The sequence below is a fragment of the Aythya marila genome (genome assembly GCF_965140915.1).
Source record: "Aythya marila genome assembly, chromosome: 6".
NCBI lineage: Eukaryota > Metazoa > Chordata > Aves > Anseriformes > Anatidae > Aythya > Aythya marila.
Window position 1 is genome coordinate 9046060 of NC_139047.1, and position 140434 is coordinate 9186493.

The 140434-nt window shown below is 48.7% G+C and overlaps 4 protein-coding genes and 3 long non-coding RNA genes across 16 annotated transcripts; 2 read left to right on the forward strand and 5 right to left on the reverse strand.

Moving 5' to 3' along the window:
- Positions 1 to 531: 531 nt before the first annotated feature.
- On the forward strand, positions 532 to 4209 carry RAB17 (RAB17, member RAS oncogene family). The gene is made up of 6 exons (XM_082763287.1): positions 532 to 749; positions 2668 to 2827; positions 3052 to 3203; positions 3307 to 3432; positions 3710 to 3803; positions 3893 to 4209. Exons 2-6 carry the CDS (start codon positions 2668 to 2670, stop codon positions 3997 to 3999), a joined length of 639 nt encoding a protein of 212 aa, XP_082619413.1. The 5' UTR covers positions 532 to 749; the 3' UTR covers positions 4000 to 4209.
- Positions 4210 to 5287: 1078 nt separating this feature from the next.
- On the reverse strand, positions 5288 to 6557 carry PRLH (prolactin releasing hormone; the record flags this gene model as incomplete). Its single annotated transcript, XM_082763214.1, has 3 exons — positions 6540 to 6557; positions 5735 to 6019; positions 5288 to 5454 (listed from the first exon to the last, which is right to left on the reverse strand). Exons 2-3 carry the CDS (start codon positions 5826 to 5828, stop codon positions 5288 to 5290), a joined length of 261 nt encoding a protein of 86 aa, XP_082619340.1. The 5' UTR covers positions 5829 to 6019; positions 6540 to 6557.
- Positions 6558 to 7364: 807 nt separating this feature from the next.
- On the reverse strand, positions 7365 to 27953 carry MLPH (melanophilin). The gene is made up of 17 exons (XM_082763215.1): positions 27886 to 27953; positions 26384 to 26508; positions 24275 to 24496; positions 24021 to 24157; positions 22743 to 22781; positions 22067 to 22161; positions 21236 to 21364; positions 19918 to 20116; positions 18804 to 18967; positions 14613 to 14696; positions 12888 to 13079; positions 10844 to 11038; positions 9637 to 9792; positions 9447 to 9533; positions 9180 to 9237; positions 8405 to 8502; positions 7365 to 8290 (listed from the first exon to the last, which is right to left on the reverse strand). The coding sequence occupies exons 2-17, from the start codon at positions 26491 to 26493 to the stop codon at positions 8264 to 8266; spliced, it is 1992 nt and encodes a 663-aa protein (XP_082619341.1). The 5' UTR covers positions 26494 to 26508; positions 27886 to 27953; the 3' UTR covers positions 7365 to 8263.
- Positions 27954 to 30240: 2287 nt separating this feature from the next.
- On the reverse strand, positions 30241 to 31058 carry LOC309879825. The gene is made up of 3 exons (XR_014317854.1): positions 30939 to 31058; positions 30699 to 30813; positions 30241 to 30315 (listed from the first exon to the last, which is right to left on the reverse strand). It is a non-coding gene; the product is annotated as an uncharacterized lncRNA (long non-coding RNA).
- An 8154-nt stretch (positions 31059 to 39212) lies between these two features.
- Positions 39213 to 95865, forward strand: COL6A3 (collagen type VI alpha 3 chain). 10 transcript variants are annotated; one of them, XM_082762891.1, is made up of 46 exons: positions 39213 to 39587; positions 45664 to 45813; positions 46634 to 47251; positions 51369 to 51971; positions 56082 to 56684; positions 59511 to 60110; positions 61390 to 61956; positions 65492 to 66112; positions 67263 to 67862; positions 68431 to 69033; positions 69444 to 70046; positions 70614 to 70960; positions 71350 to 71428; positions 71789 to 71934; positions 73322 to 73414; positions 73600 to 73653; positions 74461 to 74532; positions 75136 to 75162; positions 75285 to 75329; positions 75429 to 75482; positions 75617 to 75679; positions 76192 to 76257; positions 76839 to 76892; positions 77510 to 77545; positions 77869 to 77931; positions 78200 to 78262; positions 78902 to 78964; positions 79262 to 79324; positions 79623 to 79673; positions 79966 to 80001; positions 80107 to 80169; positions 80306 to 80368; positions 81262 to 81294; positions 81382 to 81418; positions 81529 to 81540; positions 81696 to 82189; positions 82814 to 82913; positions 83420 to 84118; positions 84912 to 85014; positions 85646 to 85917; positions 86954 to 87214; positions 88886 to 88960; positions 90891 to 91070; positions 91183 to 91233; positions 94729 to 94899; positions 95031 to 95865. In XM_082762891.1, exons 2-46 carry the CDS (start codon positions 45726 to 45728, stop codon positions 95069 to 95071), a joined length of 9636 nt encoding a protein of 3211 aa, XP_082619017.1. In that variant the 5' UTR covers positions 39213 to 39587; positions 45664 to 45725; the 3' UTR covers positions 95072 to 95865. The 10 variants fall into 10 exon arrangements, with proteins under 10 accessions (XP_082619017.1, XP_082619019.1, XP_082619023.1 ...); XM_082762893.1 differs by lacking the exon at positions 46634 to 47251 and having other exon boundaries at positions 95031 to 95864; XM_082762897.1 differs by lacking the exons at positions 46634 to 47251; positions 59511 to 60110 and having other exon boundaries at positions 95031 to 95863.
- Positions 65601 to 81220, reverse strand: LOC309879325. Its single transcript, XR_014317696.1, has 3 exons — positions 81122 to 81220; positions 75272 to 75384; positions 65601 to 65681 (listed from the first exon to the last, which is right to left on the reverse strand). It is a non-coding gene; the product is annotated as an uncharacterized lncRNA (long non-coding RNA).
- A 5848-nt stretch (positions 95866 to 101713) lies between the features above and the next one.
- LOC309879853 lies at positions 101714 to 111602 on the reverse strand. Its single transcript, XR_014317855.1, has 3 exons — positions 111547 to 111602; positions 103131 to 103249; positions 101714 to 101806 (listed from the first exon to the last, which is right to left on the reverse strand). It is a non-coding gene; the product is annotated as an uncharacterized lncRNA (long non-coding RNA).
- Positions 111603 to 140434: the final 28832 nt, after the last annotated feature.

Sequence of the window (140434 nt, forward strand, 5' to 3'; positions counted from 1 at the left end):
ATTAGTTTAATTAAAAGGCAGGAAAAGCCCAAGTGCTCAGGTTTTTTTCTTTGCTCGCTTTGTCTGCGCCTCGCCGGCTTGTCTGCGAAGCCCTTTGCGGGAGCAGCGGGTGTGCCGCTTCCCACCCGCTCCCCAAAAACCAAATCCCTTTGGCAGCCCCAGCTCCGAGTTATCGCAGCCTGGGACCAAAGAGGAGTCTCACCTGCGTCAGCAGAAATCACAGCGTTAGAAAAAACCCTACAAAGGCTGGATCCCTGGCACCAGCCTGCCTCGTACCCAACCCTCCCCTTCCCCAAATCCCAGCTGTGGGATGCGGGCGGTGATGCTCGCAGCACCTCCGAGCTCAAGCCACCGAAAAAACCCAGCTCCTGCAGCAGGGACAAGGGACAGCGGGGACAGAGGGAGCACAGAGGGCAGGGTTTATGGCCCTGCCTCGCCCAGCCGGCAGGGAGGGTTTAAGGTTCACCCGTTTCTGCTCACCTCTTGGCTCTGGCACCGCTCTCCGGCAGCTGCTGGCGCGCCTGACGGAGTTTCGCTTTTAGTTTTCTGCGGAGAGGAGGCAGCCGGGGAGGTTGGAGGAGGCCGTCCCCATCCGTCGAGGCTGATCCTGTCTGCTGAGGCTGTTCCCGTCCGTCGAGGCCGTCCTCATCCATCAAGGCCATCTCCATCCGTCGAGGCTGTCCTCATCTGTCGAGGCCGTCCCCGTCCTCTGCCACCCCTGCGCCAGAGGAGAGCCAGCCTGCAGCCAGGTAACCCCTTCCTCTGCCTCCCACCTCCCCCAAAATCCCAGGACTTGTGTCTTCCCACCCATAATCAGCCTCAAATCCCAGCCAAAAAGGCAGCCCAGCCTCCAAAATCGCAGTCGGAGGGGGATCTCTGCTTGTTGCTGGCTTTCTTTCCCCAGCAGGGCGATAATGACCCAGGCTCTGCTCCCTGCAGCTCAGGGGAGGGCTGATCGTGTTGGGTAATCAGCGCTGCGTGGATCCAGCAGTGTGTACACATCAAAGTGTCTTTGCAGTGCAGGTTTCCCTGTCCCCTGGCAAGCTTCCCCTAAGCACGGTGACTGCCGCAGAGCTCAGCGCCAGCAGGAACGATCTGGGGACGCCGTTGTGCTAGCACCAGCTGGGGAAAAACAAACAAACAAACAAAACACTGTAAAAAAAAAAATCCCACGTCCCAAACCTGCAGGGTAGGTGCAGCAGAAACCCAGCAAATGGCTCCAGCATCCTCTGAGAGCTGCTGGCTCAGACATCAATTAGACGCTGTTAATTTCCCAGGAAGTTAAACAGAGGCTTACACGACACTTCTCAGTGTCTCCATCTCCAAATCTTTGCATTCCTTTTATTTTTTTTCCCCAATTATATCTTTTCTTTGGAAATAAAGGGTAATATTTTTTGGAAATATTTACCCCTGAGAGTGAACACAGCAGGACCCCCCCCCCCCCCCTCAGGTTAGCGATAACGCAGATACTGATTTATCGAGCGGCAAATGCCAAGCCCTCGCTGCTGCCTTCCAGCTCAGATAACTGCTCCACCTCCTGTTTCTGGCTCATATCACTAACAATAAAGCCCATAAAACGTGGATTTTATGCAATGCTTAACCCTCAGCTGGAAGCAGGCACGAAGCTGCTAGGGTAAGGTCAGCAGAGCCTGCCCCAAATGTCTGCCTCAGGACACAGCTGCCACAAAATAGGGAGTCTGTTTGAGGTCGAATCAAACTTTTTCCTAATTTTTCCAATACCAGCAAGGTTTCTGGTGTGCTCGGCTGGGGCTTAGCTCACGAAACCAGCAGGAAAGGAGATTTCAGGGTTTCTCTCTGACACCCTCGCCCCAGCACAGGGAAGTCAGGGAGGCTGCCTCGGCAGCGCCGACGAAGAGCAATCCTTCAACAGCAACAAAAACAAACACTTTCCCCTAAATCCTGTTAGTTTCCATCAAAATCAGAACAAAACGACTTGTTTTGCTTTCTTGGCGACCAGGGACATGAACCCCTTGCACCCTCTTACCATGGGAGAAAAGAAATTGTTGGAGACGAGCTGCGGCGACGCTCCCCCTCTGCAATAGGTGTTTGCAAGGAAATTTCCAGCGATTGCAGTAATTGTCGAGGGGGCTTCATGCAATCTTCTGGGGTTAAATAGAGGTGCATTTTAAGAAATAATTTGAAAAAAGGAGTAACAGGGTTTACAAGACAATCTGCAGAGCTTTTCATGCGGCTGCCTGTAAAGTTTTTTTGAGCATTACCTATGGCAGCAGACATAAAAATACCAGAAGGAGCGCAGCCTTATGCTGCATTTTATTTTTATTTAAATAAAATAATAAGCCAGATAATTACCTGCGTGAACTGTGACCGCGCTCTTTGTCATCAGGCTGTACAGTGCATTTAATGGGCTGAAAGCAGAAAATAATCAAGGGAATAATAATAATAATACTTCCAATAATCGAGGGAAAAGGGAAAACTTGGGCAAACTCCAACTGGGCATGGGCAGGGCTGGGTTTAGGTGTTAAAACTGGCTCTTTTGGACAATGTTGGACTTGCTGAGTTGTGGGAGAGCCCCCAAAAGCCGTTTTGAGGTCACACCACACTGTCACCAGTAGGGATTTCATGTGGGATGCTCAGCTGGTGGACCTGGGGTCACTGCAGGCATGTTTTGGGTTGGTTTCCTTGCAGATGGCGGTGCAGGAAGGGGCGGCAGGCGGCTCGCTGGAGAGGCATTGTCCCACCTACATCTACAAGGTGGTGCTGCTGGGGAGCACGGCGGTGGGAAAGTCGAGCCTGGCCTACCGATACTTGAAGAACGACTTCCAGGAGTCGCTGCCCACCGTGGGATGTGAGTGAGCATTTCCCCCCTCCTACCCCCAAGGTGGATTTGCTTCCCCCGTTTGCTGCCAGCTTCGGGAGTGAGCAACCAACCTCTTCTGCTGGGGTGATGAAAACCCATCCAGTTTCCACAGCAGCATCCCCAACCTTGAATTGGGTGCAGCCCCGTGGCAGCAGCCCCAATCTCTCCGTGCTTACCCCAATTGATTGAGCCCCATCCTGCCTCTCTTTCAGGCTCCTTCTTCACGAAAATAATACGGATGGAGTCGGCCACAGTCAAGCTGGAGATCTGGGACACGGCCGGGCAGGAGAAGTACCACAGCGTCTGCCACCTCTACTACCGGGGCGCCCACGCCGCCCTCCTCGTCTACGACATCACCAACAAGGTGAGGGGGGTGCTGAGCCCCTCAGCACCAAAATGCTGCCCCGAGACACCCCACTGGTGGGGCAGAAAGCTCTAGGAGCCGTGGTGTTGCTGTCTCTCCCCAGGAAACGCTTGGCAGAGCGAAGCAGTGGCTAAAGGAGCTGGAGAAGGAGTTCCTGCACGACGAAATCGTCATCGCTTTGGTGGGCAACAAGACGGACCTGGCTGAGGAGAGAGAGGTCCCGGCCGAGGTGGGCACCTGCCTCATCCCCCTTTCCCCAAAGGGCCTTTGGGCACCCCCAAAAGGAGGTCTCTCAGAGGTCAGTGATGCATTTACAGGCAATTTCTTGGTGCAATTTCATGGCAGGACCTTCGGCTGCTCTTACCCAACCCAAGCACTCTGAATAAGCCTGGCTGTCATGGTCACCTTGTACCCCCAAACTTCATTGATGGGGGAGAAACTGACCCCTGAGAGGTCTCCCCGTGCCCCCAGGGCTAGGGGAATTAACTCTGCTCTTCTCCTCCCAGGAGGGCGAAGAGTTTGCGAGGAGCAGAAGCCTGCTCTTCATGGAGACGTCGGCGAAATCCAACCACCAAGTAAAGGATGTCTTTATGGCCGTAGGTAAGACACGGGGGGAAGCATGAAGCCCCCCAGACATGGACGGGACCCCTGGGCAGGGGGTGCTGCCCTGTGGCTCTGCTCCCCTCCAGCCCTTCAGCTCCTGCAGCGTGAAGCGGAGAAGGCACCAGCCCCGCACCGCGGGCAGCACGTGGACCTGGGGGAGAGCAGGGCGAGGACGGGGTGCTGCCGAGTGTGAAGGGGCCATGGGCTCCCCACGGGACATGGCATTGGGGAGGACAGGAGGGACCCGACCTCGTCCTTTTGGCGTTGGTGGTGAGAAGACAGCGGGTGGCACGTGGATGGCACAGACCAAGGACCTTCCTCGTCATCTTCTCCACAAGAGCGCACGTGGTGCACGCACGGGGTCCTGGGCCAGGCTCTCACAGCAGCTTTCTCCATGGGGGTGACCTCCTTGCTGGTCCCAGGGACCGTGCTGCCACCAGCCCGGCCAGGATCCCACCCCATCGTAATGGGGTTTTCGCATATGGGTGCGAATAAAGAGCGGGTCACCCTCACCGCCTCCTTCTCCCTGAACCCCCATATCCACACGCAGGTGGGGACCACAAAGGTCTGGAGGTAGCAGGGATCAGAGCCCGGCAGCAGCTGCCCAAATTGCTGTGTTTTTTTTTATAGGGGAAGGCAGGACACTCTCATCTCCTCCACCCCCAAAGGGTGAGGGGCCCCCTGCCCATGAGGTGACACCACAGCTGGTTTTTGGGGTGCACAGTGACTCTCAAACCCTGGGAAATGCTCGGCCACAAGGCAGTGAACACTCTTGGGGATGCTCCTGTGGAGGGGACAGAGATGCAGCACCCCTTGCCCAACCTTACTTGGCCCCAAAAGCCCACCCGTGCCCCCATAGGGGCACCCCACAAAGGAGCACCCACCTGCACCGCCTCCCAGTGCTGAGCCACTTCAGGGGATGGGAGCTCCCCCCAGCAAAAAACAAAACCCAAGGCTGCCTCCTCCCTAAATCCCCTCCATTAATTAGGCAGCTAATTAGTGAATGGCTGATTGCCACTCACCCCCTGCCCCCTCCCTCCTGAGATTAACCCTTCCCTCCCCAAGCAGCCCCACTCCCAGCGGATGGGGCTGGGGGTGCTCATCCCCTCCCCTCAGGCTGCTTGTGGGGACTCCCATCACCGTCACTCCCAAATTGGGTAAAAAATGGGTAAAAGTGGGCTTGGGGGAGTCCAACTTGTGAGACGATGCTGGGGAGGGGGGACAGAGGGTGAGGGATGGGACCCCACGTGCTCTCCCCATGCCACAAAATGGGGCTTGGTGTGGGGACCCCAGAGGATTCACCTGAGAAAGCAGGGTGGGGGGCCCCTGGGGCTTAATTTTAGGTGATATCAGCAACATTTGGGCTCGTATCCTGTGCTCCCCCCCCCCACCCTAAAGCCCTCTTCCCCACGCGCTCGGTTTCGGAGCAGAGAGGCAGGAGGAGAGGAGAAGGGCTTTTATTGGGGTCCCCCATCTTCAGCTCAGGCGCTGCGCTCCCCCCGGGGGGGCTGGGGGCGCAGAGGGGCGCAGGCTGGCCGCAAGCCGCCCCCCCCCAGCTGGGTGCCTTCTCCCAGGGCTCGCCGTCGCCCGAATCTCCCCACCGGCCTGATCCCGCGGCCGGTGTACCACGAGGGGTCGATGTCCGGGTCTGCAAGGCAACGAGAGGCCAGGAGGCATCAGGGCGATTTTTTTTTTGGGGGAGGGAGGGATAACGGGGCACTGCGCACCCCTCACCTCCCCGAGGGAGGGGACTGAACCTTGAGGGAGGGTGACAAAGGGGACAGAGAGGTGCTAAAGGCTGGCGGAAAGGCCAAACCAACCTGCACGCCGGCCCCCTCCCTCCGTCCCCCCCGGATTGAGGGCGAGGGGCTGGGGGTGCAGGGCGCTGGGGGTGTCTCGGGGGAGTCCCTTACTGCTGCTCTCCTTACTCCTGATTGCCATGGAGCGCACGCGGGTGCTGGCGGCGGGCAGGGCCAGGCAGGCGAGCAGCAGGCACACGAGGCAGGCGGCCCCCAGCTTCATCCCCAGAAGGATTTTTTTTTCCCCCCCTCTGTTACGACGGCTCAGCCCGAGGACACGGCGACGGCGATCCCCGAGGTGGCTGCGGGAGCAAAGGGATGGCGGTGGGACAGAGAGAAAACCGCGGGGTTCGCTCCAGGTGGTGATGGAGACAGCGCGTCCCCTCCGTCTGGTGGCCCTGGGGAAATCCAGCCCTGTCGGGACAATAAAGGGATGCAGAGGGCACGGAGCACCCTGCTCATCCCTGTCCCAGGGGGAGCTGGAAAAAAAGAGAGGGACGGAGGTGAGGACGGCATCGCGTGGCCGCGGGCACGTGGGGTTTGCTGGGGCGCATCGTGGGGTGCCAGCCGGGCAGCGAGGTCGGTGCCTGAGCACAAACACCCCGGGGGGCAGCACGGGCTGGAAGATGGGTTTTATTTCTGCAGACACCTGCCGGGGTGAGGGCGGCGGAGCAAAGCTCGGCAGCTTTGTTCCCAGCGACGCCTGTGGAGGAGAAGTTTGCAGAAAGCCTGGGGAGGGCTCGGCGTGGGGAAGCAGCCGGCTGCCAGCTCCAGCGCTGGCTTTTATGGGCCCCATCCTTGGAAACCCCACCGAAGCAGATCCCCGGGGCCAGAGCAGCGCCTTGGAGCCGTCACCCAGCGGATGAAAGCGTGGCAAAGGCAGAGAGACACGCCGGGCTCGCGTCCCCCGGTGCTCCCGGCCCCCAGCACTTACCGTGGTTCGAGGCGAGGTGCCCGGTGCCGTCCCGCTCACCCTCCGAGCCGGAGTCCCCCAGGACGCCGCTTTTATGCCCGGTTTCGTGCTGATGTCAGAGGCCAGCCCCGGCGGGGACAGAGCCGGGGCATCTCCTCTCCTCTCCTCTCCCCTCCCCGCCGCCCCCTGCGCTCGGCGCTCATCAAATCAGGGAAGGGATTTTCGTGACTCATAAGGGGCCATAATTTTATCTTCAGCCGGCCGAGGCAGATAGCTGGGGAATATGTTAATCCCTGCGTCCTCGACGTGACGTTATTCTGCACGGGAGGACGTTTTCCCCTCCGTCACCCTGCCCTCGTTTAGGGGGGGAGGCTCTGCACCCCCCTCCCACGTGCTGCTTTTGGGAAATCAGACAATGAAACCAGCAGGCTCATCCCCGGCACTTAAAACTGCTTGAAATGGGTTAAATCTCTTTAATCTTTGTGCTGCGCTCAGCGAGGGCTGATCCCCCCCCTCCTGCCCATGCAGGGGGATGGTTGGGCACTGAACATGCATCTGCCACCTGGGGAAAAAATGGGACTGCCAGGATTTCAAGGAATGTCCCCAAATGGGGATGTCTCCGTGCTGATGGGACAGCAAAGGTGCTGGCCAGACAGTTCTGGGGACAGTCACACACCACAGAGGGGCTGGGAGGGGACACAGCCAGGACACAGGGACACTTTTTGTCCCTTTTGCTGTCCATATTACCTCCAATCACGAGTTCCCAGTTTACTATCCCCGTTCTTTCCCCCACCCCACTGTGGGGCAGCGAGCGATCACAGGTTCTGGACACAAAATTGGCTTTATTGGATGACTTAGTGTACGTATATATAACATCTACACGGGCAGACAGGGCAGAAAACCAGCGAGTAACAGGATAACTACAGCCTGAACAAGCAATCAATACCATCCCAAGCCTCCTTGGGCCACCTGCAGCCCTTAGCTTGGCTCGATCTTTTGAACTTCAGGCCACCAGGATTTTTATTTGAAAAAAAGGAAACTGGCTTTGATGCAGCTGGAGTGGGAAAGTTTCCAGGCTCCAGCCTTACAAGACTGCCCCGGGGTGACTGCAGGACTCATTTCTGGACTGCTAGGAGTCTCTACGGCTGCTGAAGCCAAGCCTATGAGTTACGTGCTTGGGAATTCACGGTGAAGGTGAAGGGCATTGACCAGCAGGTACTGAACCAACGCTTTTAGCAAAAATCTCCCCCAAAGCCTCCAGCCAGAGGAAGCAGCAGCTGGAGGCAAACGAGCAGTCTGGGTTTTGGGGCAGGTGGGTGTCACCAGTGCTGCTGGCACCTGGCAGGAACCCGGGGCCATCGCAGCCCCCGAGGGACATCAGCAAACCTCGGGCAGAGCAGGGAGACTCACGAGGAGCCCCTGTGCTCCGCTCACTGCTGATGTGACCTCGAGGGGAGAGTGGCACCAAACCTCCCTGCAGGTAGGGAGGAAGAAGAGGAGGAGAAGGAGGAGGAGGGCAGCGTCCTGTACAAAGCCACAGCCCCGCGGATGTGTGCCCCTACACGAGGACCCGGCCACGCTCCTGCACCCTTGCTTCTTTTGGGGTCCTCGCTGGGGTCCTGGCTTCCCCCCGGCCGGGCTTCCAGGGGCAGATGGCAGCGGGAGGAGGAAGGGCAAGCGCTGGGGGAAGGCGGCGAGGCTCTGCGCTGAGGTCTCCTGTCGTCAGCAGGAGGCTGCCCCTCTCCTCAGGGCAGGTGGGTCATCACGGGCTTCTGCAAGGCACCGACAGCACGGCCTCAGCTCGTCCCCTGCCCCATGGGATGAGGCCAGGGTGCTTCCCGTCCCTCCCCGGGGGTCTGAGGGGGGCTGTGTGGCCGGCCACGTACCGCAAAGAGCCGCTCTGCCCTCCTGCTCTTCCCATTGGGGTTCCTCTGCGTCAGCGAGCCGCGGTACGCTGAGTTGCGGTCGAAGGAGTCATCGGGACCTGTGGTAAAAGAAGAGGTGAGGCCGGGAGTAGGGCTCTGTGATCATCTGAGGCACCAGGAAGGGCACCTGGTCATCATCGCCCTTCCTCTGCCACCAGTTTCTGCCTTCGTGGGTCTCCTTTACGAGTCTTTGACCTGAAAGGGGATGGAGCCATCCCATTGCCCAGCCTGGGCAGAGGGGATTATGCTCGCCTGCTGACATCCAGCCTGGTCGAGCATCCCTCTATGTCCTCGTGGGGCTGATGTATCCCCAGCTCTGCCCTTATCTGCCTGCCCTTCTCCACCAGGAGGGCAGCTGGGCAGAGGGGACCTCGCCACCTCCCAGCCTGGGGAACTGAACTTTAAACTGCCTGTATTCATGGGGAAGTGCGATTCCCTCTCTGCATTAAATGATCTTTTCCCCTTTTCCTCTGTTCATCTTCTATTTGGCGTTATCTGGACGAAGAACCATTCTTTCTGCCTGTGAGCTCATGGGGCGAGATAAGAGGGAAATAGAAAAGTCATTTCCTAGCGGCCCTCGCTGATAACAGTCAGGATGAAGCCACCCCCGGCCACCCCAGCTGCTGGGACAGGTCCCAGGTCACTGGAGACCCTTGGTGGCACGGCCACCGGGGTGCCACAGATGAAGCAATTTGGAGGATGGGTGACCGAGCACCCCCGAGGCCACGGCTCTTACCGCTGATATCAAGGGGGCTGTGGAATTTCCTCCTGAGGAACTGCGGTCCAGACATCTCCTGCAAGAGAGGAGGAGATGTCAGTGGTGAGGAAGGGGACAGGGGGACCGAGGCACCCCAGAGGCTGCCTTTCTACAACTTTAAAGCAAGTCCTCTCGAGAGGGGAGGTGAATGCCTCACAGAGGCACAGAATACGTGCCTAGGGAAGGTGCTGATGAAGGGTTGAGCACAGACCCCTCAGGATTGGGATGATCCTGCCCAGCACTCACCTGCCCGCTCTTCCTCGCCTTTTCCACCGACTTCACGGTCAGCCCTGCCGCGGACAGGGCCGCAATTCGAGATTCGATGTCCGATATCTTTAAAGAGAGAAAAAATAAATAAGCAAACCCCCACGGGCAGGGCCTGGAAGACTCCCAGCCGGCTCCGTTTGCTGCCACCAGCTCTCGGGGCTGCCCTCACCTCACTCTCTGCCTGCTGCACCCGAGCGGCTGCCGAGGCCACTTTGTCCTCCAGCTCCGACAGCTCCGAGTCGGTCGTGCCACTGTGCTGAGCCCCTTCCTCAAGCTCCACAAGGGTCGTCTCGAGCTGGTACGTCTTCCCAGCAGTCAGGTATACCTGAAACACATGAAAAAAAAAATAAAAAGCACAACATTGCAAGTTAACCTTCCTCCTCTTCAGCCCCAGACACAACAGCTCCTGCCGCTGTTTTATGACCACCTTCCTGCCTCGCAGCACTGACAGCACCGCTCAGTTCTGGCAGGGCTTTTCATCTCATTTCCTCCCTTCCCGAGGTTTTTTGAGAGCAATTACCAACCGGGTGATGCAGCAAAAGGCTCGATGTGGATACAAGAAGGAGCAAAACTCCATGACCCCCTTGGGTAGCATCAGCATCCTCATGCCATGCGCCCAGAGGGGAGACAGGCACCTATGACCAAGCTGGGAAGGAGGCAAATTGATGCTCCAAATCTGGTCCTTCTTTTTTAAGGGTGTTCTCCTGGCTGGGTTGCTTGAGTCAGGATTTGGGGTGCTGGTTTTGAGCAGCTTTGCACAGAAACTGCTCTGGGTGTGCAGAAATGATGCCAGAACCAGGAAGGGAAACACACGTGTGTAGAGTGCAGCACGGCCAAGATGAGCTAAGGGGTGTGGAACAGGGATGCGCGGCCACTACGGGAAGCAGCATGTTGACTTTGCTGTTTAGATAAGAGGGTGAGAGGAGCACAACTATCTCCCCTCATAAAACCATGGCTTTTACTGCCACTTACCTCCTCCTTGGCTACTACAAGGGTGCGAGTCCAAGCAACGCAATTTAGGAGACATTAATTTGTCCCCACGCGCTGACATAAGCTGACCAAGTGGGTTCTGGCCACCATTTTGCTGAACAGCCCCCAAACTTTGATACTGCTAATGCACGTCCAGCTCCTCCAGTTCTATTTTTTTTTTTCCCTCCATGTTTCTCACGGGCCAAGAACATGGGTCCCTCACGCTCCTTCCAACTTCCTCCTCAGCATCTCCTCCCCATTTTTCATGGGAGGATCACAGGATCTTCATACATGTACAGGGAACACACATGCAACCTCTCTGATCCCTTAGTGTGCTGGCTAAACAAGAAATCCGTGAGGCTCTCTGCATTCCCACCCTGCTCCCAGAAAACTCTCGGGAACCTTACATTTTCTTCCAGCTCACGATACGCTTCGGCCACCTCCTTCCCACCTTCCAGGCTGAGATGCTGCCCTCCGAGGGGGGCACAGGGCCCGTTGTGCTGGCTCTCTCCATGCACCGACTCACAGACCACTTTCTCCGTGGCATTTATGGCTCTCAGGACTTCAGTTGTGATTTCACTCAAAGCCTGAGCCGATGACCTCTGCAAAAGCCCAGCACAGCCAAAGTGGAGGGCGATGAGGAAGAAGGAAGGAGTGAGAAAAAATTAAATTAAAAATTATCATTGTTTTAATGTGTGCTGATGGTGTGAGAAACAGTGTGAGAGAGGGTAAAAGGGGCATTGGGCCTTCAAGAGCTGGAGAAAGATGGAGATAATTAAAGGGCTCGCATTGTTCCTGAAGGGCTCTCCAGCAGAGATGGAAGTGTGGCTAAAAAAGAGCTTTGATCTCAGCTCATGCTTCCTTGGGGACGGCGTGACAAAGGGAATCACCTCGAAATGCGGGTGGGGAGCTGCCATTAGCACAGAGCTGCTGCTGGGCTGGCTCCCCGTGGTGCAGGAAGGCTTCAGAGAGGTTCCCAAGGGACCTTTCCCTGCCTGGAAGTGGTGCCATGGAGCTGTCGGCCAGCCAAAGCATCCGGCCACCTGAAGGCTTTACAGGAGGGGAAGGCAACAGCTCTGCCTTACAGCTTTACTCTGCCGGGGAAACCCATGCCATCCTCTCACCCTTTTTCCTCCCAGGATGGCCGGTTCTGGTGCTGCACTGGAAAAGCGTGAGGCCTAACACAGCTTTACAGGGTCTGAGCATGGATGTCAATAACAAAAAAAGAAAGTATTGCATTGCCATGGGGCCAGAACTTGGGGCTCGTGCCCTCTCTTCCCACCCCAAGGAGCGCTGACAGCGGTAATGCTCGTGAGCACTGCCTGCATTAGCCCCGTCGCTCGATCAGTCAGAAAGCACGTGTAAAAATAGACCGAAGAAACTCATCATCTCTCTCTCGGCTGATAATTCCCTAGAAACCAAGGAGATTGGGGTGATGTGTGCGCTGGAGACAAAGACAAACAGTTTTGTTTACAGCCGCACGTATTTCCAGGCAAACCGCTCTGCGGAGAACCAGCTCGCTCCGTCCTGCTGGCACTTTTATCATTTTATGGTGCCCTCACCGTGCGGCACCGAGCTTCACGTTTTCCCCTAGGAATGCCTGCTTTTGCCGCAGCCTTCCCCTGTTAGAAGGCTCCTTCCCGACTACACAGGAGATTTGCACAAAAAAGACTCAGAATTAAGCAAAATCCAAACCTGGCTCTTGACTGAGAGGGTGCTGATGCTAATTAAGGCTCGCGCCCACCACTGATAAATGCACTCTGAGTTCTGGTCTGATAACTGCAGATCAAGTTTCTTTCGGATCATCACTTTGTTTTCTAACAGGAGACACCCTCATAAATACCTCTAACAAGAAACAGGAAAGTGTAAGAAAGGTTGCTGTTAAAAAAAAATCTATGCTGCCACAGCCTTTAACCCAAACTGCTCCATCTACACATCACTGCAGTCATTTTGAACTCAATGTCCCAAACAGGTATTTCATGTTTTTGCTCAAAGTGTTACTGTGATGCAAAAAGCTGGATTTTTGTTTCCCTTGGCAGATTTGCTTTTACTTGGGCTGTTGTAACTCAGCTGGGTCTCTGCTTCGGAGCTGAGCTGGGTGACTTCTGTATTGCCCGGCTGACCCCACTGAGATGAGCGTGCTGGTATCCTCCCTGCTTCAGGGCTGCCTTTTGGGCAAAAAGTAGCAGAATTTAGGGCAGATCCAGAGAATCTGGACTTCAATGTAAGAGGCACCAATTGGTCTCTCCTCCTGTTGCTGGCAGCAGGAGGCGATGGGAGGTAGCACAGTGCTCTAAGTGCAGGTGACACTGACCCAGTAGAGTGGAATTGGGGCCCCAAATTTTGATTTGGGAGGTGTGGGATGAAACAAGAGGCATGTTGGCATGGTGCAAGGGAGGAAGGAACCGGAGGTGGAGCCGAGAACAGCACAGGGAGGAGGGCATGGATCACCTTTCGAGCCTCACTGGCCATGTCATCGCTGGAGAAGCTCATCTCTGGTTTCTTCACTCGCGTCTTTTCTTCACGCTCCTCTTCTTCGGAGGAAACTTCTTTGTCGCTGATGTGGCTGGCTAGCTCCTGCAGCTTCCTCTTCAGCTCCTCTTCCTCAGCATCGGGATCGAGCTGGGGCTCTGGGGCTGGAGACTGAAAGGAGAGCAGGGAAAGGACAGAAGGGAGCCGTGTAAGTGCAAGGGTCTGCTGTGGGGACACGGGGGTGCATCTGTCTCCAGACACCCTCACCAAGATCAGCCGGGTGTCCAGCACCAAAGGGGATCAGGAGCACCCCATGCCCACATCTCTCAGGCCTGCCCACCACCTCCTTCACAGGGCACAAGTGGCAGGGAGCAAACCAGCAACTTTAGGCTGTCCTCCTCAAAATCAATTCCATCTGGGGCCCACGGGGAGCATTTCACAACAACTCAGAGATCCACCAGGCTGAGAGAAGCAGCCGTGCGAACCACCATCCCCCCGGGGAGCCTGGTTGTACCGCATCAGAGCCCCTAGGTGCTCCGGTGTGCAATGAGAAAACAGGCAGCACGTTTTCCCATAGGATAGAGGGCTTATTTCCACGCGGCCCTGTTATTACACACGATTCATTTTACCCGCAGAAGAAACCCATTAAACTCGCTGCGGTTGGAAGGGATCTCTGGAAGTTACTGAACTCGCTGTCCCTCGAGTGAAGATGGGAATACAATTACCTGCATCGTACCTGATGGCTTTTGTCTAAGCTGTTCTTAACAGCCTCGAATAATGGCATCTGCAGCAGGCAACCTTTCTCCCAGGCAACCTATTCCAGGGCCCTGCTATCCTTTCTGCTAGAAAGCTTCCCTTAATAGTTAACCCAAAGCTGTCCTGCGGCAGCTTACACCTATTACCTCTACCCTGATCTGCCACACACATGGAAACAAAGCTTTACTTCTCCCTGAAGCACCTCTCTGCCTGCTTGGATACTTCTGTCCCCCTTGCCCCTATCTTTTCTTTCCTGGGGTTAAACCACTTGGCATTTAAAGAATCCCATATATATTTTTTTCTAGACCTCAGACCATTCTAGGTGTTCTGGTTAGGTGATCAAATCCATGTTTTAGAGGTTTTGCTGATGGCTGCAGCTCTGCCAGCCTGGTGACACCTGCAAACATGCACACCTTCTGCTCTGCTAAATCTGGCTGGATTTACTGACAGAAACACGGAACAGCTGTCCCTGTTCAAAATTTGAGAGAGAATAAGAAATTGTATTGTTTTTTAGCTGCCTGGGGGACTTCTCTGTAATTATCACTACTGAGCCATTTGTGGCCAGTGCACCTCATCCTAACGGGTTCACATGAAGGAAAAGAGAAGCACGCAGTCTAAAGTTAGAAACCCAAAATCAATGTTAAGTGGCCTCTGTTTTCACAGATTCTACATTGTTGCCCAACTTTAACTTAATTTAGCTGCTTTCTTCTGAGACTGATGGCACAGTAAGACAAGGGCAGCCCAGAGGAGATACAGAAAGCCTTCTTGCCTCTGCTCTCTTACTCTAAATATTCTTGAAATTAGCGTTTAATAGAGAACCAAAGCAAAACCCAGTTGTTTTCCTTGTGCAGAAGGGGCAGGGAAGGCAGAAGCTTGCACGGGGACCAGCTGATAGGAGGGGAAGGGACGGGCACCGTCCACGTTTTCTCCCCAGCTTTGCCCTGTTACCTCGGCAGAGTGCACCAGGATTTTTTCCTCCAAGCGGTTCAGCATGCGTTCGATTGCGGACATGCGCTTGTTGAGCTCATGAATCTAGAGGAAAGGAGAGAGAAAAGGAGTAGAGGACAGAGCCGCCACCACTGCTAGGGTGGTGGGAACACAGCCCAGGGCACATGCAACCAGCAAAACAAAAAGAGCAAGGCACCACCACCACGGGCTCCCCAAAGAAGTCACAGCAGGAGAGGAGGGTTGGGGAAGGGTTTACTCCATAAACCACTAAATAAATATAATAAACTATAATAAACCCTCACCACCAGCCCCAGGGTGTCCCTTGATGTCCAGAGGCATCGGGACGTGACACAGCCAACTCTCTTCCCATCATTTTTGTACTGCCCCAAATTCAACTCAATGTCAGTTTTCGCTCCCTGCTATGACATTTTTCATGCAGCTACTACCCCACTGCCCCCTGCTGAATACAGCACTGGGAGAGGAAGAGGGAGGGAGGAAGGAATTTCCAATGAAAAAATTCCAGATAGAAAATGTAAAACTGAAAGTTTTCCCAAAACACTTTGAAATTTTCTCGCTTCTCAGTGCTTTGATTTATCAAGACTCTCGCCCCTCTTGTCTCCCTTCCTTCCTCTTCCAGCTGAAAAAGTGACCAGGAGAGGAGTCAGACAGACAAAATTCTGGAAATCAAAGAGAAATTGCTTTCTATGCTCAAGAGCCATGACAAATTTTTGTGGTTAAATCACTGCAAACATAAAAGGAAGCTTTTTTTTTTTCTTCTTCTTCCTTTAGAAATGCAAGTTTTGCTTTCTTCCAAAACAAGTCTTCCTCCTTTGATCAAAACAAATAAAATACAAATGATGAAAAATATTGCCCGTTTTACATAGATAAAACACCACCTTCCACATTACTCGTGCTCTGAGTGGCTGCCTCCCATTCAAAAGGGAGCGAGCAGTAAATGCAATAAGTAAATGCAGCAACAAAGGGATGCGAGGGCTTTGCTTTGTTTTTATAACATTTCCATCCTCTCACTGAGTTTTTGTGCTTGCTGGTGTTTGATTAATTAGATCCTCACAACAGCTTGGAGAGATTGCATCTGCTTAAGTGAAGATGAACATAAAAACCTGACACTGGGGAGAGCAGAGCATGGTAATTACCGTCCTGGATTGAATGCATCCTCAAGCAGCATTAAGCCTCCAGGCAGGAAGCAATCCAATCCAGCTGTAAGTGGTTTCTTAGTACTGTTGGGCCTGACTCTTGTGCCACTCTGGTGACAATGAGAGGTCTGCAATGGACCATAAAGCTCAGAAGAGGAGACCAACGTGAACTGAGCACCTGGTGCTACCTGCGCTATCCGTACCACAGCTCAGAGAGGTCAGAGCATAATGCAGGGTTTGCTGTTGACGAAGACAGGAGATGAAGAGCCTTTTTTTCACACTTCCTCACAGGCCAGGCTGGTTCCTATGCCTGGTGCTCACTGTGCAACACAAGGAGTGCTCAAAGGCTGCTGAACACCGGTCTGTTGAAAAGCTTAAATGAACAAACCAAAATAAATCACAGCCCGTAAGCAAGACATCAGCTAGGGCAAATGGCATTTTTTTTCCTTGGGACTGAAGACAGGTTATTTTAGCAGAGGTGCAGCCTCCAGCCTCTCAGCTAACCAGGAGACATCTGCAAGGGACCCAAGACACCTAATAGAAGCTTTAGGTAAAAATGAAGGAGTCAGATTGTAGGAATCAGAGGAAAAGCAGCCTAAGACTGACATCACAGCTTTGGAAATCCAGAATTAAGATCCCTTTAAGTGCACCAGAATGGCTTTTGGGGAGAGACCCAAACAGTAAAAGAGTTGGTTTTCCTTGTGGTTTGGTCCTGCTCAGGACCAAGACCTAGGCCTCTGCTGAAACCAAACATTTTTGTGTGTGAATGAGTTTTTCCCAGCTCAGGGCTTCTTTTCAAGTCTCAGATTTAAGAGTTGTGTTTTTCATTTTGGATTTTATTTCAACACCTGCAGCTCCTGGAGTTGTAGGGCTAGTATCAATCTCTGGTTTTGTTACCAGAAAATTTAAGTTTCTTCTGTTAGGGACTGAAAAGCACGCTCCTGCCAGAGTTAAAGCAAAAGAGATCTTCAGATCAAACACAATTTTGATGAACTTGCACCCACAGCAGTTTTAGAGAAGTGGGTTTTCATCTGTGATGTGGAAGTGACACAGGGTAAAGAGATGTGCTCTCCATCTCTCAAAACCTTCAAAAGACAACAAGGTGTCTGCCAGAAAAACGTTGCCTGTGAAGCAACAGGCTATGGGATGTGATACCGGGTTAACTCGTGTTCATAAAGATGCTTCTGGACCCTACATGGCACAGTCCAATGTCTTGAACCACCAGCTGGGAGCCGTCTAGCACTGAAACCTGCATCTTCCTGCCTGCTGTGGAATTGCAAACTAGCTGTGAGTTTTGAAAGATGTTCTCTCTTCTTTGGGCTTGTACCAGGCCTCTCCTGGGCCAACAGTGACAGCAACACGTGCGTTGTTCCGAAGTTAATGGGCCAGCATGGAGCCTGGTTTCTTCCTGCTGGGCTGGGGGAAGGCTCTGCGGGACCCGGTTGCTAGTTGTAAATGCATCAGCGGCATAAAGGGCAGGAAGGATGAAGAGCTATTTAAGCTAATGAACGGTGTTGGCATAAGAACAAATGGGGCTGAATTAGGAATTAGAAGATGTCTCATAACCATTAGGGTGATGAGGTGCCACAGCAGCCTTCATACTGGTGTGATGGAGCAAAACACAGAGCACACTGGACCGTGCTTAAGCAAGAGCTTGCGGAGGCGATGAAGGAAGTCATCTGAGGCACTGCTAGGAATTTGGCCCCATTTCCCCACTGCAAAGCCCTGTGCACATTTCATGCCTAACGTACCGTGGTCTCATTAAGGACATCCAGTCCAAGGTTTTTCCATTTACTGGGGACTGAAAAACGAAGCACATTCACTAATTTGAACGTATGCTGAGAGAAAGAGAAGGAAAGGAAAGGTTTCTCCCTGCTTAGGCACACGAAGCATGGTGATGAGGGATGGCTGTGGTTACAGACGCATTGCCAAAAGCAGGGTCCAGGATGGCAGAATCACCCCTGTAAGCAGAGACCAGCAGATTTCTTCCCCATATACCTGTGTAGTCAAGCAGCACCGTGCATTTTGCTGCTGAAGAGGGCTGAGGGAGGCTTTACCATTCTCACCGCCGACCTTTCTCAAAGGCGGCGTCAAGGACTGCAAGTCCTTATTTACAATTAAAACACAAGCTCGCAGCCCTTTCGACACCCTTCTCTAGACTGTTCCCCTGTTCTCATTCAGGGGAGGGACGTGGCAGGTCGGCCTGACCCAGTCCTGCTGGGGCTGGAACACTCCACATCGTGAAAGAAAAGGATCTCGAGGCTGATTACATCTCCAAGCCTTGACCTGATCATAAAGCCCCGGCACATTTAATTGAAGAAAGGGGACACGCAAAACTATAGGTAGCTCGCAGTTTAACAGGGACAGACTGGAGAATTGACAGCATTGAAGGCAGGCTTGTTACTGCAACAGCGCGTACAAAGGGAAACGCCAGCACTTGGCTTTCTCCCAGCCATGGCTGCAGAAGAGGAAGGTTGGAAGGAGGCCTTGCGAAAGGTCCAGAGTGCTCCTGTGTAATGCTAACGGGGCAGAGAAACCACTCTTCTCCCTCGCCATGAGGGAAGGATAAGCCCTAAATGCAGCTCCATGCCCCTGAGCCTGCTCCCATGTCATGGCCACCTCTGCAGGTCCCCACAGCGCTGGGGGCAGAGCGGGGCCTTGGGCCTTCATCTCACTGGTGCCACCCGGCTGTGACAAGGGGACAAGCCAGCCCCTAGGTCATCCCACATCCCACCGCCGTGCTTGGCAAAGTGTAATGGCCACACTCCTTTCTCCCCTGGATCCTGCAGAGAGAAGGATCTGGAGCATGCAGGGAGCTACAATCCCTTTTGGGCCAGCACCTGGCAGGCGCCGGTGCCAAACTGCACCTCTGCGGAAGGGGACAATGGCTTTGTGCAAATGTATTGTGTGTTTTCTGGTTATTTGTGGGTCTGCTTCACCTCTGAGCCACACCTGGCAGATAACAAGGGTGGTTTGTGGCAACACAGCCTTGGCCACAGCCGTGGTCCCGCAAGGGGCTCTGCAGCCCGCTCAATACCTGGTTTCCCGAGTGGCTGATGTTCTCCTGGGAGGAGGCTCTGCTCCGGCGTTTCACGTGGTGGGGCAGGTAGGCAGGGACCTTCTGGGCTCCATTCACATCCTCGTCAGAAGTGTCCATGTCTGCAGAGTACGGGGACCGGGGCTGCTCACCCCAGGGGCTGCCTTTTGGAGAGAGAAGGCTTCAGTACAAAGATCCCAGAGATTCATACGAACTCCTGGACATCAGTCCCATCCCTAAGACAAACAAATAACCAGTCCCTTCTCCAGGTTACTCTTTCTGTCCTTTGTCAGAGCTGCAAGCAGAGCTGCTGAGGTGGAGCTGGGAACAAGGAGCATCATCCTCACCCTCTCGCACCCCAAACAGCTGTGCCCTAAACCAAAAACTGACAACGAGTTTTTGATTTTGTGGCAGTCCAGGTTTGGACACTGCACTTCATGCATTGAAGTGCTGGTAGGTATTTATCTCAGGGGTACCAGCCTAGGAGGGAGCATTTAAAAGAGCAGACCCAACACCTTTTAAAGGAGGATTTCAAATGAGATGAGAACAATTGCAGGAAAGGGAATTAATAAACTTGAGGGCCCTACTGATTTAACAACCCAGACAGGCTCAGAGTGGGAATTTAAATGGTACAGATTAAGGTTTATCCAGTGTTTCCCAGTGCTCTGGAAGCCAAACACTGGAAAATACAGCCAGGCAGTTTGAGACCCAGAGTGATATGTGCCACAGCTGCCTGTAATGCAAAAGATGGCATTCAGTCCTCCTGGCTCTGCTGTCACAGCAGGAGACAGCGGTAATAAAAGGCAAATTCTGTGCCCTCATTTGCTAGGGTATTTATAAACCACAGACCCCACAGCCTGCCTGTGCAGCCAGCGACCAGGATTTTGTTGGGGACAAGACCAGCCCATTGCAGCCAAATAACTTCAGATGATTCTTTTGTGCAAAAAAAAAAATATATATATATCACTTCTGCAGATGGGCATTTTGTCTTGACACTCAAGCCTTTTAGTCACTTTGAGGTTGTTCAAAAAAGCCATTTGCATTTTGGTCCTACTGTTCTTGCAGCCACCTTTCCCCAGAAGGAGCGAGGAGGAGTCCAGCCCCACACACCTACCAGGTTTTGTATTTCTTTCCAGGCTCCTTCTCCGCGAATTGATGGTGAGATGAACCTCTGTGCTGAAGAGCTGCTCTGGAGGGCTTGGGTGCTGTTCCTGTTCTTGCAAGATGTGGTGGAAGACTGCTGCCAGACCTGCTTCCTCCATCCTGTGCTCCTGGGGGGCATCTTCAGCCGAGCTGGGGAAGCCTGGGAAGGACTGAGAGGCAAGGATTGATGCCGGGCTGCTGCCAGTGGGGGCTCCTCTCCCTTCCCTAGCAGTTCCTGGCTTTGTCCTCCAATACATGCATGGGCTGACCTTTTATAATGCCAGTTTTTAACAACCCAGCTTAAAGGCCTCTTAACCTTGCTGCTCAACACTGAGCAATACTTAGGATCACTGCCAGGGGGCACTGTTAATTTTTATGAGAAATAGGTATAGAGTCGCTGCAGCTAGGCAGAAAAAAACTTGGTCCCTAAGATCCACTCTTTTAAAACACCATGGCCTTTTTCTTACTAAAATAATAACGAGCTTCTGCTCCACATATCTGCAAATGATAAATTGGATTCGGATCATCTTGGCAGAGGTCAGCCTTCCCTAGATGTTAAATCCTGCAGCACAAGGGCAGGCTTAGATAATGAAAGAATGGATCTACTTCCTTGCCCCAAACTCGTATCAATTTACGTGGAATTGTGTGGATTGGCTTTTTGTTTGTCTGTTTGTTTTACAGCCTTTGTGACGTGTCTCAGAACATCCTAGTTCTAGCTAGGAGCGGAGTTTAAATTATCACAGCCCGGGGTCAGGCGCCGGGTGCTAGCACAGCAGGCATGGGGCCCTGATAACACGGCTGCCTCCAGGGTGCACCGGGCTCCTTTCTGCGCCCCTCTTGTGGGGCTGACACTCAAACGCTACATCCCCAGTGCCACCACATGGGAAAAACAGCCCCAGACTAGATGGTATGATAGGAGAGCAGGCTGTTTTTTATTTTTTTTTCTGTCCCTTGACTAGTGAATGTTCAGTTTCCAAAAGCTAGCTGGAAATTAGAGTGTCCCATAGCCCTACAACAACATGAGGAAACAGCTGCCTGCAGAGATCAGCCAAGGGATCTGAAGGGGGAGATGCAGAAAGTCTCTTGGTATCTCATCTGACTGACCATCCCACTCCACTCGGCTGTCCTAACTTGGCAATGGGATGGGAGAGGATACAGCAGGGCTCTGGGGAATCAGCACCGCCGCCTCTCAGCACCGCCATGCAGCTGCAAAGCTGGCCGAGGAGGTGGCAGAGGCGGTGAGGAGGAAGAGGAGAGGCAGAAGAGCAACCCCACCACCCCACCAGTACCTGGAAGCCATCCGGGCTGATTGGTGCTGGAGAAAGCTGCACAGACTGGCGGCGAGACTGGGAAGAGTACTCCGAGTCCAGTTCGAAATCAAAGGGATGGACAGACAGCAGGCGCTTTGTCTTGCGCATCTTAGCATGGAAAGTGCAAGAAAGGAGAACTCAGCGTGAACCACAGCTGGTCCTGAAGAAAACGGCCCTCGTCTCCTCAGTCTGCCTGAACCTGTGCACAGGCCAAGGCAAGGCTCCTAATTTTCTGGAGAATATTTGGCCACAGGATTATCCCGTTTGCAAGGAGCCGGGTGTACAGGACAGCAGATGCTTATACTGGAGTCAAGGAAAAGCAGGCTCCTGGCTTACACAGCTCTGGATCAGGACTGTGGCCATCAACAGGCAACTCTCTCCTGGTTTATAAAGGCTCAGCGGGCAAGCTGAGCTATTTGACCCCTCAGAGAGGTCCAGGAGCTACTCTTGGGTCCTACAGCATCCCTCTGCCTTCAGCCAGGGATGCTGTGGGTGAGATCTCCCCATGTCTGTGAGGTCTTTGGCTGCCTTGGGGCAGGAGCAGCTTGGACAAGCCGCAAAGACTTCAGAAGGGTAGATGAAAAATGAAGTACTGAGGGTGTGAAGTGCAGCACGTAACCGTAGGCTGGAATGGTGTGCATGTAACAGGAGGTATGTAACATTAACAGCATTTCAAGGAAAGGTTTCGTACATACTGCAAGGACAGATACACTTCCTAGCAGGAACAGAAAGCCACCACCACCTCTGGCAGGCCAGCTGCAGTCGAAGGCACAGAGTGAGGCAGAAGGGGTGGCAGAAGGAGAGGCTTACCCTGCTGTAACACTCTGCTTCGGCCCCACGAAGGGCATCATCTTCATCATCACTGTCATCCCCGATGCTGCCGCCGGCACGGAGCTGGCATTCACCTGGAGGGAGGACAGCGGCACGCTGAGCAGGGGACGCTCAGCACCCGTCACCTGGGGCAGGTGAGTCCCCACCACATCACACCTTGCTTCTCCTCTGGGTTGAAGCAGTCCATGCCAGAAACACCTCCCTCTGTTAATTTGGTTTTGGCATGCTACGCCAGAGCACGGGCATTGCACGAGTAAAAGGGGAGGGGACACAGGATGGGAAGGGACTGGGATTTCTCTCATCCTATCAAAAGGCAAAGTTGACCAACCCTTTCCTCCTAACAAACACAACTTCTACCCACAAACTCAGTGTGTTCACCACAAACACAGCCAGCTTTAAGCATACAACGTAGATGCACTGAGATCGCGATGAGCGCTGGCAAGCTTTGAGTCTGGCTGTAACCAAAAATCCCAGTTGTGCCAGAACCCACCCTTGGGAACCCCGGGTGCACTGCAGGCAGGAGCCAAGCAGTGGCGAGACATCCTCCTTGTCCCAGCAGCTCTGCAGTTCACAGCCAGGGGCTGGGAAAAGGAGGAGACAGCAGCAGCCTCTCCTGAACTGCAAGCTGCACGCTGCAATTCTCTTTTCAACTTACTGTTTATGTCTGGCAGGCTGTAAACTCTGTCGTGAAGACCTAAATGAGAAGAAAACATTGGGGAAAAATAAATACATTTTCTCCAGGTTGCTTGCACAGAACGAGACTCAGAGCTGCAGTTCACTGCAGTTCTCAGTCTCTAACCACCACAAGGCACAGTCATGAAAAGACTCTTTAGAGGGAACAAAACACGTACTCGGAGACAGAACTTGTGAAAAAGAATCAAAAAGCTCATTGCCATCACTTCCCCAGTCCTAATGAAACACATCATAGGCTGGGAATGCAGCAGGAGGGGTAGCCACAGCAAACAATTTATCCTCCTTGCACTGTGTTGTACTTCTGCAAGCAGCATCCTGTGAGGATGTTCTTGCTTCCTCAAGGGTCAAGCCTTGTTAACGAAGCAATGACAAAAAAAAAAAAAAAAAAAAAAAAAAAAAAAAAAAAAATGTGAGTTTTCTGGGGCTTCTCAAGGTGGGAATAAAATCCACATTGGCTTTTCAAGGCCACGGACAAAGCAGTGCAGCAGCTGTTTTTACGGCAGCTAGCAGCTCTCCAGTAAATAACAGTGCATTAACAGCAGCTTTCAACACATATCTATACACTGTCAGACCAATCTTAGAAATCCTGAAGGTCCACAGAGCTCTGAAGAACACAGGATTTGTGACAGGCAGTTTGCTAATTCAGATACAGCTTTGTCTGTGCCACAGCTCCATCAGACAGCCTGTAAAAATTGTTAGATCATTGGGAAAAATGAGTGCTGGCCCCATCCACCCACTGCTTTTCAGACCTGGAGGTTGCTCGGGCTGCGTTTGCCAGGCAGGCAGAAGTCACAGCCAGAGCAGAGGATGCTGGAGATGGGTTAAAAGCCTGAAAATCACTGCCACCTGCTGACACGCACGCTGCTGGATACCCACAGCTGTCAATTCCCCTCTCCTGCGAGGACACATTTTACTCCTCGCCCTCAGCAGACTCCCCAGCAGGAAGGTGTTTTGCCTAAAAATCCCGAGGGCCTGGTGTGGCCGTGGCGGGTTCCGTGCCTGCTGGCCGTGCACGCCAGACAGACATGGCTTCACCTCGCCGCCGACACAGGGCTGAAAACCCATCACATCTCCCACGGAGCAAACCCGGGGGCTGTTTGCGGGCAGCCAGCACGTCTGATAAGCAAATTCCTTGCCCGAGGAATGCAAGGCAAGGTGAGGGAATTAATCTTTGCTGGAGACAGAGCTCAGGCTTCCTACCCTGAGGTTTTGGGGGTATCATCCCGGTGCTCGCCCTCACCTAGAAATGCCGAGTTGTCCCTCTGCCCTGGCTGCAGCCTGCCGTAGAGGGACTGCAGCACCTTGGCGCTTCCAAACCTCTTGAATCGGGACCTCACGTGCTCGTAGTACCACTCCAGGGACCCGATCTTCACAATCCTGCTCCAAGAGAGGACAGAGGGTGAGCCAGCATCCCATCATCACATGGCTGGGAGAACTGCAGCACCCCAATTCCCTCGCCACCCCAGCGACCCCAGACAGATTTTTTCCCCATACCTGGAGAGGCGGCAGGGGTCGCAGACCCAGCCCTGCTCCTTCTTGTTGTAGCGGCTGCAGCTCTTGCAGGTGTAGAAGTGGCAGTCCAGGCACTGCCGCTTGCTGTTCAGCAAGAACTTGAAGGGCTGCAGGCAGTGGACACAGTGGGTTTCGTTGAGGTGGGACTGATTTGTCAGGAATGCCCTCTTGCTGCTTTCCTGGTCGATCTTGCACTTCAGCTCCCTGCAGAAAGACCCCAGAGCAGAGGGAGAGGCGTTAGGTGGTGGGCAGAAATATAACGTAATCTCACCGAGCTCTGCCACCTCTCACGTGGCAAACTCCGTAACCCTCGATCATTTCAGGGAATGATTTTCCAGGGGGCACCCCGAGCCCCACAGCTTGTGGAAAACAGCTCAAGGGCAAATCTAATTAATGACAAATCAGGGGTTGAATAAGCTGAGCCAAAGCAAAGCAGCTGGGCTCTGGATTCAGAGCAGGTTACAATCTTAGATTAGGAAGAATTAAGAGAGGTGTTGATCCAGTCCCTCGGTGCTAAATTCAGCACAGATTTATATCATATACAGGGTGCCTGTGCAGTGAGGTTCTGGCCACAGCTGGCAGAGATGCTCGTGATGCTCCTGTGAAAGCCCTGCTAATGGGAACAATTTTGGGAGCATGTCCTCTCTGCCACCAGACCTGGCTATCAAGGCTGGTCCCCATGCAGGAGGGACCCTCAGCAACAGCCAGAGCCAGCCAAAACACACATTTCCACCCACCTGCCCAGAGTAGGGGCCGAAGGCTCTGCCTGAAGGCTCTCTGTTTGTTCTCTGCACCAGCCCAAATATGTTTGCCTTTGGGGCTACGGTTGCGAGACGCTGTTTGACTTGTAGGGAAGGTCCTACGAGGCTTGTTTTCCGCCTAGGCAGGGTTGGAAGCTGCCTTTTACAGAGCAGAAATCAGCCTGGGCCACACACCTCGAGCAAGCAGCAGGCTTCACGGGGTTTCTGCTGTACCTGGCTGGCTCCACCACCACTAAACTGTCCTCCAGGGCTTTGCCGTGGAGAAACGAAGGCAAAACATAAGGCAAAAGCTCTGCCAGGTCATCGCCAGGTGTCACTCATGTCCCTCCAGCCCCCCCAGATCCTTGCACTGGGATTAGGGATCAGCTCGATTTATTTTTTTCTTTTTCCCCATGGAGATTTTTAAAGCCAGCTTGCTGCCAGCACACCATTCACTGTTATGCTGGGATGGTTCCAGCTTACATTAACCCAGGCTCTGGAACACACAAAATCAGTATAAAGACCCACTTGGGCGTCTACTTTTTGATATTCAGATGCTCACCCTCCTAGCAGCGTTGCTAGCAACACGGTGCTAACGTTGAGCAGTACATTTCTATGGGGATACCAAAAACAAAGCCCCAAACAGAAAACCCACGATGCTGCAGACCGTGCCAGCCCTACAAACCAGCTTCTAGACACATAGCTCAAGAAAACAGGCACTTTTAACCCTTTTTCCTTGCGTTTTATTTTATACAGGCATGCTCCCTTCCTTGTCCATATCCACGGAGGGTGAGAGCTGCAGGAGCTGAGGACACCCACTGCCATGCCGTGTTTTGCCATTTCCCCAGCAGGTGAACCAGTTTTCCTACCAGCTATCATCAAATCTCCCAGTTAATTGCACCAGCAAGCCAGCGAGGCTCCCATGCCCTCCTGCATCTCATGAAAAGGGGAATATTTCAAACCTACTTGCTTCTTCTGTGGCTGAAATCGAGGCTGATTTCTTCCAGAGCGAGCATCCTAGGGGAAATCCCTAGCAAAGGATGACTCTCAGCCACTCACACTCCCCTTGTGATCTGGGGGAGAAATCATCTCTGTCAAATGTCCTGTTTGTAAGGGTATGAACGTACATCAATTTGCTGTTCTGGTGACTTTCCTGTCCCAACCTCTGGCTCCCTAAAACTTTCCTCAAGTGGCACACACAACATATTTAAGCCTACCGATGACAGGTTCAGTTATTTCTCGGAGATCCTATAGGACCCCATGGGCTCCCAGGACCCACTGAATTGCTGACCACCGATCTCCCACACTAAATACTGTGACATCTGCCAGACCCCGTGGTGTGGATACTCACTCCAGCCGTTCCTCCTCTTTCTTCCGCAGGTCGAAGTCCCTCCGAACCACCTCCCAGACATGCCTGGCCTCCTCATCGGTCAGCTTGGAGAGATCCAGCTTCCTCCCCATCTCTCGCCGGCGAGTCTGAGCGACAAAAGCAGCCACGTCACAGAACTTAAAACACCTCCCCGGGGGGAAAAACGGCAGGAAAGCCACAGGGCTTGGCACGGGGCTGAGCATCCCCTGGTGTGCCAGCTCGCCCGGAGCGACCGGCTCCAGCACGCCAGGTCCCACCAGCCTGCCTCAGCACTGCCTCTGTGCCCCCGAGCCTCTGCTCCTTGCTGTATTTCGACCCTTAAACCCACCATCCTGCACCTACAGCCTTGTGTGGGGATCAAAAAGCACCTTGGGGTGCTGTCATCAGCAAGACCATGCCAGAAAAAGGCCTCCTGTGTTCATCAGCTGCTCTCCCAGTGGCCAGGAGAAGCTGAGCTTCACTCATAACAAACAGCCTAATTAGGGCACGGTGCTCCCCTCATTTACAGTTATCAAGAAAAGATGGTTTGACAGGATTAAAAAAAAAAAAAAAAGGCTAAGTACCTCATATATGCGAAGGAATATATTTAAATTGCAATAATCCAATTAGTAAAGCTGGTCTTGTTATCATACTTGCTGTTCCCTCTCTGGGTAAAACATTGTGTTTTAGCACAATGATCGTGAACATTAAAAGAAACCCTTTCCTTATCTCCATCGGAGCAATGCTAGGCACACTTCTTTTCCCTTGACAGGTATCTTATCAAAAAGCAAGCCAGCAGGAGCAAAGGGGAGAAACATTCAGCCGGGTGGGAGCAGGGAAGGATTTTTGCAGGGAGTTTTCTACCCCACCAACTCTCCTGAAACAAAGATTAGGCTAAACTCTATGACCAGAGCCAGAAGAGGATTTCTGAGTCCCTACCTGGAGGAATTTGGTGCAGAAAAAGCGGTTGTTAGAGACGCTGAGCTGCAGAGGAGGAACACGGGAGCCTCGCTGGAAGCCACGCGCTGATGTCCAGTGCAGACGTGCTCCCACAAAAGCAATTAGGTTTTTGGCAGGGGCAGAGGCGAGCCGGGCTGCCCTTACATAAGTGTATTTGAAAGCCCCACTGAATCCGAACAGCAAAGCAGGTCAATAAACGCCAATTAACATCACAACAAGACCCTGTTCCAGGGCCTTTTGGTGCAAGCCAGGATCTCAGATTCAGGTTTGCACCCCTTGGGATGCAAGGACAAGGATGCACCGACGCGTGGCCTGCTACGCAATGAAAATGTAAAAATAAAACAAAACAAAATTTAAAAATACAAGGATACTTAAGTGCCCACACCCCTGAACAGTGCTGGTTTCGTCAGAAAAACATCACGTGGGCAGCTCCTTGGAGGCAGGTCCATAGATTGGCATAAATCTTGGGAACCACATTATTTTAGGGAAACTCTTCCCCCACCCCAGCTCAATGTACCAGCCAAAATAGGTGTTTTTTTTTTTACCTTTTTTCAAGGCAGTTTGCAGAGTTTTGCAGAGGTTCAGATGCAGGCTTTCGGCGATCACAGCTTCTGCATGGGAAAGAAAATTAAATCTGCCTGACCGCAGCTGGTTCCCCTATCATCACTTCCTCCAACAACTATTCACGCGGGCTCCCGAATCTTGTGAACTGATGTAAAAAAAAAAATAAAAAAAAATAAATCTATCCAAACAACGAAACCACACAGAGAGATGCTATCACATGTCATGGGGCCAGACAGCATGATGTGAAGTTCACCAGTGCTTGCAGTGACCACGCATGCACGGGGTGGGAGTTCGGAGCAGGGATGTGAGGCAGGAGGAAGCTTTTTTGTGTGTTTTAAAGCCCTTGGGTTTGGTTGTGCTGTGGACAGGGGTGGCAAAACGGAGAGAGGAGTGTTACAAGCTGAGCCCCTCCTAATAATTAAGGTTTGGGTAAAGGTTGGGCTCAGTTTGTGATTTTTGGTCTTGTCAGATAGTAAAGGGATGGGATTTTGGGGGTAGGTTCTCTAAGAGAAGCATTCCTTCAGGGCTGCTCTGTTAAGCACGGCATTAATGTGAGCTGTTATCTTTGCATTTCTTGGCAGTCGTTTATAAAATCAACTGTAAACTGATACAGAGCACAAGTGGCCTGGGCCTTCTGTGGTGTATTTTCCGATAACTGGAAGCAAACCCATCCTCCGTGAGCAGATTTCGACGAGCTCACTGGATGAGATACCGCTCACTGATCTCAGCAAATTCAGCAAATCCCACCCCAGGGAGCCTGCCAATGCTCTCACTCCTGATCCTTGTTTTTCACCTGGTAATTCTGGGCAATGCACGGCCAAACCAAGGGACAGAACAGGCTATTTTTAAAAGAATAATGAAGTTTGCTTTTCCAAATTTCTGCCCCAAGTGCTGCGGAGGGAACTTGCAGGGGCTCTTCTACAAAGACCTCTTCTCTTCCAACCCCAGCACATCAGAGCAAAACAAGAAGGACAGGGAAGGGGCATACAATGCCTCTGCTATTTCTGTACATGGCCCATGAGGGATAGTTTTTTTTTTTTTTTTCTTTTTTCTATTAATACAACTGTTTAATTACTTTACTGCATGACCACAGCTTGTTTGGATGCTGCCAGAACGACCCCGACAGCCTCACTTAAAGAAAGTGGCCTTTCAACTTTAATTATCAATTAGAAAATAACAGTCACGGGATCAGAAAAAGATGTTTGTGGAGTGTCATTTACAGGGTGGAAAATGGATTTGTGGTGTTTTTCCCTAATCATGTGAGCATTACAAAGCTAGGTGATGGAGCAGTAGGATGCATGACTTCTCCCTTCTCTTATCTAACCAGATTTTTTCTCCCTTCTCTTATCTAGCCAGGTTTCTCCAATGTGGATCTAACCAGATTTTGAAGGATTATGCTACAAGCCCGTTCTCCACCTGACGTGAGAAGTGTTGCATTGCCTTCAGAGAGGAGCAAGCCCCAAAACATGATCCAATTTCACTGCATTGCCCACATTCCCTTGCCAGTCCTGCACCCAGTCCTAGCCCCTTTCAAATCAACATGAGCTCAAGGCCACTTCAGACACGGGTGGTTCAATGGCTTACGTCCCATTACAGCAGGAGAAAACCAAGTTTTGGGTCCAGCAGGCTGCGCCAGGCACGCACAAATCCTGCTCATGTCTGGGCAACGAGGTGTCAGAGCCCGGCTCTGGGTGAGTTCATCGACAATTTTAATGCTGATCACACATCTTAGGTGTGAAATACTTGGGGAAGGGGCCACAGGAACTTGAACAGGTCATAAAATTTAGGGTGGAGGAGCCTGCTTGCTCCGCAATGCTGCGGAGGTGGCCGCAGGCTTTGCCAGTTGCTTTGGGGCCCTGAGCACCTACAGAGATGCAAAAAAGATCCTATTTATCAGGTGGGGACTGTAACTGGATGTTCCTGTTCTGACAATTAGCAGGGGCGCAAACGAACCGCGCTGAGGCAAAGGGCTCTGCAGAGCTGGCAGCCTGGGAAACGCAGGAGGTTGCAATGCAGGAGTTTGGGCACGTCTGGAGAGCTTGCTTCGGGCTGTCTGAAGACACAGGCTGCCATCACCGAGCTTGTTCCTGCTCTGCTGGAGTCCAGAGGGGTCTCCTTACCCCACTAAAAGGCAGAGAAGCCGACCCCACACATCTCCTCTGCTGCCACCAGCCTGCTGGGGAGACGACGTAAGGGAAGGGCTGATAGCAGAGGACTCGGTTTTTCTGAAGAAAACCAGAGGCAAGTCTCTGGAGGCTGGCTGAGATCCATTAAAAAAAAAAAAAAAAGTGACATACCCACACCGAATTTGATGTGTTTATACCCAGAAATCTTACCTCGAATACGGAATTTCAGATGCACAGGAACTGTTGGCCTGGAGCTCACTTGGATCCTGCTTTCAAGGCACTGGACTACAAACAAAAACCCCAAGATTTTGCTTTCACTATTTACGCATCAGAAACCAAAACCGAGCAGATGTGAGCCCGTGGCAGGAGCTATCTAACGCTGAGATCAGATCTTGCCCAGATTCTCTGAGCTGACACCCCAGATGTGCCTTTGCACATCTCAGGCAGGCTGAGGCTGGCTGCAGTGCGTAACAGCGGGGCAGAGATAATTTGGTGCCTGGCATCCGATCGTGCCACCGAAACAGAGATGCAGGGGGTGATACCCCACTTCCTCAGGCCTTTGCATGCCATTCTCTGGGCTGTGATGGGTTTTAGTGTAACGCTGGGTGATAACAGAGCGTTACACTCAAGCCTTCTGGAATAAGACTGAAAAATAAGATTGCACTTACCAGGAGCGAGGCGACGGGGCTGATCACCAGGAGCAAAGCCCTGCTGCCAGATTCAGCATGTAGGATCCTGGAGAGGGCACCCTCTGGGAGGTCACCCCAACTTTTATCCCATAAGCTGGCAGAATACCCAGGAAATTCCCATAAACAAGCTCGCTTGGCTGCCAGAGCATTTAATAGAGTCACGGCAGTGCTGGGAACATTTCCACAGCGGGGTTTATAACCCGGCCTCTGGATCCCTACCTGCAGGACGGCTCGGTAGGAGCAAGCAGGAGAAGTGAAAGCACCTCGGGGCCCTGGCGTGGCCTTTCACAGCTCTTTCCCGTGGGGAAAAACAAGCCCTCGTTGTTCCAGAGGGACGGCCTGGCACCCGCCCTGCTCACACGGAAATAGGGGATGAGATAAGGTTTTGTGCGGCCGTCCGGCCACATCCCCGTGCTGACCTACCTAGCAAGCCAAATGCAGGTGGGGAAACCTGTGAGGAAGCAGGGCAGCTTGGCTGTGCTGGAATAACCCTCTCTTCGATAAGCTTTCTGAGATGATGCTCTCCCCTAATCCTCTCCTATGAGGGGTTTTGGGTTCCTCGGGGATCCCACAGGCTTCACAGGGTGCTTTGTGCTGGCCAAGCCCAGCTCCGCCAGCCACAGGTATGTGCTCATACCATAGGGTGTTCTCAGAGCATTGCTCAATCTATTTGAACACTGGCTGAAAATAAATAGTTTATTTTTTTTTTCTTGTTCCCTCCCTGTGACCTGCTCTGATGTGGGACGGCGCCATGGCACTCCTGGACCTGCCGAGGTGCATCCTGCTCTCTGCCCTTAACCCCAAGCAAGGGCACAAGGATTTTGGCCAGATTTTGGGCTGGTGGGAGACAGTTTGGGCAAGCATGTGATGGGCAGATGTTGGCGTGGAAATGAAGACGCAGAGCCCAGGAGCTGGGCTGGGGACAAGCGGACTGGCAGCATCTTCGGCTACTCCCATGCCCGCAGCTCCATCTCCATCCATCCCAAACCTGCTCCCGAGCCGGGTGGCATCACCTGGTGCTGGTTCCCAGCCCTCAGGCTGCTGCTGTCCCTGTCAGACGTGATCCCAGGGGCAGAGAGGAGGAGAAGGACAGGATGGAGCTGCAAAGCTCACCGCTGCACAAGCGCTCGCAGCAAGGGCGCGCAAGGGGAGCCTTTGCTGGCCCTGCTGAGGGAGGGCTGCCGGTCAATCCGCTCCCTAATGAGTTTCCATTTGGCCCTCTCTGCCCTCTTTTCCACGTGCTGCTGGCTCCCCGTGCCCTGCTGGCAGGCTCCAGCCAGGGCACAGGAGGGACAAGCAGTGCTGCCCCTAATGCAGGCGGTGCAGAAGGTGATGGAGGCACCCTGCCCAAAAATCAGCCTCTCCCCAGGCTGGGTTTTGAAGCAAACTCTCCCCGTGACACCCCAGCGGGATGCTGCTGGTGGAGATGGGCTGATAAGTCATCTGCTTATCAGCAGCCTCTGGTTACACAGCCGGCTGGCTCCAGCAGAGAAGCAGCATCAGCTGCTTTTCTCCTCCTCCAGCCGTCGAGGCAAGGCGGAACCACAGGGCTGCTGTGTTTGTGTGGTTTGGGGCCGGTCAGATGATGATTTCTCCCCCCCATCCGAGCAGCCAGCCCCTGTTCACCCCAGGAATAAACAGCGAGGAGGAGAGCAGGCTGGCAAGGGAACGGTGCCAGCAGCACGCCTCCAAGTGACAGCCTGGGGCTCTCCAAAGGGAGCTGCCCAACAGAGGCACCCGGCATCCTAAACGCCCCCGAGAGGCTGTGGGGCGTCCCCACATCCCTGCCTGGCTTGCAGAAGGCTTGTGCTGCTCCTCTCCTGGCCAAAATATCGCTGGAGCAAGGAGAAAGAGCTTGGGGGATGCTCCTCCGGAGAGAGGTTTCCTTGTGCCACCGTGCGGAGCCCAGCAGAAAATGCAGGCAGTGAGCACGAGTTAGTTTTTTTTTTTGTCCCCTCCTTTTTCTTAATTAAAAAAGGGCTGCTGCTCTGCAAAAGCTGGGGTCTCTCTAGGATGCGATCCTAGTGTAGGATTAAGGATGGGGTGGGGTGGGATGCCACCAGACCCGCCGGGATCTGTACCTGTAAGCTGTCTCCACATCATCTCAGCGCCCCGGAGGAATTTCAGCTGGACACACCGTATTTCTCTCTCGTAAACAAGTTTTTCTCAGCTCTCTCGCCAGGTACCACCAACACAGAGGTGCCCTTCCCACCCTGCAAAAGGCCAAACCACAGGACAGAAACCAACCCCAATGCTAAGAGTCCCCGTTTGTTTGTCCTGTTGGGTTTGGAAAGCTCTCCCAACCCCCAGGGAGTGCTCACCATTTCCTCCCTCCTCCCTGTTCCTCCTCTTGGTGGAGAAGGAAAATCCCAGCTGCTGTCCCATGACTGCAGTGAAGCCTGGCCAGGGCTGGCCTCTTACGGGGGAAAAAAATCAGGTCTCCTTCTCTCTCTTTTTGGTGTTCATGCTAGCTGAACACAGGCCAAACTGGCATTTCTGTGAAGCATTTCAGGTCATATAATGTAAAAATATCTCCTGCTGTTGGGCAGCAAAGAGGATCTGGCTGTTGCTCCCTGCACACCTACACCCCCTGCAGCATCCTCCTTTAAATAACACCTCCCCTGATCCTTATCACAGGATGAATTTGGTTGGGAAAGACCCTTAAGACCCTCAAGTCTGTGCTCACCTCATGCCACCAAATTCACCACCAAACCATCCCCAAGCACCACGTCCACACGTGCCTGGCTCAAACCTGGTTGTGATGCCCCAAGCCAGGTGTGGGGGGAAAAGGACCCCATATTCAAGCTATGGGGTTGCATCTGCCATTACCCCAGCTTGGAGCAGGGATTTTGTTCCTATGTGCCAGACCTGGAGGGGTTTTCTAGGCTGGGGGAGGTTTTCTTTGAGCCTCCAAGGGGCTCTGGGGGAGCAGCAGTCACTTCTCAGCCCCCCAGCAAGAGGCTGCCATGCAGCAGGGACACCTCTTGCAGACAAGCAACATCCCCAGAGAGGCAGGGAGGCTTTTCAAATCCACTTTTTGCACCTTCACACCCCCAGAAACGGTCTGAATTCGTGTCTTTGTGCCCAGCATTTTCCAGACGGGGTGTGTGTGGGGGGCGGGGGTGCCTACAACGTGCTCGGTGGCAGCTTTTTTGGGAGCATCACCCGCGGCACACTCACTCTCTCCACACACCTCCTCCCTAGGAGTGAGCAGGGAACACGCTGTCCCCAAGGCCAGGGGACAGGGTGCCTGGCCAAGTCATTTATGAGCCATGTAACTGCTCCAGGCTGCTCTGGCACCCCCTGCCTCCTCCATATAGGTCCCACAGAGCAGAGACCAGCCCCGTCCCAGCTTGCAGGTGACCAGCTGCTGGGCGTTTTTGGGGACAAGCCCGGCGTCGCTCTGCCGGGGGTGAGCGGTGCCATTTCCCCTCATCCGGCTGTGGGATGAATGAATGAAACATTTGAGAGAGGACGCATTAGTCAGGCTGGCAGGGCTGCTGGCTCCATGTTTTATGTGGATTTTTTCCATTTTTTTTTTTTTTTCCATAAGTGGCTGGGGAGGGTGGTAAACAGCAACAGTAACCAGGCAAAGCTGTCCCCACCTCTTCCTGCGTGGGGACAGGTTGAGCTTACACCCAGGGATGTCCCCAACCCCTGTCCTTTCGGGGCACCCAAAGGGAGACCCACGTGTGGAGGTGGGGAGACCTGCACCCCTGCAGATGCTGCGAGCATCTGGGAGATATTTCTGGATGCAGCAAGGATCTTACTGACCTCCCAAACTTTTGTGGCTCCCCAAAACCAAGCTATGAGATGGCAAGACCCTGCTAAACCAGCCTGGCTTCCTCAGCAAAAATTTTACTCACCAAACCTCAGCAAAACAACAATCTTTTCCCCAGATAAATGGTTTCCAAATGCTTCCCCTACCTCTCTGCCTCCCATTGTATCCAGATCATAAGTAGGACCTTATATCTAGATTATTAGTGCAGTTTTTTTTTTTTTTTTTTTTTTTTTTTTTTAAATAAGAGCTCTGTTTTCTCCCTGATGTGAGATTTCATTTGGTATGGCAGCCAGTCCCACTTACTGGCTTGCACATCCTCTTCTTTGCACATCCACTTTTCTTTGACCAGATGTGCTGGGGAACCGGCATCTGGTCAAAGAAAAGTGAGAATTTTAGGTGGATTTAGGCAAAAAATTCGGCTTCTTTAGCTTTCAAAGGAGCTTCAACCATTTGCAGGGGGAAAACTCAGCATCTCCCAAGTCCTGCCTCATCAGATATTATTCCTGCAATAGGGAACCTCAACAAGAACACCCACAGGACGGGTGTACCTACATAAAGCTTTGCATTTTCAGTGATCTCCTCTCCCCCTTTACATCTCAAGAGAGACTGCCTGGAAGCATCTATGTGAGAAAACAGGAGCAGCCATGGGGATGGTTGGCAAGGTCTGCTTTGGCCAAGACACATCACAAACCCATTTCCAGCCTTACATCTCCTAATTGGAGAAATACCTCATCTAGTTTCTTTCCTAGAAACCGAGCACTGTGGCTCACGTTGTATTTTACTGACCTACAAGCTGCACATTGTGTTAGAGGGGAAATTATGCTTGTTACTCACGTATTTCATAGCAGTTTGTTCCTTCCCATGGCAGACACTGCAGAGCCCTTCCAGCAGCAAGGCTTTCTGCAGGCTGCAGCTGGTCAGGCTCCAAGGTTTCTTCACTTGAGTTATGAGCTCTCCTGCATCCATGCAAACATGGATTAAGGATGTATACATTCATACAGCCCTGCCATGGGCTTGCTTTTATTGCTTCTTTGGGGCTTATCCCATCTTTATGCTTAGTTAGCAGTATTGGCCTCAGCTGGAGGCGTTGCAACAAGACAGGCACCCTTTTAAAAATGCCTGGCTTATCAGAGGCAAAACATTTTCTAGCATAGCCAAAAGCTTTAAGGAGCTCTGGTTTGGAAAGGGAAAAATAAAAATTAAAAAAATATATACAAAAGAAAGAAAGAGGAAAAAAAGAAACAGCACATTTCAGTAACTCCCATGTGTTCCTGCCAGGTGAAACTTTTATTTCACCTTTGGCTTTAAGCTACATAAGAAAATAGTTAAGAGGAAGCCACTAAACTGCTTTTCAAACAGCCCTACACTATTTGTCCTTCCAGAAGGACTTCCCCTCTGGTCCTATGGAGGGATCTGAAGTTTTTGCTCCCACCCTTAAGGTTTTTCCTAATTACAGAAGTCAAGTCCCAGACACTCCAGCCCCCACAAGACAGCTCTTCAGCAGGCATGCCCACCACCACTCTTTACCCTCCACATAAGCTTAGGAGGCAAATCCCACTGCCTTACAGATAAGGAGCTGAGACAAAACAGATCCATTAACCAACATCACACAGCAGAACCAGGCAGAGCCCCTTCAAGAGACAGCAGCTCCCCCAGCATCACCCCCAGCAGCCCTGGGGACTCACTAATATACCTCCACAGCCCTGGTGCCAATTAGGAGGTGTGCCCCTGATTGCAATCAAGGCCCATTTGCACCTGGATGCTGGTTGGGAATGACAGAGCTGGGTGTCCCATTTTGTGCTTTAATTCCCACTCCAAATAACCCTGCTCGCTTTCTCCCACCCTCTCTGCCTGCTCTAGGGATGCTCCTGCCACTCTTGCTCCAGCCAAGGGTGGTATCAAAAGTGGTACAAATGCCTTGGGAGACAGACAGACAGAAAGTGCAGAGAAAAGCAAAGCCTCAGAAAACATTTCCTGGACCATTTCCTAACTGGGGTGGTGGTTGTGGAGGGACTATTTGGAAGAAAGCAATGATTAATGCCTCGGAGCTAATTAAAACCATCTATTCCGAAAAAAATTAAAAGGCAAGCTGCAGCCGGGATGCCCGTGCCTGGTTTTAGCAGGGCAAGAAAAAAGAGTTTGCTCTTTGAAATCGTTCTCAGGTTGGTGATGGGGAAAGAGTTTTGGGGGTACCCCTGGATTTCCTGGCACGCAGCAGCCCTGCCTTGCAGGGATGTTTTGATTTGAGGGGATGAAGGTGGCTGCGGGTCTGGAGGATGCCCAAGGAGTCCCCGGAGGAGAAGCCACCAGATGGTGCTCAAGGATGGGGCCAAGCTGGGATGCTGCAACCACCAGAGCACCCACTGTGTCCCGGTAAATTTGGGATCACCCCGATCCCTGCCCGACGTGAGGAAGGAGCACACGGGGCTTTTATTTTATTATCGTGGATGGAAAGAGGATTCCTGAAAACCCTCTTGGCTCAGCGCATTCATCACATCCAGTTATTAACATACCAGGGAGGAAATCTTGCTAAACTTATTCACAGCCCTCTAGAAATGACCACGGTGCTGTGATTCTGCCTTTTACCAGTTCCCAAAGGGGGTTTCTGGGAACAGAAAGAAGCCTGTCCCTGAGGATGTCTCCCTCCCAGGATGCTGCAGTGACGGTGGTCGGGACCTCAGGAAAACAGTTGAAAAAATGTAATTCCCCTGCCCTAAAACACCCACTGCATCCCAGCTGGCTGTGGTCCCCAGCTATGAAACCTCTTTTGGGGAAGGAAAAGCTTTTAGCTAGGTTATTAGGGTCATAAAGGCAATCATGTGGGAATTTAAGGCCTCTCCCAGTCTCATTTAATCATTGGGGCACTTGGTAAAAGCTGCTGCAGTATTAGAACCATATTAAGACAAATTCTGCATCACGAAGGGAATAAACACTAACAAGTTAAATATGTTCTCAATAGAGCCGTGATAGGCCCATAATGGGATCCGTATGTGTTTCACCAATATTTTCACATTATTTATCTACAGTCCCGTATCCTGGCTGTTTTTCACTACTGTTCTGGGGTAGCTGGAGCTTTCCTGTGTTTTGTACTTTCCTTCTTAAAAATAAAACTTTAAAATGTTTTCCTGCCTCCCCTGATCGCCAGGCAGAAAACTTTTCTTTCTGAAGGCGCAGCTGAAGCAGCAGCAATACAAACCCCAGGCACTCCTGTGGCCGTGCCGTACTGGTTTCCACTGGTGGCAGCAAACTGGAGCCACTGGAGCATGCCTGGTGGACGCAATTTTCTCTGGCTGCATTGCACGGGTGGAGCGAGGCCGAGATGTGTGGGTGAGCCAGGAGCAAGGGTTTGGGGTTTGCAATTTCAAGCCTCAAATTTTAAAGGTAGTAAATCCCCTCTGAATTTTATTTGGTTGTTTTGCACCAGCACCATCCCTGCAGCCGGCTCCCCAGATCCCTCTCTGCCATTGCAAGGGGCAGCCAAATATTTGAAGAAAATGCTTTGGTTTGGACAAATTGCCCCTCCATTGGATGCCCTTGGTCCTCCACCCACCATGCCCAGTGCCACTCGTCCATCACTGCCTTCCCCATGGCTCCCTTTTTTTCCAGGCACTGCCTCTCTTTTCCCCCAGGGAACAACCAAGAACCATTGTTCAAAATTCGTGGAGGGGACCCTCTTCCTTTAGGGCACATGGCCAGGGGTGTTTGCCTTTGCCCCCCCCTGCATAGTTCCTCCAGTCCCTGCACCATTGCTGGGGCGAGCTATTGCATCAGCTGGAGAGCTCAGTGCCTTCCCGAAGCATTCCAGCTATTTTATTTTATTTTAATGTGGCGAGCCTTTCAAACTGCACAAAACCTAGAGCAAACATCATAAATCCCCATTTGGAGCAACTGAAGGGAACTTGACTGTTTGATGCCCGGGACACGACCGCGGCTCCAGCCTTATATGGACCCAAACAGGGGCAAGGGAAAAAAATTGGTTTCCTTACCATAAATTCTTGCAGAAAGCAACCCAGTCCAGACTGGAGTGTTTAATTTTGGCCAGCGCCCTTCTGTCACTGCAGAAGCAGAGAGCTAAAAAACTAACCCCCAAACCTGCCTGGTTTGCTCTGCTAAAGGAAGGGTGCAAGGTATTTTTGCACTGGATGAAGGTGAAAAATGAGCCACTGATCGGGCACTCGCTCATTGTCAGCGCCTGATTTGCTCCGGCACCGTTCAGGCTTTCACTAGGAATTTTTCTCTAGGCTCTGTGTGTTTTGAAGTGTTTATCTTTATGTTAAGGGTCTGACTTTAATTCCCCGAGGAGCACAGGGAGCCCACCACTGCTTCTCCTGCTGCATCTGATAGGAAACAGAGTTAACAGCCCCTCTGGTAGCTGGAGGGAGGGCTTGGCCGGGCTTTCTGCAGCCTCGGGCATCCCGAAGGGCTTCGAGGGAGCCCTGCGTAACTTGGTACAGTCCTTGGCGTGTCCTGTATGCTGTGAGCATCCAAGCCCAGCCCTTAGCTCCTGAGTGAAAGTCATGCTATTGGAATAACCTCCCGCCACCCGGATTTTTTTTTTCTCTCTCTCTCTTTTTTTTTTTTTCCCTCCCTCTCTCTCTCTCTTTTTTTTTTCTTTCTTTCTTTTTTTTTTTTTTTTTTTTTTTTTTTTTTCTCCTCCATAGACGAATAACAGGCGAAAACACTCGGGCCAGGGAAGCCGCCGAGTGCGGAGGCGTCCCCAGGGGAGCGCTGGGGAGGGGAGGGCAGTGTGCAGGGGGGGGGAAGGACCGTGTGTGATGAGCAATTCTGACCTCAGCAAGAAGCATCTGGATCCCATTTGCAGCGCCCGGCCCCCAGCCGTTCCACGCCAGCCGCCTCTCCCGGCCCCGCACAGACCCCGTGGCAGCCGCCCAACGGGGACCAGCGTGCCCGTGGCGTCCTCGTCCCTCCGAGGAAGCCGGCGAGGAGGCAGGCAGCCTGGGCAGAACCAGCACAGCCATGCAGCGGGGCTGAGCAACTCTTCGGAGAGGAAAAAAACCAAAACAACAAAACCCCAAAATCCCGGAATAAGCAACTTTTTTTTTTATTTTCCAGGGGTTCGCTCAGGGGTAAGTGGCGTTGTCCGTGCGGGAGCTCTTTGCCTGTGCTCGCTTCTCTTGGTGGTTCCCTTCCTTGCCGAGCTGTCAATTTTTATTTTTTTTAAGGTGTTTTAGGCAAAACCCAGAGCAATGTCCCCAGAGGGAAGCCACCCTTTGGCTTTTCATCGGGTGTGGATAAGCGGAGCACTGCAGCGGGTTTGCTCACACCGGGGCACCCCAAAAGCCTCCTCCCTGAGCCGAGGCATTGCAGGTGCACGGGGATGCTCCTGGCCACAAGGAATTAAATTAAATTAATTTTAAAACACCCAGCAGGGTTTTATTCCACTGCTGCGGGACGGTGCTTGCCTTCCATGCCTTGAAATCCCCACTGTGGGATGAAAGCATCTCTCCCAGGAGGGGTGCCCCATGGAGTCAGAGCCCCCCCACCAAAAAAAAAAAAAATTTTTAAAATTGGGATTTTCTGGGGAACCTGTCTCTGGGATGCTTGGTCTATGGGGCTGCTTGTGCACGGGGAGGTGGGTGAGCCCCTCCAAGGGGGTGGCTGTGACCGATGGTGGGGACACCCCGCCACATCCCTCCTCGGCAGAGCCTTCCCCTCCCAAACGGAGCCTGAGGTGAGGGTGATTGCGGCCAAATCGGTTTCCTGAGCGGGCACAGGGGCCAAAACTGGCCGGAGAGGAGGTGGCCAAAGCCATTTTCCCCCCAGAGGGCGCAGCGGGGACCTCTCGGCTCCTTCCTGGTGGCTGCGATGGTTCATGTGGGCTCTGGGAGGGAGGAACGCTGCTTTGTTCAAGCTTCTGGCTTTACCCTATTACTGACTGGTTTAAGAAAAAAAAAAAGTTATACTTTGGTATCGATGGTTGGGTGCTTAAACAGCTGCTTCTTGGGGTAGAAGTGCCTGGTTTGGGAACTTTGTGGAGGTCGGAGCATCCCTGGGCTTGAGCTGGAAGCAACCGGGGGGCACCCCGAGGATGTGGTGGTGGGACAGGGACATGGCTCTGCACCACCCCTCGACCCACTGGGACCAGACCCAGAGCATGGGGCTTCCTATTCCCCGTTGTGCACAGATTCAAGCGGGTATTCCCTCTTTGCAGAGAAATTAACTGCAGCCAGGGGTGGGATGCTGTGTCCGGAGCGGGGGGCAGCACGCCTTGCATTGGTCATTCATTCATTCATTCAGTGCCCTTCCACTTTTTGGCAACCCCTTTTTGGCTTTTGAAACGCATTTGCAGAGGAAAACCACTGTCACTGCTGTGATTTCTGAGACGTGCCTGTCTGGGAGCAGGAGGGAAGGGAACATCTTATTCCTTGCATCACTGCGAGCTCTGGCAGCCTGGGGTTGCTTTCTCCCAGCCTCACATTACAGGGATGAACCTGAACCTGCCCAGGGCTGGGCTCAGGCGGGCACAACGCACCACCACAGCTCCACATGCCCATCACTTTTTCCACCTTTTTAAGTGACCAGCGTGCCACATTAAGGAGGGGATTTGTTTGGGTGGAGAGGCGCCGTGAGGCTTAGGGTACCGTGCAAAAAGAGTCATTGATCTTTGAGGGAGTTCCCCCCCTTTTTTTTTTTTCCAGTAAATACTCCCTTTCCTCTTATTAACTACTCTATTTAAGTCTCAGTCAGAAGAGGGAAAACAAGCAGATTTTAAGCCAACAGCGTGCTTATAAGAATGAATGTGATTTATACTAGATGCTAGTAAGCAGGGGACCCGCCAGTTGGGATAAAGGCAAAGCAGCCCCGTAGCTGTGCTGAATGCTGTTTTTCAAATTAAAGTGGCTTGCAAATCAGGAGGATTTTCCACCCTTTTGGGCTGGGCAGCTTGTAATGCTCAGGTCTGTGTTTATAGGAGGAACTATTCCCAGAGACAGTGCTCACCTTCCCTGTGCCGCCAATGCCAGCAGCACGGAGGGAAACCCTTCCAAAAGGGCTGTCGCAAATAGGACCAGCTCTGCTGAGTTGAGGGGAATAAATTTGGGATCCAACACACAGAGCTCATCCTGAGCCTGTAGAAACATCCTGGCTTAGGGCTGGTGCTGTATAGTGAAGAGGTGGCCACGTTTTGGGGTGCCCAAACCATTTCACAGGGAAAAGTGACAGCATCTAGCCTCTGCCGTGCCCAAACCACTGCTGGGAGCAGCTTGTGACGATGTTTTCCCCAGCTCAGAGCTCTGTCAGGGCACAGAGATCCAAGGGGAACACGTCCAACCAGGAGAGGAGCAGGCAGCCACCTCCAGAGGGCAACCTGAGCCACGATGGCTCAATTCTGGGATTTTGGGGCCACCTCTCCCTAGTGCTGTGGCCACAGGTGGCTTTTTTGGGTGGCTGGTGTCCTCACTCAAGGAAAACTTGCTGCCGCCTTGTGGCTCCACCACTGCCTTCTGGAAATCCCCACAGAGCAGATTTTTTTTGGGGGGAAGGATGATATTTGCAGCGTCCCATCCGCCCTGTCCATGGGATGATGAGGGCATCCCTTTCATCCTGCCTGATCCCTCATGGAAAAGCTGCTGGGACATACCTGCAAGTCCACAGCCCTTTTTCCCTACTGCACAAGCACAAAGCAACCCACCCCACAGGCACAAAGTGGGGATTTAGGGCCACAACTGCTTTGCAGGCTTTTATTTAAGGTATTCTGGGGGAACACCATGGGGCTGGACAGGCAAACAGGACCACACATACCTCAGTCTGGGGCAGCGAGGCATCCCCAGGGCTGTGTCTGGGCCCATTCCTATCTGCCTACGTATGACACACATCACATTTCTATATAAACTGAAGGCATAGCTGCCTCCCACCCAAAGCCAGCCAGCCCAGCTGAGAGGCATATGTAATGAATCAAAGCGATACACAACAGCTGGAGCAAAGTTTTTCCCCCCCTGCCTTTTATGTTTTGCTTTTTTTAAGCCTTCTCATCTGCTTTGCACTTTTTTTTCAGGTTTTAATTATGCTCTAGTGAAGAAAAAAAATCACACACACAAGCAATTTTTAGAAAGTAAATTTGAAACACTCAGTCAAATATACGATTATGTAAAATGTCAGACTTGTTGCATACTTCTCTATGCATGAAGCAGAAAATAGCTGCTGGGGAAAATATCTAAGGAAATCATTTCATGGCGTTAGTAGTAGAAGTGATTGCTTTTTGAAGGCATTATTAGTAACAGATGTATAGCTCTGGATGAAATGGAGGACATACTGTTACATTAAGAGGTCACCACACACTATATAAACTCAAGACAGACATAAAAACTTCAGATTACTGAACACTACACAACGCCCTTTCACACACGGGTTATTAACAGACTTATTTCTCCAGATTTTACTGCTAATTCTTAGCGGTTGGGGAAAACTGCTTTGCTAAGAGCACTCCGTAGTTAGCTTTTTCAGCCTTTTTGCCAAGTTTGCAGTGGTTATACTGAAAGCTCCACCAGAGATTCCTCCCCCAGGACTGTAAGAAACTCTCCCTTAGAAATAATAATGATAAATTCAGGATGAAAATAATCCCCTCAGACAGTAGAGCAGAAGAATAAGCTTGCAGAACAGACACCTGACAGGGGCCACAAATTAAGGTGAATTACCATAAATTCACATCCCTCCTTTTTTGCCCTCCTGCTTCTGTGGTCAGACAAAATACATTACCTCTGCTTCTCCTTCACCTCCTATAGGAGGGTCATCGCACCCAGCACCTCCTCTATATAGGGGGATAAATGAGGAGCCCTGATAGGGAGCATCTGTGCCTTAAAGGCTCTTTTTTTCTCCCTGTTTTATCATCCAGTCCCCAGGAGACATCAGTCACTTCCTCCCAGCCACTTCTCTGCCTCTCTCTCCTAATAACCAGCACGGCGTGTTCACAGCCCATGTGATTTTAGGGTGGTTTTGGGGAAGTTCGAAGCTAAAATTCCTCCCCTGGGAGCTCCGTTAATCAGCAGGGCTCTCCGCTTACATGTAACTGAAACTACAGTCTGAGGGGAAGCTGGAAATAGATCTGGAGCCTCCTAAAGGCTAAAACGGGACAGAAGGTGGTTAAAAAGAGCAGCCAGCTTATTATTGCTTGAATAAATGAATAAAAGAATTAATGTTAAAAAAAAATAATAATAAAGCATTGTATTTCTAAGTTGGCTGAGGCAAATGAAAGAAACCCAAGGCTGGATGTTGTCCCACCATGCTGGTGGGAGGAGAAGCTGCCCCATTTCGGCAGGTTGGCTTTCCCCTTCTGCTTCTTTCTCCTGGCCTGTAAAGGGCCCCACAAGACTCTCCACAGCTGCTCAATGTCTTAAGCCAAAATCCCCCCAAATGTTTGCGTCAGCCCTGTCATCTTGCAGCTGGCAGGATGTGAATTTTCACCCGTTTATTTCGACTGCTCTCCCCCAGCTGCAAGGACTGCTGGAGGGGTAGGGTGCCAGCAGCCCATACTGGGGACAACAGCATAACTTTCTGCCTTTTGGGAAAGAAATATTAGCACTTTCACAGTGGGCTGTGTTTAGGCATTCTCTGCAGACATTCCCACCACATCCATCCTGCATTCCCATTCCCATTCCCTCCTGCATGCTAGCTGTTGGCTCTTGGTGCCTCTCTGTCCATCAGTATTATTATTATACAGAAAAAAATGGGTGGAAAAGCTGGGCCTGACTGGCACTATATGGATTTCATAAAAGCTACAAGAAAAGGCAAAGCCCCGCAGCCATGTGGAGCATCTGGAAAGGCAAATGTTGGAGGAGAGGGAGCCACGGGGCTTTGATGTGCAGGGAACAAGTGGAAGGATCAAGGTCGCACCAGGTTTTGGGAAAGGCTGTGGATATCATCCCCTCCTTTCCATTGAATCCCACTCTGATAGCCCTGTGAAGTGTCTCTTTGGTGGAACGAGGACTGACCACTTAGGTGTTGAACTTTCCCCAAGTCAAGGCATCCTTTTCTCCCCCTGGCTATGCCAGATATTGCCATCTCTGCAACTTGCAAGGCTCGGCGGAAAGGATGAATTGTTCTTCCCACTTAACACTCTTAGGATCCTGTAGATGGATGGAGATGAGAAAATTGATTTTTTTTTTTCTTTTAAATGATGACCCGGTTAACAGCTTGATGTATTTGAATCACTTTTGGCCCGTTTGAGTAATTGAGCTTCATTTAGGGAATGAGAAGCATTAAATACTGCGTTCCCTTTTGGGAGGATATTTTCTCAGTGAAGCAAGGATTGCTGGTTTCTGCGCTGCAGGCTTGGAAATGAGGATTAAATAATAAATTGGCCATCTCCATGACAACACATACACAGCTTTCCTGAAGGAGACATGGTTTCAGAAGGTTTGCCAGGTGGATCATAGATAACAAACTTCCATAAATTCTATTTTGGCTACGACATATAACATATTATCCTTGGTGCCTTTCCAAAACGCGATCAGCCGGCGCAGGCTATTCCACCACCAGGGATGCGAGCTTGAGGGAGTCCAAGGGCTTTCTGCCACATAGCCAGAACACGCAGATCGCTTGGGCCTGGAATAATTAAATTTCCATTTGTATCCTTGGGACAGCTGAAAAGGTGAGCTGAGGCAAAGGGGGAAGTCCAGCAGGATTATCATCCTGGCTTCTGCAAAACTCGAATAAGGAACGGCAGCAGCAAGAGCGAATGCTTTGTCTGGATTTTTCGGCAGGTCCCCTGTGGGCAAGAAGGACAGAGCAGAGGGCAGTCAGGCATTTTGGAGGTTTGAGGGTTGTTTACTGACGGTAGAAACCTAGGCTTTATATTCAGTATTACTTGTGGCAGTATAGGCAAGAAGAAAGCCGTCTAAGCCTACAGCAGTGATTAAATGCCATCATGATGGGAACGATGGCTCCTCTACAAAGCGGGACCTGACCAGCACTAAAATAATTTCTCCCCACCAATGCAGCATGGAAGTGTCAAAAAAACATGTCTGTGCTTTTCTGTCTTGTGTTTCATCTGTTTAAGCACAGGCATGGATATGATGACAGTCGCACAACTTTGCGTTGACCTCTTCTTGCAGGAGGTGTGATGGTAACAAGTAGCCATTAACAATTAGGTATTTAATAACAGCCAGGCCATTAACCTCCTTCTCCCCCTCCCTCTCTCTCCTTTAGGTCTCACATTGGGTGCTTTGAAACAAAGAGAATAAAAGGAAAACAGGAAATAACAGACCAAAATGAGAAAACACCGGCATTTGCCCTTTGCGGCAATACTTGGCCTCCTGCTCTTGGGTCTTTGCTTGGTTGGCGCCCAGCAGCAAGCAGGTAAGACAGGACCACCAACCCCAACAGCACCCCTCTATCAACATGCTGCTCGCTCACACCGAGACGTTCGCACCCTTTGGTTTTTAATGTGCATGTCCATGGTACGTTGTGATTCGCCTCCTGCTCCTCCGCCCCTGCTGGGCCGACCCGGGCCTAGGCCCTCTCAAGCATGTTGCTAGCCCGTGGCCGGCGTTGGAGGATGCTCTGCGTGGCCGGGGTGCTGGATGTGGAGTTTTTGGCTCCCAGGGAGACCCTGATTGGGTTTCCTCTTGGGAAGAGCTGTTTTGATTTCATTGCATGCATACGAGCAAAAGGGAGAAGCGAGAAGAGCACTGCTGCCAACCCACAGGGAAGCTGTTGGGTTCTCATGGCGCTGGCATCCTTTGGAATGGAGCCAGTGTCACCAGGGGGTTAGAGGAAGTAAAAAACCACGGAAAACCCAAGGCCAGCACCCAGGCTGCTTCCACGAGCAGTCCCTGCTTCTTTGTACCACCAGGAAGCCAGCAAACGCGCCAAGGCTATGTTTGAGCAAGCCCAAATTTGCACCTCGTGCTTTGACCTGGGGCTGGCATCCAAATTCACGTGCAGGCAGGGCTCAGGAGGGGGGAATCTTCTTGCCTTCCTCCCAGGGAAGGGTAGGTCGCATGCTGTCCCTTCCTGTCTCTGCCTGGAGTCCACAGTGCTTCTCGTTTTGCTCGGGGTGACGAGGGGAAACCGGGCTTTGGTGCCCCCATGACAAAGAGGCCGTCGGTCGTTTGTGTGAGGAGGAATGCTTGCGCTGGCTGGTAGAAAACCCTAAACCCCATCTGTTTTTTTAAAGCTGTCAGAACCGTTGCTGTGGCTGATATAATATTTCTAGTGGATTCCTCTTGGAGCATTGGGAAGGAGCATTTCCAACTCGTTCGAGAGTTTCTGTATGATGTTGTAAAGGCTTTAGATGTGGGAGGAAATGATTTTCGTTTTGCACTGGTCCAGTTCAGCGGAAACCCCCACACAGAGTTCCAGTTAAACACGTACCCCTCTAACCAAGACGTGCTGTCCCATATTGCGAATATGCCTTACATGGGGGGAGGCACCAAGACTGGAAAAGGATTAGAGTACCTAATCGAGAACCATCTCACTAAAGCTGCTGGAAGCAGAGCGAGTGAAGGAGTTCCCCAGGTTATTATAGTGTTAACGGATGGACGATCCCAGGATGATGTGGCTCTGCCATCATCTGTCCTTAAATCGGCCCATGTAAACATGTTTGCGGTCGGCGTGCAGGATGCGGTGGAAGGGGAGTTAAAGGAAATAGCGAGTGAGCCCTTCGATACGCACCTTTTCAACCTAGAGAATTTTACCGCTCTCCATGGCATAGTTGGAGACTTAGTGGCAAGTGTCCGTACATCCATGACTCCAGAAAAGGCTGGGGCCAAAGGACTGGTTAAAGACATCACAGGTAATGGCCAACTGCTGCGCTCTGTCCTGGCCATGCTGATAGCTCCCATCAGCATGGTGACTGCTGGTGCTGCACTCTTTGAAGCCTTTGTAGGGGCAGACTGAGATGGACGTTCAGAGGTTTAAAAACAAAGGTTTGAAGCGTATGGCCCCATGCTTGTGCCCATCGGGCATGCCATGGTTTGAAAATCGAGCCCCCATGCTACGTGTTGCAGGAGGCAGTGCTCCAGGACCCTGGCAGGGGCAGCAGCCCCCCTGGAGACATCCTTTTGCACCCATGGCATGGAAAGGCAAGTGTAGGGAGTTCTTATGGGAGATATATTAAATTGCCCCATCCTATCCACCTCCCAAGGTAGGGAAATAGGAGATAGCCACATCAGCCACGTTGCTCCTGACCCTAAACCCTCTGGAGACTGCACAGGTCTCTGCTGGCTGCAGGGATACCAGGGGGAATGTCCTGGTGGGCGCAGTGGGAAATGTGGTCTGTGCAAGGGACCCCGACGGCACGGTGGGATGAGAACGTCCCAGCTGAGTGTGGCTTTGGGATGTCACCATGGCCAGGAGCAGCACTGTGCTGCCATGCCAGGAGATCTGTCCCTCTCCCTAGGACCTCGCAGCCCCTTCAGGTTTTGGGAACGTAGCTCCCTCGAAGCCCTGCAGTTCCAGAAGGGTCCTGGGAGTCCGTATTCCAGTGCATGGTGACTCTGGAAAGCTTTACTATTCTTTCTGTTCTCGGCTGAAGACAGCAAAATTAGTGCCTGCTTAGAGAACTGCTCCCCTAAAACCCCATCTCTGAGCTGGCCCGCAGACCTTGCTCCTCATCTGCTCGGAGAAGGCATGTGGTTTGGCAATCCCTTTCGAGATGCTACTCAGATGCCTTCTCTACAAGCTGATGAATTCCACCTGATGGGGCTCTGAGCCCTTCTCCTAACCGAAACATCTCCACAAACCGCGTCGGCTTCAATGGATCTGCACTGGCCAAAAGCTGGGGGCCGAATTTGCCTGGAAAAAATTAGAGCCTTCCTCTGTCCCTCCTCTGTTTATGAAATGACAGCGTGGAAAGGGCCTTCTGAGCAGCTTTGTTGTGTTTCAAAACAGAAGTCTGAGAGATCAAACCTTTCTTTTTATTCCTGAGACTCCATCTGAAGGTCAATAGCTTGTGGGGTAACGTAAGGCAATGGCAGTGTAATGAGGTGTAATATTAATCCCCTGTGTTGTCTTGTCTGATTAACCCTCACGTCAGCCCCACTGGATACTCTCCATCACTGCATGACACCGAGCATCACCAACAGGCTGTGCTCACATGTGTTTTTTTGTGCAAAGTGCTTGACAGGGCAAATATCCAAGTCACGTGAAAGCCACAGGGAAGGAAATCGGCTGCCGCAGAAAGAAGAGATAAACTGCCATTTCTAAGAAAAAACGTGTCGATTCATGTGTAAAATGAATGCTATATATGATATATATATGAATGCTCATATATGAGCATCTCCACCATGAAGGGCCACAATGTTGAAACCAATGGGGGAATTTGTCTTTGGTAGCCCTGTAGACTACAAATGGCCCAAGTCTCAGACTTTCCTTAAAAAGCTTTAAAGGCAAATTTCTACCTCTTGTACATCAGGGAGTGTTTCCGAGTTCATTTCTTCTCAGAGATAGCATTTGCAAGTGTTTCCTTCCCCTGCTGTAACACAAAATTTAAGCTAATCCTACTATCGCAGTTTTGTCTCTGTGCACTTTGCACAGGCAATCTGTGGAGTACCATTAAACATGGAAAAAAGATGTTACAGATCCTAAACCTTGCATGAAAATATGTGGTGTGCAAAGCATAGTACAAGTAAGTTTGATTAAGAGTTTAGGAAGTCATTTATTCTGCTGATAACTCCATGTAGCATTAACATATGTAAAAATGTCACGGATGTTTCACTAGAAATGAACCTGTACATGAAACAGAAATGCAAAACAAACAAACAAACAAACAAAAACCACAAACCAAAACAACAACAACAACAACAACAACAACAACAATCATGTAGTATTTCCAATATAGAGTACCAAAGCTGTTGGTCTGTGGCAGTCCCCAGAGCTGACTAGTGTAAGTATGGAAGTCAGCCCCAACTTTGCCCTGATATATTCATTAAATCTTAGCTGTCTGTCTCATCTGACCCTCCTCGCTTAGTTGTGTAACAAGCATGCTTTTATTTGTCCTCCAGCACCAGCTTGTTCCATAAATGTGCATTGAAGAACAAAGGTTTTTACAGTGATGACAAATTATCCAACACATCCATTTTGTATCTGTTTTCTCTTCGTCGGGAGTGACCCGCGATGACGCCCATCGGCGTGTGGTCTCATTTCTCAAAAGGACAGCCAGGGTATCTGAAACAGTGCTGGGTAGAACCACCTTGAGATTTCTCTTCCCTTTATGTTATGAAGTAGAACGTGTACAATCCAACCACAAATGTCACAGCAAAGCCAACCCTAAGCACTTTCACAGCTTTCAACTTCGTGTTGAAAAAGAGACCCCAAGTCCTTGGCAATTCTCAATCACGTCAATGTTCTCCAAGCTGAGGTTGGCCATCAAAAATTGGCTCAGGGAGCTGGTGACCCTTTGTCGCTGGAATTGCATATCTGAGTCTCTTGGCGGCATTGTGGTGTATGAAACATTTACCAGAAAACTTCCGCAGGGGCCAAAAAATTATTGACGATTCTAATCGCAAAGACAGCAGGTTTATTCCTGGCTTTGCTAAACTCCGTGCCAGTTCTGCTACTGGGTTCACCTTCAGCTTTCAAAAAGCTGAGAGCCAGATTTCCAGATTTCCAAACTTTTCAGTCGTTTGCAAATAGTCTGAAGTTTGATTTGTTGATGAGATTGGAGAAATAGTAGCATGAACAATCTGAGCATACTTTGGGGTCTTCTTCCCCTGCCTGTTGAATGCGTAAAGCTCTTGGTGATCTTGATGGTAAAATTACTTGAGCTAAAGGAGGAAGAGCAGACACCAGGCCATTTTGGGTCTGCTTCGGTAAGTTTCACAGAAAAAAAATGCTTCCCCCTCAACAACCACGCTAATGCCATGTTAAAGTTTTGTTTGGTGTGTGTATATTCTCAGCAGATGCTTGCAATCATCTGGGTATAGTCACAACAAATAGAGTTGGATAATTGTGTCATGACTGATTTCATCACCCTGTTTTAACCTGATTCTGCATTCCTTGATTGAATATCGAGAGTCCAGAAAATATCTAGAAAAAATACAGACCAAACTCATCTATTGATGATAATCAATGCATCTGTGCAAATCAAAAAGACAGCCTTGTATGGCATGGGTAGACAATTGTGTGGGTCAGTTTGCTGGACAAATATCATTGTGCATATGCTTGACAGCTGGTAAAAGAGTTACAGAGCAAAAACTGTAATCAAAACCTTTTCAGTTGCTTCTAACAAATGCATTTCAAATAATATTTACTTTTGCTGGGAGAAGCCAATATATTCAGCCTCTGTTTTTAAACAGCAAAATAATAGAATTGCAGAAGAGAGGCTGAAACTTTCTATGTAAATAGTGTTTTTTCTTAAAAAAAAAAAAAAAAAAAGAGAGAGAAAAAGAAAAGAAAAGAAAAGAAAAGAAAAGAAAAGAAAAAGAAAAGAAAAGAAAAGAAAAAAACGAAAAAAGAGAGAGAGACTGCAATTCAAGGAGGAAAAACTCTTTTTAATATTACTGTGTTGTCACCCAGACTCTTCAGGGTGAATTGCCACCAAAATCCATCATTTTCTTTTGTCTCTGTCCATCTAAATATTTAGACAGGACTGAGAAGCGATGTGGTGGACCTAGATTTCCAAAAATTACATTTTGCAGAGTTTTCTCCTCAAAAACACTGACTCCCATGTGACAGCAGCCATGAGCTCAGGTTTTGCCCAGCCCTGGGGAGCAGATGCCGGGGCTGGAAACTCATATTCAATCAGAATGCAGAACTAAGAGGCAAAAACGTCACTTCCTCAGTGAATATGTGTTTTGTTTTCTCATTTTCGTGTTTCTTACTGGTTTTCCACGAAACATGTCAGAACACTGTACAACTGCATGTAATCACCCATTGTAATGCTTTCACCTTTTGCATTTCTTTTTTTAAAGCTCAAGAGTCTGCTGACCTTATTTTCCTTATTGACGGATCAAACAACATCGGAAGTGTCAATTTTCCAGCCATACGTGATTTCCTTGTAAATTTGATTGAAAGCCTCAGAGTTGGAGCTCAGCAAATACACATTGGGGTGGTGCAGTATAGTGATGAACCCAGAACCGAGTTCGCTTTGAACAGCTACTCCACAAAAGCAGATGTTCTGGATGCCGTGAAGGCACTTAGTTTCCGCGGTGGCGAGGAAGCTAACATTGGTGCAGCACTGGAGTTTGTGGTGGAGAACCTCTTCACCCAGGCGGGAGGCAGCAGGATAGAGGAAGCGGTGCCTCAGATTTTAGTGCTGATAAGTGGTGGAGAGTCTAGTGATGATATCCGAGAGGGCTTATTAGCGGTGAAGCAAGCTAGTATATTTTCGTTTAGCATTGGGGTCCAGAATGCTGACAGTGCAGAGCTGCAGCAGATTGCTACTGATGGAAGCTTCGCATTTACTGCCCTGGATATCCGTAACCTTGATGCTCTTCAAGAATTATTACTGCCCAACATTGTTGGAGTGGCCCAAAGACTCATTTTGTTAGAGGCCCCAACCATTGTGACTGAAGGTATGTATGCCTTTCTAGACTGTTGCATTTTGATGAACTTTGCACGCTTTAAAAACAAATTTTACTTTTTAATTATTTTTGCAATGCATCTCTCTGGTCTGATTTTGGAGAAAATGTGCAACTGATGTGCAGAAACTCATTTACCCAGTGGGTTCTCTTTTGAAAACCATAAGGTTTTGTGTCTATAACTTGCATGACATGGAGTTTTAAAGAACACAAGCAGAGTATAAAAATGCTCATATAATCCTTATTGTGGTATCTAAGGGTATAAAAAGACCCATATAATCCTTATTGTGGTATCTAAGAGTATAAAAAGGCCCATATAATCCTTATTATGGTATCTAAGCACCCCTGGAGGTAAACAATTCAGCATGTTTGGCTCTGAAAACATGTATGTCATGTAAGCTTACATTATATGTCAGTTGAAAGTGGCATCAGAATGAAATGTGACTAGGGAAGCCAATAGGGATGTAAAATAGATCCCTGTTTCAAACAGTTGAAATTACCAGTTTACTAAAAGAGTAAAATGACCATTTTGGAACTGTGCACCATAACTGGGAAAAGGGTAAAAATCCACCCTGAAGCTTATTTAGAGGCTCTTGTGTTGTTGAACTTAGAAGCAAAACAGCCCTTAGTTCTTCTTAAGCAAAATCCCTACCTTGCGAACTTATGTTTCCCTTCAACCTCTAATCTAATTAAGTTTGCAGCTTTCCATGAGGCCATGGGAAAAAAAATAATAAATAAAATAAAAAACGTGGGTGTCCATATTCTGCTGAGGTCACTTTATCACCTTAAGTCTTTATTGCCATTATTTCTTGTCTAGCATTAGCTTGGGTGCAGTAGAATAACGAACACACAGTGCCGTGTGCTGGTTTTATGGAGCATGTAGGTGATTAAGAGTTTCTCACCCTGTGATTTTATGACTGAGTTAAATGTACTGATAGCGAGCTTTATGAAAGACCCAACACGTTGCATTTTGGAGGCCCCTGGGAAGGGCCAGGCTGGAGTTCCTGCAGATAATCACCAGAACGTGTAATGCAAACAAGGCTTTGGGGATCTGAGTGCCAGTCTGGAGTTCTGTACATGCTGTTCAACTCGTGATGTATGTTGACTTATAAAACTGCATCCCAGATGTCTTCATTAATCTATGTCTAAACATGTTTGCTGTCCCATGGCTCAAATCAAAGGGAGGAATTTGCCTAAAAGATCATTTTATGACCTTGCCTTGATTATTGCAGGAAGAAACACAAAGAACTTTTCCCTGCAGAGCCCCACAAGAACCATATTTAGCTAAATAAGCTGAAGTATGCATGTCTAGCTAAAAACATGCATGACAGAACCCAAGCAAGTCTATGGAAAACCCATATTCTGCCCCACAAATTTTAAACCCAGCAGGTGGGACATTTCCAAGGGGGCTAGAAGGACAGAGATCATTAGTTCAGAAGTACGTCCAATGCTCTGAGCTTTTAAAATATGAGTGTATTCCTTTTCAATGTTTTAATCAGATAATAGCCAGATTAAAAATGCTGGTACATTTGGTTTCATCTGTGCTTCGAATGTTTTTCACTCAGCTTGTTTGTAGAAGGTACTACAGTAGCATCAGCCCATGCAATCACTTATAGGCGGACCTGCTAAATAGAGAAGGTGGTGTTTGCAGAGGAACTTTAGGGAATTTCCTTTACCTAGTGTCCTTGGAAATACATTTGGAAGTCTGGGGCATAAAGCAGTGGTTTGGGACACACAGAGCAGCTGGAATGGGATGCAAAGCCCCTTGGAGATGCCAAGTATTCCTGTCCAGTAAAGAAGTCATCTTGCTTCACTTGAGCTCTTGAGCTGTACACTAGGGTTGAAAGGGGCTCTCAAAGTGCCTTTCTGCCTCTCTCCCCTCTCCTTTAGTGACTGGGGAAGTCTAGGTGATTAAATCAGATGTGGTGTTTCACCAGAGATGGTTGAGATGGCAAAGAGAAGGGAACAGTGCAGGGCCAGGTTTGAGGGAGTCACCCTCTGACATTCCTAGGAGAGTGCAATGACTTTGACAGTCAAAGATAATGCTTTGATCCCAAACCCTTTGAAATTCCTGGGAGACTTGCCATCGGCTTCACTGGGCTCTGGATCAGACCCTATGAGATGTGTACAGCCTTCCCTAAATATTTTTGCTTTTTATCCATTGAAAATAGCACCATGGGGTCCTTCTTCCTGTGGGTTTTGGTTTCAGTTCTTGCATTCTTCTTCTCTAAGGAAATGTACTGCAGCATTCAAGAGAAGCGAGAGGAATTAGTAGAGGAGGGAGCTATTGCTTCGTGGCCTCCCTCGTCTTTGCAAAGCCCCTTTGATGTTTTCCACAAACTTCTATATAAAGTCAAAAGTCCCCAGGGTCTCCATTTTTGGGTATCTAGCTGCTGACAAGCAAAGAAAGCACTTCAGACATCTTTTCTGGATGATACAATGCAGGGATTTCAGGCGTTGCTCTCCATTTGGAAAGTTTCCTGTACTCAGCCCTCTCCTTCTCGCAGTAATTGATGAAGAAAAAAAACCTGACCGGGGGGGAAGAACACTGTATATCTCCTGGCTCTGGGAAGGGGAGAGCTTAAATAAATCCTCGTAGCTGTGTGGGTAGCTCTGTTTGGACAGCCTGGGCGGTCAACGCGCTGCTGGTCCAAGCCACCAGTAGGTGAGGGGCAATTGCAAGGCTCACCAGCAGAGGTGGGTCTCTCAGCAGTCCCGGGGCAGCCGAGTTGCAGAAGTTGTCTCCAGCTCTAAATCACTCCTTGGGGCAGCCCAATCTTAGAGCACTTGCCCGTCATGAGAAACCTGATGGAGAACAGCACTGCTTTCTGGGGCCAGCTGGTGTCGGGCCAAGGAGGACTGCAGCCAAAGCTTTGTTCTTTCTTCAAATCCAAAGTAAATAGCCTCCATGCAGAGGAGCCCTGATGGGATGAGGGGCTGCCCTTTCCCATCTGGGCATGACAGAGAGTGTTTGCTACTACTTGCCCTGAGTGGTGTGAGGTCCTGGTGATGCTGGGTCTCAGACTCCCTGGGGCTGTGCATTGAGCCTGGGGGGCAATGGACTTGCGCCCTTGAGTATTGACTCCACCTTAGGAGCTCATAGGTGGGCAGGCGATTTAAGGACACAACCTGGGTGGATGATGTTGTGAGTGGGGTTCTTCACAATACTAGCCATGGCTCGCTGCTTTGAAGAATAAATGGGGGTCGGCTGAAAGAAAGTGTTGAGGTTACCTCCCATCGTGATCACGTATAATGTTTTTGTCATAATGAGCATTGGTCTTGTTAATATTTACTGCTGTATTATGTACATCTGCTGTGTTAAATATGATGGTGTTTTGGTTTCAACGCTGCACAACAGTTTTTTTTCCCCCTAACTATCTTCCTTCAAACTTAGCCTGGGAACTGGAAAGCTAATTGTGCTCTTTCTGCATCCTATGCCATCGTCAATATAGAGTTTCAGAGATTACCGCCTAGGCGACATATTTTACTAAAGACATGGCAACCAGAATAGAATTCAGCTCTTCCATGACTGGGCTGGCTGTGCCAAGAAAAATCATAACTTGTTTTTGTTAGATAAGAAATAAGATGTAGGACGCGAAGACCCACAGTCCAGGTATGTTCAGTAAGTGGAGACTGTTCTTTACTTGTGTCATTGCTCTTGTGAAAATGAGTCCAAAAATGAGACCAAACAGCTCTCTGGCATTATTCAGATGGCTCCACTGCAGACCATGGAGCACCACCTGATAATTTTGTCTCATGTCGCAGCTGAGTACCAGGATTTCTCCTGAATTTTTGCCCTTCTTTTTTGTTTTTGCTGCTTAAGCATTTTAATATTAAATTTTAAAAGCAATGCAATTCTCGCGACTCTTCAACTCATCTATGTTTTTGAAAGGGGAAGCATTTAATCAGATTTCTTACTAGCCCTCCACTAGAACCTAAAACACAATTCTGTTTTGAAATCAAGACCTTTATAAACATGTTGAAAGTAACTATACCTCAGACAAACAAGAAGTTTGTTGCTGGGCTGTTGACGTTGAATTGATGTGGAGGGGGTGATGGAAGCCTTCACTGACATTATATTCGTGTGTGTATCATTACTTGCAGTTATTGAAGTGAACAAGAAGGATATAGTCTTCCTGATAGATGGCTCAACAGCTTTGGGGACTGGCTCCTTTAATGCAATTCGTGATTTCGTTGCCAAAATCGTCCAAAGGCTGGAGGTTGGACCCGACCTGATCCAAGTTGCAGTGGCACAGTACGCAGACACTGTGAAGCCAGAGTTCTATTTTAACACCCACCAGAACAGAAAGGATGTGATGGCTAACGTGAGGAAAATGAAGCTCATGGGCGGCACAGCACTCAACACTGGCTCGGCACTGGACTTTGTGAGGAACAACTTCTTCACCAGTGCTGCCGGGTGCAGGATGGAGGAAGGGGTGCTCCCCATGCTGGTGCTCATCACAGGTGGTAAGTCCAGGGATGCCGTTGACCAACCTGCGGCAGAGATGAAAAGGAACCGGATAGTGACCCTTGCTGTTGGGTCGAGAAATGCCGACACGGCAGAACTCCAAGAAATTGCCCATGAGAGGGATTTCGTGTTCCAGCCAAATGACTTCCGCCTTCAATTCATGCAAGCCATTCTTCCTGAAGTGCTGTCGCCCATCCGGACACTCTCTGGAGGAATGATTGTCCAAGAACCTCCATCAGGTAATCAATCACCTTGTTCTAGTGAAGGAGATATGGTTTATGATTTTGCCAACTTATTTTTTACATGTAGTGATCACAAGAAAAAGCATGAAGTACGTGTTTCAACATAGCTACACATTGCCTCTTTGGTTTGCAGAATGTGCATGAACAGATTGGCAAATTCAGTAGCATGCCTGTTATTATACCTTTGTCAACACTTTCTGGAGATTTTATCCCATTCCACGTTTGTCACCAACATTTAAAGCAGAGACGTGAAAGACAAGCCTTGCTAGATAAGTGCTAAGATTGTGCAGTGGAGGTTTTTTCTCTCATTTAGGATTTGTGTAACCTATGAACAGAACACACTGTGACTATCATAATCTCTTTCCCATTTTGAAAATCATTCGTAGTGGATATTTACTCAAGAAAGTTAAAAAAAATTGTTCTGAGTGTAAAGAAAACAAGAAAGTTTCTTCAAGGAGATGTTCAGAGAAAGCTACCCTGACACTGTTGGACTGAAATACCCGCTTCAGTAACATAATTTCTTATCAACATTTATTCAGCTCATGCCATAAGAGGTATATGAGACTAGTGGAGTGTTGACTTTAATTTAATCTGTTTAGAAGATGATTCAAAGCCCTGTGAAGCCAGTGTATTCTTTTTAACTTGTTCTTTCCATTGACATCAGTAGACTGGGAAGCAATCCAGTAGCTAGAGTCATGTCTTCTGAGGAAGTTTCCTGGTATTTTAGAAGGTGTTTTATCTACATAGAGATTTTATACCAAATTTCTCAGGATTTGTCCCCAGTAGAGATGCCTGAGGTTGAATTCTTGTCATGATAGATCATATTTGAACCTTGAAATTCTGTCCCATGGCATATGAACGTTAGTAAGATAGGACTTCTTCCAGCTCCCAGTAAGGTCAAGAGTGAGATTCCCATTGGCTTAAGTGGGTGTCAAACTATGTCCATGTTCTTTTTTCTAGTTTCCCCAAGTAATTTAAAATTATAAACCACAGGGCAAAATAGAATGGATTTTTGAAAGGGTCCTTAAAAAATTAAAAGCCAATGACTGATCTACACAAAGAGCAGACATTTTAAAATTAGTTAGCCAATACTTGTCCTTAATTAAGATGAATATCACGAGACTTACTTAATAAGCTTTTTTTCAGAATGTGTTTCCTGCTAATACAGTTTTGCATGGCTATATACCAAACCCGACATTTTTATTTTTCAATGCAAATTAAAAATGTTCCTAAACTTCCTTATTCTTTAAAGCTTATTCATGCAGCTTATGTTTTTTGTACTCCTTTTGCTTGACTGTACTCACAGCTACACACATTTGCAATAAGCAAGTAAACATATCCCACTCTGTAAACAGAGTATTATTAGTAACATAACTAATTATGACACTGGGCTGTCTGTTACATTTCAACTAGATTATCTAAAGATATTTTCTCACCCTGGGCCTTGAATGAAACTGTTCTGGGAACAATTAAAAATGCAAAAAAACAAGACAATCTGTGAATCTGAGAGCAATGCCTGTAATGCAAAGAGCCCTCTTCTCACTTCTGTTTTTAATAGCTCAGTACTAGGACAGCAAGCTTACAGTGACAAGGCCAGCCAGAGAGATGGATGAATGTAGCCATATATCCATAGGTAATTGGGATAAAACAGGAAGATATTGAACGCCATTAGCAATGGGCGTAAGTATGTTCTCAGATAACTTATTTGAAGGAAGGCATCCACAGGTACACTGAAAGAGCCAGCTCGTCTTTCTCTGAGACCTTAAAGTTTGAGCATTTTGGCCTGTCATCTGGCCATGATGTATTAAGAGAAAAAAAGCATAAAGGAGAACTTGAAATGTCTTTGGGGTGATATTGCATGTCTATGTCTCAGGGCTCAAATGCTGGGAGACAGTCTAGGATGAGTTTAGCCTTAAAGAAGGAGCTGAGAGCTGGCCAGTTACTGGCAAAAGTGGAGAGTTTTCCCCTTCCTACAGCCTGCTACATGCATGTCTGTAGCTGCAGAGATCAAAATGCAGTTTTCTGCACCAAATGCTGTCATTGGAAAGGCAGGTGTCTCAGGCAGCCATTGCAGCCTCATCCAGACCAACTTCTCAAAGCCAATAGTAAAAGCTATTTTTAATACCCACGCAAAATACCAGCCAAATTGGTTACTTGGCAGAAGAGTTTTCCCATGGAAGCAGAGCCTCGCTCAGTGCCGCGGGCCACCTGCTGCTGGCCGCACAGCACAAGGGTAGCATGGCTGCAGCAGTCACTGCTCGGGGGCAGGACGTGGCAGGACGGGGGTGGTCCTCTATGTCCAGGGATGTCTGGGGGAAGTCTTAGCAAGAGGGTGGTAGTTTTGGGTGTCAAGCAATGCTTTATGTGCCAAAACGCAGAAATATTTGCTAAAGTTGCAGTGGAAAGCCCTGAGCAAACCCATGATGATCAGCAGGGTGTCTACAGGCAAAATTCAGTGTTGCTCCACCAAAATCAAGGAAGCTTCTGCCAGCTAAAGACATGGCCCAGAACATGCAACTCTGGCACTAGCAGCCTTCAAAATCATCTGCCATAACAGAGACTGAGCCCTGTTGATAAACCTGATGCTTAAAGACTTTTCAACTCGAGTCAGAAACCTTCTCTGCCAAACTGAGTGTTGTCCAGCAAGGTCCTCGTTATTTGTTGTTTGCTAATCACAGTCTTTCTCTTCTCTTTCTGTTCCCCACTTCCCCCTTCCTCCTAACAAGGTTTACATGTGTGTACGGCGCATGCTGTATGCACACATGAAAAAAATCTATTTTGTTTTCTATGATGTCTCATGTTGTTTTCTGTGCTCTACTGCAGTTCAAGTAACCAAAAGGGATATCATCTTTCTTTTGGATGGATCACTCAACGTCGGAAATGCCAACTTCCCCTTTGTGCGTGACTTTGTTGTGACCCTAGTTAACTACCTTGATGTCGGAAGCGACAAAATCCGAGTTGGCTTAGTGCAATTTAGTGACACTCCTAAAACCGAGTTCTCTCTATACTCATACCAAACCAAATCAGACATAATTCAACGCATGGGGCAGCTGAGGCCCAAGGGGGGGTCAGTGCTGAACACTGGCTCTGCACTGAACTTTGTGCTTTCGAATCACTTCACTGAAGCTGGTGGGAGCAGAATAAATGAACAAGTGCCACAGGTCCTAGTCCTGGTGACGGCAGGGAAGTCTGCCGATCCCTTCTTGCAAGTTTCCAATGAATTAGCTCGGGCCGGAGTGCTGACTTTTGCTGTTGGAGTTAGGAATGCGGATAAGGCAGAGCTTGAACAGATTGCATTTAATCCAAGAATGGTATATTTTATGGATGATTTCAGTGATCTGACAGCTTTACCCCAGGAGTTAAATAAGCCTATAACAACATATGTTAGTGGAGGTGTGGAGGAGGTTCCACTCGCCCCAACAGGTAATATATACCTTCCTTCATGTTGACTGCATTGAGTTAACTATGTTTCTCTTGACTGTTTGTTCCCAGTGTACACCTTAACGCTTGTCCAAGTCATCAAAGCATTTTGGACTGTGCTTAACCTTAAATATGTGGCCTGACACAGTCAGCTCTTCATTTTGTTGAAGTCTTTGCTAGCACACTCTAAAGACGGCACAATTTTAGGCAGGTCAGGACTGAAGGACCATCAGAGTGAGTCTCTGTCCACTAGTCACTTGTCCAGGTGTTCCCTTTCTATCACCATAATAACATCACAACCTGCAAGTGCATTGCCTGTACTAGCTCAGGCAAAGGGAGTATGTCCTTTTGGCCACAAGGAGTGGTGTGGAAAGGTAGAAGTAGTGATAACGAGCATAGAGGAGCAAAGGTCTAGCCATGTACAGGTAGATAAATCACTTCCCAGAGCCTCTCTGAAGAAGTGATATTATCAGGCTGTCACAGAGGCTGATTTTGACTTCAAAGATAGTCTCTAACCTTAAGCTCAAAAACTGTTGTCAAGTTTAACGCTTTCTAAACAGATGTTTGGTCAATAATTCTCTTATTCTGGCTACATGCATATGAAGACATAAAAACATCCAGGATTGTTTAGTATGGAAAGGAGATGATTAAGACGAAAAATATTAAGATACAAAAACATGAGGTGCTCGATTGTGCCTTGGACATTCAATGAAATTAAAAAGACATCAAATGGAAACAGGTAAAAGGAATTTTCTCCTCCCAAAGCCATAAGTCACCTCTGGATTTAACTGCCTTGTGATGCAACTGAGAGAAGTACTTTAAGAGAATACAGAAAATATTCTATGTATGTATGTATAAACTAATGTCTATGTATTGCTTAATGAGCCTTTAAATAGGAAAAAAAAATGCTCCACTGCAATTGTATTTCATGCCTCCATTGCTGGTAGGTTGCTAGAACAGAGATGTCACTGGCCTATTCTGATATGATTAATTTATGATATGACTGAGATGACACGCTATGATACAGTATATGATATGAGATTATGGTGCCTGAATTTACTGAGTCCTAGGAGAGGTGTCCTTGCTTTCCTTTCCTCCTCAGATAAATACGGCAAAGGTACTGTTTAATCTTGTAGCCTCTGAATTCTTTGGGAAATGATAATCATTTGCTTTGCATATTGAAATCCAGGTAATAGACAAAGAAGTTTCTAGGATGACATTTAAGAAGAAAAATGCCTTCATGTCTTTTTTTCCCCTCTTTTCATTTGTGAATTTATTCTAGAAAGCAAGAAAGATATTTTATTCCTGATTGATGGTTCAGCCAACCTCTTGGGTAGCTTTCCTGCCGTCCGGGACTTTGTACACAAAGTCATTTCTGACCTGAACGTGGGTTCCGATGCCACACGAGTAGCTGTAGCTCAATTCAGTGACAACATCCAAGTTGAATTTGACTTCTCTGAACTTCCGTCTAAGCATGACATGCTTCTGAAAGTGAAAAGGATGAAGTTAAAAACTGGGAAGCAACTGAACATTGGAGTTGCGCTAGAGGAAGCCATAAGGAGGCTGTTTGTGAAGGAAGCTGGAAGCAGGATTGAAGAAGGAGTTCCCCAGTTCTTGGTCCTCCTTGCTGCTGGGAGATCATCTGACGATGTGGAGCAACCATCAGATGCTCTGAAGCAAGCCGGAGTTGTGACCTTTGCTATCAAAGCCAAAAATGCTGACCCTGTAGAGCTGGAAAGGATAGTTTATGCCCCGCAGTTCATTCTGAACGTTGATTCCCTCGCTCGGATTTCAGAGCTTCAGCCAAACATAGTGAACCTGTTGAAAACTATCCAGCTTCAGCCAACAGGTACAGGGACCCAGGGTTTCTGTGGTTTCCGAGAGGCTGAGAAACACCATTTACATGCCCCCTTCTCTTTGGTAACTGGGGCAATTTGGCCTGGTGATGTTTAAAAATGATTACGTAGAAATTGCTATTTTACTTGGATTTTCCTCTGGTCTGATCCAGCAAAGCACTGAAATCCAAACTCAGTTTTAAAGATAAGTGATGCCATCAAAGGAAAAAGCCTTTTGTTCAGCTGCAAGAGCTGCAGTAGATGCTGTTACTCGTGTGCAAAACATGGTACAAATGTGAAGTAGCAGAGAGTCATTGCCCCAGCCAAATAAATTGACATGCTATGCTGGGCAAGGGCTAGAAGGAACAAATTAAGGCTTGTCTCAATTCCTCTTTCCATCCTCCCTTTTCTGGAGGAGCTCTGTTTATTGCTCTGTTACTTCTTAAGGGATGTGATGGCAGTTTCTATGTTTTCTACAAGCACCAATAAATTAGATGGTCTTGACTCAGTTACCTTTATAAGCTCAGTAAATGAATATGGAGTCATTAAAGAACATAGAAAAGAACCACATGGCCACAAACAGAAATTGACACTGCGATACTGGAAATTATCCGTGTCCATCTGTGAGACTTCCCAAAGGCAGCCCTAATTTGAGAATTGACCTGTCTCCCAGAAGCAGGAGGAGACAAGGAAAAGTAATGACTTCTGCATCACCTTTTCTTAAAAGTTCTGGGCAGATGGACTTAGAATCATAGAAACATAAAAAAGAAATAGGGCTGGAAGTGATCTCAGGGTGCCATCTGCTACATTCCTTTGTCCCCAACAAGATCTGCTCATCCAAGACTGGCTGTCATTTTTCTAATCTGTTCTGAAAATCTTCCAGTGGAGGAGATTTCCCTGATCTCCCTAATCAACCTGTGCAATTGCTTTAATATCCTTGTCAGTAGACAGTTTCCCTTAACCTCTGCCTTCCTAGTCACAGTTTAAGCCTTTTACATCTCTTTAAGCTCAGCAGGAACACGGATGTCAGCTCATTCCTGTGTTATGTTTGACAGTCTTTCACTCACCTCAAATCTGCTGTATGTCTTTTCTCAGTCCTCATGTCTCTAGCTGCATACCTGTCATTCATTTGTTCCTTGTAGGTTTTGTAGGTTTTCTAGCTTTTCACCCTTGTTTCTCTGATATCAACCAGCACCTAATGACCAGAGATAATGTCCCCTAGTCTTATCTTACCTCATCCTTTCTCAGTGAAGTCGTTGCCCTTCCCGTATCTGTGCAGATTCCTTCTGCCTCAATGCAAACTAAGGTGACCGGTGCTCTTGAACTGTGTCCTCCCTTTTCAAACCATTTCTGTCTTGTCAACATCTTTTGAATCTATATGAGATTGCTGGGGAAGGTGACATCGAAACCTTGTTAAGTAAATAAATTTGATGTCTACATCCTCTCTGTTAAAAAGCTGCTTGTGACATCCCAGAGGAACTCAGGATGGCTTGAGATGATGATTTCTTGACCATTCAGTCTTGATTACTACACACCATGTTGTCTTTAGGTGCTTACAAACTGTTTAATAATTTGGGGTCGTTTGGTTGCTTTTTTTGAAGGCAACTGAACTTTATCTGACTCATCTGTACTCCATCTACTTTCCTGCATCTTTGAATATAGGCACTGCATTTGCTTTTTGCCAGTCTTCTTGTTCCTCATCCAATCCACAAGATCTCAGAGGGAATTACCAATGGTTAGGGGAGTGCTACTGCTCTTTGGGTGCCACAGTCAGAAGTTCATCAGGCTCAATTTGTTTCAAAAATAGCTTATGCTTAGGTATATCTGAGTATTCTTAGCCTGATCTTTTCTTCTGCAAGACAGAAACCATATCCCTATGTTGCTGGAAGGAATTGTGTCAGCCAGCTGCAGGCTGTACTTTTTATGGGAGGTGGATGTCAAAAGCATTAAACATTTTGCCCATGTTGACATCATCTATCAAGAGCTTTCACTGCATAGAAGGCCAACTCTATTTTTGATCTTCCTTTTATTGTAAAGTATTTACAAAACAAACTCTTGCTACTGTGGATGCTTCTTGCTGGATCTCATTTTGTGCCTGTGGCCTTTCTGATTTGGCCGGTGCTGGCTTGGAATACTACTCCTCAGTAATCCGATCCCATTTGCACTTCTATGTGAATCCTCTCATGCTTCATGTCAGTGAAGAGCTCCTGATTTACATCACTTTTCAGAGGGGTAGCTAGGTTTCCTTAAATGCTATTAAGAAGCTTGTATTCTTTTGTAACTCCTTCCCAGAAGAGGGGCTTAAAATCCCTTTGACAACCAGGTACTGTAACTGATTCCACTAACAGCTCACCAGTAGCTGCAGCCACTTAATATTCCTAATATTCTTAGCTAAAAGAAAGCCACCTCACAAGAGTATGTATAATATATCTCTTTTATCTTCTACCTAGAGTCTTATGTTAGAACACTTTTTCTCTGCTCCTGAACGTCGGAGGAAGTGTATGGAGCTGGGATACACCAGGCAGTATCTGCTCCATCTTCCTTCCTCTGTTGTTCAACAAACTATATGAATATTTCAGTTCTATATGTTAACCTACCAAGTTTCTGACATTCCTCCTAAATAAGTACTTTGGTCTGAAGTCTGTATTACGACTTCAGCTGTGCTCGATAACTCTTTATATTTCTAGTGTTCATAAACAGGCATTTAATATTTTCTTCAGAGGAACGGATGATGCTCCCGTTGTCCCGCTGACTTTGCTATAAACAAGACAATGACACTTTGGGGGATAACATTGTCCTGTTCAGCATTTGTGACTCAGTGACATTTTCTGCTTTGCTGAGCCAAAGTTTTGCAATTCTGTTAGTCAACAGCAGCACTCATCGGCTGTTTTCAGATCTCTGAGATTTCACCACAGTGTTTTTTTTTTTTTTAAAAAAACAATGTCTACTCACAATTACTACTCTTTGTGCTTGAAGTCAAACCTTTTAAAAAAAATAAAACACAGTGACTTGCATTTTACAAAAAACATTTCAGCATTTTCAGTTGGATGTGCTTTTCAGTAAATTCTTATTTTGTCAGAGCATGTGCAGGATCATTTATCTCTAAGTTTGGTGATGCTTGAGGAAAGCTTTTCTCTCTTCATTGGCTCCTTGTGAGCACCCTCTCAACAGTAAACCTATGAAGACATTTTCTTCTGAAACTCAGGCTTTTCTGGGAGCTAAAATCCTTGATATCCCAGTCTCTTCTGCCCTCTGGTAGGGGATGGCACCCAGAGGCCCTTGGCACCCTATTTCCTATGGGTCTATGATTCTATGACTTGGTGGGTAAGGCACAGCACACGTTGCACTGTGGTTCCCACCAACTTCCACCCATCTGCCTCTTCGCTAGGGATTGCATCCGATTGCAAAGGAACCGAACCGCCCGTTCTGACACCTCGCCTTCCCCTCCCCAGACTCTTGCACTCCTTCGATTCAGTGCGCTCAGGTAATGATAATCACTTCCAAAGAGAATCTCACTTGTTCCCCCCTTCCCTTACTTGTCTCAAACAGTAGTTGAGAGAGGTGAGAAGAAGGACGTGGTGTTTCTAATCGACGGCTCAGATGGTGTCAGAAGAGGTTTCCCTCTGCTGAAGACCTTTGTCCAAAGAGTTGTTGAAAGCCTGGATATTGGCCGCGACAAGGTCCGTGTTGCCATCGTGCAGTACAGCAATGCCGTACAACCCGAGTTCTTACTCGATGCCTATGAAGACAAAGCAGATATAGTCAGTGCCATCCAGGGGCTGACAGTTATGGGAGGATCTCCTCTGAACACCGGAGCAGCCCTCGACTATCTCATCAGGAACGTGTTCACGGTGTCGAGTGGCAGCAGGATAGCTGAGGGTGTCCCACAGTTCCTGATTCTGCTCACTGCTGACCGGTCCCAGGATGACGTGAGGAGGCCCTCGGTGGTCCTCAAGACAAGCGGCACAGTGCCCTTTGGCATCGGGATTGGAAATGCTGACCTCACAGAGCTGCAGACAATTTCCTTCCTCCCGGATTTTGCTATCTCTGTGCCTGACTTCAGCCAGCTGGATTCGGTGCAGCAGGTCGTCTCCAACAGAGTCATCCGGCTGACCAAGAAAGAAATAGAGTCACTTGCCCCTGATCTGGTTTTTACATCACCCAGCCCAGGTGAGAAGATGTTTGTGTCTGCACCAAGAGCCAGCGGCAAAATATGATGTTTAGTAACATCATGGTTGCAACACAAACAGAAAAGCAAAGATGGTCATGGCTACACATCCATCTTGATCTCACTGTTTCACTATTTTTTTATTTTTTTTTTTGGTGTACTTAGGGTTAGTAGGAACTATGTCATTTATCTGAGCAATGTTTAATTGTGGTCCTACAAAGTGGTTCATGTTGTATCCACATGGAAGGTACATAAAGTGAATGCCAGGACTTTAATCTCATTTAAAGTCAATGGGCTGTTATTTCAGTCCATACTATTCCTCCCGGAATGGAAATTGCAATATTTAGATGCTACAGGGACACCTCCACACAACTGCAAATCCAGGTCACCTTTCTGCTAAATGTGAGACCTTCTTCTGATGTGTCTAACATTTGCTATGCTCATTCACAGAGGGAAGGGAGAGTGGAAAAGGATCAGATCTTCCATTTCTGGTCTCGCTTTGAATGAAACCCATCCAGTGTAAACCTGTCCCGAAGTCGTGAAGGGTACCCAACCCTGATGAGTCCCTTCGAAATCCACCATCCTACTCTATCTGTCCCTTCCCTTCAGTCAGTCTGCTTTCCCCCAGCCTCATTTGTCGGTGTGATACTCAGCAATAATTCAGGCTTTGACCTGAATTATCACTGCAGAAAATGTTTTCTTGGAAATAGCAGAAGCTAAGAGAATAATGGGATAGAAGCTGTCCTAGAGGAGAAAGCCAAGGAAAGAGGGGTGGTACCAAGTGTAAAGCAGCCCCAGGCTGTCTGGCAGCCTGCCCTGAGTAAAGAGCATCACCGAGCTACATTTCCTTGTGTGGAGATCCCACAAAAAATTATTGTTCCATGTTTTCCCTGCTCCCTCTTGCTTCTTTTTCCCTGGAAAACACTGTTCTGCATTCTTGCACTGCCTGAGAATGCACCGAGCAGATTGGTCCAGTCTCTGGGTTGAACCCAGAGCTGCCTGCAGGGCCTCCCAGGAGAAATCACGGGGAAAGAAACAATGAGCATCCTCCCCGTGGCCAAAGGCACGGGTCAGTGATGTAGATGATGAGCTTAGCTGCCCCCCGTAGGCAATGCCCGGTGCATCCTCTGACTGCTGCCTTCTTTTCCGCAGCGGGTGTGAAGAGGGACGTTGTGTTCATGGTCGACGGCTCCCGCTATGCTGCCCAGGAGTTCTACCTTGTCCGTGACCTCATCGAGAGGATAGTGACCAACCTGGACGTGGGCTTCGACACCACCCGGATTTCAGTGGTCCAGTTCAGCGAGCATCCCCATGTGGAGTTCCTGCTCAATGCCCACTCCACCAAGGACGAGGTGCAAAGTGCCGTGAGGCGGCTGCGGCCTCAGGGAGGCCAGCAGGTGAACGTCGGGGAGGCCCTTGAATTTGTGGCAAAGACCATCTTCACCCGGCCCTCTGGGAGCCGTATAGAAGAGGGTGTCCCTCAGTTTTTGGTCATCCTCTCCTCCCGCAAGTCAGATGACGACTTAGAGTTCCCATCACTGCAAGTCAAACAAGTAGGGGTGGCACCTCTGGTTGTAGCAAAGAACATGGATCCTGAGGAGATGGTACAGATTTCCCTTAGCCCTGACTATGTGTACCAAGTCTCCAGCTTCCAGGAGCTGCCCAGCCTTGAACAGAAGCTGTTGACTCCTATTGAGACCCTGACTGTGGACCAAATCAGACAGCTCTTGGGAGATGTGACCACAACTGTAGGTAAGGCCCTGTCACTACCATCTGCCTCTGTGTTGCTGTTCAAGTAAATATTGCCCAACTAGGTAAAAAACTTACAACCCCTTCCCTCTAAGCTAAGGTTTTCCTTAGTTAAAAGCAAAGGCAGCACACATACTATTTTAGGAGACCACTTTTAGATATGTGGACATTCAGCCTTAGTAACTAAATACATTATTTAATTTGATTTTAAAGTCAAAGACTGCAATGTGTGACAATTGCGTATTTAGCAGCTCTCTAGGAAAATCAGACATAAATCTGGGGCAAAACAAAGATGGAAACATTGACAAATCCAGAGAAGACTGTCCAAGAATAAAGCAGATAAGGATCTGAGTAATGCATGCTTAGATATATTAGGCAGACTGTTAACACGTGCATGCACTCACACACAAGCCCTTCTGGAGAAGCTCTACAAAGCACCATGCCTAAAGTTGGCTAAAATATGTTGTGTAGTTTTACATCACTTGAGAACAGATATCACAGAAATCCTCCTACAAAGCTTAAGCAAAGACTTGGCACACAAATAACTCTTCCTCTTCTTTCTTCCCTGTAGAAGTTTCTGGTGAGGAAAAGGACATAGTCTTCCTTATTGACAGCTCCGACAGTGTTAGGTCTGATGGGCTCGCTCACATTCGGGATTTCATCAGCAGAATTGTTCAGCAGCTTGAAGTTGGACCAAACAAAGTGCGAATTGGCGTGGTGCAGTTCAGCAATAACGTCTTCCCTGAGTTCTACCTGAAAACCCACAAATCCAAAAATGCCGTGTTGCAAGCCATCCGCCGCTTGAGGCTTCGAGGGGGTTCCCCTGTGAATGCTGGCAAAGCCCTAGACTATGTGGTGAAGAACTACTTCATCAAGTCCGCAGGGAGCAGGATAGAAGATGGAGTGCCACAGCACCTCGTCGTCATCCTCGGAGATCGGTCCCAGGATGACGTCAACAGGCCCGCTAACGTGATCGCCTCGACGATTATTAAACCTCTGGGTGTAGGAGCCAGGAATGTAGACAGGAACCAGCTGCAGGTCATTACCAATGATCCTGACCGTGTGCTTGTAGTACAGGACTTCACGGGACTGCCAACTTTAGAAAAGAGAGTGCAGAATATTCTTGAAGAGCTTCCAATACTTACAACAGAAACCCCTGGCTTTGTAGAACCTGGTAAGACTGCTATTATTCATCCTGTAGACTTTTTTGCATTGAGCATAGATAGAATTTGTACAATGTGTAAATGTCTCCATAATAACTCCTTCTGATTCCCAACAGTTTAGTCATATTGCTTTAAAGACCATTTTGAAGACTGTCTTCTTGGGCATAAAAAGAAAAAAGAAGGCATAGAATTCAATTTGAAAAGAGATGAGAATATCACAAAAACAAGTAATGTTACATGATGCATAATCAATGTGTTGCATAAACCTTTCTTCTTGTATGGATGTAAGATGGTGCCAAAGACCAAGTAAAGTTTGAAAGGAGAGAGAAAAACAAAACTATTTCACAAAGCACTAAGCATCTGAAATATTATAAAAGTCACAATGTTTAATAACTGCATTTTCTTTATAATTTTTTTTCAGGAGGCAAAAAGCAGGCTGACATTGTGTTTTTGCTGGATGGCTCCATCAATCTGGGGAGAGATAACTTCCAAGAAGTCCTCCAGTTTGTGTACTCCGTAGTGGATGCCATCTATGAGGATGGTGACTCTATCCAGGTAGGACTGGCACAGTACAACTCAGATGTCACCGATGAGTTCTTCCTCAAGGATTACTCCAGTAAGCCTCAGATTTTAGATGCCATCAACAAAGTGATCTACAAAGGTGGCCGCGTGGCCAACACCGGTGCAGCCATCAAGCATCTCCAGGCAAAACACTTTGTGAAGGAGGCTGGCAGCCGAATTGACCAGAGGGTGCCTCAAATTGCCTTCATCGTCACAGGGGGGAAATCCTCAGACGACGGGCAGAGTGCCTCCTTGGCAATCGCACAGAAAGGCGTCAAGGTATTTGCAGTCGGCGTACGAAACATCGACCTGGAGGAAGTCAGCAAGCTGGCCAGCGAGAGTGCCACGAGTTTCAGAGTGTCAACAGCTCAGGAGCTGTCTGAACTGAATGAGCAGGTCTTGGTTACGCTGGCAGCCGCTATGCAGGAGAAGTTGTGCCCAGGAACGACGGATGTTACCAGAGGTAAGCACAAACCTTTCATAACATGCTCAAGTCGCTCCCAGCGGTGGCTTTTAGGATCCAACACATTTTGATGGACTCGTCCAGCCCGTATTTCTGCCTTGACGAGGTATAGGCACGTGATGCCAGACACTTCATCATATTGGCAGGCAACTTGTTCAGTGCCAAAATGCAAAGCGACGGTCCTTGTTCTGCCCACAGTATTTCTCACAGGCCGGTTGAACCCCTTGGCCATTCAGTCCCTGACATGCATGATCTGCTGGAAATAGAATTTTTCATGCTTGATCATCCAGGGTTCCCACTTGACCTTATGAGATATGAGATGTGTACACGAGATAAAGCCAGAGCACTAGTGGTTATAAATTAAGATAAAAGTGCCCTGTCTAATGTCTAACAGAATAATTGGGAAAATCTGAACACTGGCACAGGCTGCCCAGAGCCTGGGGGGTCTCCTCTTTGGAGAGCTTCAGGAGGTGCTGGGACGTGGGGCTGGGCACCCTGCTCGGGGTGTCCCTGCTGGAGCGGGGCTGGGATGACCTCCTCTCTTCTCCCTCCGCATTTCCCTTTCAGAGTGCGACCTAGATGTGATACTTGGCTTCGATGTGACAGACGTCAGGAACGGCCAGAACATCTTCAACGCCCAGAGGAGGCTGGAGCACACCGTCGAGTCTGTGCTGAACAGAATAACGCGCATGCAGAAGATCAGCTGCACTGGCAGCCAGGGGCCTAACGTCAGGGTGGCCATCATGGCCCAGGCCCAGGGTGGGCCCGTGGAGGGACTGGACTTCTCCGAGTACCAGCCTGAGCTCTTCAAGAGGTTTCAAGCCATGAGTACCCGCGGGCCCTATTTCCTCACGGCCGATACGCTGAAATCCTACCAGAGCAAGTTCAGGTCAGCGCCCTCCGGCAGCACCAAAGTAAGTCAAAGCACAGGCCCATGGGAGGGTGCTGGGCAGGAAAGCTGACTTCTGATATGCTCTGTTTGACAAGAAGAGTTGCTCTTTGATAATTTTGGTTGATAACGTGATTGCATATTCATAAATAAAGCCCTGACTTTTGGTCACCTGCTCACTCCCAGCACATTGTCAAGGTCCTGCCCTGACCATTGCTGAGCCAGGGCCCATGGGCACCACATCTGGCACAGAAATCCAAAACTTGGTGGCCCACAAAGGTGGAAAGGGTGTAGCAATTTCCCCATCTCCTCTTGGATAAAGCCCTCCTGGCAAGGATGCCCGTCAGGTTGCTCATGATTGTGCTGCAAACCCAAAAAGCTCAGGATCCTGACATAAATTTGTTTCTCCCCCAGGTCGTAATCCATTTTACTGACGGTGCAGATGACTCGATGGATCAGCTGAGTGCTGCTTCAGTTGATCTGCATAAACAAGGTAGATTTTTACTCTTTAAGGAAGTAATTATAGCCCCTGTTAATGTGTCACATATTTTACCACTATTTCTCATGCATCAGCCACATTTTGACAGCAACAAATAGGATTGAATAGCAAGGATTTCAATAAATTAGCAGTGATTTCTACATACATGAATGTTCTTCATAATCTTCCTGTGATATTTTGCACCCAAGCAGCTATGCAGGCAGGCAATTTGCACCAAAAGAGCTTGTTCTTGATCAAACAACCTCCGTTTGCAGCTGAAGAGGCAGGGAACAGCCCAGCTTCATAGCCAAGGGTGCGCGGGCTCTGCAGAGTGCCACGTCCCATCACAGCTCCTTCTGCTTTGCCCCCTTTCAGGTGTCAATGCTCTCATCTTTGTTGGGCTGGAGCAAGTGAAGAATCTCGAGGAGGTGATGCAGCTGGAGTTCGGGCGGGGTTTCACCTACAACAGGCCGCTGAGAGCCAATCTCCTGGACCTGGAATTTGAGTTGGCGGAGCAGCTCGTAAGTGACTTGGCACAGGCAGCACTGCCTGGCTGTGATGGAGAAAACCCAAAAAGGCTGGATCTGGACCATCGCCGAGTGACACCCTCTTGGCTCCAGCCATCATGTCTCCCTACCTCATTTCTGCTTTTTACAGATGTCATAGAAAATAGAGTTAAGAGCAGATCATGGCATTGCCCTGTCTGGTGCCTGTCCCAGAGGAGCCCTGCTCCTGCTGAGGCTGCAGAGCATTCAGCCCAATGGGACTAGGTTGAATGGAAGAGGTTAAGAAGCTCTCTACAAGTGCTGTGCCAAAAAGTTCACCCTCCATCTATATTTATACTGCTGTTTTCTTAACCTTACTGCAAGTGTGTGGGAAACACCCTCCTGCCTCATCAGGGCTAAAGAAGCACCACTTTCTAGGTTTCATTCCCCGAGCTCATACAGTGCCTGTATATTAGATATGGTTTTGACAGATGAAGGAGTTTTGTTTTCTTCCAGGCAAAAACTCAGAGTTTTACTCCCCTCCCATATACATAGTCTCACTTGAGTTTATTGAAATAATTGTTGTCATCCCCTCTCCACTTCACATCAGAAGTGATGTGATCAGCACCAGAAGCCTCCTTTTCCAGCAGGTTTAATAAAACTAGGTTTAGCCCCCAAGTACGCTATGGTAACCCCTTGCTGGGCCCTTCTGTGTAAAGCAAAGTGCAGACACTTGGGAATGAACCTTGTTTTTTGGGACAAGAACTAGTTTTCAGCCCATCCCCACGTAATCCAGTTGACTTAGGAAAATCCTTTCAAAATGTGAATGTGCAAAGCTGGCAGGAAGCATTTGTAGCCAGCAATGTACTTGGCAAAGAAAAGGATTTTTTCTTTCTAGTGGATGATGCAAAACCAAGCTGTGATTTCTCTGAAACTTTCCTTTTTTTTTTTTTTTTTTGCTGTGTACTTTCAAATTGTTCTCAGCCTGTGGGTTGCTGGTTGCAGATACTTACTGCCACAACTTTCTCTTGCACTATTCCACGGCCTGGATCTGTTTCTTCTGAGATGGGATTGCTCTCTTCAGTGACAGGCACAGTTCTGGGGACTGACCTCCTACTAAATACCTCTGTGACTTTCTGCTCCAGTTGGTTCCCATTTAAACCCTTTCCTCTGACATCCATTAAGAAAAGATAAAGTTGATTTGATTTCCCTAACCACACAACCTAATCTGTCCACAAACACACATCACTTTCTCATGCTGCCGTGGCTGTTTCCAGGTGGAGAGACCCCAAAATGCTGCTGGACCAATGTTATACTTGGCACAGGGGTGATTGCATGGACCTGAAGCCACGCAGGACTTAGGGTGCTGGGGCTCTGCCAGGTTTCTAACACCTTCTGTTGTGCTGTTTGTGTTTCCCTGCAGGACAACATTGCAGAAAGGACGTGCTGTGGGGTCCATTGCAAGTGCTCAGGGCAGGAAGGAGACAGAGGACAGCCTGGCCCCATAGGACAAAAGGTGGGTCACTTCATCTGGGGTGGTAGCACCCCTGCTGAGGGTCTCTGTGTGCCAGTGTCCACTGTGGCGCTGATGGGTGGCTGACACAGGTTGCACTGGGTGATGCTGGCACGGAGCTCATGCTCCTCTTTCTCCTCATTTTTGGCCTATGAAAGAAGTGAAAAATGCTCTGTGTTCTCTTCTAGGGTGCTACGGGTGACATTGGCTACAGAGGCTATCCTGGTGATGAAGGAGGGCCGGTGAGTGATTGTCCTGCTCTGCTTGTGCTGCCCAAACTAGGGACCTCACTGTAGCAAAGCATTCAGAGTTTTTTTCACCAGATATTTTCCACTGGGGATGTGGGGGGAGGATGTGCCCTCCCCAGCTAGTGGCTGAACTGTTGGCCCAGTCCCCAGCTGCTCCTGGGAGGAGGTCAGCGAGGAGCTCCTGGAGAGCCGAGGGGAAGAGCTCCCTGTTTCTGCCCACAACAGCAACAGACAACACGAGTCCCGTGATTTCTTACTAGCACTGTTTCATCCAAACTCTTACCTCACGAGCCCCACGTCACCCCTGGGATAAACAACCCCGCACGCATCACACCCAGAGGGTGAGGCCCAGGCCAAGGGGCCGATGGTGCGCTCCTCTTTTCCAGCACCACAAGCAGGGGCCAAGTGCTGCTGTCAGAGTAAGGTCAGGGCTGGGTTAGACACCTCTGCCGAGCTCTGAGGGGTTCTCGTGGCCATTTTTGGGAAGGAGAAATTTCACAAAGCTCTTTCGTGGCCGAGAGCTTGGCAAGGATGTGCCTCTCTCTGCCGTGAAGCCTTGCAGCTGGCCTCTGCACGATGAAAGCTGCGGGCAGGAGGTGGTGGGGACAGTCCTGCAGACGTGGCCGGGTGCTGACCCCCCAAAACCTGATGCTCTTTTGGCTTCTGTTATTACCATGCAGTGCTTCCACACACATGGGTTGGGACAAACCACTTTGCACGCTTGCCAAAACATGCATGTAGCAGAAGAACCCTGTGCAGCAGGGGAGCCCTGACCATTGCATTTTCCCCTCCGTGCCACAGGGTGAGCGTGGACCTCCAGGAATGAACGGGACTCAGGGCTTCCAGGGATGCCCCGGGCACAGAGGAACCAAGGTAGGTTTGGAAGGGGCCTGCGTGAGCCAGAGCTGCTGCTTCAAAGGGGATCCTCGAGCAAAGCTTCAGGCAGCAGCTGCACCACAAGCTAGGAAAGGCGGTGAAACGTGTAATATTTATGGGTAGCATTCAGCAATGTTAAGGTGATATTTCCTACCGTTTGCTCCGACAGCAGGATCCTCTGGCAGGGAGCAGGGGAGTGCATGGGCTGAGCCCATCAGTTGCAGCTGAGCTACTGAGTCTTTAAAAAGCTGTCCAGCCTTGGACTAAGCCGAGGCTCTGTCCTGCCCCTGAGGTCTGGATTCATTTAAGAAGGGGCGTAGGGAGAGAGAAAAGTCAGTGGTAATCTAAGTAATTTATTTGTGGAGAAAGTTATGGCTAAGGAACGGGCTCTTTTGTTGGATCAGCTGGCTAAAAGCCAGGACACACATATTTTACCTTGGCACGAATGTCTGGGAGGCAGCTGAAGAAGAAGGCTCATGCAAGAGAAAAGCAGGATGGAAAAACCCCATGCAGCCAGCCCTGGCTCTGTGCCCTTCCCCACCACCACCCACAGCAGGCAGCAATGCCCTAATTGCCCTTTTTTTTTCCTAATCTTTTTAGGGCTCTCGTGGATTCCCAGGAGAGAAGGTACGGAGCTATTTCCCCATGCCACAGCAGTGAGCACGAGGGTCTGGGTGCATCAGCATCCACCCCCCACCCCGGCTCCCCCTTCCCTTGGTGAACCTTTGCCCCTTACCTCTCTTCCACAGGGTGAACTGGGAGAAATGGGTCTGGATGGCATTGATGGAGAAGAGGTCAGTCGTTTTAATTACGTTCCTCTTTACAGAGAGTTGTTCTGCTGGCAGGGCCCTGGAAGTGGCAAACACACTTCTAAATCATTTGTTATTTTGCAGGGAGACAAAGGCTTGCCAGGCTCCTCTGGAGAGAAGGGATCCTCTGGCAGGAGGGTAGGTTTCCATCACATTTACTCTCATAAAGGGCTAAAGGGAGGGTGGAAAGCCCCTGGGGGCTGAGGGGAAGTTGCAGCAGAGATGTCCTGGGCATCAGGGGCCACTCGCTAACCCTCCCTTCTTTTCCACAGGGTGACAAGGGGGCCAAAGGCGAACGAGGAGAACGGGGCGACCGTGGGCTCCGCGGAGACCCGGTAACTATTGCTCAGGCATTTTCTTCATTTTCCCCACTTGCTGCCAGCCCTGGGGGTCCCCTGCAAGCAGCTGAGGGCACACGAAGCCTCCCTGCCCCATAGCCCCTGGGACTGGGGGCATTTCTACAAGCGGTGCCCAAAGGCAAACTGGCAGACTGGGATGCAATTGATGGATCTGCAAGCTCAAAGTCTTCTGTTGGTGCAAGGGTTTTATGGCAAGTTGGCACCGACAGAGATGGCATAGGGGTAACACGTGCCTCTTGACACCAAGCTGCCAATCACGGGTTCAATATAGTAAAAACCCCTTTCTGCTTCTTTTTTTTGATGTTGTTAGTTTTCAGCTGAAAAGCTGCATCTGTCTACAACAACAAAATTATGGATTTCACCTAGTTCTGTCAAAAGAAATGAAAAAAAGAAAAGAAATGTTGTTTCTGAGCTATAACAACAGTTTACGATGTCTGACTTTCTTGTCCCACTCACACAGATGTTTCTCATCGCTCTCTTGCTTTCAGGGAGATTCAGGAGCTGATAATACTCAACGGGGAATCAGAGGCCAAAAGGGTGAAATTGGACTAATGGTAAAGTTTCTCTGTTGTCTTTTTTTTCTTTTTTTTTTTTTTTGCAATGGGATGGAACAGAGAAAGTAAGTGAAAAGGTGCAAGACTCTTAAATTCATCTTGCCTATTCAAAAGGAGTATTTTGTTGGAAAATGTTATTGGTTTACAATCAAAACTTCCTTTGGGAAGATATCAGTTTAGATGATGTTTTGTGTAAAAAGTGGTGTTTTTGGTTTTTTTTTTCAATGCCTCTTTGTCCCTGAGAACAGGTTTGTACTTCAAAATTAACTTCATATGCTGTTATGTATCAGTGGGGAAAAAAAATGAACACACTTACCTGGGAAAATTTCAAAACCGACTCATGTTTGGGTCAGTCCAGAATTAAAATACATCCTGAAGTGTCAGAAGGAATTTCCTAAAGAAGGGACTTCTTTGGGTCAGCTTGACCTAGCTCAGAATCTTGATGGAGAGCCTCTGCTGTTAGAGAGATCTCCAGCTATACCAGAATATCGAGTACTTTGTGTGCAGGTGTGAAAGGACACAGCTTTTGAGACATGAGCCTGCTCATCTCAGGGCTCTCACCCATTTTGCTTTTCCCTTAGGGAGAGCCTGGACCCGTGGGGCTGAGTGGCCAAGACGGCGGAGTCGGGAGGAAGGTGAGCTGAGATTTGCTGGGCAATAACTTCTTCCTTCCTGCCTTCCCACGCATTTTGTTCTGCAGTTTAAGGAGTTCAGATTAAAAGGGCGGGGGGGAGGGGGGGATAAGTCACACTCAAAAGGAAAATGCCTGGTGGTTAGCTGGCTTTTATAGACTTTTAAGGTCAAATCCTGATTTTATTCCCACCAGAGTAACTCTGCTAAGACCAGTGGGGCTACAACTGATTTACTCTGGTGAACATGTCCACATTTAGCTGCTAATTTTTAAAAGATAACAACCAAATTGGAGCAAAACCCAAGCCTGGGGATCTGTTCCTTGCTGCCACCAGTCCCTTGCAGTGGCACAACACACAGTCTTGCCTGTCTATGGGCCCAGGGGAATATGAGCAAGGGGAAAGCTTATTTCACAGAATTTTTCTAGGTTGGAAGAGACCTCAAGGTCATCGAGTCCAACCTCCAACCTAACGCTAACAGCCCTCCACTAAACCATATCCCTAAGCTCTACATCTAAACGTCTTTTGAAGACTTCCAGGGATGGTGACTCCACCACTTCCCTGGGCAGCCTGTTCCAGTGATTGTCCTTGCCTAACACATCCCATCATTTCTGTGCTTGCAGGGCATGGCAGGACGCAGAGGACCGATAGGAGTTAAGGTGAGTGTTTGTCCTCCCTCTTGCTGCAGTGGAATTGGGATGGATGCTTCCCCAGCCAGGGATGGCGATGCCATCAGGGCAGCTGACGGGGCCAAAGCATAAAGGGAATCTGTGGATTTATGCCCATTGATTGCAGGAGGTGGATTTCCCCTCTGTTTCTGTGCTTGTTCTTTGTTGTAAACTTCATTCTACAAAATAAATAAATAAAAACTGTTCTTCCCTGCCCTTGGTGTGGCATAAAGCAGTTTCCCGTGCCCCGACATCCCTTGCCCTTTGCCACGTCCCCCCTTGCTAACCCGCTTTGTCCTGTTTTGCACCTCAAGGGTACCAAGGGCTCACTTGGTCAGGACGGGCCGCCTGGAGAACAAGGCATGAGAGGGCCACAGGTCAGTGAGTGGACAGGCATGGGAAGGCAAAATTTATGTCTTGTGTGGTAACATTTGTGTTACCTTGTCACATCTGTGTCCTCAAAGGGTCTTGGCAGCATGAACTGCTGGGAATGGGTGGGCAACACTGCACTCGCACCACCCAAGGTGTGACCTCTTTGGAAACCATCTCTTGGGTGCTGTAATGTTTATTTTCCCCTGTGGTCTGCTGTATTGCTGGTGTGTCTGCCCATGTGTTTTGACACTGTTTCTCTTTCCTCCTGTGCAGGGTCCCCCTGGCCAGCTCGGCACACCGGGCATAAGAGGAGAGCAAGGCGTTCCTGGGCCCAGGGTAAATCCTTCTGCTCGTTCCCAGCCAGGGACCCAACAGTGCTCAGCAAGAAAATCTTGCTGAGCATCATAAGACACAGCCTATTTATCTTCCCGATTCGCCCCCTAGGGCTCCAGCTCAGTTTCACTCTCATGTAGCACACCCTTCCAGTGCGATTCCCTCTCTACTTATGCTAAAGATTTCTAGACTGGGAGTTACAAAAAGGCAGTTAAAGCAACCACAAAGGGGTCAGGACTTCAGGGTATGGCCCATTATGGTTTGTGATGTTTCAGGATGATGAACATCCTTTGGTGACTGGCAGGGCAATCTCAGTGACATCCTCCAGCCTTTGAGACCAGAGTACAGCTACGGGGGTCCCAATAATTTATTTCTCCCTCTGGCCATTTTCCCTAGCAAGGCTCATGGCCATAAAACCAGGCACTTCTTGCATTTCCCTGTCCTGAGCAGGACTTTGCCTATGGCATTTCCTAACCTTGCGTTTCCTAACCGTGAATTCGACTTCTGAATTTCCTACACTGCTTTGAGGGGCACCACCCCTAGTATTCAACACACAATTTATACGGTGACTCAGTTCAGTAGTTTCAGGCACCCAGTTTTATGAACTTGTTGCCAACATGCATCCCTCTCTTTCTGTTCCAGGCTGGTGGTGGGCCACCAGGAACCCCAGGAGAGCGGGGCAGGATCGGTCCCCTGGGACGAAAGGTATGTCTCCATGAGCTGTGGACATCAGCAACTAAAACAGCAATTAGAATAATCCTATTCTGGATAGGAATGGGCTTTAAAAAATACTGGAGATGAACATCTTGGGGCAAATTTAACTCATCTCCATTGGCTTGCACGGTGTGGACTAGAGCAAGGTCTGTGCTCTGGCTGCTCCTTTAGGCTCCTGTTTCGCTGAGCAGAGAAGTCTGTGCAAAGAAACTGGTGCTGATGGGGTGGGGAAGGCTTAGATTTGCCTAGAGGTTTAGCACTTGCTTGAACAGGTGCTCCTTTTTTCAGGGAGAGCCTGGAAACCCTGGACCCAAAGGGCCAAATGGACAGCAAGGCCCACGAGGAGAGATGGTAAGCGTGGCCATGCACTCACACCTTCAAAGCTGCAGGTCCCAACCTGCTCCCTATTGCTCACTTCCACATGGGTTTTACACTTTGCACATGTATGCTAGGTAGGCTTCAATTCACACTTGTAGCTTTAGCACCACTTTTTTCTATTTTTTTTCCCCTAAAAGTAATTTTATCTGTAGAAGGGCTTTTCAAGGGTCTGTGGCATCAGTGAGTTCTTCCTCTTGATGTTGCTGGTTCTGTGAGCTTTAAGCCAGTCCCATATGACTGCATACCAATGCCATTTGCTTTCCCATTTTAGGGTGATGATGGCCGAGATGGAATTGGTGGCCCAGGTCCCAAGGGCAGAAAGGTAGGTGTCTGCTCAGCACCGACATGAGTTGTCACGGACAAAAAACTAGCCAAGAGCTCTATGGACAAGGGCAAAGCCTAGGTGAACTCAGAGAGGTTCAATTTAGGGACAAAAATTATTCCTAAATGTAGCCTGGTGAGAAAATCAGGCAAGATTCTTCAAATCCATCCCCTCTGCCTTTGTCTTGGTTATGCCACTGTATATCATCTCCAAGGAGGAGGTTAATCTGTCTGCATTATCAGCTTCATTTTGCAAAACCCTGTATTCCAATAAACCCTTATGTTTCTTTCAGGGAGAACGTGGCTTCATAGGCTACCCAGGCCCCAAGGTATGGTGCAAGCCATGAACTAAGTGCTCATTTTCCAAACAATGTCTCTGTGACCTAAGGACTTGTGCAGATTTAGAGCTTACATTTCTGTTTTTCCCCACCCAGGGCGGACCTGGTGACCGAGGTGGTGCTGGAGGCCCTGGCCCTAAAGGAAACAGAGGCCGCAGAGTAAGTTTGTGGCACATTTTTCCCCCTGTACATAAATGACCTGAAAGATTTGCACTTCTCCCCCACCTTTTGACCCATGCTCCTGCGAGTCCTCCTGCAGACACTCATGGAGAGGGCTTCTCTGTTCTCTTTCTAGGGAAACGCTGGAGATCCTGGGACACCTGGCCAGAAAGGAGAGATTGGATACCCTGGGCCATCTGTAAGTGCTCATTTTATTGTGGGTGAAGCCTCTGGCTTTTCCCCCGGAGAGCCTCCTGGCTGCCTCTCTGAGAAACACGGTGGTCCCTGTGGGTGCCAGGAGCTGAAAATCATGCCTACTTCCAACTGCACCTGGGCCAAAGTCCTTTTTACTTTATGTGCCACTTAGAACTTCCTCCTAGGAAGATGTCAGATCTTAATTTTCTAAGACCTCATGGAAGAAGTACTTTGTCTCTTACTGTTTCCCTAGCACCCTAGAGAGGCCAAGATGACTTGGATTGTGTGCACATGAACTTACAGCACCTTAAATGTCCCTTTTGGTTGTGGTCTCAGCTAGGTATATTCCTCACCCTCCTGCTGTTGGAGGTGTGTTATCAGGGCATCATCAATTGGGCCAAAAGTGATTTATCCCTGCTGTAGGTGGCATTGCGCAGAGATACCGCTCCTCCTTTGTGTCACCTCCTGACCTAGTGTCACCTCCCTCAGTGCTGTAAGGATGGAGGGAGGCAAGGAGAGAAACCTTGTCTGTCTCACCCTTGTCTGGGCTTAACTTATCCAAACTGTCCCTGTGCCTGTAGCCCTTATAAGGTGTGTGTGAAATCCCCTGGGTAACTGGGAACTTCAGAGGCATTGACCCTTCAAGGAGGAATGTGTCTCACTCTACAGCCAATGTGGGTAGAGTGACATTTCTGGCATAAAGGATCTGACTTGCAATCTAGCACGATTAATAACGAAGGAAGAAAATAGTTCTCACCGTTCCAGGAAACCAAACTGAAAACAGGCAGTTTTTTCCTTAACTTCTTCATGATGCATGGTTAAACAGTCATTCCATCTGGGTTCATGGGACACCCTGAAAATACACATTGCACCATTATTATTTTTTGTTTTTAACAGGGATTCAAAGGTGAAAAAGGACGATCCTTAAGCGTAAGTGTAGCATTGTTTCTGTCTTAGTTTGAAATATATTTTTTTTCATTTTCCCTTTCTAACAATCTTTCATTTTATTTTCTAAAGCAATGTGATCTTGTGCAGAACATCAAAGACAAATGCCGTGAGTACATCAGTGCCTTGCTAATTCCCCATTGCTACCCTTGTCTGACAGCCATGTAACATAACTGGCACTGACTGAACTGATTTTTTTTTCCTCCATCTTTTCCACAGCTTGCTGCTATGGTAAGTCACCATTAGTTCTTTAAATCCTGATGTTCTGGACCCTGAACTGTTGTTCTCCCCACATATGTGGTATGAATGATTGACTTCCACTGAGTACGTTTGGACCCTGACAACTGTCTGGGGCATGTTTTGTTCCCAACACATCTTTCTGGCAGGTCCCAAGGAGTGCCCCGTCTTCCCAACTGAGCTGGCCTTCGCTATCGACACCTCCTCAGGCGTCGGGAGGGAAGTTTTCAACAGGATGAAGCAAACCGTGCTCAGGGTGGTCAACAACTTAACCATTGCTGAAAGCAACTGCCCCCGGGGTGCGCGGGTGGCCCTGGTCACCTACAACAATGAGGTCACCACGGAGATTCGTTTTGCTGACGCCAGGAAGAAATCAGCCCTTCTCCAGCAGATCCAAAACTTCCAGGCAACCCTCACCACAAAGCCACGCAGCCTGGAGACCGCCATGTCCTTTGTGGCCAGGAACACTTTCAAGCGTGCCCGAAGTGGGTTCCTAATGAGGAAGGTGGCTGTCTTTTTCAGCAATGGGGAGACGAGAGCCTCCCCGCAGCTCAACGACGCCGTGCTGAAGCTCTACGATGCTGGGGTCATTCCTGTGTTCCTCACCAGCAGGCAGGATGCGGTTCTCGAGAGAGCGCTGGAGGTTGGAGCCGTTCGCTTTTTCTTTCCTTTTCTGCTTATGACCCCAGCCCGTTTCCCTGGGAGATTGATGGCTTTTATCTGTTGGCTGCTGGTTGGCTTCTACAGGCCTGCTTACTGCTGAGAAAGCAATGCTGTGCAAATGCATCTAGCACGTCTATTAGGAGGAAAATCCAAAATGTCTGGTGCAAAGCACTAGTTGATGTTTCAACGAGCCAGTTGGTTCCTAGACCATGGCTCCAGTATGCCAAGGGTGGTATGAAACAGAAGAAAAGATGGTCCCCACTGTGAAAAAGACCTGACTGAGGCAGAAGGGCAAAGTATGGGAAGGTAGACATGTGGTAGCATCTTTAGTAGAGGGAGAGCTGAGGTCCAGAGACTTAAAGCACCAAAATTCCCAACACATCAAGCACTGGTTCAAGTGTTTGAACCTTTGGGTGGGACTTTTTATGCCTAAGCTCGTCCCATTAACTGACAACAAGTGTATTAGGCTCCTCCAAAAAACAGCATGCTGGGTAGAGAAAATCCCTTAGAGTTGTCCACAAGATTGCCCTCCCCTACTTTGAGCTGAAAATAACCCAAGGCAGCATTACTAACACCACATTTTTTTTTGTTTGCATCTAACCAGATCAACAACACAGCAGTTGGACATGCAATTGTTCTTCCAGCCAGTGGCAGCCAGCTGAATGAAACTATCCGGAGGCTCTTGACTTGTCACGTTTGTCTGGGTAAAGCATCCAATTTCCCCTCTAGACTGTGCCAGATCCTTCTGGTTGCACAGCAGTTGGTTGTCAGTGATGCAGAAGGGAAGCCCAGGGGGAATTCATCCCTTTTGTTGCTGAAGACAAGGGATTTGTACTCTTGGGTTGAGTAGAAAACATTGGCGTTGTGAACGAGGCTCACTGTTCAGTATGGGTGTTCTCCACATTGTGAAGAGAAGCTCTGTTTTTGGCCTGTTACCATTCTGACAGCCCAAATACCAATAGTTCTAAAATATGGCCTTCTGCCATTTATGACAGAGAGCTTCTGGGATGTCTTTGGACAAAAGAGCACATGAAGAAATACTACGTGCACAGCTAAATGTATTTTGGGATGAAATGATTTGTTATCACGTGATGGAGTGGTGAATGTACATGGCTTGGTAGTGTTTCACATGAAACAACAGATTTTAATAGTGACAAGGGAGGGTTATCTTTGGTTCCTCCAAGTGAAACCTGCTGTATTTCTTCCCTAGATGTGTGTGAGCCCGATCCCATCTGTGGTTATGGTAGTCAGAGACCTGTTTTCAGAGACAGACGGGCAGCCCCAACAGATGTAGACATTGACATAGCCTTCATCATCGACAGCTCGGAGTCCACTACACCTCTGCAGTTCAACGAGATGAGGAAGTACATTTCCCACCTCATAAGTAACATGGAAATAAGCTCTGAGCCAAAAATATCTCATCACCATGCAAGAGTGGCAGTTCTCCAGCAAGCTCCTTATGAGCACGAAACCAACTCAAGCTTCCCACCAGTGAAAACAGAGTTTTCACTAACAGATTATGGATCCAAAGAGAAGATTATTAATTACCTAAACAACCGAATGACCCAGCTCTACGGCACAATGGCTATGGGAAATGCAATTGAACACACGATGGCTCACATTTTTGAAAGTGCACCAAACCCTCGGGATCTAAAAGTCATAGTTCTGATGGTAACTGGCCAAATGACAAAAGAAGAACTTGACTACTTGCAGAAGACTGTAATTTCTGCAAAATGCAAAGGGTATTTCTTTGTTGTCTTGGGCATTGGCAGGAAGGTGGATGTCAAGAATATCTACAGCCTAGCTAGTGAGCCACATGATGTGTTCTTCAAATTGGTTTACAAACCAGGAGAGCTTCATGAAGAGAACTTGCTCCGCTTTGGGAGACTGCTGCCATCTTTTATCAGAAGTAAGTAAAACATCCTGCGGCCAGAATATTACAGAAGGAGCAATGCATGACCTCAGTGTGCCAGGCTGGGCCCTCCTGCCTGTTTGTTGGGTGGGCTCTGGCCTGACCACCTCTTTGGGCAGTGGGTCCCACTGAAGTGGTAGTCTCCTGACTACCTGAGCTCCCTGAACAACCAATAAATCCTTCTTCCCAATTTCAGCATAAATGCCATGTCCAGCAGGCATTTGGCTAGCTCAGGCAGAGATCTGGAGTTGCTCTACGCAGATTTAGGGACTAGACAAGCAGGACTCTTTGCTCAACATCATAAACAACATCAGCATGTTTGGGATGTGCAGATTACCTTGAAAATCTGAATCTCAGCTTGTCTTGCAGTAGAATAAGAAGCCAATGTATGCACATATTTCCCTGCAGATAAATATTTAGGTTTGCTTGTTTTGATTTTTCTAGTTACTGCTTACAGGGGTCCTGGAAACTTCCAGCTCTCAGAAGAATGCTGTGTGGTTGGAAGTGCTTTGCTATGAGAATGCTGTTTACACGGGATGGACTAAGACATAAAGCCCTCTAATATCTTGTAGTTACTGCTCTCATGTTTGTGTGTTGGAATAACAAATCTCCCTGCCCAGGATGCTGCACTGACCACACCAAACATCAAGAAATAATCCAAGCTTTTAACAGGAGCAAGCGAAGAGAGAAGAGCTTTTTTAATTCAGAAAGAAATATATGTAGAGCACCGTTGGTAGGTGACCGCTGTCCTCAACACCAGAGTTTAATGCCAGCCTCTCTCCTTCTCTAGGTGACTTTGCTTTCTACCTGTCTCCAGAAATAAGGAAGCAGTGTGAGTGGCTCCAGAACGATCAGCTAGCCAAGAGCTCTGGACATGCTGGACATAAAGCAGTGTAAGTAGTGGTTTGTCTCCAAGAGGATGAGCTGTGCTGACAGCCTGTATCAAAAGAGCAAGAGATTTATCTGCTAAAGAAAGCAGACAAGTGCACGCATATTTTAAATTTGTATTAAACTTCACGTTCATTTATGTATGAAGTAGCCATATGTTATTGTCATCATGCAGGTCAGGATTTCCAGAAATTGTAAACTTGGGCTTTTCAACTCAAAGAACTGTTTTCAGAGGTTGGGCTGCCATGGACTCTCTGATACTCAGGATCTGCCATAGAATATACCCTTATACTTTATGAACATACGTGAAAGCTTATGTCACCAAGCCCCACTCACTGCTGGCACGTGTCCTAGCTTTGAAGGTCGAGTCCCTAGGAATGAGGCAAGCTGCAGAAGTGTCTGTGCTGAATTCACTCCGATGGGTGCTGCGAAGGCAGATCTGTGCCCCTAGTGACAGGCAGTGCTCTCCTGTATTTTCCTGTAGTGTTTCCATTGCTTGCCTGTGAGCTTACCCAAAGCTGACAGACTATTTACCTCGGGAGGGGTTCTTACCACTGGTTTCTACGTTAGCTCCCCCAGACTTCCAAAATTCTGCTTATATAGTGCTTCAGACATCAGCTGCTTTTGCTCCGATAGGTACGCGGCACCCAACGTGACCATAAGCCGAACCGTAAGCACCAGCACCACGCAAAGTACCAGCACCAAGCCTGCTGCCAGCACCAATGCCCGTGCCAGGACCACCACTGCCAGCACCACGGCCCAGACCAGAGCCACGGCCCGAACCACCACGGTGCAGATGAACACCACCACGCAGAGCGCTGCAAGCACGGCAGCCAACACCAAAGCCACCAGCCGCACCACGGCGAGCACCACGGCTGCAGCAGCAAGCGGCAGGAGAAGACAAGGAGGTACGTGAAAGGCTGTCCCCCTGAGAGCAGTGCCTCTCCTTTGTCTGAGCTTCTCTGTGCCATAGTGAGTTGTATCTTTTCTTCCTCCTTGAGAGGACGATCCCGATGAGAAAATCATCACCGGGAGGACAAGTATTGTGCTTGCAGAAAGAAATTTTTAGGGGCAGAACTGGAAATCTGAGCTGGGGTGGGGTTGTTGAGGCTTTGTTAACATCTGTGCTGCAAAGTTTGCCCAAAGACCAGGTCAGGGGCTGGATGCCTCAAGGCAAAACACAAGCAGGATGTCTAAGAAGGGGACAATCCATCGTCTGCTGGCTAGCTCAGCAATGCAGTGACAGAACGCTTCTCTTTCTAGTGTGGCCCATTTGCTGTCAGTGTTTTCATCCCCCTGGCTAAGTTTTGCTATTTATGGTGGTTCACACAATGGGGTTGTTTGAATTCTCTGTCAGCTAATATAAATAGCTGCAGTTCATTCATCACTGAACCATCGTGGGGACCTTTTGAGGAATGGTGAAGCTCCTTCATGTGAGTGCAGCTCACGTAAAGGAGCCTTCCCATGTGCTTCTGCGAGGGGACGCAGGCAGCTGTGGGCGAGACGAAGTAACAGAGAACATCTGTCAAAGCAGGGGGATGCTTAACCAGCAATGTTAAACATCCATGTGAAAACAGCTTTCACAAGGTCAACGCTTTCATGAGCTTGAGAGGAACAAGAGTTTCTGGTTATTTCTTATTCCATTGTTGCTTCCAAGTAGTGTTTCTAAAGGCCTCATCCAATGCTCCTCCATAGCAGGAACACCTTTCCCTAACAGCTTCTTTGACCCATGTAAGGTTATGTTGGATCTTTGGCAGGCTTTGTTATCAGATCTTTATCTGGGCCATGAAAAAAAGCCTCCCTGCAGTGCTAGGGGGGGGTTCGACCACCACAGATTTATTTGCTGCGGACTAAAAATCAGTTCCTGCAGCGCTGAGACACCTTTCCTTGAGAGCTTTCCTCTCCACGTCCTTGCTCAGTGCTTCTTCTGATTCTGAATTGCAGCCAAGACGAGCGACATCCAGATCACAGATATCACCGAGAACAGTGCCAGGCTGCGCTGGGCCAGCCCCGAGCCACACAACACCTACGTATTTGATCTCTCCATCACCTTGGCACACGACCACTCTCTTGTGCTGAAACAAAACCTAACCGGCACCGAGCGTGTCATCGGAGGCCTCCGAGGTGGACAGAAATACCTCGTAGTCATCACTGGCTACCTGAAATCCCAACCCAAAGTAACCTACACAGGCGCATTCAGCACAAGTAAGTACCCCTTGGCGAAAACAAACATTTTTTTTTTCACGTTAAGATACTGGACACAAAAAAAAATATGGAAAAAATGTGTAAGGGATGGGGAGCCATTCAGTACCAGTGATCCCAGCCCTGGCAATGCTCAGTTGTGTCACTGTATGTCTGGTATCCTCTGTCCCAGCGGCAGGACCTGGCTGTGAAACACCATGGATGTGTTTCTTTGGCAAATTCAAGTTGACACTTTGGTGGTGTAAAATGGACCCAGATTGTGGGAAAATTAAAGCCAGTCTCAGAGGGGTGTTTGTCTCATTGTGCGTGCAGAAGGCTTTGCACAATGGGGCTTGGTGGGGTCCAGACAGCACTGCGGTAATTAATAGGAGTCAAACTGGGTTAAAACAGAGTAAATTCAGTCCAGCGTGATTACAAAATAACCAAGAAAAGCTGTTTCTCCAACAGCAATTTCCATAGCCACCTATCTGCTTTGCATACTACAATATCCAAAAAAGGCATAGAGAAGGGATTAAATGGTGGGTTTAGTCTTTTGGGAATCCAAGCTCCATGTGCAGAGATCACATCTGAAACTCACCAAACCCTTTGGCATGGCCAAAACTTGCTGTATAAGGCAAAGCCAACATTTTTTTACTTTTATTTTTTTAATAGCTTGGCGTAGAGGCGCCTTGGCTGGCTGGTGTGGTAAAGTTTGTGCTGGTGCTGCCAGTGCTGCATCTGGCTTGTTCTGGCACTTTGGAGCCTCCTCCAGTGCCCACGGGGAGCCTTTCCAATGGCTTCAGCACGTTTGGATCAGGTCTGAAGGCTCTTACCTTCGCGAGCAATAAATGTGCCCACAAAAATGTTGTGAAAATACAACAGTTTGTAGAAGGAACATTTGCATGTGCTGACTTAGAGCCCTCGGTGCCCAGGGAAGCTGCGTTTCCTATAGTGTACATCTCAAATGGGAACAGATCGGGCAGGCAGCGGTGCCCAGCCCCATGCAAAGGGCATGGTGCAATCAGGTGGGGAGTGCTGCGATATGAACCATGATCTGCTTTCCACCCCAAGACATTTTATCCCCCCTAGTGACAAAGCTCAACTACAATTCCCAGAGGGCTGTGATGGCAGGAGCGTGTCACAGCTTCTTTAAAGGCCTTTATACAATGCACAAATCCTAGAAGGCTGCAGGACAGCAGTAGAAGCTCCATCATGGCCTCTTTGTTCCCCTGGAGCACGCTGTGGTTTTCTGCCCTCTCTAAGACCGGAGGAGCAAAGCTAATCTGGCTACAGCAAGGCCATGGCTGCTTCTCCAGAGCCCCTGTGCAGGTCCACACTGTGAGGAGAGCCGTGGCCACCAAAAGCAGAGCCTGGTGGGTCCCCTCCATAGCCACCAAGAGACCGACCAAGCATTGCTGCAACACGAACCGTGCCGGCACAGCCAGGCAGCAGTGGATTACTCATCCTGCCAGCTGCATCCAATAAACACTGCTGCAAAACGTATGTGCTGGGGTAAACACATCCAGGCCTGACTCCTGCAGCTTGTGTGTCCCCCGCTCCCCGTGCTGGAGCTGGGGCCAGGGGGGTTGTTTATGGCCATGCCTTGGCCCCGCTCCTGCCCACAGTGGGGCTCCCGGAGGGTGTTGCTGCAGGATCTGGTTGCCCTTGGCTGACCGCTCCTTCTGTCCTCCCCAGAGACCCCGGCGCAGCCCAAGGTGTCCCTGGCCAACATGATGATGAACACTGAGCCGCTGGAAGGGCCTGAGAGCGGTGAGTAGTGGGGCTGGGGGGCTCTGGTGGGACCCCCATGGAGATCTTGGCTGTCGGCATCAGTCTTCCCCTTGCCCGATCCCAAACCTGGCCCTTTGCAGAGCAAGCGTAGCCCCGCCAGGACCAAGGAATCTGGATGACAGCCTTGGCTCCCTGTCTGAGGCCTCAGCCCCGTGCAGGATCCCGAGCCTGCTGGAGGCTCTGGGATCTTCATGGAGGACTCAGACCAGGTCCCGTCATCAGGAGATGAGACAGGGTCCAGGTGCTTGCTGCTCCCCAGGGACACGCTGTGCCCCATGGCCCACCCAGTGCATGGAGATATAGCTGTAGACACGAAACATGCTCCTTTTTGCCCCATCTCTCCTGATTTATCACAAAGAACAGGTCTTGGCTCCCTCACTTAACACACAAGTCCTCCACCGACAGCCAGTGTCCAACCCTTGGATTTGGCCTGCTGACAGCGTCCCACCAGGTTACTCCCTGCCATCAGTGGCTCATCACAGTAAACCACTAACGAGCAAGCTGTCAGATCCTACTCTGCTGATAATCACATTAACCCTTGTTAGTAACCCATAATCACTGTAGCTGTTCAAGCATTGTCTCGTGGCATTCGTTGACACCAGGCTCCTTACATCTGCCATATAATGCACAGTCATATTCTACTGCCCTTCCTCCACAGATCTGGAAAGGTCTGTAGCCTCCATAAAGCCATCACTGTCACCAATTTGGATGTGGATCTGGCATCTAAGACTCATTCCTCATCCCCATATATTCTCTTTTTTTTTTTTTTAAAAAAAAAAAAAAAAAAAGCTTTTTGCTTGTACTGTGGCTCATCTTCTCCCCAGCCTTGGGAGCTGGGTGTGAAATGTGCTGAGCAGCAGGTGGAGGTCTGGGATGGGGCTCAAATTACTGGTGGAGCAGGGAACATCTCTTCTCATTTCATCTCATCTGCATCTTGGCACTCGTCCCACCACCGCTGTGATGCTCTGAGTGGCTTCTCGTGCAAGGTGCCACCCGTGCATGGTGACACTGTCCCCTGGCTTGTTCCCTCAAGGTGACTGTCACCCCTCTATGGCTTTGCTTAACCTCTTACCTGCCAGCCCTGTGGAGACAAGGTGTAGCTCTGTGTGGGTCTGTCAACACAAAACCTCTCCATCTCGCCTCCTTTCGTGACCCGTTTGCAGCAAATGCCTCTGCCCAAGGATTTATGGCACCTGGAGTAGGGGGAAAACATTTTAGGAAGGCCTCCAGGGACGGTGCTGTTAATCTGCGGTTTTTCAGCAGGCTGAGGATATTAAACAGAGCAGGGCACAGGGGACAGGTCGTTTAACTGAGTCTTCTCTAGTTCTCTGTGCAATGGGAAAGACCCGTGCATAAATCTTACAGACCTCAGAGGAAGCCCCGGATTCTGGCATCCTTATATAGGCAAAGCAGCTGCTCGCAGGGATGGCTTTTGCTAATAAAAACTCTGGGATCTGGGCCTCAAGTTATCATTTCTGGGCAGGAAAGGAACACGTTTAAATCCTCATCATGGCCTAACGCCTACCAGGTGTGGCTTGCCTTAAAGATAAATTAAGCACACTTAAGAATTAAAGTTACAGCCAGGCAAAGAGCTTTGCAAGCAGACGGGGGGAGGTGTGTGAAGGCCCAGTCCTACCCGCGCCACCCCAGTGCAGGGGCCTGGAGACATGCTGGGTTGGTGCTTAGCAAGGGGGGGGAACAGAAATCATGGGTTGAGGAAATTCTGTGAGCCTCACATTGGGCTGGAGCATCAGGTGCATGGGCTGATCCAGCCCCCTTGGCTTCTGGTGTTTTTAAATGCTTCATTTATTTTATTATTATTATTTTTTTTCCCTTTCCTGGATCTCTTTCCCTTTTCAGCTTTTAACTCTTTCAGGATCATTTAACCTTTGCACCTTTTGACACGCAGATTTGGCAGACCCTTGCTTGCTGGACTTTGACATGGGCATTCAGTGCAAGGACTATCAGGTTGTGTGGTTCTTTGACTACAAACACAAGATCTGCAGCCAGGGTTGGTATGGTGGCTGCGCTGGTAATGCCAATAGATTTGAGACCGAAGCTGAGTGCATTAGCAAATGCTTGAAACCATGTAAGTACCACGTGGGGGTTAATCCTTTCACATTGTATCATGTTTGCAAATAATGTTTGCATCAGAGAGAAAACACCATTTAAAAACCAAACCCACACAATTTTTCCTCCAGCAGCAGCTGAGAAAGCCAAGCAGCCACCCCTTGAGAAAAGATTATCGTCAGGTAACACATACACAAAATAACCATAAACCAAAGCAAATCCATTACTTCACCCTCATCATTTCATAGCATGCATCCGAGCTTGTCCAGCACAAGATCACCAGCAGCACAGACTTGGTTTTCATCTGCTCCTTGACCTGACCATGCCCCAGCACCTGCTTTGCATGAGCAAGTTGCCTGCATGCCATGTCTCACCCCAGGGGCTGTCATATTTGCACGACCCAAGTGCAAACCACAGCTGGCAGCAAAATCACGCGCAGGATTTTGGGAGAAGTGTGCGGTCACTGACCTGCAGGTCCCAAAGCGGTTCGTGTTGTCGCTGCATGACCGATGCCACCACTCAGCACTGCGCCCTTGCCGTGGTGCAAACCACAAATGCTTCACTGCCTGCATCCAGAACACTTCACACGGAAAATGACTCCACGTGGCACGGGGCTTGCGTGCAGATGTTTTCCTTTTGCAGCAAAAGATAAAAAAAAAACGAAGCTGAGGAAGGCACCCACGGGAAAACGGCAATGAACTCCTCTCCTGGAGGCGTTTCTAACCTCCTGGGTTTTGGGAGCTGGGAGAAAAGCAGTGACTTACAATCGCCTGTGTTGGCTGAGCAGGGATGGGATGGGAACCTGACTGCAGCAAAGCCCTGCTATCATAGCAGCTTTCTTCTCTTGGTCTTTCAGGGCATTTTGCAAAGAAATGGGGGAAACCCAGGAGCAATGCAAGCTCTGGTACCGAGGGCAGGGCTTTAATCCTGTTAGAAAAGGCCCCCTCCCACCCGTTTGGTCTTCTTGTGTGGATTTTAGGCTCCTTAAATCAGACTTGGGCATTCTTGCCCCCAGCCATGGTGCAGCCTCGGTCCAGCTTTTCCACCCCCAGGCACCTGGGGCAGCAGCTGCTCCAAAAGGAGATTGCACAGTGCTACAACCAGGCACCATGGACAAATTTGGTTGCAGTCTGGGGTCTTTTTGGCCAGAGGCATCAGCACATAGCTCGTGCAGAAACCTGTGGCATCAATCTGGACCGGGGTTTCACCCTGACGGAGCGGGGAAGCCTCGCTGATGTGCTTTTCTCCGGAGGGCGCGCCTTTCCGCTCGCCCCGGCCCCTCATCCAGCCCCTTCTGATCATCATCACATGCCTTGATGATGTTTCCAGCAACTGTTGTTCAGGCTAAATTGATATTTCACGAACTTGGCGCCATTCTGCCCTGGGCAGAGAGTCAAGAAAAGCAACCGAGGGGCCCTGGAGGGATGCTCGTGTCTCTGCCCGCCCCACCAGGGTCCCCTCGCTCCATTCACTGCTTTCTCCCTCTTCTCTTTTTGGTTTCTGCTAAACCACAGCTTGAATCCACTGTGGAAAAGGAGACACAGGAGCTTGCAGCTCAGCTTTTAAAACTCTGGATGTTGGGCTGGACTCTCAGTTCAGCCCATTGCAAGGACCGGAGCCAGGTGCAGTGCTGAGAAATGCCTTGGCCTCCCAAACCTCAGGGCTCTTTGGGTGTGCTCCAGATCCATCTCCCCCTGGAAACCCTTTTAAGTGCTCTGATAACCTTTAATTGCTGCAATTTATAGACTTTTTATATTTTTTTTTACCATAACAAAATTAAATCTAAGTGCAGGTGAGAAGCCCAGACACATTTTCTCTGCAGGATGAATTAAAAACCCCACTCGTGTGGCACCACCCCGCACGGCGTGAATATTAGGGCAGGCAAACTGAAGGTTATGATTCAAGGGATTTTTTTTTTCAGCTATGATAGCGCAGCTGCTTTCCTCAAGCCAGCAAATCAGATCTGCCTCCAAAGTGTTTGTTGAATTTCTCAGTGCCTCGGCTGATCCTGAGAGCCACTGCCAGTCACAAAGGGGACAGCGGGGTCCAAACGCTGGGCTGCCCAGATCCTGTGCTGTGGAAAAAAAATACCTTACCACTCCAGAAGCTGCGTGTTTTCTGGCTGGTTGGCTTCGTGAGGGGTTGCACTGGGTTTGGAGCAGTAGTCTTTGTGTTTGCATCTGCTGGCTTTCGGTATTCCGGAATGACAGGAAAGAAGAGAGGAGGATTTCTTAAAAAATTGAACCCCAAGGGCAAAGAGCCTGCCAAAGGGATGGGGAAGCTTTTGGCTGCCGGAGCATGATAGCAGAGCTTGAATCGGAAGGTCAATATTGATTTCAAATTCCTAGGAAAAGCAGAAGTTAAGAAAGACTTCAACAAGCTGCTTTTAGAGCAGAACAAACAAAACCATCAGCAGGCAGGAGGGACCTTTTCAACACTTCTCCTCTCCCAGTAGGTCACGTTCCCAGACCCTACCCCAAACCTTGGCCACTGCTTGGGTTTGACCCACTTGGCCCCATGCTCACAGCATGCAAAAAAGAGGGAAAATGCAATCGAAATGAGCAGGTAGGGAGGTTTTAGGCAGGACCTGCCCATCCCTGGGGTCTGGTCAGTGTAGGGTCCGTGACACCAATTTTTGCCTCCCCCTGTCCTGCTGGCTGCAGCATTCCTGGGTGCTGGGCAGCCGCCAGCACCGGCCGCAACTTCCTCCAAAGCAAACCTGCCACCAGCGCTTTCTTATTTCCTAGGATTTGCTGCCAGACCTACTTTCTAGTTGGGATTTTGGGGATAATCTTCTGTGTGCTTCTTCCTGTGAACATTTTATCAGGGTTTAGCAAGCCTTTCCTCTCATCAGACCCCAAAGAAACTTGCTTGCAAACGCACCCTTTCATACATTCGCCCTATATCTCTATACTTTTCCATTATGTCCACTCGTGGATATTTGGGACCCTGTTTCTGGTAGGACAGAGTACCTTGATTCCTGGCACGCGGCCTGCAGCACGTTACAAAGGGCGCAGTCCTAAGACGAGGTTATCACAAGGCAATTTCAGGTCCTGGATTTCCTGACCACTTTTTGCTGGTGTACTCTGTATATCTTGGTTTATTTTTCCTTTTGGGAAAAAAAAAAAAAAGTTATTTATTTATTTAGTTGGCAATTTAATTATTTAATTTAATTTAACACATCCCGGTGCTTTGTTATTTTGTCCACCACTTTTCCAGTAAGAGAAGTGGGATGCCGTGGGGCAGCATGCGGTAGGTCCAGGAGCATCTTCACACAGAAGATTCCTCTTTTCAGGGAAAGCCATGCTTTTTAATTGGAAAACGATGGTGAAAATACTTTTTCCATTGCAACCCAGTTGATGCCCGCCAACTCATTTCCTGCAAATCCCCTGGATTTGCAGCACACGTCCTTCTTGCTGCCTTTATCCATCCCAGTGTGGATGCATGCGTTCCCTGGGGCTCAGCGCTGGGCACGGACACCCAAAACCCTTCTCTTTGCAAACTTAGAGACTGGATTTAGTCTTAGAAGATCAGGCAAAGCCTAGGCTGTGGTTCCCCGTTCTGACCTCGCATGCCAGCCCTACTCTCAGGCACTTCACAAACACTGAGAGAGCCTGTGCTTAGCCCAGGGCCCCAGACCTCTTGCTTACCCTTGGTGCTCCTGCTTTTCCTTGCAGCCACGGACATCTGCCGGCTGCAGAAGGAAGAGGGGACCTGCAGGGACTTCGTGCTGAAGTGGTACTACGACCCCAAGACCAAGAGCTGCGCCAGGTTCTGGTACGGCGGCTGCGGGGGCAACGAGAATCGATTTAACACGCAGAAAGAATGTGAAAAAGTTTGTGTCCCCGGTAAGCACCCACACGCCTCCTCGAGGCCTTAGCTAGACCCAAGTGGTTGCAGCAAGTCCTGGCAGCCACCCTGGTCCTTCCCCAGCATCCCAACCTTATCTATTTTCTCCTTCTCCACCAACCCTTCCCAGGCAACATTAACCCTGGCGTGGTGACGACGATAGGAACATAGAGCCAGCGACCTGCCAACACATACCTCTGGGACAGCCAGGAGCGTCAGCCGTCGCCACCTTATCCCCATAGAAGCTAAGGGTATAGACTACCTTGCACTGTACTATTTCATGCTTTTAACTCCCGAAGCAAACCTTGAAGAAAGTGTTTTGCTACATGACCTATCAATATGGTGCTAAACTGTTTGTGGACTGAGTCCTACCCCTGCCCGGGTTATATTGTATAGCTTCAACGTTGCGAAGTATTTACCTGATTGCAGATTGTTACCGTGTCTGAACACGTTTCCAAATTACCCTTTCTTTCCAATTCGGGCAATGCAAAAATCAGCAAATCTAAAAAAAAAAGAAAAAAAAAAAAAAAAGAAAAAGAAATCATAATAATTTCACTGCAACTGTTACGTGCTTGCTTTTATCATTTTCATAACTGAGCATAACTTTACTTGGAAAGCCTTCGAGTAAGAGAGTAGCTAATTCTGATAAACAAGCGGTTCAATTTTTCATTCTTCCTTTTTTTTTTTTTTTTTTTTTTTTCTCCTTTTGCTGGATTAGATTTCCAACTAGATCTCTCGTATGCATTTGTAACATATGTGGCCAACCAAACTAGCGAGGCAAAGGAAGCAAGGTTTCTGAATGCAAATGCACTGCTGGGACCAAGGCCTCAGTTAATGAATTTTTAAATTGTGGTGTAGAATGTCTCTGGCATTCTTCTAATGTTGTCTGTTTTATAAAATACAAAGCAAAGCAATCTTGGGGGGAGGTGGGCGGGCTGGAGTGGGGATTTTATTTTTATTGTGGACTCTGTGTCAGGAAGTCTATACAAAGAACTTTTAAATAAAGTCTAATGGAGGTTTTGAGAAACTCGTGCTTTTGTCCCATTCTTTTTAAAGCTGTGGTAGGCATCAGGGGAATGATTTTTCAGTCTGGAAACAATTTATTTGGTGTGAAATCCCTAATGGCCCTTAAAGGGAGGATGGCTGTAGCGTGGACATTCAGGGGGGAATCTCTGAGATGCTGCTGGTAACCTGGGGGTTTCCAGCTTGGGAAAGTTGGAAAATGGGATGTCCCAGGAGATGGCCATGAGATCTCCATCCTGGAGGGGTTTACACGAGGCAGGACGTTGCTCTGAGCAACCCAGCCTCAGCTGACCCTGCTTTGAGCAGGGTGTTGGAAGATCCAAAGATCCCTTTCCACCTACACAACCCCATGGGCATCCCTGGGGGTCTGCTTTGCTGTCCTTGGCCATGGCGACCACAGGGTTCATTCAAGGAAGCTAAAACTGGTCAGAAAACAATGGCAAAATCTGCCCCAAAAGCACAAAGCAGATGAACACCTGGGAGCAACCAACCTCTGGGGGTGTCTGTCACTGTTGGGAAAGGGGCTCCTCCAAAGAGGGATTCCCCAAAAAGGGGCTCCTCCAAAGCCCCTGGGTCGTTTGAGGCGAATCCAGACAATATCCTGCAAAACCTGGGAGCAGCAGGATTAAAGAGGTCTGCGTGGGGCTGCAGATGGATCCCGGGGGCTGCTCCAGGCTTTGTCCCCGTGGGGGGACAGTACCGAGCCACTTGTGCCTGGCTGGGGTTCCTGCATAAGCCAAGCCCACGCAGCTGTGTTCTGCTCAGCACCAAGCACATTGTAAGGGCTTTGTTAAAAAGGTGAACTGATTTTTTACTGTTCCTTTTAAAATTTTTATTGCAATTGTTTCCCCGTAGCTGCTCTGAAGGGCAGAGCAGCCTGCCCTGCCTTTCACCGTGCCCTGAGGGCATGCTGAAGACCCCCCTTTTTCCCTGATGGCCTTTAAGCATTGCTTGCCTGCAGAGCGGACGCATCCCACGCTCCAGCCTCCTCCGCAGCCTCTCCTTTCAATCTGGGAGCACCCAGGTTAAAATGACCCGTGATTCATCCTTCCCACCCTACCCTTTTCCCAACCTGGATGATCCAGGGAAGGCTTCGGGAAGGTGCGGGCTGGGAAGGGACCCCCATTGCTGCCGACCCCCGGGGTGTTGGGCATGGCCCTGCTCTGCAGAGCTCTGCAAGGCAGCAAGCTACGCCCTAGGCCCCCGGCCAGCAGCCAAAAGGGGTTACACATGGAAGTCATCTGCAGCTGGGAGAGCATCTGCCAGCGTGGCTGCAGGACGCAACCAGGAGTAAAAATAGCTCGGGGCAGGCGTCCCGCTCAGCACCGCCCCGACGAAGCGATGCGCTTCTCCTCTTGGGTTCATTGCCAGGGGACAAAAAAAAAGAAAGCATGAAAACCTCCAAATGCTTCTCTAAACCCTGTGCTTGCTGTTTTTCCTTCCTTACAAACTCAATCCTAATTAAGGTGTTCTTGTACAAGCCGAGTGAAACCATTGCTTCGCAGCATCCTACAGGACACGCAGCAGTCACTGTGTCGAGGAATTCAAGGGATGGATGTGTGAAGCAAAGGATGATGCAGTCCAGGGACACCATCCTTTAAGCAGGACACCCCATCTAAATCTGCATCAAAAATTAAAAGCCTGAGAAGCCATTAATTTCCCAGTTTTTTGCTTACTAGGTTCAAAGGACAGGCTTCTACCCTTAATATCAAACGTCTCGCACACCATCTGATGATGCCTACGCCTTTGTTTTGAGAGGTACAGCATCAATCTTCAACACCTGCTCTATAATGAGACAGCAGAGAACTAAAAGCTGATCTCAAAGCAGCATTTCCCCATAAGCTGAAATAAAAGCCCCATTGGAAGCAAAGCCTCTGCACCCTGGGGAGCTCAGGTCTGTCCCAGGGGGCACAGAGCCCCGGTGAGTCCCTGATGCTCTCACACCCTCAGCTGCGGCTCAGAACAGGACTCATGTGCCCCAAATCCTGCTTTCTGGAGCCTAATAAAAGATATTATCACTCCCTATAAACTGTGACTTCCAGTGCATCGACAGCTGCGTCTCTTCTTCCACTAATTGCCAGGACATCTCGTAAAAACACTCACTGTTAGTGGAGAGGTGACTTGGCCTCCCCGTCCTGCTCCAGCCTGCTCGGTCTAAACCTCACTGAGACTTGGTGCGGGTCTCCAACACAGGGTCAGCATGGCACACATCAGCCCTGCAGAGCTTTGTCTAAATAATTCCCCCCAAATGGATCCCTGTGCTGCCCTTGGATGCGAGCGAGCTACGAGGCTGCTGGTGAAAACCTCAGGACTCAACACCAGGGCCGAGACGTAATCCTTTATGGTGCTGATGGTACTGTAAAAATGGAGAGGAGGATATGGAGCAGAGTTAAGCTTTGCAGCCAGACCCTTAAATGTGGGAAAGCACCAGCTTTTGAGTGCTTGGTTGGGTTTTCTTAACGCTGTAGTTTTGCATTTAATTATCTCCATCTAGGGAAACCTTAACAAGGGGAGGCAAAGTGGCTCTGAAATGTTTTATTAGCCGGTATTAAGTTTATTGCATCGGTACAAGAAGCCAATCTAAAATAACCTAAATGTACAGATACACATCTCCGTGGGTTTTCCAGGAACGCCACGCTTGAAGCAACGCCGTATGCTGTAAGCATAATTCTGAGGTGAAGGTTTTAGGGAAACATGTGTCTTTTCACCCGGGGTGCTCCTGAAAATAGGGGATGTACCCAAGTGAGATTTGGGCACATGGGAGTCCCCAGACCCTCACCCGTGTGGGTGATGTCCAGCTTCAGAGCACTGAGGGACCGCTAGGGAAAGGCAGGAAGCGTGGGCACTGCCTGCCCACGGCTGCACTGGACATCTTGGGACAAAGAGCCCCAGCAATTAGCAGGGCCTGCACTCTGCATGATTTATGGGACGGCAGGAGCGGGTCCGTCCTTCGGTTAAAGCAGATCTGAAACAGATGTCTAACCTTTATCTGCCGGGACGGAGGAGCAGACAGCGGGGAGAAAGACATCCCATTTTCCATGAGCTGCCGCTCCGCTCTCTTCCAAAGTCAGCTCGTAAAGAAAAATGAGCGCCACCAGCCAGGAAACTCTGCTTCGGAGGAATATATGTTTTGTTTTGTCGCTGGCTGCTATAGAGACCCCGCGGAAATAAAAGTGCGGCCGGCTGCCGTGACCTCACCGCCTTGCTCCGCGAAATCCCGCTATCAGGGAGATGTAACCCCATGGATTCGGGTCTGAAGCCTCACACACAGGCACCCCTTTGGCCTCCTGGAAAGAGAGGCTGGGAGGGCAGATGGAGGGGCTGAAGCTTTGGGGATGCCACCTATATTTTTAAACATGGTGTGGTTGTTTCACCACCCCAGGGAAGGGGAGATTTTGGGACAACCATGCTGAGAAGCTTTTGGGATGGGTGAGCCAAAGGGGGACCACGCCAACCCAAGTGGTTTGTGACTGAGGCATGCACCCTCCTAGCTCAGCTCATGGTCAGGGAAATACCTGAGAATAACACCCAGCTCTCAAACCTGCCCAAAAAAACAGCCTCCAAACCTGCTTTGGCAGGTGAAAGATGCTGGAGTCCACGCATGGCTCCCAGAGGTCACCCATACCCTTGGGTGAGCTGCAGCTCCCTTCTCCAGCAGAGAAAAATGCAGGAAAACCCCAAAATTCCCTTTCTACCCCAGCAGCTTGTGGGGTGAAACCACCCCAGTGTGCTGCTGGAGTCCTTGTCCCAGATGTGAGGGGCTCCACTGCACAAAGGCAAAGGCCAAAGGCATTGTCACGCTTGATAACAAGGCAGGAATCATTTAATTTGCATGTAATTAATGTATGTTACATAGCCCGTGTAGGGAACCTGCAGATTTTGAGCATGATCAAAGAACTGGAAGTAGAAACCTGAAAGGCCTTAAGTGATTAATTCTGCAGACAGGGAGAACTGATCAGGCTCACTGCAGCGAGCCTGACGTTCCCCACTAACCCATGGCAGTGCCACGCTCACTGCCTTATCTTCTCACTTCCAAAACTGCTGGAAGTCAAAAACGAGTTTGGAAAAGCCCCTGAAGATGTGCACACCCAGCTCCTCAAATGCTTTTATTGCTCTCTGTGCTTTTTATTGTGGCCGTGAGGGTGCTCCCTTAGGAGCACCCCTTCTTTGCACCTGAAAACCCAGATGCAGAGCAGGTTGTAGGCATCCATATGGGCCTAAAAGCAGCACGTAGCCCAGAGGGGAACCCAAAAATGCAGGTGTTGACACAAAAAAACCCTTCAGTGGACCACAGAGGAGCTACATCTCGCTCTGCAGTGGTAAAATGTGGACCATGTGCAGCTCATGGTAGGGGATAAAATAAAGCCACGCTAATTCTCCCAGTGAGCGATTCCCAAGGGAGGATGCTCCCTGAAGCGGGACAAGTCAGGGCGTCCTCACCAAACAGCCTCTTACCTCCCATTTCCCAGCAGGCCAAGGCAGATTTTTGGGTTTGGCCGACAAGCACAAAAGCATCTGCTGCTGGGGAGAGCGAAACGAGCCCCCAGGTGCCTGGCGTGGCTTCATCCTGAAAGCGGGAGGGGAGAATTTCAGCATCAGCAAGAAGCGCTGTGAAACTGGCACCTCATTCCCACCCCTCTTCCCCTTGTGACAGGCAGCCACTGAACAGCTCCTTTTTAATATTTTTTTTGGGGAAAAAAAAATTAAAAAGGCATTTATTTTTTTTTGCAATCCAGAGCCAAGCTGATTGCAAAAGAGTGCGCTGTGTCCTGCTCAGCCCCGCGCAAGCTGTGTTCCTCTGTGGGGCCGGCTGGTGCTGGTGGTCACGTAAAAAGGAGAGGGGAGAAGAACAGCCCCTCACAAATCTTCTTGACAGCCAGCCCCTGGAAGTGGCTGCTCCCGGAGAGGACGAGCAGAAAGGATTTGCTCCCGCAGCAAACCCATCTCCTGGGTAGCTGCCTCCTCCTCCTCCTCTCCTCCTCCTCCTTCTCTTCCTCCTCCCCAGCCCGGGCTAATTTCGTGTGGGTCCCCACCAGCAATCTCAGGAATTTCCACGGTGACGTGTCTAAGGAACAGACACCGATTGCTCAATCGGCAGCTCCGCAAGACAGGCTGAGAGCTGGGGAAGGGAGAGCCCGGAAAAAAAAAAAAAAAAAAAAAAAATCCCCCCCAAAATCCTAAGCAACAACGCTGGTTGGAAAAAGCAGTCAGAGGTTTGAAGCGCATCCAGACTGCTGCTCTGGAAATCAGGCTGAAAAATCTTGTGACATCAGGCTCTCCGCAGAGATGGCTGCTATTTCCCGGCTGCGAAGCCCTGGGAATGCCGACAGCAGCCCTCGGTGGGTTGGAGGAGTTTGAGAATCGAGGCCACAGTGCCCAAGCTGCATCCTGCAGCAGCTCCTGTTGAGTGCCAAGGGGAGGCTCTGGCGAGCACGGAGCACAAATAACGCTCCATCAGTCGTTATATTTGCACCAAAGCACCCCCAGCACCTCGGGATGACACAGGGGGGGCTTTACCTGGAGTATTTTGCACACTCTTGCATCGGGATGTGCCCCGTGTCCGGGCTCTGCTCCAAAACCAAGTAGCACTTGTCAATTCTGCCCCAAAGGTCCTGATGTCTCTTTGTACGGATTTTCCTGCAAGAAAAGGATGCCAGCAAGATTAATTGGGTCGCTCTTTTAAAACAGCAGCAAGCAGGAAAAGGTGCAGTGCCTGGTGCCAGGAGGCTGTAGGAGGCAGAGGTGAAAATCAGAGCCCCCCCTGCGCTTCTTTCCACTTGCACATACCTTCAGGTGGTTATGCCAAGGGAGACACTGTGACCCCGAATTTATCATTGATCGCATCCCCTGCAGGAGTAACACCCAGTTGCCATGCCTGGGGAGCTGTAAAAGGGGAGAAAAAAATAAAATAAAACAAAATTATGATTAAAATGTACCACCTGTCCCCCCTGCAGACCTGCTCCTGCAAGATGCTCTGCACCTCCTGCAGACCCCTGAACCCGCACCGTGGCTCAGACCTCAGTGGTCCTCCCGAAACAGGACCCAGCTCCCCCCATTATTGTGATTATTGCCCCCCTAATAAAAAAACCCTACGGGAGCTGCACAGAGCTTCCTTTAATTCATTTTTTTTTTTTTTCTGCACTCATTTTTTGCTGTCCCGCTGCCTCCCATGCACATCCGGGACCCAGCGGCGAACGGTGTGAGCTCATGGCTGGGGCGCTGCCAGCCTGGCGGAGGAGGGGGAAAGAGGGGAAAGGAGGCTGAAGAGGGGAAGAAAAAAGGGAGAAGCTTGAGGACAAGCCTGGATGGCTCTACAGAGCCTTACGGCACGGATAAAGTGGGGGGGTCACCGAGCTGGGCAAACTTTGCACCATGCAGGGGTGTTTCTAGCTCCTGGGAAGGTGCTCTTGGGGTCTGTCTGGTGCTCCCCCTGATTATTTTCTTGCTCTAAGATTTGGTGGAAAAGAAGGGGAATTTAGTCAGATCTGGCAAACCGTGCAAATAGCAGCAGCTTTGGGGTCCACCAGGACAAAACCCACCTGTGAGCTTGCTCCTCTGTGGGGTAGGAGGAGGAGAGCCCCATCCCACATAGCCCCTGGGGCTGCTGCAGACAGGGAGCCCCCTTTTCCTTGGGGAAGGGCCCTTCCCCGACAGACGAGCTGCAGTGCAATGCAATTAGCAGTAATTAGCCCTTCCTTCCTCCCTTGGCACCCTCTTCGGAGGCATCCTTGGCTGGCGGCTGCACAGCTTTGCCAGCGGGGTCGGCTGCCCTTTCCCTGCTCCCCCGTCTCTGCTGCGGGTTTATTTTTGAGCTCGGATGTCCCCGGGGCTGGGAGAACCTCGAGAAATTATCATGGTGCTGTTCAGGACCGGGAACCAGTGTGGGCACGGCGGGGACTGGGAACAAAACCCATCCCGCCCATACTGCCCCTGTCCTGGAGCCAGGATGGATTATGGCTTTTTTTATCCCATTTTAGCAACCTTGCTGGGGGTCAGGAGAGAATTCAGCACCAATTTCCAGCGCAGTGGCTTCAGGCACTGAGATCTCCCCATCCCCAACCACCTGCACTGCTCTGGGGGCCAGGATCCCCGGGATTCAGCTCCCTGACTCCCGTGCAGCCCCATAGGAGTGCCACAGGTTATATTTATATATATTTTCTATTTTAGCAGTGGTTGAGCAGGGTTGACCCACGCCACGGCCACTCACCTGAGCTCAGAGGGCACGAGGCAGTGCTTAAAGCCCACCGATGCCAAGCAGATTTCGGCTGCAGGAGGCTGGTTTTGGGCACGGGATGGCGAGGAGCAGAGCCAAGCACCACACTGTGGCTGGGGAGGGAAGAGGAGATTTGTTTGAAACAGAAAATATTTTACGACCCCTTCTTCTGAGGCCAGCATCTTGGCAAACCTTTCTTGGGTCTGCAAATGTCAGGAAACCTCCTGGCAGCCCCAGGGGGGTTCAGCCCCACCATAAATCACGGGGTGTGAGATCCTCCCTGTCCGGCACCCCAGCAATGCCCCCAAGCTACAACTTTTCCAGGGCAGCCTCAGGCTCGGATGATTTATCCTTCGGAAAGACAAAAATACGTTCCCTGGACTTTCTCCTCCTCCAAGGGATTGCATCCAGCAGCATTCCTAGCCGCAGGCTGCTTTCGGGAAGCTGTTTGTAAGAGCGACACGGGGTCATTTTTCTTCCTGCCTTCACATGCCCGCAGCAGCCCAGCCGCTGCAGCCGCACAGCGACGTTTTCCAGAGGCTGGAGGCTAGCTAGCAGGCAGAATTTCGAGTAATTTCCTCCAATTATTAATTTTTTCCCTTCCTTCATTTACACCGGTTTCTCAGAAAGCATCGCCACGGCTCCTTGCAAGCTGGGCTGGGAGAAACCCTCTGCTGACAGCACACACCTTCATCATTGCCAAGGCTGTGCGGGGTGAAATATAAAGTTATTTAAGGGGAATTTAAGTCATTTAATAGCAATTTTTGTACCTGCTCAGCACAGCATGCTTCAGAAGCTCCCTCCCAGTGTTCTGCTTGCCTTGGTGCAGCAGCATGGAGAGGGGAACATAGAGCTGGAAAGCAGCACTGGCAGGTTTTTGTGTTACAACATGTTAAAATTGTCACTACCACTAAAGATTTGCTAGAGAGCAGCCCCAAAATGCCCAGCCTGGCCCTCGCAGCCTCCAAACCAGCTCATTAAACTCCTCATTCTGCCTTTCCACCTCCCTCCAACCTGCTCTCCCCCTGCCCTTCACCTCCCAGCAGCGCAGGGCTGAGCGCAGGGCTGAAAACGCATCCTCAAAACCTTCATTGTTTGGCCCATTTCCCCCTGGTTTTTCATCAGAAATGTCTGGACGGTATTTCGAAGCAAATAAAAGCCAGGAGGGAGAGCCTGATGTTCCTGGCGGCCACGCTGCTGGGATGCTCTGGAAAAATCCTCCCTGTCCTGCTTCTGGATCAATGCAACCGATTCGGGGCTGAAAAGGGGCATCAGCCCTCCCCGGCCCCTTGGGATGAACACCAAATTTTTTATGGAAAAAAAAAAATAAATAAATAAAAGCCTGCATCCACCGCTCATCACAGGGGCAGGAGAAAGACAAATGAGATCAGAGCAGAAGGGACATGTGGAGGAGGAGAGGGGCTGCTGAGATGGGTGGCAGCGACCATCCTGAGCTCTTCCCCAGTGTGGATGTGGATAAAAAGCAGGCAAAGCCCAGCTGCCCGTCCCTCAATGAGCCTGGTGGCAGGGTGAGAAACAAAGTTGTGTTTTTGCAGTAGAGAACCAATTTTCTGTATTCCAAGGTAGTTGCGTAGTCATAATAAAGAGAAATGCTAAGTAGATAAGCAGGCAGTAGAAGGCCTCACTGTTCCAAAATAAGGTAGAAGCTTGAGAAAAACAGGATGCACAGTGTGAGAACAGTAAAACAAAGAGCACAAGTTCTCAAAACATCAGAAAGGAGAAATTAAAGGGTAGAAAAAAAGAAAAACTGTACATATATGGTATAGAGGAGCATCGAGTAGCTTGTGAACCTGTAGTACTCAGCCAATGAGGAAACAGGGGAGGTGATCAGGCACCGGGTAATAGGGAATAAAAGGTTAGGATTTGTTTACCAAAATGCGCTCCTGATTGACAGGCCGCCCGCCATTGCAATCGCAAATAAAATAGCTTCACAGAAGATCCTGTCTGAAGAAAATTATTTGAGATGTTTCTCACAATTTGGGGGCTCGTCTGGGATCTTGTCACCTGCCGCAGATTTCTTGCCAGCACAGACAGGAAGGTGCACCCCGCTGATTTCAGTGATCCCGTCACGGGTGGTGGGTCATCTCGGTACGGCCAGCAAAGGACCGAGGCTGTTAATTTAAAGACAGGCTCTGCGAAGCTCTGGGGAGAAGGGAGGCCAGCACAGACATACACGGACACAGCCCACATATATTCCAGCCCGGATCGGGAACAGGCACTGGGATTACTGCTGATAACCTGGACCGGGAAGCCGTGCACGGACCGAGGTAAGGGAAATTTTACCGTATCTTGCCTCAGGTTGGGTTCAGGGAGACACTGGTGTGAATAAGTGTGGATGAGATGCACTTTTAGTGCAGAGAGTGTGGAGTCCTCATCCGCGAGGCTCTGTAGTCCCACAAGGGGACGAACCAAAGTCCCCCGAGCTGGAGAGGGATGAAGCGAAAGAGAGAGGAGAGGAGTGAAAGAGAGTCTTGGGCCCTTAGGTGTACGGTACCTGAGCATGGTGAGGTGCTTGGCAGTACACCCCACCTCTGTCCTAATCCTAGGTGAAGGCGTGTGGTACCCTGTGGGTGGTGAAGTCCTCAGCAGCACGTCAGGAAGAGCTGGGGATTAAGGGTTCCAAGAGTCAGCAGTGGGGTTGGAGACCCCGGGATTGTGCCTAAAGATAGCCCTTTGGAGAGAATGGTAAGGATTTGGAAAGACAAGCCAAAAAGTAGGGAAAAAAAGATTTAAAAATATATAATTAAAAATGGTTTGATACTGTGTAACTGTCTGACCTAAAAATATAATAAAAGGAACTTCAGTATTTTGGCCAAAATACGGGTCTGATGAAAATTCAGGCTTGAAATTCATATGCAAACAATAAGGTTCTGTTTTCGGAGGAGGAGTGAAGTTATGCTCCCTATAATCCTAATATCACACCGGAGGCAGCGGCAGGTGCTCCAGGAGGGGAGACAGGGACTGCAGTTGATGCTGTCCCTGGAGAAGTCGCGCTGGGGAGTGCGGAGAGGCAGGAGCAGAGGTGGGGGGTCCCAGTGGGGTCTTGGGGTCGTGCAGGGCCGATGCGGAGCCGGTGCCACTCCCCCCTTACCAGCAGAGAGGTTGGGAGTTTTAAGAAGGAAATGAAGTCTTTAACTGAGGGCCTAGCAGAACAGTCAAATCTGTTTCTAAGGCCTAATTTGTATTCCTGGGGGGGAAATGTCAATCTTGAGTATGTTACTCACTGGAGAAGAATGTTTTGGAGGGGAATGATTCGCCAGGCAGCTATGCAAGAATGGGAAACTAACAGCCCCTTCCAGACCAAGAGTAATTCCGATAGAGCAGAAATATCTGCTTATCCAACTGCAATAACAACAACCCACAACATAGAAACCCTAGGAGAGACTCGGGGTCAGAATTAGAAAGTACTCCGGGATGAATCCTGAGGACCTGGTAGCCCATGGGCTCTTTAAAGTTCATTTAGTGATTAAAGCTTGGCCAGATAGACAGGAAAAGCTCCAGAAAGTGGGAGGATGGAGTGAGCAGTGCAGGTGGCATGAAGGTGTATGCCAGGAGGAGAGATGAGAAGGAAAAGGAGAGAGCAAAACAAATGGTATTCACAGTGTACTGGGTAGTGAGGTGGGGGGAGATAGAGGGCCCAGGATGGAAAGGAGAGGAAGAGAGATGGAGGAATAGCAGACAAAGAAAGCTACCTGTGTTGCAGCCTAAATCCTAGCAGGGACAGGCTCTGAGAAGATGTTTTAAGCGTGGCCAGGCTGGCCACTTCAGATAGGAGTATCCAGAGTGGAAGAAGGAGGAGAGATTGCTGTTATAAATTCAGAATAGGGGAGTCAGGGCTTCTCAGAAAGCGGGTTCCCTGACAAAGGAAAAAAGTGTACCTCAATGGGGATCACTCTACAATTATCGTTACGGGTCTGTGGTGCTTCGTTCCCCCTGCTCCTTCACGGTCACTCTTCCCCCTGCTCTGTTGTGGGGTGCCGACCTTCCTGGGCTGCTCTGAAATGTGCTGCAGCACAGAGATCTGCTCCGCTGCGGCACACCATGGGCAGCGGGGGTCTGCCTTCCCCACCAGGGGCCTCTCTGTGGGCCGTGGGGGGGCTTCGGCTCCGGCACCTGGAGCACCTCTGCACTGCGCTCCCCCTCCTCGGCACTGACCTTGGTGTCTGCAGGGAGGTTTCTCTCTCCTCGCTCTCCCAGCTGCTGTTGTGCAGAATTTTTTTTCCTTTTCTTGGGTCTGCTCTCATAGAGATTTAAACTGCATTGCTCATGGCTTGGCTCCGGACAGCGGTGGGCCCCTTTGGAGCTGGCTGAAACGGGTCCTTATCTAACAGGGGGCAGCTGCCTGGATTCCTCTCCCAGGGGCTACCCCTGCAGCTCCCCCGCTACCAGAACCTTGCCATGTGAACCCAATACACTGAGGCAGCCAGGTTATCACCGGCCTGTAAAGTATTAAGGCTTAAATTAACTAATGAAACCCTAAAGGTGATGGGGGTAGAAGGGACTGGGATAACGGTGCCACTTTTTGGGGACACCGAGCTGAGACTAGGGATAGAATGATCACTGGGCAATTATTGTATGCACCCGAGGCAGGGACTACCTTGTTGGGAAAGGATTTGATGATGAAATTGGGCGTTCAAGCAGTAAATTGTTAGGCTGGAATAACGGCATTATTAATGGGGTGCTCTCAGACCCTGAGAGCAAAGATATATTTGCCTTTGAATGGAAAGACTCTGAAATGGTGTGGAAGCAGCAATACAGATGGACAATTTTACCTCAGGGTTTTTTTGGGCAAGTTCTAGAACAAATTCTGGAGTAACATGGATGATCTTTTATTGTCAGGACAGAAGAAAACAGTTGAGAAGGAAGCCACCAACAAGCTATTCGTCTTTCTGGCAAAACAGGGCTTGAAAGTGTAGGAAAATAAATTACAATATGTAGAAGGAGAAGTCAAGTATTTAGGGCATCTGGCGTCTGAGGGAGAACAAAGAATAAATCCAGAGAGGATTCAGAGAACTGCTGAGCTACCTCTACACAAAACTAAAAAGAAGTAAAAGTTGCTGTACATGGACAAAGGGAATGAATTACCTCAACTTCAAACAAAAGATGCTTTTCTTAAGAACTATATACTTGGGCTATCATCCTCTTTGTCATCTCTCAGGACCCGGGGACTGTTAGCTCAAACCCCACCCTTGGAAGTCCTGATTCATCCATTCCGAGCAGGAGATTGGGATCTGATGCAGACGTGGAGAGATCTGAAACTGCAACCTGAGTGGGACGGAATGTTCCAAGAGCTCCTGACTACCGAGACGACAGTAAGAATGGGTGAGAAAGGGTGGACTCATACCTGGGTAAAAACATCAGTTAAAAAGCCCTGATACCTGAGAGACTGCAAACTTAACAAAGACTTTTAAGCTTAAAACTGTTAAAACTATCTGTTGTAAACCTTCAACTTCTCCTCAGAAGAATTCTTAATGTATTAATGAGTAAAAGGGATTGAATTACACAGAATTTGAGTGTTTCCAGGGAACACTCTCTGGAAGTGGGAGAAAAAGGAGGGTATTCAATCCCCACTAGAAGAATCCTTATTAGTTTGTGAATGTTGTTCTTTATCTTAAGAAATAATAATTAATTATTAGAGGGGTGTGTATATATACATAGAAATGATGTATTTTCTTTTAGTAATACCTATTCTCAATGGATTAGTGATAGGATGGAGGAAAAAAGCAGCATTTCCAATTAATCCAGAACGTTTCTTGAGAAAAACAGGATGAGCAGTGTGAGAATAATTCTTTCAAAATCAACATACTTTACTGGATGCAGGGGGAAACCTAGTTACAAAAGATAAGGAAAAGGCGGAGGTGCTTAATGCCTTCTTTGCCTCAGTCTTTAGCGGCAATACCGGTTGTTCTCTGGATACCCAGTACCCTGAGCTGGTGGAAAGGGATGGGGAGCAGAATGTGGCCCTCACTATCCATGAAGAAATGGTTGGTGACCTGCTACGGCACTTGGATGTGCACAAGTCGATGGGGCCGGATGGGATCCACCCAAGGGTACTGAGAGAGGAGCTGGCCAAGCCGCTTTCCATCATTTATCAGCTGTCCTGGCTATCAGGGGAGGTCCCAGTTGACTGGCGGCTAGCAAACGTGATGCCCATCTACAAGAAGGGCCGGAGGGCAGACCCGGGAAACTACAGGCCTGTCAGTTTGACCTCAGTGCCAGGGAAGCTCATGGAGCGGATTATCTTGAGAGTCATCATGCAGCACTTGCAGGGCAAGCAGGCGATCAGGCCCAGTCAGCATGGGTTTGTGAAAGGCAGGTCCTGCTTGACGAACCTGATCTCCTTCTATGACAAAGTGACGCGCTGGGTGGATGAGGGAAAGGCTGTGGATGTGGTCTACCTTGACTTCAGCAAGGCTTTTGACACCGTCTCCCACAGCATTCTCCTCAAGAAACTGGCTGCTCTTGGCTTGGACTGGCACACACTTCGTTGGGTTAGAAACTGGCTGGATAGCCGGGCCCAAAGAGTCGTGGTGAATGGAGCCAAGTCCAGTTGGAGGCCAGTCACTAGTGGCGTCCCCCAGGGCTCAGTGCTGGGGCCGGTCCTCTTTAATATCTTCATCGATGATCTGGACGAGGGCATCGAGTGCACCCTCAGTAAGTTCGCAGATGACACCAAGTTAGGTGCGTGTGTCGATCTGCTCGAGGGTAGGAAAGCTCTGCAGGAGGATCTGGATAGGCTGCACCGATGGGCTGAGGTCAACTGCATGAAGTTCAACAAGGCCAAGTGCCGGGTCCTGCACCTGGGGCGCAATAACCCCAAGCAGAGCTACAGGCTGGGAGAGGAATGGTTGGAAAGCTGCCAGGCAGAGAAGGACCTGGGAGTGATGGTGGACAGTCGGCTGAATATGAGCCAGCAGTGTGCTCAGGTGGCCAAGAAGGCCAACGGCATCCTGGCTTGCATAAGAAGCAGTGTGGCCAGCAGGGCTAGGGAGGTGATCGTCCCCCTGTACTTGGCTCTGGTGAGGCCGCACCTCGAGTACTGTGTTCAGTTTTGGGCCCCTCACTACAAGAAGGACATCGAGGTGCTTGAGCGGGTGCAGAGAAGGGCGACGAAGCTGGTGAGGGGCCTGGAGAACAAGTCCTACGAGGAGCGGCTGAGGGAGCTGGGCTTGTTCAGCCTGGAGAAGAGGAGGCTCAGGGGCAACCTTATCGCTCTCTATAGGTACCTCAAGGGAGGCTGTAGTGAGGTGGGGGTTGGCCTGTTCTCCCACGTGCCTGGTGACAGGACGAGGGGGAATGGGCTTAAGTTGAGCCAGGGGAGGTTTAGGTTAGATCTTAGGAGGAACTTCTTTACTGAAAGGGTTGTGAGGCATTGGAACAGGCTGCCCAGGGAAGTGGTGGAGTCACCATCCCTGGAGGTCTTTAAAAGACGTTTAGATGTAGAGCTTAGGGAAATGGTTTAGTGGGGACTGTTAGCGTTAGGTCAGAGGTTGGACTCGATGATCTTGAGGTCTCTTCCAACCTAGAAATTCTGCGATTCCATGATTCTGTGAACAGTAAAACAAAGAGCACAAGTTCTCAAAACATCAGAAAGGAGAAATTAAAGGGTAGAAAAAAAGAAATATTGTACATATATGGTATAGAGGAGCGTCCAGTAGCTTGTTAACCTGTAGTACTCAGCCAATGAGGAAACAGGGGAGGTGATCAGGCGTCGGGTAATGGGGAATAAAAGGTTAGGAATTGTTTACTAAAATGCGCTCCTGATTGACAGGATGCCTGCCATTGCAATTGCGAATAAAATAGCTTCACAGAAGATCCTGTCTGAAGAAAATTATTTGAGATGTTTCTCACAGCAGGCCAAGGGACAGCGCTAGCAAAGGAAAAGGTTCTCAATTATTTAATTCGGTTCCTTAATGCCCTGAAAATGAGGACGGGCTGCCAAGCCAAACAGAGCTGGCACAGCCAGGAGGGAAAAAGTTAGGTGCACTTTTGATTTATGAGCTGGCTGCAAGCCTCCCCCCCAGAGATGCCTTTCATTGGGGGCTTCTAACTGTTTGTTTCATCAGGTGAGGACAATAACAAGGCAGCTCACATGTTTTTTGGGTTTGCTTCCCTTTCCTGCCAGCTCCAGGGTCTGTAAACCCCACTCGTTCAGGTGGTGGAGGGGGCACAGAGGGGGACAAAAGGAGCCAGCAAGGAGCAGGAACATTTCCAGGTCCAGGCTGATCTAAGCACACAGCTGGCCAGGACGCCACCCATGATGCTTCGTGTCCAAAACCCCAATTACCCCCCCTCCACGTGGCTCTGCACCTCCGCTTACACCCGAGGAGAGGAAAACAAACAAACAAAAAGAACAAAAAGATATTTTTTCTTCCATTTACTTACTTACATTTTGGCCAAATACTTCCAGTCTTGCAAGCTTGGGACAGGTGGGGTGGAGATTGCCATCACGGAGCCATCCACAGGAGCATCTTGCCTGTTGCACGGCCAGAGGACCAACCCCATTTGTCTTTTTTTCTGTTTTTTTCCTCAAAGCTGGGGAGCTTCCTGCAGCTCTGAGCTCCGCTGGAGCCGAGCCCCTGGAAGAAGCAGAGGTGTGAGCTGGGTTAATGTGGAAGGGACGGCAGTTTTACAAGCCTCACATTGGTTTGTAGGAAAACATGAAGGGCAGGCAGAGAGCACTGACACGGGCACTAGGCCAGAGCCCAGGGCTGCCTGCATGCACCACACGTCCCTTGTGCCCCTGTTCCTGTCCTAGGATGGAGAAGGGGAATGATTAATGTGGGTGAAACGATGCCCAAGGCCACAAACAGCCTCGTTAGGGGAAGCAGGATGAGGGAAGCAGCGGTGGGTGCTGGCTGCCTCCTCCTGCATGTGCTCAGGGCTTGTGAGCAGCAAGGGCAAGATGCTGGGATGCTGACCTCTGTGAGCAGGGACCCATTTCCCATCAATGTCCCAGAAAACCCTACCCAAGAGCTCCCGAGAGCAGGTCCCAGGTTTATTTGGGTTTTGTCAGCTCCTTTCTCACCCTGCCACTCCTCTGCCATAGGGTACCTACTTCTGGCTGCTACCAGAGATGCACCAGGCTGGAAAATGCTTGATGGTTGCCGTTGTCTGACTTCTGCCTCCTCTTCATCTGCAGCCCGATGTACAAAAAGCTGCAAAATCTCCTTTTTCAGATGCGATTCCGAAGCATTTTCTTCAGCCTCTGAACCTCTCACATGATTGTGCTGGCACCAGAACCAGAAAAGTTTAGTCATGGCCTGTGTCCCTCCTGTGCCAAGGACAGAAAAGAAAACAACCAAATTCAAAGCTAGCCGATGGCCTAACTCCCAGCCTGGAGCTAATGAGCTGGAGAGGCACAGAAAAAGGGGGAATTTGCCCCAGGAAAGGTGTCCAATGAGTGGGAATTAGCCATGCGGCTGTCGTCTCTGTAAGGGAACATCCAGTTCCAAAAAAATTAAGCTTTCAGGCCAACAAGCAAATAAGGGGGGGGTGGGGGGGAAGTGAGAAACCCGCAAGGTGAACCCAAGGACTTTGAAGAAGTTTGTGCTATCAAGGATTTCCCAAGCACGTGGGAGCTGTGCTCTCCCTGCTGCAGTGGCCTCCACCAGGGACCTCGTAGCCACCTCATGGGAAGCCAAGCTTCCACCTCTGGCCACAGCCCATCCAAAAAAGATGAGTCAAAACTTGGGAAAGTCCTGCTGTTACCTTAAAAGTTAGGGTTTCTTAAGAAAATACCAGAATTTTCTTTCCTCACAGCCACCATCACTTATTCCAGTGGGTTTTTAGGGGGTTCCTGCTGAAGCTTTCCCATGGATCCTTCCCACAGAGGACTGGAGACTCCCTGAGCCCCAGCGAGCTGGGATTTTGGGGCAGAACCTGTGACTTTAGTAAAACCAGGCAGCTCCATAACCCCAGTAATCGCTCTGGCTTCACTCCTGCTTTTGCTGCTCCTGAAAGAAAAGATGAAGAAAGCAAAGCAAAAGCAAACCCCATCAGATGTTTCACTGGCTTTTAAGGCAGAAATTGCAGATTGGCTGCTGAGATTTTTTGAGCCAGGTCTGCCATGGAGCATGGGCAGCCAAAATTCAGCCTCCCAGGACTGAGCCTCACTCCTCCGCCCTCCGGCTCTATGCCCAGCTTGGCCAAGGATACTGTGCTGGGAGACACGTCTGCAAATGCCCATCGCATGAATCAGGGCAAGACTTCACCCCTTTTTTCTGCAGGAGAACCACCCTGGCTTGAAGTGATGTGTGTGTGCATGCCTACACCTAGCGATGCACGCACGTGTTAATCCACAGACTAACCTCAGTAACTGGGGTTGGACATGAATGAATGGCACCAGTGATTTTTTTTTCTGGAACAAATTTCCCTGTTCGTGATCCATGATCTTAAAATATGTGGAACAACGATGTCAAAGCGGCCACGTGCTTCCTACTGATTGTAGGTTGTGTAGTTTTGGTTGTGCTGGTGTTAGATGTCATTCTGAAATCAGAAGGATGAGGGTGAGGACTCTGCTGAGACCTTCAGCAAGATGACTGCCACTTCTGAGATGCAACAGGAATTCGTGTTTCCCAGTAAGGCACGATTGCCACCTCTGAATTTCTATTTCCCAATAAGCCATGCCATGAACTGGTTGGTTTTGCGAAGACGCAAGATCTTATTTGAAAAGACTCCAAGAAATGTAAGCACTAGGTGGCACAAAGCAAGCCATGGCTGGGCTGAGAGCTGGGGTGACAAATAAATCTGAAAAGCCATGCTGAGCTGGATTGCACAAGCAGCCATTGGAAGTTCACCTGATACGTCCTGAAAGACATGAGTTTCATCCAACTCCTCAAGCAAGCTGAGACATCGGGCGGTCAGATGCTGTCAAGGAACCTTTTGGGGCAGAGAAACTTCTGGAGAAATGAAGGGCTGAATACGGAGAAAAGAACTATAAAATAAAAGCTTGCATAGGTCAAGAGGCTAAATTATGGGGAACACAGCTGTTCTGAGCAGCTGCTCTGGCCATGTTGGGCCATCCCATGCTGAAGAGTCCCATGGTGTATTTGGTTTTCCTCTACTACCACCTTCCCTACACTGCAGGGAGGGACCCATGCCTGTGCTCCACAGTTGAAGAAGAGTCTATGCTGCTAAACCGTGCAAATAAACTCTCAGCGTATCATTTCCCAAGTTCCCACTTTAATTTGTTGTGCTAACAATGTGCCCGAAACATTTGTTAAGCCCCAGGGAGGATCGGAGCAACGTGAGCAGTGAGATTAATGGCCTGAGGTTGCATGCCAGAAAACAGTAGCTTCTTTATAGGACAGATACACTATTTAGGTTGAAGTTTGCTTATTGCAAAGTTACAGCTAAATTAAGGGGATTTTATAAGGTGTGAAGTCCCCTGCTATGTGTCAGGAGATGTATGCTTGTCATACATCTCCTGAGCACCACGCAGGCAGTGGTGGCGAGGGGCACTGCTTGCTGATCTTGACCCTGACAGCAGTCCTCTGCCAGGAAAAACATACTGGGATATTTCCTTTTTAGGAAGGGAGCCGTTATTTCACTTTTTTTTGGAGCTCTTTCACGACACGTTCTCCTCCTCGCAGTACTTCTAATTATCAGCAAATCTCCCCGACTCCTTCGCACTCGGTGGTGGCTGCTTGGAGGACAGCTTGTCAAAATAGCCTAAAAGCTACTGAATGTGTGATGGGGCTTACCAAAGAGTATGCTGGGGCAAAGCTCCAGGACCTCCTCCTACAGCTACGCAATCGCATCCTATAGCCTTGTAACCAGGGGTAGAAGGATATTAAGGCTAAAACCCATTACACATTGCCTTTGCCCTTTCTGTTGGCCTAAATAAAGAAAAGAAATTACCAAGGTATGTTTCTCCCCATCTGGAACATGGCAATTAGGCATGGGAAGGAGAAGGAAGAAAAGCAGGGCCACACAGATCCTCAGCATTCGCCTTATAATGACACCTAACAGCATCTGCCCTGTAGCGACCATCCATCTTGTGCCTAAATCCAACACTTGAGCTACGAGGTACAAATCTGGCTCTTCTCACTCAGTCCTTAACCCCACCTCTACTGTGAGTTGGAGCTCAGCAGAGCACAAGAAGCTCACCAAAACACCATAATTTTCTATTCCGAAATTCATGTGCTCTCAAAACCACCTTTCTCTTCCTATTGCCTGTAAGTAGATGCAAGCTTGGAAGGAAACACAAATCCTTTGGGGAAAGGCAGGCTTCACTTTGGATGAGGAACCTGGGCTAGTTTCAGGGCTGTTCCAGAGAAATGAACCCCTGCTGTGGTTCAGATCATGTCACAGCCCGTCTTAACCTTTGAGGTCAATCAATATACACCAAAAATCACTCAAAGTCCCTGGCAAAACCAGGGATAAAGCCTGTGTTTCTTGAACCCCCAACAACATGACTATTGCCCTTCTCAAGCAGTTTTTCTTCCCTTGTTGTCAGCTGCTCTCAGTGTTAATGCTTCTGCAGTTGTTGGCTTTCAGCTATTTCCACTGAATTCAAGTATTTTCAAAGCAGAATCATGAAGCAATAGCCTAAATTCTGGCAGTCTTGTAGCCGATGATAAAAATCACTCAAATTCCAAGAAATGCAATCCTACACAAGTAATACTACATTTTATCACTTTTCACTTCATTTTTTCCCCAAACTGCTTTGTTTCTTTGCCTCCAGTTGAGCTCTTGCCACTGAAGTCAATGGAAAGAATGTTTTGAAGTTGCTGGAGGAAAATCCACGTGAGGACATCCTATATCTGAGCATTCATAGAAACGCAGAATACATACAAATGTAGGTAGGCTTCCAAAAAAAATAAATCCACGTGATGGCTTTTGCCTGCCATTCCAGTTTTCCCTTTATTAGCTGGTAAGTGACGTGGCTTTTTTCTCAGCTACCAAACTTCCCATCTAAGCAAGCAATCAGAGGGAACAGGGAACCTGGAGGGAAGGGGCCTTTTGGCAAGGACACGAACCCCATCCTGCTGAAGCCTGAGGGACAGCACAGGGCACTAGGGCTGGGGGATGTCTGCACGACAGCCACAGCAGCTCAGAACTCGGAGATTTACGAACCAGGAAAACCACATGCATGAATCCACCAGTCAAGGTCAGCCCAGCTCCTTGCATCTTCATCGAGGAGGCAGCCAGATCATTTTTGCCAGGCATTCAGTTCGTCACGCTCCTGCTTTGCCTTGAAATGCTTCTGCAGGGATGCAGGCACCAGGCTGGAGAGGAGGCTCCCACCTTGCAGAGCCGGCCCCAAGAGCAGTGGTGCTGTGGCACAAGGTTCTGCTTTGCCTCATGGTGACAACCCTGTGCAGAGATTCCTTAAGGACACGAGGACAAGGGGACTGTGGCAAGGGTTCTCATTTATGACTCACCAAACCCTGGCTTTGTGCTCAGGGTTGGGTTCAGCTGGCATTAGACTGAATCCACCTCATGAGGCAAGGCATCCAGCAGTCCCTTCTTGGTGTGCTGCATCAATTGCCACCCAGGGCTGCCTCGAGGCCATCGGTGCTTGGCCACCCACCAGCGGAGGCATCCTTTTGGAGAGCAGCAGTGACAAGACACGCAATGGTGACAAGAGAAGCGCTGCTTTTCCTCCCCTTACCTTGGAAGGAAAAAATCGCTGCATCACCCGAAGTGATCTGGCAGGGGCTGTGGCTTCCAGACCACAGGGGCCGTGAAGCATCTGAAGATTTGCCTGTGGGTTCACACCCCGACAGGCAGAAAGCCCTAATGAGCTCCGGAAAGCTTGTGCTCAGCCCTAATCCCATACGGAGGGAAGATTAAAGGACTGCAACCTCAGGGATTAGGGTTGTTCCGAGGTAGGACGTACACCCCGGGTCCGGAGCACGCTCAAGACAGCCGCTTTGATTTCTCCTTGAATGCATTAACGCGCGGAGCGGAAATATCTGGAGCTCAGCTGGGACAACACACAGCACAGCTGGGGACCCTAGAGGAATCGGAGGTTTTCTGGATTTTTTCGAACACTTCCTTCTTTTTCTCCCCTCTTTTTATTTTTTTTCCTAAGAAGTCTTTCATTTCCCAGGGAGAGATATTAAGTTCATGATGTAATAACTGCGGTGAGGGCTGTACAGTGGGATGTGCAGTCACAGAAATATGAAACGCTATGGGAAAAATAGCTTTGTTAAAATTAGCCTCCTCTCACTCAGCACTGTAGAGAACCGATCCTTAAATCCAAATTCTGCCTTCAGACACACACAACGTTAACCAAAATTTGCAAGCATCCTTCTCATGTGCCCAAACAATTTTTGCCTGCCTTAAAACCATAAGTTTTATGCTCTTTAGTCTATTCCTGTGTTATATTAAAACACAAACCAGCTGCTCAGTGGCTGGGCAAGCTCCTACCACCACACAGAAGGACCAAGGGCACTTCAGCCTATCTCAATAGCAAGGAGGCCCATAAGAAGTAAAAATATTTGCACTTCTGGGACTTCTCACAGATATAACTGAGAGCTTTTGCAGATTACCTGAAAACTTCAAAGCCTGGAGTTTCACAGACCTGTGGAGCTTCTCCCTGTGCTTCCATCAGAGCAGCACTGGGGACGTCCAGTGCCCATCAGTAGTTGCTCATTCCTTGTGCATCCACCCCAGCAGTGGCAATTTCCTTTCAATCCTCACCTATTAAAATCAGGAGCCTAAAAGGAGCAAGCTCCCAATGTTCTTTCTCTCTCTGTGCATTGTGTTAGGCTGAGCTGAGGCTATGGTTCAACGTGTTGCATGAGCATCCAGAAATGCTGCCTACTGACTTGCTAAGTAAGTGCACCAAATTCCACTGAGAAGAGAAATTATGGTAATAAAGAACCCTGCAAGGACTCTAGAAGTTAAAAGGCCCACTAAGCTAGGTAAGCAGGACTCTGCAGCCAACAGAGGGAGAGAAGCAGCTGCACAGCATGACTCAGTCTGTCTGAAGGTAGGTGGGAGGAATGTATTTCAGCCAGCCTCTTCCCTGTGGAGGCAAACCCCACTTTGCAATTTTTTTTTTTTTTTTGTACATTTTGGCCCAATGTTACAGCAGTTTCCAAATGACTTTTGCCTTTTTTTTGCAACACGTCCAGGGTCTTTGGGTGCCTTCTGGAAGAAAGGGCCTTCGTGGATGTCGACTGTGAGTCACTTGGAAGAAAGGGAGGCCCCCTTGGAGCTGTGGATGGAGCTGGTTCTCAGTGCTGCTCGTGAGACTCAAAGAGTTGTAGGCGTCCACAGCCACAGAAATCTGCGTAGGGGCTTGTGGGGAGGGCTGGGAACAGTGACCAGTTCTGAGCCAAACCAGGTCAGGATTTTTGCTCTGTGACTGATGACCACGTCCAAAAGCTGAGGAATGAATGAGACAGGAATGTCATCAGGACGATAGCCATGGAAATTGCTAGTAGAAGGCACGAAGCCAAGAAGGAGAGGAAAGAAGGGAGCGAGTCCCCACAGAGCATACACCATGTGCTATCTTCCTGTCAGCAGCTATTCGCTGGATGTTCAGCAGGCTGTGGCCAGTTCAGGTTTTCCAAAAATGCTCTTTTCCATCCCTGAAGGATACCACAGGCTTCTCTTAATTCAGTCTCCCTAGCCAGAAATTATAAGTTCAGGTTACACTGAAAGAGTGGGTTTGAGGTTTCAGGGCACACAGAAGCTCACACACAATATGCATTTTACGAGGCTGATGGCCCACATGGTTGACACAGTGCCTGTGCCCACGCTGAGGTATTTCAATGAGATCCAAAACCTTCAAACGAAGCCAAATCTTCCAGTTTTTATTTGGTGAGGCATGCTTTTTCTTGATAAAGCTGTCTTGTTTTGATAACCTTGCTGGAGGACTGAAAAAACAGGAAGTGGCTTCTGCAGGGCCACTTCTGGATGTTAGGAATAGGCAGGAGCAAGAGGGAGCAGCAAGAGCTGTAGGAGCCCTCTGGGTTTGTGGCTACATAAAGCATCTGTGCCAAGAGATGAGCACCTCTCTCCATTGCTGCTGGCAGCCCTCACTCTGACAAGAAGCTCAGGGTTATCGAATGACAAGAGGCAGAGAAAAAAGAACTATGGGGCTGGGTGTGCCATCAGAAATGAAATTTTCAGCTGCAATTAGCCTCCTTATCTCTGTAACAGCAGCAGCAAATGAATCCCCCAAGGTGGTGTACTACAGGGAAATGTGACTGGTCATTGCTGTTGGGTACAGATAGCTTCCCCTGCATGCAGCTGTCCCTATCAGCTATGGGAGACGTGAATCTTGCTGGCACCAACCTGAAACTAGAACAGATACAACTGGTGAAAACCTGGCAGATGCAGGGAATCCAGCCCAGTGGGCTGCCTGCTACCCAGTATACAGGGCAGACTTCCCAAAGGCAGGCTACAGCTCCTTCAGATCAGTACCTCACATGCAGGACTCCCATATAAGACATCTGGGGCATAAGCATTCTGTCAGACAAAGTATTTTGCCCGCTGGAGTTATCCCAGTTAAGTGAAAGGGAGGGTGGAAAGCCAGCTGAAAGCACCAGGCCATGTGCAAATGAAAGTGATACCGTGAGTCTCTTTCTGGGAAAAAGAACAACAACAAAAATCCAGCACATTTCAAAAACAGAGGTTCCTCAGCTAAAGATAGCCCTGGCCAACTGCTGTCTGGGGCAATCTCCTGCAGATCACCAGCACCTCCTCCAGCTATGTACGTGTAAGGCTGCAGCATCCGCCTGCACTTCCTTTAAAAATGATTCTGGCTGGTGGAACACAAGGACTGGAGTCTCAGTTGTACGCCAGAAATTCAATGATAAATTGCCACATTTTATTACTATTAATCATTTGATAAAATAGGGAGGTGGAAAAATACCAGGCCTACAGACGTATGGGAGGGTTTCCACTATATCTTGCAGAGAAAGATGTACAGACCTCATCATCACACAGCCAGATGTCTACAAGTCTGGCATCTATTAGAAAGTGCACGTCTGACCTCTGTGGATGGAGACACATCGAAGATGGACACCCAGCCTGGCAGCAGCAGGATGCACCTCCTGAAGGCACCGTCTCCTCCTCTAGCTCTTATCAGTGCGTACAAGTGTGGGCAAAGTAACATATTTCTAGATGCCTATTGCTAAGCAAGACAAACCCAACCCCGACTCCACGAAGAACGTGGAAAACGTACGCTGAGCAAGGAAGACATCCAATGTGTTCCAGGCAGACTCAAGTGACTTCATTTTCAGGAACACTGGGTCTTCAGAGCTTGTAGGAAGCAGGGAAGAAATGTTTCTCCAAGGACACATCCAGCTGGGACTTGGTCTCTGTCCCTGGAATGGCTCCTGCCCACTGAATTCGTTTCAGGGCCAGCAGTGACTAGTACCGCCCTGCCGTCTGTCTCTCCATGCATGTCTCTCCTGAGATACAGTAAGGGTGTACTGAAGATGTGGAGGCTAAAATACAGAAGTTCAGGCAGAGAACGTCTCTGGGAACCTAACTGAAAGATTGAAAATAAGCATTTTGTGAGCCAACAAACTCTTTTTTATTCGATCTCATTCCCATGCTCCTCATCAACACTGTACATGGGGGCTAAACGAAGTCATTAATGAATTTGTGCAGAGTTCATCACATTTATTTTGCTTGGGAAAACACTAGAAATGTTGTCAGTAAAGCCAAAATGTTTTACTTTGGTCCTTTTACAATGAAGAGTTTAACATTTAGTTGTGCAACAATTCTTGTTGAAAACAAATCACTCCTGATGTTAAACAAGGGAACTAGCTTTCAACAGTATAGAGAAATCTCTTCACAAACTAAGTATCTAATTAAATCCAGAACACTTTGGTCTTTTATTTTTTAATTATTATTTTAAAAGATCAACAGACAAGATTTCAAGCGCTCTTTAATCAAGAACTTTTTTCCCCCCCAAAGTTTCTCTTTGACTAATTAAATGCCAAATTGTTTATTGATGCAGTTCAAGCCAGAACTTGGATCTCCTCCACTTGCGCACATGCTATCCTAAAATCAGCATATACTCATGGAAATTTTTATCCACTTGACCTTTTCCCCAGGTTACATGCCCACAGGCTGGCCCTCACCACTGAAAGCAGCGCTGTCCTGCAAGAGCAGCTTGAAAACATCCAACAGCATCCAACAGGCTGAGCAAAACTGAATCTTCCCAGCCCTGGGCCAAGGGCACAGCACCAGATATGCTGGGATTGTATTAACAGCTAGCCCTGGCATCATACCTCATTCTGGGGGAAGTTTTGCCTTCAAAAACCTAATCAGCGTTAATCTTCCTAGCATGTCAACGCAAAGCTGTCCTTTTTCCTTTCCAGGGTGGGGGGGAATAAAGCCATATGAAAGCCATTAGCATTGTAGTCTGGCTGAGTTCAAGCCAAAGGCATACGACACATCGAACATTAATTGTTCGGGCATTCCAGTTATGTGGGAATAGTTCTAAGGACAGTAAATCAGGTCAATTTAGCATTGCTCTAATATTGCAAAAATTGCCTGACAAAAGCTTGATGTAGCTTAAGCTGATGACATGATCGCAGACAACCGTTTAGAAGCTGTAACAGAGCTGGGAGGCTCATTAAGCTGAGCTTGCACATATCTATGGGGAAATATGGCTTCATCATGAGCCTACAGAGGAGATCAAATACCTTGGACTCCATTCAGAAGTGATGCATGAACCCCAGAAACCACAAAAAAAGGTTAAGACTTACATATTGACTGACATATTCACCTCTGCTATGAATCCACAGGTGCTGCATGAGATACCTGCGTACTCCCCCAAAAAGCTGTCAGGTGAAAATGGACAGACTTGAGGAAGAAGCAATTTTTTTGCCAGCTTGGTGTCTTTTAAATTCACTGAGTTATACTGCTGCCTAAATGGGAGAGTTTGTATTACTGATGCCTTGTCTGACACTAATTTAAGTTGGTGCCAGGAGTTGGACTCGATGATCCTTATGGATCCCCTCCAACTCGGGATATCCTGTGATTCTAAGTTCTAATTAGGTGGTAAATGTAAACAATGACAACTCATCTCACATTACAAATGATTCTGTTACTGACTTGCTAAAATGCCGTTACAAATCTAAAGAACACCAAAGGCTTAAGTATGCTGGTTTGGAGTTTCTTTTGATGGAAAGTAAATATCAAATAGGAGTTGTCCCTGGATAGATTTGGGAGTACCAGAAAAACATAGATGTGTGTCTTTATGCAATCCAAAAGCATGAAGTAATTTTTTCCGGTTCAAAGAGCAACCTCCATATTTAAAACTAGCTTTTTCAGCAGGACAAATTCCTCTCGGCTTTGAATAGGAGCTCCAAGCAGACAGAAAGCTCTGTTTACTCGCGTTACTTGACCTCTCGCGTCTCCCGAGTTTTATTAACAGGATCCTCCTTCGATGGATTTGCTTTGAACAGCACATCAAAAGTGCTCTTAGAGTAGGAGCTAGAACTATATTTGGTTGCAGGAACTTGTAATGGGAAACTTTTTTTTTTTTTTCCTAGAAAGCTCACAGAATGCCACAAAATACATAAAGAACAGAGCTGGCCTAGCCTGAACATTTGGTAGGTAAGACTTGAATGAAGCAAACCACTGGCAAGCCGTGTGCTATCCTGCTGTCTTCAGACTGTTTATTCTAAGCCTGGGTAACTGCAACATGATGAAAGGCTTGGGGTTAAAGCTCTGTTTCCCATCTTGTCAACAAAATTAAAGGTGAACCCTTTCTTAAGATCTTTATTTTGGTATTTTTCTATAGTATTTGCTTTACATGTAGCGTCTAACATTGACAGAAAAAGCCAAGACACCACAAAGCATAAACACCAGCCTGAAATGTTCCCAGACTCCTGGATTTCCATGGGAATCTGGAATTTGAACGGGGAAGGCCTGAGGCAGGTTTCCTGAAATAAAGGGATGGCTGTTTAAAAGGCAATTAGAGCACTTCGAAATCTGCAAACCCAAACAAATCATGCTGCAGGGCAGTCTGTCTCCAATCACCATATGTATAAATCTGTCCCAAAGTATTAGCAGAGTTGTGCATCTACAGTCCCTGCCTCAAGCCAGGCTCTGCTGCACCCAATCTCGGCTCCAGCATACCACAAACTGCAGCCCCTACCCATGTGTTGCAATCAGACTGTCCAGTCCTTGCTGTTTCACCCAGTTTCATCCAGATAGAGCAAAAAAAAAAAAAGTTTTCTGGCAGTGAAGTCTGGCCGTCCTTTGGATTAACGGGAAGAGAGGTCATGCATGCAAAAGAGGTGCAAAGATGCACTCCTCTACCTGAGCAGGACCATCAAAGCACGATAATCTGTTTAAGCATTTTATTACTCCCACGTTTGACTTTTAAAGTCTGTAATAATTCTGGCATACCACTTGCTCTGAGCAGATCCAAAGCGATGCACGCATTCATCATCGCTTTTGGGACAGCTTTCAGAAAATACAAATCCTGGATGGGATGGAGCTGTTGAGAAAATTTCATGCCGGATCATATTGATTGATCTCCTGTAATGCAGCAGCTGAAGACACCACAAGTTTCAAGAGTGAAAGGAAAACTTCAGTTTCCTCAAGGAGAAAGCCAAGCTTTAAATGACATGACAGAGCAGTTGCTCCTAAAAGAGCTTTATAGGGCTTCCCACTACAAAAGGTCGGGATCTACAGGAGCCATCAGCAAGACCAAATGGGAAACACAAGTGGCACCTGCTGGGGGTCCTGGTGCTATGGTGTGGGAGTCCAGGGAGCAGCACTCACAGCTTCGTCTCTGCACAAACTTTGGAAAATAATCGCTCTCTCCATTCCCCAATCCCTGAGATGTAAAACAGGAGGATTAACAGTAACTTGTTTGGCTATTTTATGCGATTACACTAGGCAGGGGATCTTTTCAGCTCTGTCTGCATAGTGTGCAGCCCCAGGGTCAATTAAAGCCCCTGGGTGCTGTTGTAATCCAGGTACATTTAATAACTGCTACAGAGATGGTAATGCTGAATTACTGTAGGTTCTCAAGCACCAGATTACATGGATCTGGAGAGTTTTACAAAGGTACTCCCACACTAGTGAAATGAATACATCCTTATCTCTGCAAAAAGAGCCAAACACAGGTGGGTTGGCAAGCACAGTTTCTGTTCTCTGGAAAGCTACAACACGCTTGCTTGTTCCTAGAGAGAACAAGGCAGATTAAATAAAAATCACATGTTGTGGAAATTCATCAGTGAGTTGTCTAAGAAAAAAAATCAATACATTGACAAAGCAGATGTTGATGGCCAGTTGGAAAACAGCATGAGCGTGCACAGCTGCCTTGCAGGCGGTGGGTGATTCGTACTAGGAGCCCCTGGCAGCAACACTCAATGTCCTTATGAGCACCTCATTAAGATATCAGGGATGAGGAGGTCCGTGGGACCCCACTTGCTCCATGGGGAAGCAGGACCCTGGTACTCATCCGGAGGTGAGCTCTTCCTAACCTCTGAAACATTCCTCAAAGGGACAGTGTGCATATCCCAAAATAAGAGTCATTCCACTGGCCTTGGGTCAGATCTACAGAGAGCAAACGAAATCCAAGGCAAACCCTTGAGCACTTCATGGAAAGATTCCCACTGGCTTCATTAAACTTCCATTTGGGTTGTTGGGCTGCAGCCCAAAACATCACGTTCTCCAGATAAAAGGTGGGTTTTGGCGACAAGGTAACACCTCCGTGATCCTTGGCTGCAGGCAGAATCAGCCCTATCCCCTATCTGAGAGAGGAGCTGGAAGGCACCCCAGCATGGCACACAAAGAAAGAAGTAATGCAGATGCTATGTTGTTTTTTTTGCCTTTGTCATGCAAATACAGATCATCTCCCTGAGTGCTTGACAGCTTGAAACAGCTGCGCAGCTTCCTAAGGCAAAATCGCTGGAAGCCGCTTCACTGTAATATTTCATAAAATACTACACCCTGCCCTGTTTCCCTGCATATGTATATATATTTGTTTGCTCTACACATTCTACACTGCAGAAGAATTTTCTATTTCCTGGCAGTCCTGGAAATCATTAAATGACCTCAGAGCACGACAGACCAGATGCTCTTGCGCCGCTTTATAAAAAAAAAAAAAAGCAAAGCCTCAAAATTCATAACACCTGTTCTGAGTCCTATGGCCAGCTCTGCTAGTGAGAGCCCAGCGGTCCAGAGGGACCCAGCTGCTCAGCGTCCGTACAGCACATCCCAAAGCATGCTGTGGGCTGATATGCAGCCTTCTGGGACCTCCCTCTCTGAGCAGAGACCGCCCCATGGTGGTTTTTTGTTTTTGGTAAGTGTGCCTGGCTAAATTGTGCTGAGCAGCAACGCTGTTCAGATGTACTCGTGAAGTACAGGGTTGCCTGGTGCTACACGTGCTGTGCTTTCACACCTGAGAGCGGGGATAAATTGGAGTCAAATCCTGCCTCCTTGACGCTGGTGCAATTGCTCTGAGAGGAAATGTGAGAGGGGAGAACTGGCTGATTCTGTTGTGCTCGTTCCCCTCATTAAAAGGGCTGTCACAGGAGCAGTCACAGCCAGGGGCAGGCAGGTGAGGTGATGGATGCAGGCATAAGAAATAAAAAAAGCTGTCTCAGGAGCTTAAAACACGAACAGCTAAAGGGTAAAGAACTCTCCCATGTAACTGTAGGATTGAGACAGATAAGGCTTTGAAAGGCAGGCTTCATGTCACATAGAAAAAACCTCTGGCACAGCAATGATTTGGACTCCCTGTCCTGTACGAAACCCAGTCCTTCTTGCTATCTCTCTGCCTGACCCCCAGCACCGGATCTGTCCTGCTAAGGGTGCCAGCAGTGCTGGGAGAACGTTTTCCTGCTGGAGGAGAAAATAAAGGGTGGAGTGAGATGAGACTGACCGTGAGGGAATTGGGGATTATTATCATCATTGTGGGGTTTCAGACTTTTTTTTGGTCCCTCTCCATTTTCAGCTCTGCAGATAGAGAACTAGAGCCATCACCACTGAAAGTTTTCCCTGGCACTTTGGTTGTTGCCCTGACTCTGACCCTTCTTAGAAGCAGATTTGGGAAGAGAGAGGAGCCAGCAGCTGCAAGCAGCCCAGCCATGCATCTCACTTAGCTGCTGCCTGACAGCGCACACCTGAAAGCAGGAGCTTCCACAACAGCCAGAAGCTTTACGGACCAACAGATCTCTCAGCCTGCACCCTCCGTTCTTTAATTCTGAAGCTCAGGAGATGATTAAAAACATAATAATAAACTCTGTGGCTTCTTAGATATTTTCTCCGAAGAAGGTTTCAAGTCTCAACATTCCCACTGGGTCTCAAGCCTAGGACTTCCACAATTTGGCTTTTAGACCTGCCCTTAAGCCCTTGGCACCAACAAATACAGATACCCCAGGGTGGTTGAGCCCTCATGGGAGGTTAAGTGCCTCTCTTCCTCTGTACAACTGATAAAGGACCAGGCCAACAAGGCTGCTGGAGCAGATGAGCTCTCCCTCCTCCACAGGGGGCAGAGACCCATTTAAGAAGGCACCTAAAGGTGGCTGGAAAAGCCTGGCTTTTAGCACCCACGTTTGAGCAATCCCTGTTTCTTTTAGGATTTCAAGCTTTAAACAGCCCCTTTAGCTCTCCTCCTCATTTCTTTTCTAAGCAGTAAGTTCTGTGGAGGCAACAGAGCATCTTTGGCCTTGTTCATGTAACACTGGGAGTGGTGGGTGCTGTCTTTGCACAAATAGCCTGAGAAATCTCACAGCAGAGCCAATATCTGCTCCCCAGGGTACAGTCCTGCCAAATAGTAATGCCTGCCAGACTTGCTGGTTCTTAGTGTTGTTGTAACATTCTACGGCCTCACCGCAGAGCTCCTTCACCTCAGGGATGTCACATGCGTTTAATCATCTCCCAGTAGCCACCCCCAGTTCTCCCAACAGCTGCACACACACAAAAATACCCACAGCCATGAGCCAAGCAGCAATAACAGCTTAAAGATCCCAAAGCCTGATTTCCTCTGTCATTTGGGGCTCTTTCTCAAGCCTGCTGACTGCCTGGGACTCTTCCCACCGACCTAAAAGGTCAGGGATTGGGCAAATGCAACTAGTCAGGGACTGCACCCCTACTAGCTGCTGAAAAGCCCGTTATGACTGGAGTTGGTGGAGCAGCACTGTTCAAGAGGCTTTGCCACTCCCTGTGAAACAGGCTCTTTCTAAGGGAAGAGGTCTCTGCTCACATAAGTTGTCCCTTCCTTACCATTTTTCTTGGGACAAGACATATCTAAGGCACCTGTCTGCAATGTGAACATCTTGGCATTGGGAGGATGGAACCAGCTCCTCTGATAATGTTCCCTTTTTGTTCCCTTTTAAGTTAGATTTTCTCACACTGCTCCTCCTATTCCCACAATGTGAATGGGGCCTGGTACCAAAGTACCAGGGTGCAGACCTACACCTGCTTTGCTGTTGGGCCAGAGCCCACCCCTCCCGCTGAACCCATCTGAGCTGGCACGAAGACAGCCAACTCCAGCATGATCGCTGCCACCCAGCACGTGTGAAGCACCTGTTGCTGACATGCTCCTCGCCACCACCAAATACAACCAAACACAGCGGCTCAGCCTGTTCACTCACCCCTTCCATCTCCTCTTCTCCATGGAGCAGCCTCTGCCAGCTTCCAGCAGCACCCTGAACTCCTAGGGCCACTTGCCTCTGTAAAGCCAGCTCCTTTCTCCAAGACGAGGTTTTCCTAAAAGGAGCAAAAGAGCAAAGAGGTGAAATTTTGTCATCAGTTAACTCCATCCCTCCTGCCTGCTGTCAGGGCCGAGCTTTCTTCTGTTTCCCCCAGGCTGCACAGAGCAGATCCTGAGATCCTGGCAGTCCCCAGAGGCTGTCCTGGGGAATCTTCTCATTTCATACCTCAGAGTTAATTCCTGCTCTCCTCCTCCCCCCCCTTCTGAACCACACTGCACAACCTAACCCTTCTCCATCACAGCATTAAACTTTTGCAGGAGTTTGGGTTGAAAAGAACCTGTTTTTTTCCCCACACTAATCCATCCCCAGACCTTTCCCTGGTGATGCTCACCCACTCAAGAGAGCAGACTGAGGGCAGATGAGCAAAAATGATAAACCAAAGAAGGTGGATGCAAATGGCAGGGCCCACAGAGCACAGGGATTTGACATGACAGGAGCCACAGGAAGGTCAGCTCTTAGTTAATATCACTCTTGGCAGTGACATTAAAAGACCGTCCTCAGGAGAGGTGATTTCAGCTCCTGGCTCTGACACGGGCCTCCTGCCTGACTTGGACACCTCAGTCTTTCACCCTTTCTCCAATGGTAGCAATATTCTTTCTGCTCCATTTTATCTATATATATCAATTATTTTTGGAGGAAGGGTAGGATCAGGCATGTGCTTTCTGGGCTTTGCTGTGATTTCCCAGATCTGTTGGGTTTGATCCCAATGTTTGCCTTGCTGGCAAACTGCAAATGCCCCTTCAGCCCAAAGAGGATCCTGGCTCTGCATAGGTTTTTTAAAGCCAATTAGTTATTACAGACATGTCTCAGCTATTGCCACATCATTAATCAACATATCACAAATACAGCAGCTTTATTTATTTAGCTTTTTCAGGCCCCTCTCCAAGTGACTATTCTAATTGTTGACAACTACTTTGCCTGTATTCTTGTGATGTGCTTTCTTACTGTGTGCTTTTGGATGGATTTCTCACCAAATGAAAAAATAGTGTTTTGTCAGGAAAAATAAATACACTTTTATGATGAAGTTTATCTCAAGGAAAGACTTTTTTTTCCTCCTCAAATCCAGGCTAAATTTTCTGGTTAAACAGGAGCATAGCCCAGCATATGCAGCTCTAACCTGGAGAGAAGACAACTAAGTTTTGCACTTCCTATCTAATGGGTCAGAGCAGAATACTAAAGGAGGTTTTCCAGACCCTATGAAGGATTAGCATCAGCTAGGACGTTAGCTCTGAGTTCCATTCTCACGGTTCCCACTCTCATTTGGGATAAAAACAGTCCCAAATTTCAATCTCTCACCTATCTACTGGTCTGGTTTCACAGAGCCAACGTGTCCCAGAGCAGCCAGAGTGGAAGCAGCATAAGGTTTGTATGGGAGGCCCGTTCCAAAGCCAGTTTTCGTCACCTGCCCTTTGTATCTCCCCTCTGTTACGTTGCAGCAGGATGCCTGCAGCTTTGGCTTGGTTTCATAATCCCAGCTGTATGAAGGAACCAAGGACCTTGCTGATGAGCGTGACCTTACACCAAGCAAGTTGTGCGTGTTCCTCTTTGGGAAGAGACATTCGGTCCAACAATTTAAGTATTTGCTCTGTCTACTTCAGTGTTAAATATCTCATGGTTAATTTCAACTCTGACCTGAAAAAAAGAAAAGGAACTGCATTAATTCCTTTAGTATTTCTTTCCCTGCCCCCGAACAGCAAGACAAAGCATTAGGAGTTGGTATTTCCCCCCCCATACACACCTCTCGCATGTCCCAAAGTCTGCAATCAGTGTTTGCTTTATGATTTTATGCACTCATCCCATGAGGAGTGTTTGGTCTCTTACACTATGCGCATGATGTTTTCCTAGTCTGCACTGTGTGATTCCCAAGAACAGCGAAGCCAAGAAGTGCATCTCAGCTGCTGATAGGCAATCAGTTCCCATCAGCTTTCCAGCCTGCATCCCCAAACAATGATTCAGGGCTTGAAAATTGACACCAAGAGCAAATGGCTCAAGACAGACAGGAAACAGAATGTAATTCCTATTTAACAAACCAAATCCTCCCAAGACAGACTGGGATGAGGAGGAGAGAAGGACCTTTCTAAGACTCTACCGTAGAAGAGGAGGAACCTTTGGTGTTAACAGGGCTGCCTTTCTGTCTCCTTCCCCCTGAATTCTGTATGTCTTTTTAAAAGAGACTGAAGGTAAGCAACAAAGTTGAAGGCTCTCCACTAGTTCTGCTGAACTCGTACTTCTGTTTACGTCATCATAATCCCAAAGAAACTCAGATTACTCAGATTGGCACCTTCCCAACAATGCATACACCTATAGCAGAATCCTCGAGAGCTAATGTTGTGCTGGACAAGCAAATGCCAGCTTAAGAAAAGTTAAGTCTATTGACCAGAAGGGTGTAACACCATTTATTTTTGTTCACCCGCAATAACTAATCCGTTAAATGATATCAGATGGGCATGAGTCAACAGCCTACCCTTGAATAACGTGCTCTGGCTGTCTATAAATAGGTTTTACTTTCCCTCTAATACAAAGCCAGCTTCTGTAAGAGCTATGCACCACCAAGGGGGCTGTTGGGGAAAGACAGACGTGCCTGGGACAAGGGGGTATTGAAGTAGCTGCATTCCCTCTCCTCTCTCCCTGCCAGAAGGGCCATGAAAAATACAGTAGCCACTGAGTTGCTGTAGCTGTCAGTATGGGCTGGGTGGTGCAGGAGCAGAGAACAGCAGCCAAATTCTTCCTATCTTCTCAGTTGCAGCTGAAGGAGGCTCCAAAGCAGATGACAGTGAAATCCTTAGTATTTCCCATAGATACTAAACATCACTTTTTACCACACAGAGGTACAGAGCCAGGAAAACATGCTATGCGCAGACAGGGAGCTGCAGCTCTGTTCTGCCTGCTCTGACAGCTGCAGTCCTTACAGTGCTACTCCCAGGAGATGGAGAGCTTAAAAGCTGGCTTCAGTGGAGGCTTCAATCAACCTGCAGTGTTTTGCCAAGCCAGGTGATGCTGAGGACACTGAACTGTTTTAATCAGCTGCAGGAAAGAGCTATAATATTTCTTTTTGATGGACAAACACTTTCCAGCAGGGACTCAAGGGTCAGGCCCCAGGAGCAGTGAAATGGAAATTCTGTCTTTCTCCAAGAGCTGAGCCCAGTCAAATGTGCCTAATGGTCCTCTGGGCTAGCAAGCAGCAAAGGAGGTGAGATAGCATCATACCCAGCGGCTGTCATTCCCCAAGCCAGTTATCTGTCCACTCAGGGAATATGAGAGTGAGTCTCATATACAGAACACACACAGAACTTAAAAACCCTGATCTCCTGATGAGAGGGAAATAAAAAAACCATGAATAATAAGAGAAACATGAGAAATACAACCCAGCCACTTCATTTTAGTGAGGTTTTAACTCTATAGCCTAATAACATGGATTTTGGGGTTAGGATTGTTACTGGTGATGATTTTTAACAGCAATCTGTTTCCCCTAAGAGTAATGTCACTATCACTATTTTAGGGTAGAGACTAGTCACAAGAAGCCCTGATACTTCATGGATAAGTTTCATTTAACTTCAATTGACATGTTCACATATCTGGAAGTTCATCAGCTTTTGTTCAGGTTCCCTCTTTTACATGATAATCTTAGGCTGCATATTAAAGCAAGTTCATGAGTGCACTCTCCTCCCATGTTGTGGGCTGAAACGAACAGAGGAAATGGTTCGCTTAAGCTCTCTTGAGATTTTCTTTGTCTTTAAAGAGAATTCAGGATGGTGAATGCTGAAATCTTGGCTGAACCTGTGGGATTTTATGAAAATCCTATTGTTGCTCTAACCGTAACCCACAGAAATCAAGATCATTCACCATTAGTTTCAGGAGAAGTGGAGTTCATCATAGGGTAAGTGCTTTAGAAAAAAACACATTGCTAAATCCTTAGCAGCTGTGATATGCAAAGTCTTCACCCCTTCATTGTGGGGCATACATAAGAGAAAAGATGCTTGCAGAAATAGTCCGTGAAACCTGGTGATGAGGAGACAGAGGCCACATAACCAGGTTAGAAACTGTTCATTCCTCATCACACTTTGAGAGCGCTGAAGGTCTAGCTCATAGGACAGGGCACAGTGGAGAACAGAAGCCATCAGGACGTGGTTTTGCAACACAGAACAAAAATCCCCAGTAAGCCAGCAGAAATCAATCTTTTTGTCAAATACTGCATTCAGTGGGGCAGGGCAACAGACTCAGCTGGGACTCCAAGCTTGGTGACTGAGTCATTTCTCTCTCAACCCATTAAATTGGACCCAAGGGTTTTCCCACTTGGTTTGACAGAAATAGATACGAATTTAACAACTGGGATTGCACAGAAAATTTTTTCCTATTGCAGCTCAGGCAGGGCCAGGTTACACCACAAAATATAAATTAGTTGTAACCTATATCTCTTTAAATCCCACTGAGTATATTTGGATTTGTGCTTCCATCCTGCCCAGAGACTGAGTCCAGAAGGCATTTAAGATCTTCTCCATTAGCCAAATTTCAGGAAGCATCCAACAGACCTGTGCAGTGACTATTGGCAGTGAAATTCAGCTCTCTCAGAGGGCTGCTGGTGTGCCACTCAGCCACTTCATGCATCCACAAGAGGTCTGAGCCTTCCAGGCAAGCAGTAGACTCACTGCTGCCTGAACATGCTGGGAAATCCTAGAGCAAACAGCAGCTATGCTCGGAAGGGGAGGCCCCACACTGCTGGAGATCATCTGGTCCAGCAAATCAGGGATTACACAAGCAGCCGAGAAATCCCCGGGGAGGTGTGGCTGGCCCAGAATTTCTCACCATTATCAGCCCTCAGAAGAGAGCTGAGATGAATGAGCATGGTCCAGCTCACGTAGTTATTTCATTGACCACTATTTGTGTAATAATGGTGCTCTGAGACACTGGGGGTGGCACATGTGGTCCCACATGGGCCAGGTTATCCCACTCTGCTATAGAACAGTCTCTCTTGCAGTTTGGTGCTTAGCTACACTTAGCTGCTTCTCACTACAACCTTGACACTAAGCACTGCATGTCCTTCAGTTATAAGCTCAGAGACTAAGACCACGAGGAACCATCACATTATCTCAAAACCTATTTTTAATCCAATTATCCTCTACCTTGACCGCCTTTTGATTTTATTCTGAAGTCCACAAGAGGTGAAGAATCTGCCAGCTGGTGAAAAGATCTATTCATAGTCCAAAGAGTCAGAAGTGAAAGAAAGGTCAGCAGGAATGCTTCACTCCAGGGCCATCTTCATCCTCCCATGATATTATAAATGCACAATGGCTCTGGAAGGTGGTAACACCTGATTCTGAGATCCACAGATAATCAGAGACCTAGATAAAGGCAAGGCAACTTGTCTTTTGGGTACCTAAGGAAAGGAGAAAGCCTCAAGTGGGAGGCATGCCCGCATAAGGAGGAAGACAGAGCTTTTGGGGCACAGCTCACTGAATAGGAAACTTGTTTGTTTCTCTTGAGATCATAGCAACAGGACATTGCGTGCATGTTTTGTAAGTAAATTATGATCTCCCCCTCAAAGGAATACCTCTCTCCAAATAATATAATCAATTTTCCTCTTAATGGAAAAAAAAGCACTGTGTGAACCTGCCAGGCCAGAGACACTATCCGCATCCAGCACATCTTCTGTTTTTCCAAAAGCACTTCCCAGCTTTAATCCCAAGGCAGTGAGTCCCCTCACGCAGACAGATGAGCAGCATATTCAAGAGATGCATAAATCACAGATAAGGAGGCAACCTAGCCAATCCTTGAAAACAATACAGTAAACAAAGTTTGCTTTCAGCTGCTTCCTCCAGGCCATCCACATGGCTGCTGCTGGATGCTGATCCACCAGTCCCCGACCTGTTTTCAGCTCAGACACAAGCCATTATCCTGCAGCAGTTCCCAGAAGACTCTTTACTCTGTTCCCCATTACCTGTTACAGTTCAGCAACCCCCCAAGCCGAGGGGTGGGGATTGAAGGGGGATTTCAAGAGACTAGGAACTCTCCGCCAGTCGTCAGCTGGCTTCAGTTTCAGGCACGGATCCTTTGGAAGACATCCCAGTTTGCTTCCTATCTCGTAGTAAAGGATGCATTTCTTCTCTTTGAAGATCTCTTGTCCCTGCAGAGCACAACAGAAGACAGTTACAGCAGAGTTCATCTGGTGTGCAAGAAACACAAACGCTCCAAATCTGTGAGCTACTTGGGTAACACAGAAAACATGGCCTAAATGTAGATTTAAAGATGAGTTGGCACAAACTGACACCACTTCATTGCTGTCTGCCTTCTACTGATCACTGAGGATCTCTCTCACTGTGCTGAATGCAGTGAAGGGCTTGTGTATGCAGGGAACATGAGATGTTTTGTCAGCCATCCTGAAGCAGGCTGATAGCAGAGAGCTTCCCAACATAAAGAACAAAGTTACTTTCCAACCAGGGTCACACTCCAATATACTTCTTTGCATTCCCTCTTTTCCAGCTTCTTTTGGCCTTGGAAACAGGAAGAGATAAATGTTATAGCGATCGCATTCTTTTTATGCTGCATCATTTCAAGTAGTTCACTTCAAGGACTTCCTTGGAAATACTTAGAGGGGTAATTCCAACCACGGACTAAACAGCTGTGACCTTGCTATGTGAAAAAGCAGAATTCAGGAACACTATAATCAGAAACTTAATTAACTTTTTCTGCTCAGCTCAGAAACAAACTCTCCTAGGGGTGTCTGTGATACCTTTAGAAACTTCTAAGGCAGAGATACAGTGGTGAAAAAGCATATATGAAAGAGCATATATGAGAATACATGGAGATAAACAGCCAACAATGCTACTTTTTCTTCATGGACAGCTTCTCTTAAAACAGTGCTCTCCTACAAACAGCACAGAAAGTGCAATTATCAGTGATAGAAATCATACTGAAAGTTGTTGAATGCCAGGTGAATATAAGAGGAAGACATCACGCACAGCGATGCTGAGCTCTGCCTTACAGCACCCACCCATGGCTGCTGCTGGAGACGTGATGCTGGGCAAGATGGACCCCCTGACTGATCTGCTAGAGCTATTCTCATCAGAGCAGGTATCATCACACCTGCCAGTAACAGCATGACCACGTATCAGACATTAAGAACACAAATATTATTGAAAAGCTTACAGAAGACTGGGGAAAGATAAATAAGGATGTCATCAGTACACCACATCTTGCATTATTCTGTAAACTGCAGGTTTAGCAGCAATAGAGATACCCAGCAATAAAACCAGGGTAAAGCTCTCCATCCTGGGACAATGCATAATAGGTGCTGCCTCAGCTTTTATTACCATTAGTTGAGTTTTCCTATTTAGAAGTGATGTAAAGCACTGGAAAATTAACAGTAAATGAATCAGGCAGGACAAACATGCTATTCAGTGTCTCTCCAAATATTCTGATGTCTGTAAGAGCAGGAGTTTTTTTTTTTTTTTTTTTTTTAAACTAAACACTCAGGCTGCAATTCTCAAGTTGAAGACTACAACAAGATAAAGGAGGGCATTAAGAAGTCAAGGGTACTTGGGAGCACTTATTTTTAAGAACTCTGCAAAAAAATTAACAGAAACAAAAATTTTTATATAATTTGCAAACATATCCCCACTTGGTAACTAAAGGACTGATGCTGATGAATTTAAACAAGTCACGTGTTGCAAATGCAAAGCTACACGCAGAGTTTACTACTTCTTTACTTCCTGATAAGGATAACAGCATGCCAACAATGCTGCTTTGAATCCGTATTTATTACACAAGCCTATTACCACTGCACAGATTGCTCTCTACTTAATTTGTTTGATATGCGTGATTGTTGTGAATTAATTGTTAAAGAACCAACTAGGCATTGAGAACAGGTAACATTCACAGTTGACCATCCCTGAAGTGATTTATTTAGTCTTAACATTTAGATTCAACAATATCAGTTTGGTTCTTACCTGGTCTTCCAACCAAATCCAATAAACACATGGTTTAGCGGAGTAAGCCCTGTGATTATCAGAAAGAGACATCAAAGTTTTTGGTTGAGGGTTTTCATACTGCATCCAGATGCCTTCATGACTTCATAAGCATAACATGAAATTACACATCCAACTTGAGCTCTGAATGCCCTGTCCTGAACAAAATTAAAGCTCTGAAGAAGCTTTAATTCTTAAGAAAAGCCAGAAACAATTAGAAAGATGTTTTAATGACTGCAGTTGCTTTGGAAAGCTAAATCTTTTGAGTCCTTCAGTTTGTAAACACAGCAACCTGCCATGAATTCTACATCCTCATTCTTGCCATTCAAAGGATTTCAAAAAAAAAAAAAAAAAGTTCTGATCTTGCCCATGTCAACATGCCTTTTACTATGTAGGTACAAACAGAAAAATTAAACTTTCGACTGTACAAAAATAATTGCAGCAGGCAGACACATAACAGGAGCAGGTTGAAACAACCAGCTACATTGCTATTCAAGACAAATGATTTTAGAAGAGGAAGGCAAGGATCAGCTGTAAGGAACTTAAGCCTAGGATGAAAACTTTCTCTCTAGGTAGGAAAGGCTTGCTCAGGAATTCATCCTTTAACTCTCATCCAAAGCACTGCTTCATCAGGATGCTCAAACTTATGTTTAGCCTTAAATATAATCAAACTTATGTTTAGCCTTAAATATAAGCAGCATCCCTGAGCCCAAGGCCTCACCTCTGCCAGAAGGTATGTGCTTAAATGTCTTGTTAAACTCAAAGGACAGTTTCGTGGTGGAAACTTCTGCTCCTGCCTTGCCAACCAGCTGACTGCCCATGGAAAAGCAGCTCTACCCCTGGACTACACAGGATCTGTGCTCAGTGTCTTCAACATGTTTCAGCTGTGGCCATGTGAAAGCTCAATGTTAACACCAGACAATACCTAGTGACTGCAGGCACCTTTTTTTTTTTTTGGCTGAAGAAGAACCATCCTTGTTGCTTGCTTAGCTCTTATTCAGCATTCCCATTGCCTGTGGAAGGCCAGGGAAGAAGTGTGTTAGCTCTGCCTGCATTACTCACAGAGGTTGGTTTGTGACTAAAGCCTGTGTGTGATTATTAATGGTATTTGGTGGGAGGCTATATTTAATAACATCCTTAGCTCCAGAGAAACAGGGAGCCAGAGAATCTTTATGGATCACAGACGCATTATAAACTCTCCCAAAACCACAGCCTGGGAGAAAACAGTCAAATTAGCAAAGGAGCAGACATGTAGGCAGGAGGGCTGCACTCCAGTACCCCTGCACCTCGAGCAGAGCTTTAGCCAAAAGGCACACCTCTGGGCCAGGATCTACAGCAGCACTGCTGTCCTCTTGCTGTGGGAGCATTTGCACGAGACCCTACAAGGGCTGGCCACCCTTGCTGCCTATGGTCTAGACATACTGGTGTGAGACACAGTCAGATCAGCCCCTAGATGGATGTAGCACATGTGCTGTTCATCTCAGCTCTCACTGCTCCATCTCCAAATCAGTGTAAGTGTTGATACTCCCACCTTCGTGATTTGGAAATTTGAGTACAAATTTGAGTACAAATGCAAAGGAATCAAGAAGGAGCAGAGTGTGATGTTGGGGTAAGACCAGGACCAAGAACCAAAACAGATAAAAGCCTTAAAAATCATAACCACAAAACTGGTTATTAGTACGTGTAATCTACCAGGTGCACTAAGAGGAAGTGATACAATTTACCTATGCACATGGGCTCTGTTTGTTCCTTTCCAGTAGAGTTGAGGTCTGAAGCACTTCTGTTTCCCTTTCTCCTTGGCCACCAGCAATCACCAACCAGTTTTGCTAAAGAAACAGGGTTTGTACAGTGAACTCAACTAATGACTGATCTCTGCTTTTAGCTGGCTCTGCCACCAGCTTCCCCCAGGTCACCCCAAGCTAAACAGACCAGGATTATCTGTTCCCAATCCAGCTTTCCCATCTGAAAGAGGAGGATAATGGCTATAACGTTTTACTCCCCAGGGGCTGCTGTGAAGACCTAACTATTAATGCTTGTAGATGCTCAGGCATATGACAGATTGGCCCCCATCCAGCAGTTACTGCAGCTAAAGGAAGATTTTGGTACAGTTCAGGGGGACTCAGAGCTTTTAGACCTAACCACAAGAAAGACTGGCATTGGCAGAGACACAGAGTAGCTTAATGTCACAGAAGAGACATTTCCCAGTCATTAAACTCTGTCAACATTTTAAACAAATTTGAAATGTGTTTAGTCTGCTAATGATTATTCTGCTTATTCGGATGCATCTGATGTTTGGCCACACACTCCAAATACGGGCAGCTGGCCCCAGTCCAGCCAAGGAAAAGGGATCCCCGCAGCACAACCAGAAGAGCATTGCATTGGGCTGAATAAGATATCCGCACTGCAATTAAAGTCCCTCAACTTAAACTGTGGAGCCGATGGTTTTATGGTGACTAAGACAAGAATGATGCATGCTCTCCATTTTCAAATGCTGTAGTGAGTGTCCCATGTTCCATGGGAAAGCAGATGTTTCTAGTAGTCTGAATCATTAGAGAAACTTATACTTCCCGACTAATTACTACATAAAGTCAGGAGTAAGACTACAATGGGTCAAAACATTCCACATTTAACTGTCTTTACTCCAGTGGAAAGTGTTTATTTTGACCAAAATAGATATTTTCAGAGTAAGGCTTTTCCCAGAAGTAAGTGGGCAATCAATTAGATGCAATTAAAAAAATATTTTTTTTTGTTTTGATTTGTTAAATATAAAGGTTTTCAAATAATAGTTCTTGAAGAATCATAGCTGTGGAAAAACTTACCCCATACATTCTCCATTGGTATTTTGTCCCCCACTTTACAGATACAACTACAACATGAAGCTGTGGATCCCTGTGGATACGTTTACCACTGTCTTTAATGATGCATTTATTTCCTACTACACCTCCCTTCTGCCATCCTTACTTACACAGATAAGTCCATCCATCAGTTTCACCCACAAAAGCAATACCCGAGGTGGCAGAACCAGATGGAGGTGTAAGGGGAAGGTGTAAGGGGAAGCCCACAGACCTCCTGTGCATTAACCTACATCTGTTTGAGAGTCACTGCAATGCACCCACTGACACTGGGCACACAGATTGTAACAGAGTGGAAAGGCTGAACCTGAGGGGGGGGGGAAAAGTATCAAAGTGCAGTGTTTTCTCTACAGCTTTTAATGAAGGCTTGCTTTCTGGTCCAGTTTGCTGTGGAGCACCGAATAGTGTAATGACAAGGAGCCTAAATCACCCTGCTGCAGATATCCAGCTCTGCTGTGTCAAGGTCACTTGGAAATGCATGCTGCTCAGACATCAGCCACACAAACAATTAGGAGAGATGCAAGCAAATGTAAGGGTGCCAAGGAAGTTATGTAGAAAGATGGGGAGAAAGTGAACGCAAACCCAGAAGCAAAACTGGAGAGCATCAAGCCACAAGGGAAAGGAAGTGCAGAGGACCATTACAAGCAAGAATCTCAAAGCACAGTTTTACAAACAGGACCACAAGCATTCAACACAGGAACATTTTCAAAATAAATGTGGGATGGGTTGAAATTGGAAGGCCTAAAGCATAGCTGCCCTGATAATCTTACACTACTAGGAAGGGGTGAAAGCCATCTGTTGGAGGACTGATCCTTATCATCCAGAGGATGCAGGCTGTGCCTGTGATCCTCCCCTCCTGCTCAATACAGAAGGCAGCAACCCCTTTAGTTAAGCCAGGGTCATCTGAAGATGAAGCAAGCAGGGAAACATTCCCAAATGTGTTAGTTACTCGCAGACCTCTGCCCACATCTTCCACTGTGACAGACACCTGCCCCCAGCTCCTGGCACCAGTCAGAAGCTCTAGCAGGTAAAGGCACTTAGCTACTGCTGCTCTGACACCTCCCTTGAGATCCTCTTTTAACTGGAGGGCATTCAAACACTGGGCAGGACAACTCCAACTTCTAGGGTTGCCTTATTGGGTCCAGCAAGGGACAGAGGGGGTTTGGAGCCTTTTCTGCTGCAGGCAGCTGCATCCAGATCCTTGAGCACAAGCCCCCTTGCCTAACAGCAGCCTTGCTGGGCACGTGCCACACCAGATGCAAGAGTTCTAACGGTACAACATGGAAAATGTTGCTATCTGCTCATGCTTCTGAAGTGAGACAGCTCCTGAACAGAGGGACCTGATCTCCGCTTTGCGTTCAGCCACCTAAGCTTGCAGTCTTCACCAGCAAGTGCCTTGCAGTAGTTACACACAGCTCCTGTGAATGCCAGCTCAGCAACACACAGTACGGGGGCTTTCCAAGCATTTGTAGGAGATACACAGCACGTATGTGCTGTGTCACTGAAGCTGAGAAGCGCTAAAAGTACATGTTGCACTAGGTAGTGAGGGCACTACCAGGCTATGCAGATAGCAGGAAAGGAACAGTGAGCACTAGCACAGAGTTAATCCTATTTATTCCCATTTTCCCCCTCATTTAGGGGAATTATTCCCACCTAAGGTTCCTACCTAAGCTGTCCAGTATCACTGTTTCATTCAGAGCAGCAGCTTAGGTCCTTGGTTTCTCTAGAGCAGAGGTTTTCATCTGGAGAAAGTCATGGCTGGATTGCGTAGACAGAGCAACCAGGATACAGCCCTCAGGGGCAAT

What these genes read in the sequence shown, in the direction of transcription:
- COL6A3 (XM_082762891.1), top strand. Translation starts at nt 45,726, where the DNA reads ATGAGAAAACACCGGCATTTGCCCTTTGCGGCAATACTTGGCCTCCTG. An exon ending in AGTTGATCTGCATAAACAAG is followed by an intron (nt 71,429 to 71,788) that starts GTAGATTTTTAC and finishes GCCCCCTTTCAG; the next exon opens with GTGTCAATGCTCTCATCTTT. An exon ending in CTGGTGATGAAGGAGGGCCG is followed by an intron (nt 73,654 to 74,460) that starts GTGAGTGATTGT and finishes TCCGTGCCACAG; the next exon opens with GGTGAGCGTGGACCTCCAGG.
- MLPH (XM_082763215.1), bottom strand. Translation starts at nt 26,493, where the DNA reads ATGGGGAGGAAGCTGGATCTCTCCAAGCTGACCGATGAGGAGGCCAGG. An exon ending in TCAGCCACTCGGGAAACCAG is followed by an intron (nt 14,697 to 18,803) that starts GTATTGAGCGGG and finishes CCTTTCCTCTAG; the next exon opens with ATTCATGAGCTCAACAAGCG. An exon ending in ATCGTGAGCTGGAAGAAAAT is followed by an intron (nt 9,793 to 10,843) that starts GTAAGGTTCCCG and finishes CATGTGTTTCAG; the next exon opens with GTATACCTGACTGCTGGGAA.
- RAB17 (XM_082763287.1), top strand. Translation starts at nt 2,668, where the DNA reads ATGGCGGTGCAGGAAGGGGCGGCAGGCGGCTCGCTGGAGAGGCATTGT. An exon ending in GTCGCTGCCCACCGTGGGAT is followed by an intron (nt 2,828 to 3,051) that starts GTGAGTGAGCAT and finishes CCTCTCTTTCAG; the next exon opens with GCTCCTTCTTCACGAAAATA. An exon ending in AGAGAGAGGTCCCGGCCGAG is followed by an intron (nt 3,433 to 3,709) that starts GTGGGCACCTGC and finishes TTCTCCTCCCAG; the next exon opens with GAGGGCGAAGAGTTTGCGAG.